Source organism: Scomber japonicus, chromosome 19, assembly GCF_027409825.1.
Source record: "Scomber japonicus isolate fScoJap1 chromosome 19, fScoJap1.pri, whole genome shotgun sequence".
Lineage (NCBI taxonomy): Eukaryota > Metazoa > Chordata > Actinopteri > Scombriformes > Scombridae > Scomber > Scomber japonicus.
The window spans coordinates 12,487,421-12,599,862 of record NC_070596.1 but is presented as its reverse complement, the minus strand read 5'-3'; the positions used below and the strand labels follow the sequence as shown (position 1 = coordinate 12,599,862).

At 38.1% G+C, this 112,442-nt stretch overlaps 1 protein-coding gene across 4 annotated transcripts; it reads left to right on the top strand.

Annotated features, from left to right (window-relative positions):
- Window positions 1-53,120: 53,120 nt before the first annotated feature.
- Window positions 53,121-108,939, top strand: sfswap (splicing factor SWAP). 4 transcript variants are annotated; one of them, XM_053339924.1, is made up of 20 exons: window positions 53,354-53,471; window positions 54,657-54,728; window positions 55,156-55,319; window positions 58,508-58,639; window positions 61,778-61,854; window positions 65,346-65,571; window positions 65,797-65,897; window positions 67,839-67,989; window positions 71,577-71,835; window positions 72,688-72,840; window positions 73,010-73,103; window positions 81,162-81,225; window positions 82,101-82,204; window positions 82,334-82,463; window positions 88,339-88,535; window positions 95,853-96,229; window positions 98,114-98,245; window positions 98,689-98,829; window positions 101,922-101,994; window positions 108,175-108,939. In XM_053339924.1, the coding sequence occupies exons 2-20, from the start codon at window positions 54,700-54,702 to the stop codon at window positions 108,238-108,240; spliced, it is 2,670 nt and encodes an 889-aa protein (XP_053195899.1). In that variant the 5' UTR covers window positions 53,354-53,471; window positions 54,657-54,699; the 3' UTR covers window positions 108,241-108,939. The 4 variants fall into 4 exon arrangements, with proteins under 4 accessions (XP_053195896.1, XP_053195897.1, XP_053195898.1 ...); XM_053339921.1 differs by lacking the exon at window positions 54,657-54,728 and having other exon boundaries at window positions 53,121-53,471; XM_053339923.1 differs by having other exon boundaries at window positions 53,334-54,728.
- Window positions 108,940-112,442: the final 3,503 nt, after the last annotated feature.

Below are 112,442 nucleotides of genomic sequence, written 5' to 3'. Positions count from 1 at the left end.
AGACTGTTGCCAATGTAATGAAGCAAGGGTATGTTTGTCTGACAGAAAAGATAAATGGTATCTTACAATCCACATCAGTGCACATTGTAATTAAATCAATGCAAATGTTTATCGCTTAATTAGCAAACTGTGATACTAAATGCCAATCCCCAAAAAAGAGCAATAAGAGATATCTCTAAATGTTACTACAATCTTAGCTTAGAGAGGCCTTAGAGAGGACAACTTCCACTCAGTTGTTTGCTTTAACACCAACAATATAAGATATAGGGCCCCAGCTGGTCGGTGCACAGCGGATGGCGGGCGCATGTGTCTTTTTTAGTGTCCCCCGGTGCAGTTGTCATTTTTTCACCCTGCGCCCACATTGTCTAAATAGGAAATGCACTTGCACCAGTGTGTGTGCCTATAGACGTGTTGGTCTCAAAATGAGGTGTGGTCAGGCGCATTGGTGGCACGTTGCTATTTTGAGGCAGAGGAAAGCGATTGCGCTACTGACCCAAAAAAACAAGTCACTGTTATTAAAGGGGCGCATCATCAAGAGTCCAATATGCTCCTAGATAGGCAGGTATATAGGCGCAGATACTGTGCCTGTTACGCACACACGGTCGTGCAGCAGCACACAAACATACAAAACATCACTAATAAAAGGATCACAATGTGAATTCATATTATGATGTACATCAACATAAAAAAGTCACAATGACGTGCCACTATGTATCAGAATCAGTCAATCACAGTAATGATCAATGAAACTGTCAATAACCAATCCTGGTAAATCCGCCATCAAACTAAGAATTTGCCAAGGTGACAGTGTGCCTGGATATTAAAGGGAATGGATGACACTCTGATTGGTTTACCGTGTGTTACGCCCAAAACACACCTATGATTAATGAGGAGACTTAAGTCCATCCCTTTTAGACAATGCGCCTGGTACAGTGACCATTTTTCCGCCGTTAAAATAGCAAAAGTGGATTTGGACACGCCCCAAAGGCACGTGCGCCACACACTTCACCCCAATGCGCTATAGATGGTTAAAATAGGGCCCACTGTGTCGCAAAGGGACAGGTGCAAAACATTTGACGTCATTTATCATTCATAATGGACTCCTTTCAGCTGTGTGTTGGATATAGTTGGCAGTCGTGACTAAATTCTTCACTTTTCTCTCTGTATATTCCTTTTTGCAACACCATTCATGTGTTGTCCTATTCCTTCTTTAGTCTTTCATCCACATGATATACATATATAACTTGCATTAAAAGTGTGTGACCCAAGCCCTATTTACACTCTTTACATGCTGGAAATGAAAGCAGATATGAAATCCATCTGTTTGGACCTCTATGTCAGTAAATGATCAGGTGTCTTTTAGCACAGCACAGGATTATAATACTACAGTGATATTTGAGGGTGACCACTGAAGAGCAGATAGAGAGAATAGTGCACTCTTCTATGAGCAACTATTTTTTTATTCCACGTGTTCCTGTCTAAAGGTTACATATACTGTATGTGCAGATCATTCTAAATATAACACATTTTATTTGTTCTTCTCACATCTAGAAAAGGTCATCCATGCTGTTAGTGCATCTGGTTAAACACATTCAACTGTCCATCTGCAGCTATAGAAACAGCAGCCATATAAAGAGACTGCATTTTTCTTATTTGGTGTCATCTCTTAATTTCTTCTCTATTACATACTAATCACATCACAGCTTTGCTATGTTGGGCCACTATGTCTGAAGGGCAAGAGTTGAATTCATAAGAAATACAATGCACCCTTGCTCATCTCAATACCCTCAAAGGTTTGGCTTATACAGCAATACTTGATCTGATATGTCCACTAGCTTATGGCAGCAAAGGTGTAAGGTGTAATCAAAGATAATGCTTGTATGTAAATTTGGATTAATACCAAAAGATGTTAGACATAATTCTTATAAATATAAATGTATGTAATATAAATATATATAAATGGTGGAACAAGAACTGGAGGCTTATAAAACACTACAAATCAGAATTACGTTGGGCCATATTGCATGAGTTTCTTTAAAATACTGGATGTCATGTATAAAATGGAGTAAATCCAGAAGAAAATACACAATATAAAATATAATTTCAGATTTTTGTTGTATAAATGTATGTCATCATCTCCATTATCATCATTATTATTATTATTTATTAATGGTAGTAGTAGTAGTAGTAGTGATGTTACTATTATTAAGTTTGATAGAATTTGTACATATTTGAAAAATGCTACAGAAAAGAGATGGCAGTATGATGCTTAGACTTGCTCCAGAAAACTCTTCTCTGGCTAAGCACCTCATGTGGAAAGAAAATGCATGGCTGTGACGTCTGACAATTCATTGGAAAGATTCACTCACACTAAAAATGAAATTCAAAGCCCCCAATACTTCTCCTCCTTCTCTGGTACTGTGCAACTCACTCAACATTCAACATACATTCTAGTCTTGTGAGCACCCACAGATACCTGAAGCCAGTATCAACAACCATATAATTTGAATCAACCTTTTTTTAGTATTGACATCATGAATAAGTATCTCAATCCATTATCTTTCCTAAGCATCTATAAACAGACATTTTCCTTCTTTCACTTCAGTTGAATTTGGATGAAACTATGATTTTTGGATGTGCTGAAAAGCTTTAGGGGGCTTCAATTGCTGACATTTTCTAAAAATATCATGGGGGCTGTCTTGCAGGTCTTTCAGTCTTATTGCATGTCTGAAAATACTGTACCGCAGTAGACCTTGTTCTGTGTACTTGCAAAATCGACACCTCCTTCTTACCTCCATGGCTGCTTCTTTCTCTTCCTTTTTCTTCTTTCATCTTCATCACATACTCCTCCCTCTTCCTCTGGAGGTGTCCTTAATGATTTCCAACCCCTCCTCTGGTGAGACTCCAGGAATCTTTGCCACTGTCTAACCAAGTAAATTATATAAAAAAAAAAAATAGGAGGCTGGTTAGCATGGGAGTCAGGATCAGAGTTTGCATGAAGATCCAGTGCGCATAATTCACATAATAAATAAATTCATATAATAAATCATCAAAATGAACAGCAGTTATAACTCTACAGTACCTTAAGGACTCCAAAATGGTTTGCTTTGTGTTGCTTTTTCCTACTGTCGCACAGATGATGTGATAAGAGGGACTTTGTTCAAGTTCTAAAGAAGTTTATAAGTTATAGTCTGGCTGTATGAGATTATGTTGGAAAATGTCAGATGAGCAACTGATGTGAGACAGCCTCATACATCAATGTTACAGTGTTTGCTCTGACTAAAACTTGAGGCTTCCTGTACTCTTTTACCTCAGATAAAAAAAACACTTAATATCAGTTTCTCCAAGATAGCTATGAAGACACAGCTTTGGTATAACTTACAATGAGTGCCTATGCTGAACTGATAAGGTTGCAGAAATATGGCATTGTTTCTTCTCTTTTAACATCTCATCATCATAACTCAATCTACTCTGTCAATCTCCCTCCTTTATCACACCATTAACATTTTATGAGACTTGCATCTGGACTTGTGCATCTATCATGCTGATGCAGTCTCTTCCCAGTCAATCACTGAACACATACATCCACCCCATGTAACACCACCTGAGAAACTGACACTTTTTTTTTCTTTTTTTGGGAGGGGGCTAATTAAAGCACGGCTGCTTAAATATTCATGTGTCAGCCAGCATCTCACTTTAACCATGCCAGGTAAAGACGTTATTCAAATTATATTTTCCATTACGTCGTATTTTTGCTTGATATTATCAGTCAAGGGTTTGGTGTAAGCTGAAAACACAATTTAAACCATGTCCCTGCAGGTTGTAGCTTTTAAAACCACAAATTGGTATTTTAAAGGAAAATGGAGGGCCTAAACTACATATCCCAAGCCCATCCTGAGGATCAGTAATGGGTCCGATCTTGGCATATTTTAATGGATTATATTAACCAAAATAAACTGCAAGTGGACTGAGTGACCGACCACTAAATGCACACTACAGCTATTAAATATGTTTACAACGGTGAAAATTTTGCCCTTCAGCAATCAGTATTTAGCACTTTGTCATCCCTGTCTCCTCGGCTTGAGCTGCTTGTGGATGAATGAATGATAACCCATGTGTGATGTGAAAATCTAACACAAAGAAAGTACTACCAACTGCTCAAATAAAACTGACATGAGATGAATAATGAAAATGGAAGTGTGCTTGTGACTCAATAATAAATCAGATGCTTTAGAGAATAGATGCGATATAAAATGCAAATATGCAGTGCTCTTTTGTTCTTCTGTTACCAGACTTTTGTTTCTCTGTTGAGTTCCATACATGCAATAAACTGAAGGGAACAGTGCATTGACGTCGTAGTGTTATCTGGACATACAGTTTGAGAATAAAATATTAACATAACCAAACTAACTTGTATTTTCTGCTCTCACTGCTCCTCACTTAACTTATGTGAGAAGGTGGCCTCAGTGTCTTGCCCTTCCTGTCTAATTTCACAGCTCTCTTATTCCACATGCAGTTAAGTTGCTCTAGCAAAGTGCTGCCATTATAAAAAACCTTTTATTATGTACCCCTTAATAGCAAATGTGGATCTGCAGTATAACATTTTCTGAAAGGTAAAAGGTACCATCTGCTTTCAGACACTATTTGATCTTTGTGAACCTTGTGAAATGTGAACCACCTTCATTCACATGGCAGTTTGCCACTTAGGGAGAAAGACTGTCTCCTCAGAATAAATATAAGTCAAATAATGGCTCAATCCAAGAGACAATGGGTATCAAGACTCAAAAGCACCCATTCATATTATGATATGGCAGCAATCAACTGTTAACGTGTTTGGGACGCCCTTAAAAAAAGACAAAGACTCAGGGCAGAAGTATTTTGCAATTTTGTCTCCATTTTGAAGTTGTGAGTGCCAAACATGCGATTTGTCCTATCTGGTATATCAGAAACCTCAACATTTTAAAACATACAAATGCAAATATCCAAAATAACCTCATAGCTCTTAAGGTGACCAGCTGTAAAATAAAGAAGTTAAGGGGAATATTGTTGGTTCAGCAGTAACAAAGTTAATGTTATCCAGGCTAAGAGGGACAAGGCTTTCTAAACAAAATCTATGAAGGTACACGCAGTAGTAGTAAGCCACTGAAAGACATTTACTGTGCTAAAAGAGTTACGATGTCACTTTTAAAAAAAACATATAATCAAAAACAGAGTCTTGATGCAGTCTTATTGGCCCAACAAGCTGCCATACTCTTTGTAAGTGATCAGAGGTTTATGAGGACTATCATTTTTATGTCCTTGTTAAAAGGTCCTGTCTGTAGAGAGGCTATATATTTAATAAATCTCTTTCCAACCAGTTCCCCACTTCTTCCACTCCCTGCCCTTATTTGACCATAGCTGAATGACTGTGACTGTAGACTGTGACGACACCATAATAGTGACACCAGTGGCCGTTAAGTGAACTGCAGTTAGCATCTAGTTGCTCGTGCTTGCACTCTATCAGCATGAGCGATGAGACTACTGCAGGTGATTTCTTTTTCCTCACTTACACCTCTCATAATTACATAAAAGATCTCTAATGTTGTGTTTTGCGAAATTCTTCAGTAAAGCATCTCTCACTCACAGTCAGTCAGCTCCCCTTCTATCCTCCAGCTGCACATGGGCACACTCTCACACACAAACGCACACAAAGAGCATATCACATCCTTTGGATCTTTGTAGACAAATAGGCCCGAGTCCTTCACTTAGGAATCAGTCCACAGGGACAGGTCTAGAAAGTCAGGAAAAGCCTCATTTATTTAAAGTTACGTTACAATCCGTTCACTTATGTGCAATAAAACATGATTAATACATGTACATTACTTTGTACTTCTTAAATATAGCCCCTTTAAATGATATTTTAGGAACACAAAATGCATTTCCCTAACTGATTTAAAGTCCCAGTGAAACAGAAGCTAGAGCATATTCTTCTTCTGTACTGTGGCAAGTTTCCCAGTGAAACAGGATATTTAAGTCTGTTATAAGAGTGATTTAAATTAAACAGAACTGCAGAGGACTATTGGCTCAACACACAACCCCCTCACCTGTTGTTAGATCAGGAGGAAGACGAGCGAGAGATGAATGAATTAGACCACTCTGTTTTGGAAATGAAAACAAAGCATAGACTGAGACAAAGTTTTTCCCCACACACACACACACATCTCTCCATATTGCTCTGTTAGCTACTATGATCTACAATTGGTGTGCGGTTTTATATGATCGGTGTGGATAGCTACTCGCCCAAAGTCACATTTGTAAACGTCCCTGCATGCAAGAAGAGTCATCAAACTATTTAAAGTGTTTTACAGGAAGAGAAAAGAAAGGGCTTTTGATGTAAAACTACTTTTTGACATATGTTTGGCATATAAAAAGAGATAAATGAACTATTAACACAGAGACAGAGGATTGAAACTAAGAATATGTATTTTTTTCACTTCAGTGGGTCTTTAAATTAATGCAAATTGCTTTTCAGTTTTTCTACCTGTAAGTTTTAAATGTTTGTGTTAAAGTATCTATCCTTATTCTGACCGCACTTGTTACAGGGTACCACATTCCTTATAAGCATTAAATTTGTATCTTTTTTGATGTGGAAAAAGGTAAATGGTTAGGAAAATAGTTTAAAGATCCCCCCAAGAAGAGATATATAAAAGAACACTCTGCTTGGAATATTAATATATGTCTAATATGGATTTTACTGAATCTATGGATATGCAGATGTCTCCTATACTCTTACACTACTGAAAAGTCAGTTCAAGTGCATGTGCCCTGGAGGTGTCAAGTTTCCACATTACTCTATGGACTAGATGTGAATTCACAAATCATGCTTGTAGGTACTTGCCTTACTCATATTTTTAAAGAGCAAAGGAAAACTTTCCCTCCTCATCTGGTAAATGTGGAAAATGGCTTTTTAGCTTTCTAATGTCCATTACACATTATTGACTTTAAAGACCAACTATAGGTTTCAATAGCCTGCAAACAAACAACAGATACTTTAATTTAGTAAAGACTTTAAGCTTGGCAGAGGCTCTCCATCCAGATGCTCCTGTGAATGCAACTCTCATGAAACAGTGCTAGACCCAAGAAGACAGCCTACCGCCACTGCTAGACTGCTGATCCCAACAAACATATCTCCTCAGACATAAAATCCTTCTCTTTTTTCTTTATTTTTTCCCACCCAAAAAACAGACTATAACATCAAGCAACCTGGCCCATCTAGAGGAATACAAAGGTGAGTGTTTCAACAGACTCTGCTGCACCATGAACAAAGACCAAACAGATGACAGAACAGTGGAAACCCAACTCCACTCCAAACCCCAAGAGATATAATCTGGTGAATTCACTCTCCAGCCAAGGTGCAACACCATCTCCAAAGCCACCATGCTGAAAATATGAATAAAGTATTCTGGACTTAGAAGCATGCAGCATGAGAGACAATTTAGTGTGAGCAGCCTTACTGAACAACCCACAGATAATCCTAAAAAAAACAGTCAAAGATTTTATGAGCAAGCAACTCAAACTACCCACAGAAACTGGTAATATTGCATTTCACTGCTTTCACCATACAGCTTCAAAGAACACCAAAAACTGACTAACCACTGTTACTGGTCTGTATTTATCACACAGACTTGATTATTGTTAATTGAGATGATAAGCATTGATTGTAAAGCACAACTTTGTAGTAACACGTTGAATGAATTGAACACATACATGCAGTGTCATTTTAATCAATGTAATTGTTTGCTTTGGTGTGTGACAATTTGTGCACTTTTCTATTACGAGTGCGCATTGATCATTGATCACATTGGTCATTGGAGCAGTAAGTATGGTGAAAGTACAAAGTAAGATTCAATTTAAGCAAACTGACATTTTGGTTAATTGGTTTTCTTCTTTGTGGTTTTTTGAGGTATAAAGTTTCCTCTTCCACTTTCCACTTTTCTTCCATTCCTCCCAGGGTGTTCGGACAAAAGAGTCCCCCGGAAGTGGGGACACCTTTTTATTAGTTCCGGTAATTTGGGAGGGAGGTACCAAGTGGGAAGTGGGTAGAGGGGAGTTTAGTTGCTTGTTTTAAATGTAAATATTTATGGAAATCATTTATTATTAGGTTGATTTTGGGTGTATATATTTATTGATAATTAATAAATTTAAAAAAACTGGATGGATGTCACCTCTGCCTCTTGTTCTCCTCATTTGGTTGCCTTGGCTACTAACGCTGACCCTGGCCAAAATTCAAGCACAACAAACAAAAATAACTTGTGCAACAACAGAGCAGGTAGCTGGAAGGAACAGACTATGGAATCAATGACCAGTATTCAAGAGAAATCCTACAGACGCAAACAACTACTCTGAACACAGAGGATACAAGAAGGAAAAAAAGCATTAATCTCAGAGGACAAATTATACATTGCTGGATAGTTGTAGCAAGATAAGGATATAACCTGCTGGCTCTTTTAGATGACGCACTCCACATTCTCTCTACATCCACATTCCCTGAACACGCACACACACACACACGCACACACCACCTCTACCAGTTCATTTTTCCATTTCAGTATACTGAAGACCAAACACTGCTGGCTCTTTTAGATGACGCACTCCACATTCTCTCTACATCCATATTCCCTGAACACACACACACACACACACACACACACACACACACACACACACCACCTCTACCAGTTAATTTTTCCATTTCAGTATACTGAAGACCAAACACAACACAATTCCTCACAACACCGATTTTCAACTGAAATTAGCCGTCCTCTTAAAGATAGAAAGACATACACACACAATCACTCTCACACACCTAATATCAGCATCAATGTCCAGTTCCTCATAATAATCACTTCAATGTGTCAAATGTGTAACCTGGAATGTCCGTGGAATTGGTTCTCAGACAAAATAAATAAATAAATAAATAAAAGTATTTAATTTCTTGGCCAAAATAGCACCTATTAGTATCAGGCCATAACAAATTAAAACCATCACAATTTGATAATTTATTTTCCATTCATTACAACACAAAACAAAGACATATGTATTTAATGAACAAAAAAGTCTAATTTATCCATAATATCACTATCACAAATACTGAAGGATATTTTATCATCATAAGCATGGCCCAAACACTGATTATCTATCCTTTTTTCTTTCTCCCCACCCCCCAGTCCATTTCAAACATTTCCAGTTGCCCAGTCATAAAAGGAGGCAACTGCAAAACAGTTATTGAGTCATCACTAGATGGCTCAATAACTGTGTTGAAGAACTAATATTTCAAGCAATAAACGTAACTGGCAATCCACAGAAACAATAAAACAGTTCATGAGTAATTTTGGTCTTGGCAATAGTAGGTGATTGCAATACCCAACTGCTAGAGAATACAGATTTTTCCCACTGGTTCACCACTCATATTCACATATTGACTTCTTTGTTACTAGCAATTCAATTTAATATTTCGGATTCAAAGATCCACCACATCATTATTAGCGTCCATGCCCTATCAACATTTACATGGAATAGAACCAATCTACATAAACCCATCATCAGGTAGTGTAGAGTCAAGGACCCTGAGTTTGATAGTTACTTTAAAAAAGAGTGGGCATCCTTCCTTGAAATAAATGATTCCCCAAAGTCATCACCAACTCCTCTATGGGAAAAACTAAACGTTAAAACAAATGAATTATCTGTTTGTAGTAAAGGGAATGAAAAGGAACAAGAAGCTAAACTGGAACAAAAAATAAATGAATAAATAAAATCAAACAATTCCAGAATATTAATGGAATAACCCAATGGATGAAATCCAGAGTGAATTAAGAACATTTAAATTCAAACCAGCTGTCAAGATCGTTTGTTCACGTTTTATGCTGCCCATGACATCATTATTCCTGCTGCCTGCATCAACACTAAATCCATGCTGAACTTTCCAATGTGATACTTTGGATCCAGATATGGATATTTATAGTATATAATGGGCTATACAACATGGGGAAAACAGTATATCATCAACCTACATACACTTCTAATCTATGGGAAATAACTGCTGAAAGTAACCGTTAAGTAGTCAAGACATACACAATGTATTTTAAATTATGTACTAGACCTGACGATCAGTAATCATAACTTTTTGTGAGTGATTTGGAAGTGCCATCAGGCTCCAGTTTTGTTGTTGGGTAGTTATTACATACATTTACATCACAGATTATGCCTTTAAAACACATAACATACAAGCATGACATCTGCCGACCAAAGATTTATTTCCTCTGCTGTCATCCTATTTGAAAGGTGAAGTAATGCCTCTAACACTCTAAATCTTCTCATCTCTCTGGTGCCATTTTGACCACCTCTGATTTCCTCCTGGTATCTTTACCTCTTTCTGCCAGTCAATCTCCCTCTCTCCCTCCCTCTATTTTGTATTCCCTCCAGAGGTGGCAAAGATCCCAGAAGCAGACTGCTGGAGATGAGTAATAGCCTATACAAGTCATTTCTCACACAGTGTCAAACTGTGAATGACACCACATAATCAACTGAAAATGGCCAATTCTACTGTGATACACAGAGACTTAGACAAGTACAACATATGTAAACACATACAGTCATACACAGAGCCATACAGTCATTAAGTTAGTCACATTTTTGAAAAGACCAAATTACCAAATATTAACATTAATGTTCAGTTAGTTATTTGGAATGTATTATTTCATGCTGGACGTCCGGGACTTTTGTCTCCCACTTCTGGCAAAGAGAGAAACTACAAAAACACTGTTGACACATGCTTATAGTCATAGGCTGCACCATAGCGTACTACTTCACTATTGTTGTGATGGTAAATGGTGGATAAATTGGTTGTAAATTGTAAATCAGAATTTGACCCATTCAGTCCAATACCATTTGGAAAGTCTAGAAATAACACCAACCCATTCAAATGAGCAGAGAGTTAACCAGCAGTTTGCCAGCTCAGCCTGTGCAAGTCTCCAGTGTGCATGTTCTGCCCATAGAGCATAAAGGTAAAAGCCTCTCAGTGCTGGTCTGGTATATCCAGAAGGCAGAAGAGGCTGTTATGCGGGTGATTGGGATCCTTAATCAAGGCTTACACAGATTTGTTTTATTTATTATTGGAACCCCATCTCGCCTCACTTTCCTCTTGACTCTATACTGCTCCGTCTCTCCGCCTTCTAACCCACTCTCCGTCATATTTATTCTCGTTTTTCGTTTTTCACTGTGGCTCCCCCACCACAGGCACCTCCTCCCTCTTCCCCTATGCACTTTAAATGTAATTGAACTCTCATCACCACTCACTTCAGTTTATTATCAATAAATAATTCATGTATTATAATGGGTGACATCTTCTGGTTTCAATTACATCTCCACTGGCTCTTTTCTTCAAGGATAAAAGGAAAACCAAATAAAGGCAACTATTTAAAATATTGTTTCAGTAAATCAAGCAGGACCTTTTATAAATATATTTAGCTGTGCCTTCAGGCCACGACAGTAACATACTTATACAGCTCTTTACTGATTTGCTGACGATAATTGCTGTCATTACCATGCAGATCAGGATCAAATAACAAATACTTCCAATGCTGACACAGAGTAGCATCTATAGCCCAAACCAAATCAGCATAATGGAAAATTTCATCACCCGTTTAAAATTAACATTGCAGAAAACACTATCACCTAGTCTAAATGAACACCAAAAACACATTATCAAAACGAATAAAAAAATCAGTCTTACAGAAGAAATTTTACTAAGCATAAGTCAATGCATATGGATTTAATTTCCTTCTCAGTCCTGTGTTCATCCCTATCCTTCCCATTTATTGTCATGATGTCTGTTATTAAATACACACCAGTGTGTCATTATGCAGTCATATCAGTGAAGGTACATTGCTAGGCTTTATTAAACTTATCTCCATACTCTCTGCTCAGGTACATTTTCTATAAAAATTGGAATCTGCAGTAGTGGTACACCAGTAAATTACGGTGAATAATTGCCTCCCACTCTTCAGCAGGAGAATGGCTTAGCTGAGTCTCCCAAGTCTAATAAAAGTAATCAACTTTTCAGTCTCCGGAGAGCAGTTTTTTTAAGACCACTGTGTCTCTGCGACGGGCCCCTGCACATGCAGGAATGCAAGCTTGTGCAATATAGTACAAGAGGTTTTGATGTGTAACCCAATGAGCTAACGAAGCTCTGTAGTCAAAACCATGTTCCTACATATGCACAGTGGCATCTCCCTTACAAGGAAGCACTCTCCGGAAATAGAAAATCTGATAGCTCTTATTATAATGTCTCTGCCTATGTTCCCCGGATCCTATGTTCCCGATCGCGGCTAACTCGGTTGCTAGCTCGGCGGCTAACTCGGCTGCTAATTCAGCTGCTAGCTCGGCTGCTAACTCGGCGGCTAACTCAGCTAACTGGCTAATCCCTATGTTCCCCAGTCACATACAAAGTGTAGGATATAGGGACATAGGACCCGGGGAACATAGGGATGATCCCCTAATTATGTAGCAATACAGTCATACTGCACATCAAATTAAATAGGAGAAACTCCGCTACAAGCACGTCATTTTACACACACCAAACACAACTCAAACACCAAGCATATTAATGATCAAATATCAAAATCTGAATAGCGTCAGAAAGTCAAGCCACTCTCCACATTTCCATTGCTACCGTTTTGATACTTCATGGTACTCAAACAAATAGCATCTCATATGAAAGCTAAGACCCTGGCGAGTTCAACAGTACCATTATTAAAAACTCAGTGAACCAGCAGCCAAAGAATACAAAGGTAAACAACCACTTACTTACAGCGACTAACAGATATTCTGTCTTACCTCGGAAGTTTTGTGATGAAAAGTTGTACTTGAGAGCAAAAAACGCTGGTTTTAGTAAGTCCAACACGGCTCTACTTGTTTACAACTCCATTTCACCCAGTGCCAGGCTACAGTAGCTGCACCGGAACAACAGACAACCCTGGCAACCCGCAATTCCGGCCGCTAAATGGCTGGTACAATGTACACAGAACGTGTCAGAACGTCATTGTCGAACCTGTCAAAAAAATGTAAAATGATTAATTCAGACTACATTTTTTTTAATGGAAAAGCAATACTTTCATTCTGTACCACTCAAAATGCCCCGTGGCTGTATTATTTAAAAAAATATATAGCTTTTAATAAATATTCTACATATTCAACCTTTAACTCTCTGTACAGAATAACCATTTAAATACAATTAAGACCTGAATGGCAAACCATTTTCTTCAGTTAAATGCAGATAAGGCTGAAACCTTGATTTTTTTAATAATCTCAGCTATCAGGCAGAACCTTCATGCCTTATCATCATCTTCTGTCTTTCTACGTAATGTTGGTTTGATTTTTGACCCATCCATGAGTTTTGATGCTCACATTAAGACTCTGAATGGATCGTGTTTCATTCATCTAAGAAACACATCCAAACTCAGGTAAATTGTGTCAAGAAATGAAATGCAGATGCTAATACACGCCTTTATCTCATCACAGTCCAACATTCAATCCAACAGATGGTCACATATTACAACAAATCTTCTCAATAATGCACAGTAGGCTATATTATGGACCGTTTGAAACCCCACACCACGAACCGAGCCCTTACTGTAGGTCCTCTACCCAGGGTTTTCTAAGTGTGCCTCTGATACATTTTAAGACTCTGGGAGATTGCATTTTTCAGTTGGCAGCCCCAAAGCTTTGGAATAGTCTGCCAATAAGCTTTACGTCTTTGGATATTGTGAACTTTAAAAAACAGCTAAAACCCCATCTGCTAGATAGTAAGTGGTATTTTAACTTTCAACTGAACACTCATGGTTGTTTCCCTTGTATATTTTATCTGGTGTCTGTTTTTTAATGTGAATGTATTTGAATGTAATCTTTTAGTGTATTTCTTTGTGATTTATTTACCTGCTTGACTAATCTGTGTAGCCACTTTTCTGTTGTGCAATTATAATCAACCATGACCAACGTGCAGAGAGGTCACATTGACAGACTGCAGCTCAGAAAGAAACAGTATAAATATATAAATAATGTCAATTGCATCTTTTTGTGGACAAGGGGAGAAGTGTAATGTTGTCACTCGGCTCTACAATATAATTGAAAAAACTTACAACGCGTGCTGAATGGAACACTCATTCAATGGCAGTATGTTAAAAGGATTTATGGAGTGATTAATGCACCATTTTAACAATCTGCAATGATAATTTGCTTTCATTTGGTGTGCACTAATGTTCTGTGGCTGTCATTTTTCTATTTTTTTAGGAATGGTGTGCAATTAATGCCATGTTTTCCAAGCCATTATAGGTCTCATATGTAAAATCCAATTCCTGTACCACTTCAACATAGAAATGTCATGTTAGGTATAATTGCCACAGGGGATGGAAATACAAATGCTGCCAACTTTAAATGTGGCTCTTTCATACTTTTGTGCTCTGCATATTCTGCTTCATAATTAATTTTGCCTGCTGAAGATTCTCTTTCAAAACAGTCCTTACAACACCTGCAATTATGCATAGCTGCAGATCTTCCCATGCATGTGGAAACTTGGATCAAATATTGGACACAGATTTATATTTAAATAAATTAATGGCACAAACTAGATTTCCATTTCAAAATATCTGAGCAGTTTCACAATACTTTTCACAACACTTTTCAAATTGCACACTGTTGCTGCAAAAACCTAGTTTCACCACTGTGGCATGTGTTAGTGAATTTTTCACAGATCCCATCCCATTGTTGTTCATAGCCGTACTGAAAAAGCCTGGGTTGACAGCAAAGTGATTACTACTTTCATGAGACGGGTTTACCATGACTGACACGGTTTGGTTTTGTGGAGCCACATATTGCAAAGATAAGTCAAGCCCCAGGTGTTGCATCTGAGCGACACAAACACAAACACAAACACAAACACAAAGAGAGGCAGCAACAAATACTTTCACCAACAATCTCTGTAATAATAGTTCTCGACTGAAACCCTTTAATCAATACATTGCACAAAAATCTCAATAATCCCAATACTTTCAGTCCCCTACATTTAAAAGAGCAGTCAGTTGTATGATGGGATGCAGGGGGGAGGGATGGGTGGACAAAATGAAAGAGATGACAAAGTGGGCACACATATTGTTCAATCCGTCTCTGTCATGCTCAGATACTAATGCTGTTTATCAAGAAAAATGCATTATTTATGCACTTTCAACAGTGGTGAAAAACTAAGTAATGTTTCTGCAACAATACAACTAAGATTGTGTCATCAAGGGAACTTCCACTTTTAGCACCAGTTTTAAAGACTGCAGTATGAAAGCCACGTCTGCCTCTGTGGCCATTTTCATACTTCCTGAAATCAGCGAAAATGGCACCTAAACTGCCAAATTTTTCTCATTCACACGTCTGTCTTTCTCCATCTCTCCTTTTCCCCTTTATCCCTCTGTCTATTCAGAGATCTCAGTTCCGCTGTGACTGAGTGCAACCTCTAATCTCTTCATCTCCTTTTCTTCACTGGTGGAACAATGTGTCCTGACAGTCAACAAGACTCTGTCCTCCCAGGGGCAAAAATAGCTGTGACTGGTAACCTGATTAAGAGGTCTAAGATAGCATCTCATGTACACACTCAGAGAGAGAGAGAGAGAGAGAGAGAGAGAGAGAGAGAGAGAGAGAGAGAGAGAGAGAGAGAGAGAGAGAGAGAGTGTGATAACAACCTGAATGATAAATGACCAACAGCAGGGGCCTTTGGTTCTTCAAAACAGCAAATCAACACTGTGAACACACACCGAAGTCAATGTAAATGTACATATGTTAAAGTTTTTAAGGTTCTTTTTGTTTGTGCCCTCTGCCTTGACTGATGCAATACTATGCTCAAAGTCATGCAGTGAGCTATAGGGGAAAAAAATCTTGTGCAATACTTTTTACAATATGAGTAAAGCAGCAGTGGCCTGAAATTGGTGTACAACAAAGTTTCAGAGGGAGGTAGTTATGCAACATATGTAGCATTATATACAGTATGACTGTTTATGTCAGTGTTTAAGCTTATGGTGTGTATGTGCAACTTTAAGGTCAAAACTCTGTTCTCCTGTTGTACCCCTTGTCTACTCTCTTCCTATTTTTGTCTTTCTTCCCATCATGACTCCCTTAGAGATTACGCACAATCCCTTCTCTCCCTGCTTTTCATCGTTTTGTTTGTTCCCGGCTTTATAGCATTTTCAAGTGCTTATTAGTAAAAAGCTTCAGAGGATAGAGACCTTGATAAAAGATGGAGGTGGTAGACCAGTCAGAATAAAATATAAAACCTCTTCATTTAAAGTTACGATGCCTACTTGGTGTGACTTGAATTCCTTAAAAGACAAATCAAAATGTTCTCAACTATACTCTACCTCTATAATCTGTAACTAGATTTCAATTGCCTGAAAAAAGACTTTGTTCTTTATTCCGTGTCCTCAGAAATTTGAGTTCAGCACCAGATGTAATACTGAGCAACACTTTTTATCAGGTCCATGTATCAACAGTAACTTCTAAACATGACAATCTTTATCAGCTCAGGGAGATTGGTGTTCAAGTTTTTTTTCTTCTACTCCATTAATTGGAGCTATTTATTTTTAATTGAGATAATGTTATGTTCAACACTAAATTGGACAATAGGCAAATGATTAAAGTCAAAGCCATCAGGTCAATGTTATAACTATATTTGAATTGATGCTTACTTGCTCTAACCCTTGCTTTAACTCAATAGACTTGGTTTCAAAGAAACACACTATTCCTGGCACCATATCCATGATAGAGCAAAACACAAGAAATATATTCTCCAAAGATACAAAAAATATAATATAATAATATGAGAATACTATCAATGGTTATAGAAAAAAGAGATTCTAGAGGAAGTTATTTGAAAGGAGTTCCCTAGGCTCACAGACTTCATGAAGAAAACATTACACAAAAAGTATAAGGCCACTTTCAAAGTTTTGATGTCTGAGCCTCAATATAGAGGTCCTTTATTTTTTTAGTTGCAGTGTTTGGCCTGATATTAACATGCCACTGATGTGAAAGGCTCATGTTGTCATAGAGTCCATTGATAAAACTATTACATGTGTAAGCACTGTAACTACACTAGGGCTTTGGTTGTAAAGACAATGGCCAACCACTTAATTTGCCCATTTGGCTATAACCAATTGGCTATAACACTACAGTACAGTACAGACTATAACACCCAGTAATCCATTCCAAGCCCAAAACAGTTCATATGAATTGACATTTCTAAATGATTGTACCCCCAGTTTCTTTATTCATGTAAATACTACATCTATTTTTATCATTTTGTAAAGATCATTTATTTTCAGTTTAAATGGAAGACTGTTTATACTCAGCATTTCTGAATGTATGTGGCAATCCCCTCATTATTCTATCTTTCTTTGTTCCTATTGGACTTGTAGTAAAAACTGATAACTTCTATAGTTATGCTGATGATGTCCAGCTCTACCTTTCAATCCAACCAATTCCAATATGCTGGATACACATAAAAATATCTGGCAGACATTAAGTACTGGATGTAACTAAACTTAAAGCAGCTTAATGATTTTAAAAATTAAGGTTTTCAGTCCTCATTTTTTGGCTTCAAAGCACAACAAAAATGTTCATGATTCACTGGGTGAACTTTCCAATAATGTAACTTTTTCAACTAAAACGATGTCAGCCAAGAGATATCCATCAGTCAGGAATGTAAGAAGGTTATTCATGCCTGCATCACCTCTGCACTGGACTATTTCAGATCTTTGTACTACTCTCTCAGCAACAAGGCCAGCAACTACCTTGAAATGCAGAAACCAAGCAACTGACTAAAAACAAGACAAGAAGAAGAGATCACATTGATCCTCCTTTCAATTATTTTTTTAATACTGCCATTTTCTAAGGGAGAATTAGAGGCAGAGTGTAGGCCCCAACCTGTTGACCTTTATTGAGATGCACTGTTAAAACCAAAACTTATGTTCAATGGCCTTCTGGAGTAGTCTTACCACATTGTCAGTGTTTTGGTATATTTTTGTTGTTTAGTTTCTTCATTATTTTCCCAGTTTTATTTTTATATTTTATTCCCCATGGTTCATATTTCAGTTCAGAGTTATTATAGCAATGTCTGCTGCAGAGCTAGGGCTAACATGTTTAGAGTTAACCCCTGTGTTAATGCTACCAAGTGGTATGGCTTGATTTTCATGTTAAAACATATCTTGGGAATTAACTGTTGCTTCATGTCCCTTTATTCAAAAAACAGCAAGCCAAGCTGTGCCAGACTTTTGCTGGCACACAATACTGCCAAGGTGATAAACGTTCCAAGATCGGTCCTCTGAAGTGATGAATGATAATTTTACACTTCAGTTGTGGAAGGGATTTGAATACTTTTACAGTTTGCTTGATGGTAGGCCCGATAGCTACATGCCAGCCAAAGCTAATTTATAAATTAGCACAAGTTAATTATTTCCTTGTGTTTGCAGGTGATCCCCCGGGCTGTTTTTGTCAAAACGATGTTTTTGGCTATTGTTTTGCTTCTCCTTTCTTTTGTGTTGTGACGGTTCAGCATTGCCATATCCAGGTCTTCTTGTGAGCCAAAGTGATCCTGTGATGGGCAGAATGAGGCCATGCTGGCTAAAATTTGAAAAAATCAAGCCTACAGTGAGTTTTCAGGGTGGAAAGGGTTCTGTTTCTCTAATCACTGCATGCCATCATGTTAGGTGCTCATTACCTGTTGTAACTCACAGTTGTAGTTTGGAGGGTTTGCCATATTTTTTACAGGAATCAGAAGGGAAGCAAGATCATGTTAGGCCCATGTGCAAACCATTCCACTGGGCCCTTTGTTAAAAACCAAGTAACTCTGTTTTCGTAGGGCGCTGGAATACCAATTATTAATATACAAACAATGTTTGCTGAGGAAAGTATAACCCTACTTGAATTAGTCGGAAAAGATACCCAAACTCAGACAAAAGTTACCAACAATACATTTTTGAAAAGTATCGGACACTGGTGGGTCCAACATACGTTAATAAATAACATAGCAGAATAGAGCATTGACAAGGCAGGAACTACTTACTGTAGATGTTGAAGCAGTATAAACACCACAACAGCTACAGCAAAGCATAGAGAGCCTGCGCTTTCTTTATTTTTCACACCAAACGTGAAAACGCACAACATTATGTTGCTATAAAATGCAGTGGTTTTTGACTTTGCAAGTCATTAGGCATTAGTTAGCCATCAGTGCTAGTCATACCAGTCACGACCTAATCACTATATCTGTGTTGTACTCACCAATTTCAGTGGCATTCTGTGAGCCTTGTTCCACCACCATCTCCTTGGTCCATCATTTTGCTTGTTCAATCTCGATGCATAATCTGACCCGTCCACTGAGCCTCTCTTCTCACACAGTACTAATTTTAAGATCCCACTACCCTTCACAAAAGCACTACTTGTGGCCAGCTATTTAGAGTTGTAAGTGGAGTGATAAGGACATGAACCCTCACCAGCTTCCCACCCTGACAATGCTGCCAATTGTGTTTGATGGAACTGCCACATGCCTTCACTTCATGTCCCATTTGCCAGCTTCTTCATAAGTAAAACTAACAATGTGAAGCATCACCTATCCACTGCAGATGGGGATACTCGCCAATGTCAACAATCAGAGGATAAACTTCACACTGTGGCTGACATTTTAAATCATCCAATTCCCCTTTCAGACATGCACCCCTTTACATTCATTTGATGGAAATTTAAAACCCCATGTCGCAAGTTTTAAATTCTCCTTTATTTCTGCATGTCTCACATTTGCACCCATGCTGTGGTGCCATGGTCCTGACGGAAATAGCACATCATACCTAGTGACATGGGCTACTAGGTATCTCAACAGCATAATACAAGTAGAAGAATTCACTTCTAACAACATAAAATAATGAAGTTGACAGCAGCGGTGGATACACTGTTCACTGTGAGAAGACGGGGTGAGCATCCCTCCTGTTCATGATAACCATTAATGAAGGCTTCAACAGCAAAATAAGTTTTAAAATACATCAGTGATGCAGCCTTTGAATGAACAAAGAAAAGTCTCCTTCCATAACATCTTCTTCAAGTCTTCAATGTTCCATTACAAAACAAAACAATGACTATGTTAAACATGCACAAAACATTGTTTTTTTTGCCGTTATTCCAAAAAGTACATATATTCCTGCTAAGCTGTTTACATAACTAATAAAAATATTCCACTAATATTTCTGTTAACATGCAGAGGCTTTCAGGGTTTCCCTCTGCACGGTAACATTAGTGAGCTGCTTCCAGATATTGACTGATTTTTATAAATTTATAGTTACAGGCACATCCAGTACCTAGGTTGGCCCATGATGCTTACTACACTGCTAAGTGTTTTTGGTGCGTCACACAGTGTCGTCACCGTCAGTCCAAGACTGTATGTCAGGATAATAACCAATCCATTCCTGTCATGGAGAAGGTGCAAAAAGTTTTTTCTAGCCTGCCATAAACAGCTCTCCACCGTGTTCTCATTCCTCTCCTCTGTCTGTCTTCCTGCTGAAACATATGTCATTTTGCCTGTGCAGGGGTGCATTACACATCCAGTTACTTCTCTATTCCAGCCTTTCAAACTGTTGGCTAGTTGGTTTGTTTACAACACACTGACTGTAAACAGACAAGAGACCATTTGTCACAAACTGTGATTAAAACTCCAGTTGAGACGCATATTCCAAATGTGCTGTATACATGACCAACGAATGCTCCAAAAAAACTAATAATATAGGGCTGGACGATTATGGGAAAAATCATAATCACGATTATTTTGATCGATATTGAAATTGCGATTATAAAACACGATTATTCATAGATTTGTAAACATAAGCATGTATTGAACCACCAGAACTCAACTTGAAATATATTTGAACAGCACAACCAGAAATAAATTAAAATCAAGAAGAAAAAAAATAAAATAAATGGAAATAATAATATGTAAAAACAATAAATAAAAATAGCCAGAACCTACCAAAAAAAAAATCACTGAAGATATCCCAGTCCTACATTTCTTCTTGTCAACCAAAGGCTGCCTTTCTGTCATTTTAAATCTCCCCAAATCTACCGAGAAACACACCGTTCCTCCAGCTGGTCTAACATAAAGGGCGGGACACAGAACTTGCTGGAAAAGATGGGGGCTTTGGATTTATGTCACAGGTGCGCCGTGCTGGGCGGAACAATAATCGTTTTAAGTCAATCATCACATTTTTATAATCGTGGGAGGCCAAAATCGATATTGCGATTAAAATTCAATTAATCGTCCACCCCTAAAATAATATTAGTATATCCCAATGCTACATTCGGACACCTAAAGGAGTATACTACATGGAAGGACCCTTTGTCAATAGATAGTACTTTTATGAAAATCTTGTTGTAAGTATTGTGTATTGCAGTTTGAATTCTGTTGTTGACAGTATTTACACGTTGAATGTTTTGAGAACCCTTTTTTAAAATCTATTTGAACTCTGGAATCAGTCTGCATGAAAACAGTTTGCCCCCAGCAGCAATTTCCATTTGAAATTAGAATCGGTAATACCTTCTTGTCTCAAACTCCCTTTTTGAAACATCTAATAAAAACAGAAAAACTGCAAAAGGCAACTTTTAAAAGAACAGGACAGGCCAAAAAATCTAAGCAGCTAAGAGGAACAAGAAAGGTATAACAAAGTAACAACTGTGCCAAACAGCTTTTGGAAGCAAACAAAGTGATACATAAAGCATCTAAAACATGAAACAGATGCATTTACCCGCTGCAATAGACTGAGCACCAACAGCAAACAGCAGCCACTAGTAAATTAGCTTTTCCACTTGGATCCACACTCAAAGCATAAATCATTTAAAAAGCAAGAAAGTGTGAGTAACAGTACACATGGCAACCGGACACATGCCTTATTTAATAAAAATCTGTCATTTTTCATTAAAAGGGATTTAATAATTTACCGTCTTAAATGTTAAACGTTAAATTATTGAAAGGTAGAAGCCACACAGCATAGACACTGCACAAATGGCTTCCCGTACAATGATATTCCAGACAATAAACTCCTTTGGGATATGGACAAACACACTCATTTTATACGTCCTTCTCATTCATCTTCTGTTCCAACTCATCAAATATCTGAAATAAAAAGTGTCTCATGTGCATTCTAAGTGCTTGCACCAAAACTATACACCACCAGCTTGCCCTCATGCCACAAACGACAAAACAGTACTAAAAAGCCTGTATGCATTCTAAATATGTTTGATTTATGAGTGTATTGTTGACATTTTTGACTCGTACTGCAATGCACAAAGGACATTGAAGTTGGAAAAGGGTAAACAGTAAGCAACCAAAGATTTCTTTACCTAGAATGAGTTTGTGGTCTGTATTTTTAATGAGGCACACGCTGTCTCGTTTTGAAAGCTAAAATTGAGTTATACGGCCCCCTTCTTGAACAAGTATTGAGTTTCATCGCTCAGATTTGCCATTGGGACCTTTTGAAAATCTTCCAGAAAGCAAGTAAATGATGTTTGAATGTTGATGCTGTTGCAGTTTTTTTAAACTAATACCCTTACATCCCCTGTGGGAGGTGGTAACATCAATAGTACTGCATCTAAACCACAACTGACTTCCAGCCCATTGACAGATAATGGCTCAAGTGTTCTTTCAGAGTCGAGACATTTCTAACTAGGCGTTCAGGATTCCAGTTGGAAAACGTGGAATAAGCAATCAAAGGAGTACTTTTATCTTGCATGTGTATCGTCCAAACTGACGCAGAAAAAGGGTGTGTGGTATTTGCATGACAACTCAACATATTAGTAAAAAGTAAAGATCAAACCATAATTGGACTGCTTTTGTTAACAGTATTTGACACAAACCCCTTTTTTCCTCAATAATTCTTTACAAATACACTCATGTCCTGGATTTTGAAAAGCACTTCATGCTCTAACTTGAAACCATTCTGTACCATATAAAACAGCTTATGACAACACAACAAAGATCTTGCGGTTCAAGCAATACTGAAAAGCATGTTCAGCTAAGGTGGCCGGACAGAGGGGCTCCAAGGATCCATTGCCCGCCCCTACTCTAACCTCTTCCCACATTCTTTTTATCAAGGCAAATCACTGCAAATGCCACTATATTACAACACTTACAGTAAAAAAAAAAGATGTTTCTATCATTCCCATCCACCCTAAGACATTAGATATTTTATCACATTATTTTTACACAATTTGGTACTTGTTCATGTGAAAACCCACATGAACTGGTTAATTCATGATGTTGCATTGAAACGACTAGTCCAAAGTGTTTCCTTTTTGAGCCAATCGAGGTCATCCCATAGTTTGCTTGGCTATGAATGACATTTTCACAACAGTGTGGCATTTGCAAAGGTGAATGAGTCAGAAAGTAATGGTTTTATCTGGTTTATCATTAAATATGGATTTGGGTCAGGCCACAACACAAAGTTAACATTCCTATAAGCTATAGTTACTCTACAAAAGTTTAGTGATATTATTCAGTCTCCAGTCTTCTTCAGTATAGCCAATGAATATACCCATTGGTGGTATGTATTGGAAGTCTTGAGAAACAGTACCTGCCTCACTTTGGGTTACATGTTAACTTTCAAATGGTCAAAAGATCCATAGATTTGTTTAGGAGACACTGTAGATGGCTATCTTTTAATTATTTAACCACATAAGAAATAGGCAACAGATGAACCTGCTAGTATCTTTGCTGTTGGTCACTTGGTCATGTAAATTAAAGACTTAACCATTTATAGCAAACTAATATACAATTAGATTTGATAGAAAAGGTTCTGCTCAATCTTAATCTCAGCATTCAATACAATCTAAAGCATTATTGGAAACATTGCTAAACATCATCATGACAATTACATTTATATGCTGATGACACACAATTGTTTATTGGTATCATCAAATGACTCCAAGAGAAAAACTGCAATCAATGCTTGGTGGCGTCAGCAAACAGACTAAAACACAAAGCTCTAACCCAAGGGTGATTTTAGACTCTGAAATATATTTTAATTTTACAATGTACAAAACATAAATCTCAGAAATTGTCAAGGTCAGATCTTTGTAATACAGATGCTGAAATAGTCATTGACGCTTTTATTAAAATCTAGCTAGTTTGCTAGCCAGAGATCTCACTAAGACAAAGAAGATGGATTGCGTCACCCTGTTGCTTAAGACACAGCAGTGGCTACCCATAACTTATAGAAATCATTTAAAACTCTTTTACTTGTTTATAAGGCTTTAAATGCCCTTGTCACTCCCTACATCAGAGATTTCTTGCATTTTATGTTCCAGCCAGACCACTAAGTTCCTCAACCACTTGTCTTTTAAAAGCTCCTTATGTATCCCTGACGAAGCTGCCTTCTGCTTTTATGCCTCTAAACTGTGAAAAACACACTATATATGGATATTAGAATGTCAAGCTCTTTCTGTATTTTAAAAAAGAAGGGAAAAATCTATATTTTAAATCTGGTTTTAATTTCAGTTTAGAGTAATGTCATATCTTTAGTTTTAGTTGTTATGCTTTATGCATTTTTTTATAATATTATCCTTGGTTTTATTTAGTTTACTTCTATTTTATTCTATTTTTGAATTTTATTTATTTTTTTATTGTTGTAATTTTAAGTTTTTTGTTTGTCTGTGTTGTTTTCATCCTGCAACGTCAATCAGCTTGGCCTGCATGTCTATATGGTGCTGTATAAATAAAGTTATGTTGAGTTAATACAAGTGTGACTTCAGTGCTCTTCACGTAATAATGCTGTGCTCCATTTGTTGTTTTTTATTTATACATGCTGTTATGTCAGATGGTTAGATTTTACAGTAACAACTAGATGATTCAAATCTTCACTTGCTCTTTAAAACTTGGGTCTATTGATTTGTTACAAAACCAAGAGACACCTTGTCTACACCACCTGCATATAACACATGCAAGCAGCGACAGGATCACTCCTCTTTTGGTCTCTACACTGGATGCATTACACCACAGTAGTGCTAGGCAGCATAATTGTTTTGGCAGGGCTCACAGTCCCATTCAAAATCAATATAGTTATGTATGTTAGTCTGAAGGAAATATAACTCCATGGTAAAAATATGCTTTGAGTCACAGCTATGTACATAAAGCTTTAGTGAAACATAGGCTGTTATGTGGCCTAGGCGACTGTAATGATAAAATGCAAATGGTAAAATGCAGCTGAGATGCCGCTGGAGTAGACAGCCTATAACCCTATGGAGTTACCCAATGTTTTCCTGGATTAATATTGATATGCTTCAATAGCAGTTGAAATTAACTCTTACCATGAGCCTTCACTATAGTGGAGTGATTTGAGCTTTGCACTTGTATGTTTAAGGCAGTGTGTAGATTTCTGACCAAAAAATAAAAAATCTGAATCTCTTTTTATATTCCATGGCCATCAGCAGTAGTTTGCCCAGTTCTCATGGAGATGGATGTATAGACTGCTTCAATAACCTGACATTTTGACAAAGGAGACTTCTTTGTGGCTTTTATATAAGACGGTGCAACTTTCTATCCAGTCATGTGTGAGTTTGTCATTACTAAACATGTGATCACAGTATTCCAGTACGCTCATTTAATTACAGAGCAACAGCGCTGCTTCCGAACATTAAATCCCAGTCAGACACTTACCACCTACAAGTCTTAGCTGTGTTTCTCATCCAAAAACAGACTGTAATTGCTGCTCTCTCGGGCAAACCTATGACTCTCTGAGCCATCTCACTTGGGGCTGCCACCAGCCCTCAGCATGGAGGGAGTTTTGCTTTAATACCATGTACTATTAAATGAAACATTTATTTTCTCGTCTGGCTTCATGGGGAGGTAAGCCCAGCAGGTGCTGCTCTCCAGCTGTGTCAGTCATGACTCTCCTTTGCCCTCCTTTCCCAAACATAGTGGTGGAATGGGGAGTGAGGAGGGGGTAGCTGTTTACATTTTACCATTAATTATAGATCGGCAGGAGTTAGGGGATTTAGAAGTTGTGCACTCGGGGTTAAGGGGTTTATAGGTAGCACAGGGGGTAGAGTTAGCAGTGTTGGTTTATAGGCTGCCAGCGACATGAATATTTAGAAATGTTTCTCAGAGCATCCAGTTGAAAAAGGCACGGGTGGGTGCAACTGTATCCTAATGAAGGGGGTTTTCTTGTGAAACAGAGCAAGGCAGTGGCTCTTGAGACATTCTATGGGGATCTAGGATCCCGCTCCTTGGATAAGCATCAAGTTCAGCTAGAATATGTAAAGTAGGTCATTTTTTTCAAAGGAATTTGTCAGCAAGATTGAAAGATGGATTATAAAATTATAAGATTACCATCTGTCTCCTTGGAACTAGTATTGTGTGGCTTTTATTTGAATGTCAAAGTGATACCTGGAGTCTTATGTTTTATGTTCACTGATCACACCATTTTGTGCTACATTTCTTTCATCTCTCTAAATGCAAAGAAATTGAGCATTAAATATAATTTCCTAATCTATCATAGTACTTTCTTTCAAAAAGAAGACACACCCAGTGGAAATGTTGAATAATCCATTCCCCCAGTGGAAAACTATAGTATTCAGAAATAATATTTTTACATTAACTGAAGAAATTACATTTATATAACATCACTTGCCTTCTCTCTTCAGTTCTGTAAAACAGAGATAAGCTAAGACTTTATTCACAGTTACCAGTTTATCTGTTACACCTACAATACATAACCCAATGAAATTTCCTGAAATAACCCACAATCAATCATATCTATGTGGAGTCTACAATGAGAGCAGCAGAAACACAAATGTTCTGCCTTTTTCTCCCTAGTATAGGACTATCTCAAAACATAGTGGATCCTCCACAAGATCCTCCCTTTCTGTTAAATGCCCCCATTTTTCAAACTCCACATCCAAAGTACATAACACAGGCTTCGTGACAGATGACATCATCAGGGTTCATTTCTTTAGAAGGCTTCTTTAGAGGCACAGAGGACCATATACAACTGCTTTCATTTCAGTGACATCTTGCCCAAAACTGATCTTACTGTAAAGAAATCTGTGGAATGCCTTCTTAATTTTGACTAGCAAAAGTAACCCTTATCAGCAGGACAATCACTGTTTCAAAAATACAACAATGATCTGACAGAGCTATATAGTTAAGTGTTGGTTAAGGGACAAAAACATATTGGTTAGAGAAACATCTTGGAATGGGATAAAAACACTTTGGTAAGTTTAAGTAAACCTCTGTCACTATGGTCACAATAATACAAATTGCAGTCATGGTTATAAGAAATGCTGACCTTTGATAGGAAACGGGACACAAACTGCAGTGTCTCATGTTAAAGCCCTCTGTCTGACCAATCCACCTGGACCTCCCCCCTCTATGGACTGTGTCGCTCTATAAAAACATCACTGTGTTTCTTTTCTTGCTCCCAGCAGACAAGAGTCATAATTCGTACAGCTGCTACAGGGCTCTGTAGCTTGAACATAAACTCATGTCGTTATTGGCCATTTCCTGAAAGAGCTGATGCTCTCATATTTCTTAGGATAGTCTTGAATCATGTGTAGGTGTCAGCTAGTGACAATGAACCAATGCAAGTGACAATATAGTTGTTGTTTTTTTCTTTTTCTGACCCAGTTTGTCAACTGTCTTAGGCACCCATTTGTAAATGTTTAATTATGTCATTGTTTAATTATGCAAACAAAACTGCATTTTTTTTGATATATGATATGCAAAGATGTGTTCTGGAAAAAATGAGCAATTCTAATCAAAAGGGATTTGCATGAAAGGCAGAACACCCGCAAACTATCCAACAACACATCACAGCTTAATACTTAACCTCCGTCTTTCTCTGCAAAACAGACAGCCCATGTTGCACACATTGCACACCCTGCCTCTATTTCCTTGTTTTTTTTCTTTTTTTAGCACAGATGGGTGCACACAATCAATAACTACTTTCAGCTGCAGTTCATTCTCAAGCTCGATTTTTGCACACTTGAGTGAAAAACAAAGTAATCTTTCCATTTTGTATTCATGAGACAGTGAGACAATTGCAAAAAACACCACACCACATATTTTGTTCTCACAATTAAGTTTTTACATTGACGCAAAGCTTTTAATGTATTAGTTTGAACAAACTCTGTCTTTTACAGAAGCTCATTAAGGAGATGCTCTGAAAGTTTGGAGCGAGCCATTTGACAAGCAGTTGTTTGTGAAGGTTTTGACAGGGCTGTTATTTCATGCCCTGTTGGTGCATCAGGGATGGCATGGCTCCCCTCTATCAGCAGGGTATTATGCCATATATGTGTGTGTGTGTGTGTGTGTGTATATGTGTGAGGAGACCGCATGGAGGTTCCCACCTCTTGTGTACCACAGTTCGATGTCAGACCTTTTCATCAGCTGACAACCATCATTTTTCTTGCACAGCCTTGAGCCTGCTTTCTGCTCATATGTAGGAACTGGGGAGTTACAGTATGCAGCCAAGCATTTAGACCTGACGATGATAACCCACGGCAACTGCCGTTGCCTATGGAGACTGCAACTACTGACAAAACTGATGTGTAGCTGCTGCATTTGATTGAGGCAAATACCCTTAACTCCATGGGCAGTGTACTGGCCGGTAAACACTACTCTCAATGTAGTGGGACACCTTTTTTTTAAATTATGGCTTGATCTGAGCTTAACAACATGTGAAAGCCAGGATTATCATTAAAAATACCAGTAGAGCAAGAAGCATAAATTGTAAGCATCACAAGTGTGCCAAAACATGACCCAAACATTTTCAGTTGTAATTAGTTGTACCCTATGAGAGTTATTGCTAAACATTCTCACCTGCCAAAGAAATACAACATATATATTTAAAAAATGCAAATTGGACATAATGGACAAATATATATATTTTAATTACATTGAAATGGAGCATGGAATAAAGTAACCTGCTGCATGAATAAAAGCATGTCTACACGAGTCAGGATTGAAACGTCAGTTCAATCCTTAAGTGAGGCTGTTTCCGTGGGAACAGAATAAACACACTGTATGCTGCTTATTAAGTGTCACACAAGCTCATGTGTTTATTTGCTTTATAGGTAAGTAACTCATGGGGTCTGGAGTGAGTCACATTGAGTGAAACAGTGATCTATTTCTGTCCATAGTGAATATTGCAAAGTTAAACAACCACAAGTTCAGTACTCCTTAATTCAACCCATGTTTAAAGAGTTGGGTTTATATGATCCTTCTCTTAATTCCCACTCACAAAACACAATCAGTTCTGTTCACCTGGTCAAGCTGACAACGGTATTGCTTTGAACTAAATCTATTAAATTAAAAATCACAAACATTTAACATTTTTGTGTATGCACAGGGTAAGATCAATTTTCTCTGGATTTCAAATGTATGACATTCATATTAAAATCAGCTGTATACATACAGAACTGTGGTCAGCTCCATTGTAGCTCCACAGCATAAAATGTGCAGCACCAAGGACAGTGACAGGACATATTTTACTGTCCAAATGTTCCTCTTTAGTAGAACACCTGGCTATACCTACAGTACAACCAGTTCCCTAAATACACACCCATAGGCTTTACAGTATGTACCTCTCTCTGTAGAAGACATATTCCTCTCCCCTTGTGAAAGTCCATATTGTGGACTCCAAACTGCCTGAAAGAGGAAACCAGAGCAGTAGGTGAGAGCATTTGGAGCAGCCAAATAAGAAAGGAGATGAGAGCTTTTTGTGAGGTCTGTAACCATTGCCTCACTTACTTCAGGTTTTAATTCCTGTAGGGTTAATGCTCTCCTCAACACACACAGTATACATACCACTTAAATTATTTAGAATTATGCCACAATGAGAATGAACATGATAAAAGAAGCTCTGAACTGAGCTCTTAGGGTTGGATGAATTTATGTTTTTCATACTGATATCCATGTGAAAGAAACACATAAAAGCACAGGTACAAATCATTACAAAGCATGTAAACCAGAGATGCAGTCGGTACTGATGTGCCAATATGGGTCTTGGTTGCTGTAACAATCCCTACTCTCCATTCTGTCCTTGAAGCTAACCTGCCAAACTTATACTATACTGTAAAAAATGGGGGAGAATATACACAGCCCTCCTTCTGGGTAAAAATGCATTCAAATATCAGGCTGAAGCTAATATGTGGTTCAGTAGAAAACAGGCTATATGAAAATGTCTGAAAAATACTGTTGTAATGGTGCATAAAATACAAAGAGAGAATTTCTGCTAAACAAATGGTAACTTTGGGAGATATCAACTTAATTTAGCTAACTCAGTCAGTATTAGGTTTTTTAAAATCCTTTAGAAATAACATATATCTTGCCTCACCTTTCTTTCACATTATTTTAAAATGCCCATTCCATCATTTCCTCAGTAAAGATATACGTATACAGCACAAACACACAGGTAGAAGTAGAAAGAGAGTTGGAAGAGATAGAAAGAAAGACAGAAAAGAAAAAAAAGAACCAGGAAGAAGTTGATTCTTCCTGGTTCTTTTTTTTCAGTGTCAGAGAGTGAATCATTCTTGCCTCGGTGACAGTTTGCCAAACACACAAGGTCATACTGTCAGTACATAAAGACACCTGCTCCTCTACTGTTGTGGGATTTAGTGCACCTGCTGTGGTTGAGGAAAGCTGAATCCACAGGTGCACACACACACACACACACACACACACAAAGATGCAGTGTGTAGAATTAATGACATCAAGCAAAACAAACTGGGCAGAAATGAAAGATCATTATCATACATGTTTTAATGAGTGTATATTCACATGAAAATAAGAACTGTATTACCTTAAAATGAGCCCTTCTGCTAATATTTTTCCAATTTTTTTTTTCAATGTTTGGAGTGGACATCATCTGTTTGTTTGTGTGGGCATATATACCGTATACTTTATGAATATGTCATGACTAACAAACAAGCTATTAGATATAAAATGAACATTACTGCTCTGATTTAGAAGTTAAACAATACTTCATTAAACCTTTGTATATTTTTTTTGTTTGGTCTCTAAACGAATAGCTGTATATTACACTTCCATATGCATAGAAAGATTGAGCTATTTATGAGACTTAATTACACCACCAAAACAAATTAAAATTCTGCTCTCCATCTCCAGTAATGAGAGGAATGCCTTCCAAGAATGCATTATTGACAACAGAAGGAAAGAAATTAACTCATAAATCAGTTTCTGTGGGGGGTAGCTGCCATGTTTAGCTGCAGGGCGGATTATAAAAAAAAAAAAAAAAAAAGAAAAGCCCACACACAGACAGACACACACACACACACACACACACACAAAAAAGAATAGGTGTTACAAACACATCACAAGGTGTATGTTTTCATATATCTTGTAATAGATGTCATCGTTAGAGAGTTCACAGTGATAGGCAAAAGGAGAAATGGGAAGAAAGTGAAGGAGGAATTGTAGCCTAAAGATACAATACATTCTTTACATGGTTGTCAGTCCAGTCTGGAACATGTGTCTCCCATTTGTACTGATTTTAACCTATTCTGATTTAAATCCACTCTGCTGTCTGATATCACCAAAATGGCCAGAGTAGAGAAGCAGGAAAACGTTATTAGCAGGCCTGAGCATGCATGACTGGAAACTTCTCTCCCTGCCCTCACTCTGAACCATCTATCAGATCTCAGACTTATTAGGTGCCAAATACAGTGTGCTTCATCATCACCACTACTGCTGCTTTTTTTTCTGTCATTTTGACAAATGAAAAATGGAAAATGCAGACCCTACTTTATTCTGTCTGATTAATTCCACTATTACTGGTTATGTTCAGAATTTGCTGACTGATTGACTCCTGTAGCCAGTAGTCATTACAGTATTTCCACTGTGTGCCCACTAATTATATGTGCAACACTTCACCTAAAATAAAAGGTATAAATTAATAGGACCTAGATGTGGATGCAGAGGAATTGTATATTTTTCTTGCTGGACTCTCCAAAATGTCAATTAAGTGCTAAATGATGAGGATTTCATTTGAGCATCAAATATGATGTGTATATCTCATAATCTCTACTGTAGAAAATTGATGCAAGATAATGCAAGTAAGCAAAGCTGCTCTGTCCATCTCCTCCAGCCCAGAACAGATGCTGCTTCTGTTGCCTGTGGGTCCAGACAGAGCCTTGGGACTTGAAAGTTGGATCCTCTCCTCCCCTCTCTTTCAACACTTGTCTTCCCCTATCCTCCCTCCCTCTCGCTCTCTCCAATCCAGGTGGACTGTGAAATCATGTCCTCATTACTGGTCTATATGACGTCTTTCAGCATCCTGCGCCAATCCACACAAGTGATCATTTCTCACAAACTTCTGGGAATAAATGAAATGGGAGAAGAAATGAGTGGAGCTGGATGTTTAATCCTTCTCACATAGGTAACATCTGTGCCTATCAGAGCTCCTAGAACAGAAGGGGGTGGGGCGGGAGGGGGTGTATTATGCATGCCACTTTCACAAAGCTGGGACACAAACAAACAAGCTACAGTCAAATTAAGTTTTAGCGCCTTTAATTAAAAAAGTTGAACTAAGTTCTGCAGAAGCTCAGTGGCAATTAACTGACATTTAAAATCAATTTTTAGCAGTCTGTTGCTTCTTCCCCTTTGAAACACATTTCATACGCCAAAACACAGTGTATGTATCCTAAAGGCTTAACAAACATGTTGAATGCATTATTTGCTCATAAACCATCTTGCAATGTCTTTTTTTTAACCTGCCTGATTTACATCAGCTTGCATTCATCTTATTTTATTGGCGAATTGAAACATTTTGAAATCATTATTGCCACCACCTGTCGATAGGCATCACATCCTCTGTACTAATAAGGCAGTGTTGCAAGTATAAACACAACTTAATATATCACACCATTGTTGTGCTTGTACTTGTGCAAGTGCAAAGACCCCCTCATTACTAAAACAACACCCCACCATTAATAGTCAAAAACTCCAATTTCAGTCATTTCCAACCTATTGTCCTGTTTCTTTCATAATTGTGGTAATTTATTCATGCTGATGTTACACTTACCATTGTAGAGCTTTGTGAAACATGACAAGACCAAACAATGTACAAAAGTTGTCCAAATAAACTTAAATTTTAAATTTATCATTACCCTTGTCTGTGAGTCCAAAAATAAAAATTGAAAGTCGCCCCCTGCATTAGACGACTGCATCACAAGCTACTGCACTTCCAGGGTAACTTCCAAGCTAACCAAACCAGCTACCTACTCATGGGTACTTGTCTGTTCACATGTGAGTATAGTATTTGCTGTTTCTCAAGAAAACTAAGTAGGCAACCTAGGTTGAAAAATGTCTGAATTATTTTATGATAACAGAATAAAAGAAGAACATGTTTCAATATTTATCTTTAATGCCATTCAGTCAAGTAAATCAGAATAATGTTGAAGGTGCCAGCCAAACCACCCAGATTAATCTAAATCCAATCAGTGGTATCTGTTTAATGCATGTGATGACAGCGCAGCCCATGGTCCCCTATCAAATCCATCTTGGGGAAACAACAAATTACAGCAATCAATTGAAGACATGATCATGTATAACAAAGTATGTTTGCTGACCAGGCTGGGTAACCCAAAATTAGATTTGGAAGCGAGAACACAATGTATAATAAATTATCCAGAGACATCGAGCTTGAATTCACTCTCTGGGATTAAAACACAAAGAAGATGACATGGATAATAATACACATTGTCTTCCAATTGATCAGCTCTGAACAGGGACCTCATTACATCTCATATTCTGTATGATCAACTTCCAAAAATACGTTTCAGCCATTCAATTGTTGCCTTTTAGAATCCTTTACACTCGGGTACAAAACAAGCTCTCAGGCCTGTCAGAGGGAGTTGAACCAAAGTGGTAAATTAATCGTTCAGCTAAATATTCCCTACAGCAGCAGCTGTGTAGACCCACCATATGTTGGCTCCTTTATACAAACAATGCAATAGAGTGTGGGTGCAAGACAATAAATCATTTTCTATGACACTTTCAACAGGTAGCTATCTAGAGCTGTTAGTGGAGGAGGCCATTTCTTCCAATTTCAGTGTGTCCTCAGAATAAGTCTAAGGCTCTTTCGAAGGCTACCTTCTGCGACTGCACAATACTTCAATTTTCAAAAGTGAGTGTATATTGTTGTAGTCTTTATCATCAATACTCCATTGACAGCCATAAAATTTAACAAGTCCCCCAAATTAAACAACCATAGAGGTTGTTTACGTGCACTCCAGAACGATGCATTGGAGCATAATATGCTGCTTTTCAAAACTGTTCCAAATAACTGTAAAATAATTATGTTTGATGATGCTGTGGTCTGGTTAGGTTTAAGCACACAAAACACTTGATAAGAGTGAAGGAACGATCATTGTTTGCTTTTATATGTTCAATTGAAACATTTTCTAAAAAGTTAGGCAACATTCTTCATTATGACAACAGTAAACATTGTGTTACAGTTTTTAAAAAAATCTCACAGTTGGAAATGGGTAGCTAACAGCGTCCTATACTTATGTCTACTTTTTGCCGCTTGTCATCTAACTATCTAGCCATGCACCAAACCTGTGTCCTCCTAAAAAGGAAGTCTGAATGTCATCTGAATGGCATCACTCCAGGTCATAATTACTATGGCCAGTAGATGGTGTCTGTCATACAAATGTAACTATAAGTTGTTTTTGGATGGAGAAGAAAGTGGAAATGGAAAGTTAAGGAAAAAAGAAAAAAAAGGGCAAAAATAAATAAATAAATGAAAGCCAAATCTCCACCATCTAAGTTGGGGAGTCTGGCGCTGAACCGATACCAGCTGATGGGTCTGCGTTGGTCCACTGCAATAACTCCACAAAAGCCCTCATCCCTATTCTATTTACTTATTATTTTATTTTATGTATTTACTTATTTCTTTTTTGAATCCATACTTCTGTGGTGGGTCCTGCTGTCCTGTTCTGTGTTCTGCCTAACCCAAACCATGGGTCTAAAACCTAACCAAGTGGTGTTTGTGCCTAAACCTGACCTGACCTAAAGCACAGTGCTGTGCATCATAAAACATCATTGTCTTTTAACAATGATTTGTAATAGTTTTAGAAATTGAGAGCAAAAAATAAATAAATAAAATACCCATGGTGCACTTAACTTAATTTAGTTGTGTTTACAGCAAAATAGTCAATTTTGGAAAGATATTCAAGTGTAGCTCTTCCACTCATGAAATCAGTGCTTGCCATTGGTGCATGAGCATACCTGACATCACCTTTTTCCAGCCAAGCCCTGCCCACTTCAAACTAGTGAGAGGCACGCAGAACACAAATACAGAAATCACTCTTGTAAAAAAAAAAAGAAATATTGTTTTTTTTTTACTTTATTTGATGATTGTGTGCCATGTAGGAGGCTTCACTTAACTGAAAGAACCTGAAAATAGGTTTTCAGTACTTTTAATGCATTGTGCTGTTTTGTGGAGCTGGCGAGGGTACAACAAATGTAGCAATTAATATGTCGAAATTAATAGAACATCTGCATTTAAGGGGCTTAGGGACACGCTTTCACACTAAGCAATAATCCCCTTTGCCACTTTGCAACCACCACAGAGAGGACCAGCCGAACAGGTCAACATGCTGTGATGTTTGTCACTACTTACATATGTTAATTAAGACGCAAACTGCATGATTTAATTATCCTCAGTGATGTGCAGTATTTGAAATATGCCACAGTTCTGCCCTCCAGTGCGCTCTCTGTCAGAGACTGTCAGGCTGCCATTCCATTACTGACTGCAGCCAGGCCAAAACGGAAAATGAGCCCTCTGCTGTGCACTGACCACAGCCCAGTCAGTGCCACTGAACTGTCCTATATATCATTAGGAAAGGTTTGCAATTTTCAAAGATTTTTCCTCCAAATACTCAGTCAAATTTGAAAAGAAGCCATTTTTCCTCAATATCCGTCTGATGGTTGTTTGTCTGCCTCTGCCCATTTATTGGTTTGTCTCAGTCTGGTGATCAGCCTTTTGACTTCTCTCTGCCTCTGTCCATCTATTCCTCTCTCTTTATGTCTCTGTCTAGGTCATTTTCTACATAGATGTAATCCTGTGTGGCAGCTGCAGCAGAGGTAGATAGCTTACCTTCTGTTTGTGCTCTCTTTCTACATTGTAAAATGTAGAAAAAAGTTTTTATTATTATTAAACTTTTAAAAAACCTTATTTGACCTGGTGAATTGAGATCGAGATTACAACATCTATTTTTTCAGGGAGCCCTGCCCAAGACAGCAACAATACAGTGTTTCAAACAACATAAAAACAATTAAAAACACTTAAAACAAAACATATAGTGACTCACAGAATCATATGCCTAAAAAGGAAGCAAGTACAAATTCCAATTGAATTTGCCTCTCAAGCCTTCACCACATTTTAAGATGTTGTAATCGGGATCCACCCATCTAGCTGCAGTTCTTTTTACAAGTGGTTGAAGGCTGCAGGGGTTGAGGACATAAAGCCAATCTTAGGGACAGACAGTGAGCAGGTGCCATTTAAGTGCAAACAACACAAATTACTGGAGGATTTAAACTAATTATCCCTCATAACAACTTTAATTATTCACATCAATTTATACATCTGAACGATAATTAATAGGCTGCATCTAAAACTCCACACTAACATGGCATTTAGTACAATAAAACAGTATGCCTGATGTTGTACTATGTCCAAAACCTGACTATGAAACCAGTGGTAAATGAAGTGTATACTATTTCTAGGGCACTGGACACTACACTGGCATCAATATCTCACAATACACAACAACAGACAATGGCGGACAACGACCAGGGCAGCTCTGGTGTAACATCAGTAACACTTCACTTCAAGTAAGCTTTCACTTTTGTAGGCATAATATATTTTTAAAATTAGTTCAGAATGTAAGGTTTGCATGAGTTACCATGGTTACACATCTCCAACTGGCACGGAGGCTATCAGGAATTGACATGATAATTACAGCTCAGTGTTTTCAAAAAGATACTACTGTTTCTTCACACAGAACAGAAGCATGTTAAACTGTAGTACAGATACTTAGTATGTAGTGCATACCATGTGATGTCAGATGCAGTGAAGAGATTGCATTCGAAAACATATACTAAAACTATTTAAAACATAAAAGGCTTAATAACTTTTTGTTGGTGCATTTTATTTCACAAATAAAATTAGCATATTAATGAAGTACTGCTTTTTGTGAATGCATGTACTGGTCTCACTTTAAAAAAAAACTATCACATGAGTATAGCTTTATTGCTATAAAATGAATAAAACAAATAAAAAATAAAAAAAACAAAAACGTCTTACCCATTGGACAGTCTGTAAACCAAATGTAAAGACCTCTCACTGCTCAAAAATGTATTGTTGTTCTTTCACTTTGAAAAGATTTGACTGTCACTGTGCAGAGTATCATTTTGTGACATCACAAATGGTAAGAATAGAAAACATCTTATGTCCAGCTGTTGGGCAAATTAGACATAAATTATTATTCTATTATTTTTTCTTCAATGTTGTCTTGCATGACTGGAGGAGTTCATTAAGTCAAATCTTCTTTCGACTTACCAGAAACATTTCTTCTTGTTATTAAATAACAAGAAGAAAATAACTTGCTTGCAGTTTAAATTCAACACAGAGAAAGGTTTTACTCTGATCTCTTCTGTGACGTCAGCTGAGGTTTTTCTCCTACGTGCACACAGATACTTTCTGTGATTAAATATCTAGAACTGGCAGCTCAGCCAGTAAAATGCCAAGTCTGGGGCACATGGAAGCATCTATATATTCTGAGGCAGTGGTCAGGATAAAATGGGCTTTACTCTGCACTAATTTAATCCTGCCAAGAGCTGCTGTCACACAGCATATCAATTATTCATAGGATAAGGTCATCAGAAAAGGTCAATTTACTGAAAGAAAGCTTCTTGTTGATCAAACAATACGTTTTGATACGTCCCAAAATCAAACTTTAGCATTCACGTTTACAATATATCTACAGTATCCATAGATTAATATTAAGATGTAAATTAAGCTGCTGTATTTGATTGACTGTGGGGATTGGATGAAGCTTGGTAATTCTGGGTTATAGCCAGGGACTCAAACACTAGAGTCCTGAAGGAAATAATAACTCTGAATTTTAAAATGCTATTTTACACTACTAAGCAAATATGACACAATGGTACAAAAATCATTAGCATTACTTACAAGAGTCCTTGCTCAAACTGATGGTTAATTGAAGTGTAAATATTGGTTGGTGAAATTAAAATAGCTGAATGACTGCTATTTTTTCAGATTCTGAGCCTGAGGACTCAACAATTACCTAATTCTTTACTGAAGGGGAACAGGTCTGAGAAACCAATTAGGGGAAAGAGGCTTATATGAAATTATCGACTTATTACAATTTACTGTGTTTTGAATTGTTATAATTGAGTTTAAAAGGGAGACAGTTGGGGAAAAGAGCAGTAAGATGCAGATACAGAAACACACAGAAACACATGATGGTGCTAGAGATGACCTGATTGATTAGGTTCAGGTTGGGAAATAAATAAACAAATCCATGGTATACATCATTCAGAAAGGGAAAGCTATTTCATCTATTACAGCTGCCTGATCTGCTCCACACAAGCATTTGAGGTATTAAATGACTGTCAAGTCTCACAATGAGAAACAAAAATAGTCTACAGCCATGCTCACAGCTCTGTAACACAGCAGTGCTTTGAGTTAAATGCTAATCTCAGCATACAGGCTAACTTGTTCACTATGACAATGCTAAAATACTAAACAGATATAATGTTTACCACATTCTGCAGCATGTTAGCATGGTGATATCTGCTAATTAAACAGCAATAAACAGAGAATACAGGTGAGGCTGATGGGAATACCATTAGTTTTGCAGGTATTTTGACATAAACCAAAGTATTAGACCAATTAAAATCCTGACCCAGTGAAATTACAGTCACTGAAGTGATTACAATTATTCCTGAGGGGAACATGAATGTCTGAACCAAATTTCTCTGCAATCCACCCAGTAGTTGTTGAGACATTTCATTAAAAACCACGGATGTCAACCTCATGGTGGCACTTGAGGAAAAGTTATGGGATCAGCCAAGTCACGAAGATGCATCATCTGGCATCATCTGGAACCATCTGGGCAATCAATCTTATGCAGTACCACTCAAAAGTTTGGACACACCTTCTTATTCTCTTGAATGAGATAGTGTGTGGAAGCTTTTGACTGGGACTGTGGATACTGAACAAGTGACAATTTTGACATGATAGTGCTGCTAGCGGAAAAATCAAAGGGTCACCAAACTCTCCAAGGTACATTAGTAATAACATGTACAACATTGGATGGCAATCTGTCCAACGGTTTCAAGACATTTCACTAAAAGCCAGCCTCATGTTGGAGTTAAAGGACAATATCAGTCAGATGTTTCCTCTGAACAACAGGATTTCATGGCTAAAAAACCAAGAAAAGAGAAGCAATCAATGTGTGTGTGGTTAACTAACAGACAGCCACTTCAATCACATAAACACACGCCCTCCGTGTAATGTGACAATTACTTTGCAACAGAAAGCAAGACTGTCATTCAAAATGTCACATTTTCCCTTCAAGCCACGTTAACCTAATCAAGACACAGATCACAATCGGAACATATTAAACCAGTTTTGCTTGGTGCTCTCTGCCTCAGACAATTTCATGGCTGCAGCACGACTGCAGGCCTCACTGTTTGCCCATTGGATGTGGATGTGCTGAATATTTATATACAGTGCACACCTTCCTATTCACTTGATTGAGAAAGTGTGTCCAAACTTTTGATTGGCACTGTATGGTGTATATGGAACTGTATAAACACACAGAGACAGTGTACCAGAGATGAGGTGCAAGATATATATTTTCTGTGTGTTTGTGTACATCCTGAATCATTTGGAGACAAATTATGAACACCTTGGTGGCTAATAAAAGCTAAAATATGTCTTAGGCAAGACTTAATCACTGCATTAATCACTCAAATGCTGTGAACAAAGCAGATAAACAGCCCTAGAGGTACAAAGCTCAAAATATCTCACCTACACGTACAACAAAAAACAACTGATGGATTTGCGGGGCCTCATTTGAGATTGCCATAAATATTCATAAATTCATTTCATACTTTGTTTAACCCCACCTGGATGGGTGAAATAATGATAAGAGCCAGGGGGGCCCATTAAGCCTCTGACTAATCCCAATAAATCCACATGCCTCCGCAGCACAATCCAACTTGACTCGTCTTGCTCCTAAATAATACTGACAGTTGCAGCACCAAGACATTTGTCTTTGTTGGCTCACGTCCTGTCCATCCTGTCACATTCAGAGGGGATCACCTGGATTGATTGCATGAACCTCGACATGAAGAGCAAGTGAGACACGTCTCCTCTCCTCTCTGTGTATGATACCGCATGAAAGAGGCAATAAGGAGAGTCAAGGGGTCATTTCTAACGGCATTCTCTGAAATGTGAAATATTAAATACGAACCTCATCAATAAAACAACCTCAGCATAGTCATAAGAATTTGTTCAGTAAACTACTGGATACATTTTGCTGCAACCATCAATTTTAGTTTTGTATTCAACCTTTTTTTGCAGGGCTGTAGATTTTTCTTTCTTGTCATAGTGAATTTTGACATATTGCACCAAGCGTATAAAAACATGTCTAAATGTAGATAGATATGCATTTTCCCAACGCTGCCATACACTTGCTTGATGCAAAAAGCTACGGAGGGGAAATTGTAAGATTTATATTACTCTCCACAGAGGCAAATCTATTTAATATGACAGTTTAATCCTCTCAGAGAACCATTCAGCAACATCAAAAGAATAGAATTAGAGCATTCAAAGTTTCCTGGTGTTGTTTCCACTCTCTAATGCCCAAATTCTTAGGGCTGATTATTGAGGTACCTTCCCTATTAGGTTATAACATGTTAATCAAGAAACATTAATGCCATTGTGATGTACTCCTCAAGAGTATTAAGAATGAAATGTTCTCTCTAAATCCACTACTCTGATCATGCAGAAACACCTATTTGAGATGAAAACATTCAATATATTAGGACAGCTGTTTCATAATATACATCCTGTGGGCAAATAATGGATCTGTGTTGCTTTTGAGTAAGTTTGTATGTAGAAGAATTTTTAAAAATATGACAATGCAGTGATCTTTTGACTGGATACTTTGAGAAAAATGAAGAATTTTTACTGACATTTTTTTACTCCTGGTTGTCAGCATGGACTCACAGCAAAGCCTTGTTATTGAGGCTTTGTAGACTGACTATAAAGACTTGGCACTTGTTTGAATCTTGAAATCTTGCCATAATAGCTCCTTTTGTCTGGTACTACGGGATTCAACAAGACAGAATGGACGGAATGACTCTCGCTGAGATTCTCCACAAATTTATTTAGTGTTATTTACCACCACTTAAGAGTTGGTATAGTGATTCTTTGTGCCTCAATACAGAAACCTATTTCAAATGTCAAATGAATGGTGCACTAAAGCACAAAAGGTATAGCTATAGAGTGGAGGATATCAATCTATGCTGTTAGTGATCGGGTATATGCCACTGCTCTCTTAGCCTTTTATCATCCTCCATGTGGCCCAACTTTCATGGACTACTAGTACTAATACAAGTTATATGGATAATGTTTCTTTATGGTCATTTTAAAACAGAGTGCCATGTCAAGAAAAAAAAAATCGTCCTACAATGCATAATGTGACAGAGTTTACAACTGAAACCTTAACAAATTAAAAAATACTACCTTCAAAATAGTATGGCAGGCCAGTAATGTCCTTGACGCCTGTATGTATGAATTCATTGCACAACATCCTCATGATTAAACTACCACACACGTCGACTGCAGGAATGTAATGGTGGAAACAGCCTGCTTGTTTTAATTTATGCTGGGTTAAAAGGTTAGAAAATTAGTAGATGGGAGTACACATGATGAGTGGATGTGCTAAGATGTACACCATTTGCAATAAAAAAGCAAATAAAAAAGTCCCCCCCCCCCTCCAACTACCTCTTAAATTCACAAATTAATAAACATTTTATTCAGGCACAGGCCAATTAGTTGTATACATCTGGCCTTCTACACAAATGCATACATTTAAAAAGCATAAAGAAAGGGGGAGTCAAAAGGGAGAAAGGCATGAATTATCCACATAAATGTCGTAAGTGTAGGGGGCTGCTAGGTGCTTTGTTTCCGAGCTTTACATCTGTCAAGCAGCTTCCAAATGGCCCCCTCTCTGTCTCGTGGTTGGCTCTTATGGTCCAGTGATTAAGAATGAGTGATGTATTACAGTGCCTGTGAGTGTATGTGCCACCCTGTGCGGGACAGACACACAGAAAATGAAATGACCAGTCATCACCAATAATGCTGTACTGTAATTAGGCCCCAAATGTTTTGTTCCATGATTCCAGACATATTAAATATATTATTATTATTATTTATTATAAAAGTACTCAGACTATTACATATAAATGACTGCCAAAATAAACCTTGAGTAGTGCATATAAGAAGAAGCAATTACCAAGAAGTAACATACATACATAGCAGGCACTGTGATAAGGTAACACATCATTAGTATTCTTCAATACATATGCCATATTCAATTACTGCTAAAGAATATATACTATATGGAATTGCAGCCATATATGTTTATACAGTATGTATTATGTCCTTGTTAGTTTATTAACAGACAGCATAAACACCTTCTGTCTTTCTCCCTCTCTGTCCAACTCCAGCATCATCCTCTGCTTTCATGAGTGTTAGTCTGAACTCATGGACAAATTTTAACAAAACACACCCGGAGGTTGTAAATAATAGAGGGGAGATAAAGGCTTTGTGGCGAGGGCTACAAAGCCGATCTGCTGTGTCTACTTTGTGTGACTGCGCTCAGCTCCATTACTTCGTCAGGCTTAATGAGCTCCTCAAATTTCCTGTGATAAATAATTTGACATAAACTGGAACTAGCATGCCTAAAAACCCCTAATTAGAATGTTTCATATAAACTCATCACAAACTGAACTATTATCTTATGTATTCATCATGTAAAATACATCTGATATGTGGCAAACAGTAGGTGGTTTTGCTAACTTGGCAAAACTAAAAGTAACACAAAAAAATGAATAATGGTAAATACAAATGATATAACGTTGGGAGGAATACACAAACCAAATCCCATTTGAAACCCTGATTTCATTACACTCTAAGAAACTTTGATGTTTATTGTTTTAGATCGGCTTTTGATGAGTGAAGTTTAAGCTCTAAGAAAACAGACCGGAATGGAGAGTGAGACAAATCAATAATCAATAAAAACATTGAATAAAGACAAGAGTAAATAAGAGACAGAGTGGCATATCAAAAATTTGAGCAGCGTTATGTCAAGGACTGTGTGTTTACCAGTGTGGCTTGTGTATGTGACTTAACTGATTCAATACTTCAATTTGGTTGTTGGGTGTCTGCACATCTCTCAGCTATCGACATGCCACTCCTCCTGGTCAAACTAAATACTTTGTGTGCTGGTAAAAAAAAAAAAAAACAGCATTTTCAATACACGTTTTAAAGATAATAATAATTCACCTCACTATCACTAATTAAATTCCCCTGTGATGTTAGTGAGAAAATGCTGAAGGACACAGGAAATGGTAGGTAAATGAGGTCAATGCCTTATGGTCCTGCATCTCAAATTCAAGAGATTTATCAAGTCACACTGCTTTATTAGTCAAGGACATGTAGCTTGTGTGTTTCTCGTCACTTCATTATTTTCTTCATTACTGCATATGTGGGTGTTTTTTGTTTCCTGCATGGGGATACAAGTCCTGGAACCGCATCCAAATAAGGAAACCCACCCACATTCCTTATAGGAAGGCTCCTTCATGAAGTGTGTAATCTCTCTACCTATAAAGGAGTAGTTTGAAGAGATCCAGTCAGACAACTCATGATTCTTGAAGCTGTACTGTTGAATGACTTGTCTCCTTGCCGCAAGATAGAAATAAAACTTTTGTATTATTGGTATTCCAGCAAATTTTCGTAACAGCCTCCAAATTGTATTCATAAATAGTTCCATGCAGTCAGAGCCCCTGAAATACAACCCCTGTCTGATGTGGAAGGTCATGTGACACCTTTAAACAGAAAGAATGTATTGTCATTCTGTATACACTATAATACTCAAAATGAATTTCCTTCAGTAGCATGTCCACAATAAAGAAATAAAAACTGATGGTAGCATTCAAGTTGTGGTCATCATTAAATATAACCTTTGGAGCGTTCATGGGAACTAATTTGTTTATATTCAGTGTTTCATGCCAATGGACCGTATGTGTGTGTTCAGTGTGTTTACTTCCACATAAAACATTTGCTTGGTCAATTTTTAAAGTATTTTAGTATCAACATGCAGAAATTTGAAACCTGCTAAATTAAGGTCAGCCATCAAAACAAACGTATTTCTTTTTAGTTATCAAAATGTTTTGTGAGACACAGAGAGGCGGTCTAATTTGTAATACAATGTCTGAATTAGCTACACAAAGGATTGCTGTAGCCAGTACAAAAACAGACAGATTGTGAGAAAGCTGACAATTCCCAATGATATTATGAATCTCTGTTTCAACATAGACAAAACATAGTTACAGACAGAAAACACAAAAAGGAGAAAAATAAAATAAAAACAAAATAAAAAAATAGCTTCCATCCCAGAGAATCAGCCTCTAATTCTTTCATTTGGAAGAGTGTTAAGCCATGAAAGTATCTGAAAACTGTCATTGTTTAACTTGACCATGACCATGTTTTATAAATCTTTCATTAGACAGTATTGTGTTTTTTATGACATGTTGGTTTGAAAGTCTGAAGTGTGAAAGGTTTTTTTTTCAAAATGCTTTCAGCTGGATAGTGAAGCACTGTAGCAAGGTTATAGGAGTCAGACAGTCTGGCCTGCCCGAATAATTCAAGAGACAAGTCCTGCAGAAAGACCTGGCATCCTTTTTGATGTTGACCAGCCACCACTCTCAGGGCTTCAGACTTTCCTCTCAAGTATCCATTTCAAGGTACCGAGAATTAAATAAACGGACACAAGTACTCATTTGTTCCAACATCTATCAGCTTGTTCAACAGATAGGCACTCACCATTGTGGTACTGTAGTAATGCTTTACTGTAATGCACTTTACCCACTGCAGTCTGTATTTGACTATGGCTTCTTTTTAACTTTTGTATTCTTCTGTATGCTGTCTGTTAAGTTGCTCTTGACCTGCGAAGCAATTTCTCTCTAAAGCTGAACTGAACTGACCTCAACTGAAAAAAAGCTGAAATTTGTAGCAGAGATTTATGCAGAGACGGTTTAGATCTAGATTGTGATTTAATTGCGTCTCAGAGTTGGAGTAAATTATTGAGTTTCATTATCATATTTTTAGACAGACAACTAAAGTAGTGGAAACCTTCCCAGCATGCCTCAGTACCCATAATCTCTTACACAGATCTGGCAGGACAGATGGTGGAATTCAAGCAGTCACTGCCCATTGTTTCCTCTGATGAATGCCATGTTGCCAAAAATATTTGGGAATGAACAGTCTACTGGAAAAAGGGTGTGCGCAGGGGTGTTTAAAAAATTGGTGGGGCACCAATTAGCCTACTTCAATAGATAGGCTACATACCAGGGAAACTACAGTACTGGCTCCTGCTGCTGATGTGTTTTTCATCATGAATCCATGCATGGCTCCACAAAACACTGTTTCTAGCAGGTCTTATATACAGAAGAAGAAGAGAGAGAGAGAGAGAGCGAGAGAGAGAGAGAGAGTGACTGAGAGACTGCAATTACAAAAATACCACTGTCACTAGCCTAAATTAAGAATGCAATATCCCGTCTTCATAAGCCGACACAACCAAGCTCAGAAGTAATTAGCCCACAGGGCCATAAGCCCACAACGATGAGCTCAACACCACAGAAGGCCACATGGAAGCGCACAGGGACACCAATCCAACCTGTGGCAACAATCTCATCACAACAACCTTAATCGATAAGCATGGATACACTGACACTCATTACTATCTAAGCTGATGGCTCACTTGGAATGTCAGCGGCGGTTCTTCCTCCGGGTAAACTTGGCTATGGCGTCATATAGCTGCTGGTGGAGTCGCAGCTGTCCCATGGTAAAGTGAAAGTTTAGTAGGTGGGAGAGTTCATGGCTGACTGAGATGTTTAAGAAGAGTGATGGTGTCAGCATTTGCCTCCTAGTTGTTCTTATGGATGGATGTTACCAGAGACAGGGCAGTCTTATCAGTGCGATGGTACAGAGAGGTCAGCTCACACTTGAACTTTTCATTGTAGCATACTGGCCATAGTTTCATAGCACTGTAAGCTCAAATGTAACGAGAGAAGTCAGGGTTCTTTTTGGTGGCCCCTAGCAAAATGAACTTGGAGACCCCCCCACCACCACCGCCCACCGACACCGACACCCCCTGGACCACAGCAAAAAAAACCTACGCCCCGCCCGCCCAAAGCCTACAGGAACCACAGCATAGACACACTGTTGAAGTTCAACCACACATTATATCAATACAATATTTCTTAACAGTGCAAATACTGCTTACAAATGTTGCATATAGGCTACTGCACACATAGTATGTTTACTTATTTTATTTGAACATTTGCAATCAACATATAAACAAACTGCAAATTCGGTATTAAATATAAAATCCAACATAGATAAAAGTACACACACACATATAAGATTAACCGTTAACTTAAAAAAATATGCAAAATATCTACATCTGCTGTTTGCGAGCCTTGGCTTCAGCAAAGGCAACCACAATGTCCTCCATGTCCAAAGACCTGCGAACATCACGCTCAATTGACATAACGGCCAGTCCTGTGAGCCTCTCTTGGCTCATGGTGGACCTCATATATGTCTTTATCAGCTTCAAAGTAGGGCTGGGGCGACGCGTCGACGTAATCGATTACGCTGACGCAAAAAATACGTCGACGCGTCGTTTGAAAACAAAAAACGAGTAGCGGTAGAGGCAACAGCAACGCAAGTGAGTCAGTTGACTCTGTGAAAATGTAAAAAACGAACTCGTAATTCTGTACCTGACTGCCACATCAATGCTAACATTCCTCCACTCCAATGCATGACTACATCATGTCTTGGATTAAACACACACACTACACACACATAGACACACATTACACACCGTATTCTGGAGTGAAAAGGCAGAGTGTATGTTCCTATGAATGAAGAGCAGTTTATCCTCTTAATGCACGCTGTTCCTCTTACGGGACGGGACGGATGTTAGTAGGTAGCGACACGTTCTTCTGAATGTTTTAAACAGCAACCCTTAAACATATATATTCATGCCGTGCATTGTTAGAAAGCTTAGATTGTCCTGATTCATTCAAGACCACTCACACATTGTATGGTTGCTCACAACCGTAATAGTATTAGCAATTAGCTCGGCTAGCCACTCAGCTAAAGTAAGAACAGCTATAATGCTACATACCTTCAAAGTCTTCCCTTTATCCACAACGATCATCTTATGACTCAGGACTTTCTGTACAGCTCGCCAAATATCCATTCTTGTGAAATATGAAATCCGTTTCCATAAAACTGGAATATTTTCCTCAATATGTCCATGTATTCAGTCCAACACGTAACGTAATAACACACATAACAAACCATACACGGTCCGTTTATGTCATTTCCTGACCTGCACGTCCATCTCAGAGTACACGTGACTAGATGTTTACAACCGTGAGCCTCTTCTGCTTCTGACGACACCACTCACAAGCCAATCAGTGCTCAGGCAGTACATGCCTCCAAAGCCAATGAGGACATGTGACCGACGACAACGACAACTAGGCTTTGATTGACAGCTGTTCCAGCCTATGGAAATATTCGGTGAAATGAAGTTGATAACCTTTTAGCCAATAGTCTGAGGTTTCCATCGGTGTATGACGTCGTTTAGGCTAAAAACATAAAAAATAGGGGCGTGTATTAAGAGGTTATATTTTGTTGGTTTAAAAAGAACACTGCTGCTGTTTATATTTCAACTACGAACTAGGAACACTAGGACATAGGTACGGTGTGGGGGGCCCCCTTGAGGAGGATTCCGATAACAGTGTCGCTGCACTTTCCTGCATTGACCATCACAGCATTAAAGGGACGCGCACACAGTTTGTCGTTGCATTCAATTCAAAACCAGTCGTTGTCTGGGGGCCCCCGGCCAGCTCGGGGCCCCAGGCAATTGCTTGGTTTGCCTGTCCTGTTGCGACCATAGACTGTAAAAAGAAAGAAATTAGTATTTTTTTAAACCATACACTACTACGTGTAGGCATACAACATAACTTCACTTTTACAATAATGAAACATAAGATTAGTAAAGAGTGTATTTTTGTTAATTTTTATTTAAAAATTGCCAAAATTATAAGAAATTAAAAAAAACTGGCCACACGATAGATGATTTTATTCATCTATCGTGTACAAGTGTCAACGGGTCCTGAAGACAACATCGCTGCTGTCTTTTTTGTGCTATCAACATGCCCTGTGAGGACTGTTTGCTGCTTTCACGCACCAACAGAGAGGTTATAACTTCAAGGAAGATATCCATGGGCTCTCTGCAGGGCTGTGGAGGAAGGATTTGTTGCTGTCCAGATATACAGTATTGACATGGAAGATGCCAGCTATCTGCCATATCAGCTGTGGGATCCAGTCCGCCCTCGGCCTGAATCAGGTGTGTGCAACTTAAAAGCATTAATGCTGCATTTTAGCATAGTTCCTGATGTTGGGCGAGATTGAGGCTATAAGGTAATGCAAAATTTGACAGCCAGTGAACCCAAACTTTATTAATCTTATTAATATTATGACTAACACTGGCATTTTACGGTTACACTCCAGAAACCGACTGATTATGATCTGCTGCAGGCTGAAATGTTGATACTATTCCATTTTAGGAGGCATTGTGCAAATAACTTTTACAAAGCCAGCATGTGTGACATAAGTGAAAACAAAGTTTTACCAAACTTACTAAATGTGTCAGTCTAACATTTTACATAAGTGAATAATGATAACGATAATGATAAAAAAAACTGTATTTGACTGCCACATGAAAAATATTCAGAAATAAATGTAGGAAATAGTCCCATAAGTACAAAAGAACAGACAATACTACAGACACAGTATGAGGACTGTGATGTCCATCACCCTTTTAAGCTCAAACTATGAATACATTGTTAGACATTTAAGTAATTTAAGAGGTATTTTTTGCATGTAGAGAATTCTGTGAAGGAGGTAACCTAACACTCATAATACTTTACATATCTATTTGTCTGTGTAAAGTCTTGATCTAGGTGATATAGACAGACTTGCCCAGTGGATGCCCAATAAGAGAGGACATGACTGCACTCCTAACAAGACTTCTTGTCTGTACAGTGAACATTGAGCGCTGAGCATTTCACAGACCTTTTTCATACGGTCCTTTACAAAGAGTCAAGTAACTTATTACGTTAAATGAGTGAAGTATTAAAGGTATAGTAAGCGATGTGGTGGAAAACAAGGAAAAAAGTTGTTGATATTTGAAACCAAACCCCCCCACCTCCGTGCTCCTTCTGGGGCTCCACCCCCTAAGTTCATGGACGCGCAATGGCATGGTAACGGACGTAACCACTGCGCAGGCTACAGTTTGATAGCAGCATTTATTGCTCTGATAGTACAGGTGGCTAGCCTGACTAACCTGTGATATGTCTTCATGACTGTAAACACTGAAAGCAGTGAACAAACACCAGATACACAGCAGCTACATTGTAGGTTACGCTAGCATGCTGTTAACGTTAGCTGCGAAGCTAACGTGCAGAGCGTCAAACAGCTGTAGTAACAACTCTGCTACTTCACAGCTAACATCACAACAACAACATATCCTGACTAATTTACAGCAGGTAACGTTACAGTTTATGTGAAGCAGAGCTGATGTTACTCACCTGTCCGCCAGATCAGCGTCCGCCTTCACTCTCCGCTTCTACGCCGGGTCTCCGTCTGTCCCTCTGCCTGGTCTCTGTCGGTCCCTCCGCCGTAATAAAACCACACTGATGTGTCCGCGGGTCCTTATCTGGTCAAAGTCCTTCTTTTATATGTTTTGTTCTTCTAACTTTCTCCTCTCTTGATGTTTGACCTCTCAGTACCAGACGTTTCTCACTCCGACTGCGTACACTACGTAACCCTTTTTTGCTGACTTCCACATTTCAATGCATTTAATGCAAATAACTGTTGTGATGAATTATTCCTCACATACAGTCTGTGAAAAACATTGGCAGTAAGGATTGAAAATCGTCAAATATAATTTTAATAGCAAAAGTAATTTTAATATGGATGCACACTGTAGATTCATACTAAAATTGTCTTGGTTTAAAGTTAAAACCTCATTAAAATACAACGTTGAATATCTACAGAACTTCCACACACAAACCTCTTTTATTAACAACAGCCACTAACTCTGCAATAAAGTAACATTTTTATGTCTCATCTTTTTACAAGGGAAAGACATGTGAAGGACATGGCTGTGCCTACCAGTTTCTCTTTATTCAAGAGCAAATAAAAGCAGTCAGAACAACAATCACATGTTAAGATTGTATTGTACATGTATTTCAAGTGTACTTAAGTCATACAAAATTGTTTATCATTTCTGTTATAAAATGGATCAGACTAAATTACTACTAAATTATACTTTAGAGTAAATGCACGTTCTTAGAAGCTATCAGTCATCAGTTAATTGGAAATATGGTGGTGATCTAAACAAAATATGATAATATTTATAAATGAAAATATGAAAATGTTATTTATATGTCAACATTTACCAAATGTTGCATACATCTTAACAGACGGTAAAAAATGAAAAGCTTATGTTAAGTGCTGGTTTTGTTTAAACATGTTTTAAGACCAATGCAGAACATTCACAGAGAAACTATATTTCTATTGTGCAAAACAAAGATTTACCTGTGCACTGAATAGTTTAAAGTCCCCAAGGAGATATATTTTATTTTCAATGCTGCATCTTCTGAGAAAGTCTCATGGGTATTGCACAGGTATGGTGAGGCTCATAGTGAAGCCCAAAAAACAAAAAACAAACTCAATCGGTTGATCAAATGCACCTATTTGCCATCAGGAAACGATTTCTTCCTGCGTCACTATACAAACCTCACAGTATTCCTGAGTATTTGCCTGAGGAACACCTTCTGACAGATCACAGCATCGCAAATAAATGATATCTTCTAGGGGGCTTCAGAACTATTCCGTGTGAAGGTAATTCTTTGTTTTTGCAGTTTGAGCCCTTTTATCCAGCAAGTGACCCATATGTTTGTTTTGGATGTGTCAGATTCTTTTGTGTTTAAACTGGACTTCTATCAGAGCAGCAAACAAAAGGCACTATCCAAACTCTTTCAGACTCTGGGTGCAAGGCTTTTTAGTTATTTTCAGATAGAAAGTGAATATACTCACGCTAACACAGAAATTGACTCTGCATTATTATTTGCCAATGTTTTGGACAAGGTCAGAAGTTATTTTCTATTTTAACTAGACTTCTATCACTAGTCAAAAGAGTTGTGTAATGCTTAATGTTTTATTTCTGTTGTGTGATTTGCTTGTCCTTGCAATTGACAGTCAGATTTGAATGTGAAATATAACATTTTCAGTCAGTATATTGAAGACAAAAGGAGTGCAAATAAGTAGAATTGATTGAAAGATGAACTAGAAGTTTTCTTAGAACTAGAAATTGTCTTTTGGCCAATATTTAAAACTTAAAAAACTCAACATCAGTGATTACAATCACAGCTATATTTAGGCCTACCAAAATGAATCCTAGGCCAAATCCAAGAGCAGGGAGGGACACTGAAAACTGTAAGCAGTTCATTGTGTTTGGGGGAGGTTTTTATGGCAATTAGTTAATGTACTTAAAACATAATTTCCCCTAGTGTGAAATGACCTCCATCTTTCAAAAATAGCCCAGGACGGTCATGTCAAGTGTGAGGGATGCTTCCCGTAGTCTCTGCATCTCTCTGGGCACCACGCCGGACATCGCTGTTACCATTGATCCAGACTGTGAATATGAGAGGAAAATAAATGAGTGTAATAAATACTTTGGTTAATGAAGAACATAAAGTTAACTATGCAGGGTGACTCAGTTTTTTATGTTGACAATATGATTATGTGTCACATCTGTAAGTCAAAGTAAGTATATTTGTACATCGCATTTTATCGTCAGCTGTCTAAAGCCAAGTGACCAAGACTGTGCAGACAGTTTGTGTCCTTGTATACAATCCAACTCCCCCTTGTGCCTGTGATATAAATTCATATATTATGTTGAAATGCAGACCTAAAATCCATGGATTAGTTGTAGTTCAGTTTCAGATCAGGTCTTTAAATAGACAAAAAGGCTGCTCTGGTTGATGTTTATCATTTTGCTGATTATCTATAGATTATTCTGTTAATATATTACCACCTTTATATTTGTCTTGTTTTTATTATTTTTTTTATTAATTAATGTTTTAACTTTTTGTTTCATTTCCCCTGTGTCCGTCTTAGATTTCCATGCTGTTGTAGTGTAATGTAATGTAATGTATGGTGTTCTCAGTTTACATATTCTTGGACCCTATCTATTTAATCAGTCACGTGTATACCACTTCTGTCCAGCCTCTGTCATCTACAGTCAATAAACTCGAAAGTTAATTAAAAAAAACATGAAAAAATACGATCGGGTCCATTTAAGACTAGCACATTCGGCTGAATGCGAAAACGACTTTTATGGAGAAAATACTACTAATAATAAATCGTTTGCAATTCATTCTACTTTATAATAAGTTCTTATTTCTGAAAATGTGACTAAAGAGTAGTAATTTTATATACTGCACATACTAATAATGTGGCGGTCTCCACAAATGTGTCGTAAGTGCGATCTCAACACACAGCTGAATTTACTTGCTTTCAAACATGGCTACCGACGGCACGTAGAATCTTGTTTTTGGGGTTAACATTGCGGATTATTGTAGCATTTGGACCACATGAAAGCAATTTGGCACATAGAAAACCACCAGTGTAGCGTTATTACTATCTTGTCGCGCAAATTAAGTTGTTTTTAACGAGGAACTGGGAGATGTTTCGTCGCGGAGCGGCAAAGAAAGACCACAACAACAAACCAGTGAAGAAGGATGTGAGTGACAGTGATAAATACGCCGACCTCTTGGTGTTCGGCTATGCCTGCAAACTGTTCCGAGACGACGAAAGGGCTGTTTACCACGAACATGGAAAGCATCTTATCCCATGGATGGGGGACAAGAACATCATGATTGATAGGTCGGTTGAACACTCAGACCGAAACCTTATGCTAACCATCTATCCTGTCCGTTAGCCTATGTCCAAAATTCAAGGGACCACTTTTGGAGTTTGTCTTGCAGAAGCTTGGGAATACCAGCAACTGACGACGAATGTCTTGTTTCTTGTCTGCTAACTTGTTTTTTGGACATTCAGCACTGCAGAAAAAAAGAGAGAAAATGAAAAAATAAAAATGGTATCTGAAGTTTCTCGAGTAACATGCTAAGATGCAAATATCCCAGCCAAGTAACAACAACTATGATTATCAACTATCAATTTGATTAGGTACACCTGCTAGGGCTAATGCAGTCTAATGCAACAACAATGATATAAATAGGTTGGGCAAAGCTGTAATAAAAACCCAATACAGCTCAACAGCACATACAACCTCCACAACGATCTAAAAGTTTAATTAACACCACTTTAAAACTGTTTACACCAAAACAGAACCCTATGACCTTGATGAAGGTGATAGTTATTGCAGTGTTGTTGTGTCAGGTTGCATTAGTTTAAGCTAAATGTGCCATATAGATTAGCATTATGTTAGAGACAAACAAAAGCATTAAAATGCATTAGCTTTGAGGTTGGTTTTGTATCTTGGCATGTTGGAAGAATTTCCTCTGGAAACTTTTACTCTGGGCATACTTTGTAGTTGAGTTATATGACAGTAAAAATGGGAGTGAGGCACACAGAGGATGTTTGATTCTGTTTGTCCTTTTCAAATGGAGTTTTTGCTGTAAAATACCTGTCTACACAAAGCAAATGTCCTGGGATTTTCTTATTTGCTGATATCCACAAGGCCAGAGCAAATTCTAACCAACACTAAAGTTACTGCAGCGAAGGTGATTCACAATGTCAATGTGAAGCTATTACTGTGGTCTTTTCAGCCTTTCTATAAAATGCTGAGCTGCAGACAGTGTGGTCATGCTTTGTCATGCCATCTACAGTACACAACACACAAAAACAATTTTAACCACAAAATAGTCAATGGATTTATTCTGTTGAATCACCTTGATCTGCAGTGGCCCAAGTTGTGTTTCATTTGTACAGCCTATGTATGTGTGTCTTTATCACATAACCCAGTTCTTTCCCCAGCAAGGTAGGCTAAGGGGTCCTGCCAAACCCCGAATGCCAACCACAGCACCCCATTTCTTTGTCTTCATGAAGAAACTTCAACTGAGAGGTGGCGTAGAGGGACGAACCCAGGAAAATGTCGTCCATTTGGGTTCTTACGGATAGGTATTTATGTGCTCGGGTTTGTGTGAATGTAACTTTCTTTGCAGATGTAGACGTAATGATGAGTGTTACAGGGGGGAATTGAACCCTGTAAGGTAAGAGGCGAGTTGCTTTAATTGTTTTTCTTTTGATGTAGGGTTGTTGGTTTGTAAGCCTTTTCTAGGAAGGAAATAACAGCAGAAAGCTTGCTAGGTATTTGATGAGCATTATGGACCATTAAGCCCAATGACTTAATTAGGACAGTAGTGTTCTTTGAGTATTTTGAGAACATTTCGCAACTTAGTATTTTACAAGTACACAGACCTTTAGAGCATTTTTTGATGTTGTAAATGTCGGGTTTTATCTGTCCCTCCCCCGGTAAGTAGGCCCATGTTGTGTATAAAAGTCTTTGTCGACTTCCTTCTCTCTAATTCTTTTCATCATCCAACAGATACGATGGGCGTGGTCACTTACATGACCTTTCAGAGTATGACAGCGGGTCATGGAACACATCATACCAGCTGTCAGAGGAAGAGGCCAGAATTGAGGCGCTGTGTGATGAGGAGAGATACCTGGCCCTGCACACTGACCTGCTGGAAGAAGAGGCTAGACAAGGTGGGCAGGGGGCACTCGGCAATTGCATTATTAAACATTTAAAAAGTTAAATAACATACACATGGCACACCTTAATGTGACTCTGCTGATAACTACATTATCCACATTTATGCTATGACGATATAACTTTTGCTACCAGAATTAGAGTAAATGGGAAAATGAGCGGAGCTAGAATGATGAATTGGCCAGACTGAGGGATCTGTATCAAGATGCATTGTTTATGTTGTGTGTTTATGTAAAAAATAGTTCAGGGTTAGTTTTTAAACTCATATATTGATATCCGTGTTGGCCTCACAAATCCAGTATTGATCTGGCTACATAAATCAGTAAATATGATAGAAATTAAGTTGAAATTATGGGCAATCACCGGTATTTATTGGGCAAAGCACATTATGTTATAACAATATTTATGAATATTATTTATTTTCCTTTCAAATAAACAGTAAAAAGGACTTCAAGTCTGTTATTGTCTTATATGACATTAAACATGGCCATTTGTAGCTGCTTTTTATACTTGTTATGACAGACTTACAAGTAGCTTAACACTGTTCCACTGACAAAACACATACACTGTTAACATGGCACGGCAGCTTGGCCACTGATTTTTTTTTTTTCTTCTGAGTTGAGGATTTTTAGTAAACTAATTACTTTTGTTTCAGACCTTGGCCCTGTTTCAGAAAGTGGGATTACTGAAATCTTTGAGTTTGTGAACCCTGAGATGAAGGAAACTCTCTGTTTCAGTTCCAGGAAAAGAGAGCTAACTTAAACTCTGTGAAGCTAACTTGCCCGCTGGCAGGTTTCCTTCAACAAACCCCAAGTCTCTCTATGTCTCCTCCCTCCTACAGAGCCAGACACACTGTGTCATTCATTCATTCAGTCGGTATCAAAGCGCGTATCGAAGCACATTCATTAGCGGAGTTTTACTGTCTGTCAGAATCTAAGTCCTGGTTGGATATTAGTTTGTAACTCAAGGACTTTCTGAAGTTACCACTTTTATCTACATCAGTCACTTCTTTGAACTGTAGTTCTTGCTCTCACATTCAAATGTTACACAACATGAATTCTCCCTCAGCTCAGTGTAAAACCTCTGCATGTCCCTCTGTTATAACACTGTGACTCTGTGCACACAAGACAGCTGTCAGTTTGTCAGAGCGGCTCCTGCACTGAAATCTTTATTGGATTTAATATGTGATTAAAATTTAAATAGTTGGTATGAAGCTGTAGACACATGGGGTCAACAAAAAGTTATCTCTATCACTTATGTGATTGCGCACACTGATGGAGCATCATTCCTATAATTTTGAAAATTATATGTTAATATTTATGAGTGAGCAGGATTGAGCAGCTGAATGCCGTTCAGCCAATATACAAACAGATGTTTAAAATTTTAAAATCTACTGCGTTTTAACATTGACGCCTTTTCAATTGCAAATCACCAAACAGCATTATTGGATCAGATTGTGAGCTTACAGTCATGCCTCTATGTCTTTGATCTGTATATTTTGTAAATCTTTAACTATATGTTTCATCTTCAGCTGCCTCCTGTGTTTTGTCCCCATCAGATTAAAGCTGAACAAATATGTTTAAATTGTAATGTAGGCTACAGCCTGATACATCACTTTATCATCATTAATAAAATGTAAGTCTGCTAAATGATTCATTAATGGACAACACTTAACATTAAAACTTTATTGTGTTAACTTATTGACACTTTTCCTGCTCTGACTCAGGCCTTTTTTTCTTTTTTTCCTTCTTTTTTTAAAGATAAATGCGTGACCACATACACATGTATTAATATCTCTATGTCTACTGATTAAAATGAAGGCTCTGCCTTCAACTTAACTGTTGCCATGGTGAATTGTAGTATCGGAGCTCAATTGATGATGGCTTTTTTACATCTAACACACACACACACACACACACACACACAGACTTAAATCAGAATGAACAACTCTCTGATCAGCTGTTCTGTGACATCTTGGGGTTAATCATCTCAGAGTTCAGGTTAGATCACGGTGTGTTAAGCCTGCTTTCTGAAACAGACATCTCATCAGTGTGTCTTACTCTTTTGTAGTTAAAATGTCTGCTGCCTCCTCAGGCAGTTACTGTATGGAGTTCTGTCTGTTTTATGATAATATTTAATCTCAGGCCTGTGTCCTCTTTTTACACTTCTCTGCTAATATGGCAGCCCTGTTTCTACAGAAACGTAGATCTTTACAATTGCTATATCGGGTAATCTTTTTTTTTTTCCTGGAAGAATGTTGAGCAGAGAGCCATCTCCTTCCAATGCATTTTCAGCTTTCCATCTATTAAAAAGGACTGACTTTGACTCTGCACTCAAGAGCTGCTATTTCTATGGAAATCACTTTCGACTTATCTAGGATACTTGCATCTCAGGCATTTTACATTATAATGAAACAGACTGTTTTGATGACAAAGCACCCAGCTGAAAGACAGACATAATGACTGTAATTGAATTAATAAGCCACAGTTTTAAGTGAAATATGGTGTCTTATGCCCAAACTGACAGGACAGAATGAGTTGGCTAATGATTTGTGTCACACGCACACACACACACACACAGAAGGTTCGTCCCTCAGGCTGGTTTGCCCTTGAATTTGGAGGCCTGACCCCATTCACTCAGGCTATTACCCATCTGTCCACTAAAGGGACAGCAGGAAAGCATTAGGAATATTGATAGTTTTAGTGGGAATTTTGCCCTTGCTTCTTTAATATAGATATAGTTCGCCTTGAATTTCAATAGAAAGGACATATTTGTCTGCCAACCAGTACGAGAGTCATGTTCATTGATCAGTGTGCTTGTACAGTCACAAACCATAATTTAGAAATGAGTCTCACTTGCACTTTGTACAATGCATGGCATCAATAAGGCTGTTATTATTACAAAAAAAACTATCATTATTTATTATTGGAGACTATCTTCTAATTTTTTTCACTACAGATGCCAATAAAATATCCGAGCGTCAGTCCTGATGCCAAATCCAAACTTATGTCAAAACCCATACTTGATTATTATAATTAATACATAATTATTATCAATTAGATGTTGTTAGTTACCCAGGGATTACGCCAAAATATTGAATCATACGGCGGTTGTGCAGTGATTAAAATGATCATTGATGTAGAAGTAAATCATTCTCTGTTTTGTGTTTTCTTGTCTGCTGCAGAGGAGGAGTACAAACGTCTGAGTGAGGCTCTGGCAGATGAAGGCACCTACAATGCAGTGGCCTTCAAATACAGCGCTGACTACTATGACCCCTCCCAACCCACAGAAGAGGAGGACGCTAACAGAGAAACTGGTGAGAACCCACGCACACTCACTTTACCTAAGGAGTCTCACAGTCAGTTTGTCACACTCATACTAAACAGATGGAGTTATGGGTTGCTCACACCTTTTGTAATAGTACAGTTAGTCATGCACTGGCTTTATTATGGCACTGATGTGTGTCCTGTAAGCGATCACACATCCATCTGGACTTGTGGTTATTCAAAGTAATCTCATTCATGGCAAACGAATCAAATTAGTTTTGCATGTTTGACACAGCCTTTGTAGCGTTGACAAGTTGCTTGCTGTGGCCCTTTCGCCACGTTTTGTTTTTCCACTATTTTACTATTCTTGAATATTTAATTGCTGCTGACTGCTGTGAAGAAACGAGCAGCTCTGTGTAATCCATTTCTTGTAATTCACACAACGGTCCGCATATATATACAACTTCCAGGGGGTTCCCGAAAGTTGAATATCTGCCTGCAGAGCACACAATGAGCTAGTCAAAGATATTTAAGATTATAAATTACATTTAGTATGATACAACCATATTAGCACAGTCAAGCTTTAGCATAACCGTATTTGTAACAGCCTCCTACAGCTGACGTTTAAAGATTTTTTTTTTTAAATTTTAATCATGAGTGGAATCAAGTTTGACATTTAAACCATTACTCACCAGCATCAGTTTTAGTTGTCATTCATCCATATCCAACTACACACACACACATTTACCTAAGCCACTTTTGGGATATTTACATAGACTTATATTGATTTCCTGGGGACTTACCATAACCACTTTTTTCCTAAACCCAATCCTAACCTAACCTTTACCATAACCTTAACCACTGACCCAAAACTTTTACCAGTTAGGGACATGGCTTTTATCCACAAGCTGTCCCTAATCAACTGGTCCTAAGTGTGGTTTTTGTCCCTGAAAGTGACTTAAATGATACACACACACACACACACACACACACACACACACAACAGCAGCTTTAAATATTTAATGTGGCGATTGCCTGAAGCACTTTGTCCCTGCCAGTGACTTAACAAGTGTGCAGACTAGATGCGTCTCTCTGGGGACATTGTAGAGCAGAGTCCAGGGTATGATTATCTGCCAACATTCCAGATGCCATTAGAATTCCTCTTTAGGGAATAAGTCAATAAAGGCTAAATGTCACACTGGCTATCACCATATTGAGCTGATTTCAGTTCAGTTATGTTGTTTTGTTGTCAATTTTATTTCCCTCCATCCCTTTTTTGAAGTCTTGGACATTATCACAAATACAAATTGATGAAAAAGTCGAGAACCCCCCCCCCCCCCCCCCCCCCCCGCCCCACCACAGTGAAAACAAATAGCCTCAAGGAGAATGTTTGGGGCCGACAGATCCGGACACACATAATCACAATATAAATCAATTAATTATCGTTATTATTTGCTCATGATTGAAAGCCAAATAAGCCAGAAGGTTAATAGCGGTGTGATTTATTATCTTTAATCTGTCAAAACACATCAAATCTATGTCTTATCATTAACCTTCCTTCAAAACCCCCACACTAATTGTAACGTACTCAGTTCGCAGTACACCCATTCATTTCATGTGCTGTCAGAATAAGGGACTTATTTAAATGTCCGCAGGGTTTATGTCAGAGAGCGCCAACACGACAACGTCCTCCTTTGAACATAAATGTCCTGTCACTACAATCTCCCAGTGTGCAGTTATCCCCCATAACATCAGCGGGGGAGGATCAAAGCTGTCCACAGGCTTCTCATTTTGACCAGCTCTTCCAACATTTATTTAATTCCAATACAAAATAGGATGATCAGCTTTGGAAGATATTTGATATCTCATTTTTATTTGTGAGATATGACTTGTGAGCAGTTTCTCATCATTGCCATTTGTATTGCATTCACCACTGCAGTAATGTAGCGATTATCACTAAATGTCAGCTACAGTAAATTTGGTCAGATTTAAATACAGGTGAGTTCTTTTTGAAGCTGACTTAAAGTGAAATACTGATGAAAATATGTATCAGTGGCTCAATGAAACCCTGTTAAAACAAAGAGGTGTACTTGATCACTTTTGATCCATATGGTTTTATAAATCCCCTGATTTTATTTTGTTCAGCGTTATTTAGCACAAATCAAAGTTACATGTTTAAACTGATATGGCTAATATCAGTTCTCATTTTAATATGACTTTGTAGTAATCAGAGGATTTACAGTTTTTTCCCCAGTGAATGGAGCAGTGACCCACTTGAAAAGTATTACTGTTCCAATATGAATTGTTCTCAGGCCATTCTGGCTCAAACACAACATGCAGTATATGTGTTGGCATCCTACTTTCACTAAAATATTTGAATTCTACGTCTGCCTATTTGGGACTACTGACTGTCTTATTCAGCTATGTAAGCAGACTACCTTCCTTTCTCCTCGTGTGGCACAACTGATTTAATGTCTGGCCATTCTGTAGCTTTGAATAGAGTAGAAATGACAATCACATAATTAATTTGGAAATTATGCTTTGACTTTTGCCTTTAAATAGCTGGGGAGTACCTCCATTTGATGGATTAGTGTGGAATAAGCATTGAGGTTTATGTAGTAAGCCATTTAAGAATGATCAGCATTATCCATACAGTCAATCATGCTAATAATCTTATTATAATAGCTGAAATGACAATTAAAAGCTTAAGAGTCTTGGGCATTCTTCCAAAGTTAGGGCGCTGTTTGGAAAGCCATGATATGATTACTTAATTGGAACTGAGATTTGACACACGATAGAGTGAACAGATGGACACTGTGTGACTTAAAGTCCTTGCTGATATCCGATTACAATACTGTACCTTTGGGATAGAAGAAGTGGCCACATGAAATCACTTAAAATGGTAAAAGGACTGGATAATTACTTCCTTTAATGTTGTGTCCAAAATATGAGATATGTCCCCTTTATAGCTGTGCAAACTCTGTGTTAAAAAAAGTTTCTCTTTAGTTTCCACTTGATAGATCTGTGTAGCGGGTAGAGTGATGGAGGGCTTGTGGTTCAAAACATTTTAGCAACTCTAAATTAGTTTTACTGCTCAACTGGGTATATATCCAACAGGACATATTTAGTTCTTTTGTTACAAATTACTAACAAGACTTAATCTTTTTGTCTGAACCTCTCATGCATAGAAGAAGCTGAGCCTGAGGAGAGTGAGGAGCCTTTTGTTGCTCCCCCAGGGCTGGGTATCCCATCTGATGTGGAACTGGTGAGTATTGTATATAAACAACATATACTTGCTGTAATCCAATATTAAAAAAAACTACCTTTTGTAAGTCTTTATGTGTTCAGATGTTATGTAATAGTCCACATGATGAGGAAATGGAGATAAGAAGATTCTGATGTCAGTGTCAACTATTATCTATTTAGCAACTAGAGACCCCCCAACTGAACTTTAGACTGGAAAATGTAGCTGCAACTTTCTCATGGCACAGCTAGCCTCACAAAAAACACTGGCTATTATAAAGAAATGGGCTGCAACTAATGTAAAAATATAATATTTTTCCTCAAACAAAGGACCTAAGTGATTAATCATTTATCAAACGATCAACTAATCATTTAAGCTTTTCTAGAAATACCTGAACTGTAGATGGATGTTTTCTGTCAGGAAATTGATTAGCAAAGGCGGTAAGCCACTCAGATCCTGACACATCTCTTGTTGTGATTAATTTAGTTTGTAGATGACAGCCTAATCAATAACTCTTCAAGGATTTGCTCAGTTAAATAACACCTCCTCCCATTTTCCCTTAAGGTTAAACATTTTAATATATAATGTGCATTTTGTGGAAGTGTATTAATTTTTAATTTGAATCCTCCTCTGCTTAAAAACAGAACATACTGCATGTGTTGTATTAGAAATTCTATACATCTACACATATATGTTATCTGCCACATTTACATGACATGCGGTGATGACAACAAGGTGGTAATAGGCTGAATAATTTAAAATGCATGGCTGGTGCTTTGTTCTATCTGATAGTGTTGTGTCAGATAATCATCCCTCAGGACCTGGCCAGTCCACAACCAGAATCATCAAAGACCTCTTTCAGCTGTCACGTTCTTATGCATGAAAAGAAAGATGCGCTTTAATGTTTTACATGGACACTGTATACATTCAGTATATATCATGCTGGGTATGAAGCAGTGTAAACACCCCTGTGTATACATATAGAGCAAAACACGGCTGCACTATATGTTGACCACAACCACGACCCTGAAGGCCCTCTTTCAGCTGTCACGTTCTTATACATTAGATGAAAGACAAGCTTTAATGTTGCCATGGACACTGTATATTCAGTATATACCATGCTAGGTATAAAGCAGCCAAAATACCCCTGTGTATAGAGAGCAAAACATAGCTGCTTTAGAGCAATATTCTTCTCTTTTAATACATTTCAGTGCAGTTTGTTCATTATAATTATTGTGTGCAATTATTCTCATATGATTTTTTTCTTTTAAATTGATAGTTAAAGTCAGGAAGCATAAGGAGAGAGCAGGGGGGATGACTTGCATTAAAGGTCCCTGGCCAGAATCTCTACTGGAGCTGCTAAGTTACCAGAGTACAAACATTTATAATTTGAATGCATTCTACTCGGCAGAAGCAGTATATTGTGGATATTGTTTTATTAAACTTTTATTTTTTTCAATATATTTAAATATTTTCAATAATGTTTTATTTCCTAAAGGAATTTGTCTTCATTAGATAGCTGATAGTGATCACAACATATAATACAATATGTTTAAACAAGCAGATAAAGTGCAACAAAGGTCCTCCAGCAGACCAGGTTGTCATAATTAGATGGCATGCACCTGAGCTGAGGAAACCACATGACTCCTTCTCTGCACTTACATGTGATAACATTTTACTTTTAATGTGCAGGAATGTTTTATCACTGTAACACGTTGGTTACATTTTCCTTTGTATCTTTGAGTTATATGTGCTGGGGAGGATGTTTTCACTGCTGTATATCACATCAATATAAAATAAGTATTACATAGCCCCTTCTTCCCTAATGGCAAAGTTCTTAAATCAGAGTGTGAAAGGTCCTTATATGTCACAATATCCTTTGCAGCAATAGTGGTCTGTTAGTGTTGGACAATGGCATCTTTTTGGCCAGTGTCTTGAAAGTTAGTATTTATTATGACTTTCACCTCAATGAGATATATGTGTGTTCGTTTGCAGAATGCTGCACTTCTCTGTACTCTCTGGGTAATGACAATGATTAATCATTGAAAGCACACAAGGGTAACAATAATGAATGAATAATGGACCATTTCTTGTTCCACTAATATCCACCCCATGTGTATTTTCCCAATTCATGTCATCACAATGAACATAAGACTGCTTGCCATGAAAGTGCTTTGGAAACAAAATGGCTTATGTCCTTGGCATGAAGATGTTATCCATAATCTGTGCATTGAATCTTAATATAGCAGTCTGGTTCATACACTCTTATCTACGGTGCTGGTGTTTATTTTGTACTGTTTTGGCTTAAGGTTCAAGAGTGTTTCTATAGGATATATTGCCTGCTTTGCAAACGAAAAATGGGGACGTATAGTATATTAATAGACAATAAATAAGAAAGTTAAATTAATGTTATTTATCCTATAATGGAATTTCAGCCAATAATTATATCCGATTATGTGGAGACTTGGCTGCACCACTCAAAACTTGATTTAGTGGGATTGTTTTAAGGCCAGATCGTCTGTCTGTGTCATTGCTTGTGTTTGCTTGGGGGCAAACTCATAAGTTTGTGGGGGCTGAGCTCCCCACACACTGCAGACAGCAGTGTAAACTCACAGCAGACTTTATTACACTTTACTCAAGTTGATGACAACAATTCCCATTATCCATAAGTGCAACAAAATCCACCAGTTAATGACAGAGTATGAGCAATTTATCAAAAAGTTCAAAGAGCAGATAGCATAAATTTGGAGAAAGGCAATGTCCTTGACCGCTATCCCTATCACTATTCATCCACAGCTGGTTTGTTTAACACAGCCGCACAAAGCTTGTAATGCCAATGGCACATTTTTTCTAAACAAATTAAAAAGCTAAACGTATAACAATGGGGAAACATTAGCCACACATCTTAAGATTAGTTGAATTATCAATGACTGAAATCAACCAGCTAATCCTCTCTACCAGCAGTGAGTGTCTTTCACATCAGCAGTAGGGAGGCTGAGTGATGCCACAGGGCTGTTTGCCATTTTATTTATTGTAAACGACCTGCACGCTGTCTAAACAGCGGGGTCTAAGGGCTTTACGTGGCCATTAATCAGTCCAGCAGTATGTAAAGTGATACTAATGGTTTTTGTAGCCTGTATATACATGCACATCAATAAGGAGATAAGGTATGGCATCATTAAGTTTACTTATTAAAATAATTATTACAACCAAGTATACCATAATTTCATTTTCTTCCTCATTCTAGGGATGGTGAATGTTCCAAATGTTGGCATTTTATTAGAAATGTAATCTTGTCAATCTGAAATTACATATTTATTCAGTTCTTACATTTTTGCTCTAGAAAGAATAATATTGGTTATCATATCTGGGTCAACCATAGCAAACAGCCTTACTGGTTATCATTATCAGCCCTGAAATCCAATATCTGTGCGTCTGTGGTTAAAAACTTCAGTTTGTAGTGAATTATATATGTTTAAAACACCTGTGTTGATTTTTGGTATTCTTTGCAGCCGGCAACCATCAAGACCCATAACATCATCGAGAGGACAGCCAACTTTGTATGTCAGCAGGGTGCTCAGTTTGAAATAGTGCTGAAAGCCAAGCAGGCCAACAACTCCCAGTTTGACTTTCTTCGGTTTGACCATTACCTGAACCCTTATTACAAACACATCCTGCGGGCCATGAAGGAAGGTCGATACAACCTTGTCTCCGCCAGCAAGCAAGAGCAGTCGCAGGGTGAGTTATAGAAAGCAACTCCTTGAATCTATAGATTGTGTTGTCATTATGTGCTCACACTGACATTTCATTTACTGAATTTAATGTAATAAATGCATTCATATGAGAGAAATCCAACTGAAGAATACAATAAGCGACATTAACATTTTGCATGAATTATAATGTTAAGCATTTGCTCATACATTTATTCAATGTTTTCTCTTTTTTGTTGCTGTTTTGCTGTAGAATCCAATTCTGATGATTCAGATGAGGATGGGGATGGCAGTTACCTCCATCCCAGTCTATTTGCCCCTAAAAGGAGCTCTCGCCTGGAGGAGCTGATGAAGGTAATGTAAATAAAATGTAGGCCACCCAGCTTCAAACTTTATCTGTTTGATGCAGTTGCTGCATTACATAGACAGTTCATCTAAGGCTGTCAAACTGAAAATGGCTTCCAACATCCCCTAGTATGTCAGACTTATTCATTCCTCCATCCTCATTTTTAAAAATTTGGTCAGGGGTTCAAACTGGTGACCTCATCACAGTGCTGTAATCCTAACTGGTAGGCCACCACTGCCTGTCATCAGAATGATATATACATGGTTAGTGCTGTCCATTTCTGTTAGACTCTGCTTAGTGTCTTGATCCTGTTACTGCATGCTGTGATAACTATATTGTGTTTGCCTCTCTCCTTGTTATTACAGCTTTCTGTAAAGGGTTTCATGTGTCTTGTCAGGACAGCCATTAGACTTTGACAGTGCAGCAAGAATAGGAGCCTGTTTTAGTAGCACGCTATCTAACACTTGCCTCCTATCAAGAGAGATTTCCTTTTCAGATCAGCTGCACAAATGTTCTTCTAAGGACTCGTATTTCATATTTTAGACTCAGTGGCAGACTCAGAGAACTTTATTGTCCATTAAATTAACATAAAATGGAAATTTGTGTTTACACTGGCATATAAGACAACACACATCATACACAACAATATACAATAATTACACATTAAAGGTGGGATGAAATCTTAAAGTGGCAATCAAAAAAAAAAAGCGATGAGTGGATTATTCTTCCACTAGCATGTAAGTCCTTCATACCCATCACACCATTGGTTACACAGCAGTGCTCAATGAATAGATTGTACATTAAAAGAAGTGATTGTGTTGGTTGCAGAATGTCCTAAAGAGCAGCCTATAAAAATAAAATATGGGAGTGTTTGGGTGGAAGCCAGGGGAGGAGGCGGCCAGGCGACTTCCAAGTGATCTTTTTAAACAAGCTCTTATTGAAGTTGGTCACAGCTAATGGAATAAAGGATTTCTTTTAATCATTCTTCCTGGTCATTGGAACTTAGTCTGTGGCCCTGATGGCAGCAACTGAAATGCTGAATGAAAAGAATGGGTGGGGTAATTTTAGATCTGTACTGCCTTTTTGGTTATGGATCAAGAAATAAAACCCTGGAATAAGAGTTGTTTGACTCTAATGGTCTTACTGGTCTGACTGATAACCTGTGCCAGTTAGCTCTTTTGTTTTACAAAGAGGTTTGAGGCACTGTCTTGTTTCTTGTAGATGTAGTCAGCATTGTCCTTGAAGGTGAGTCAATTGTGTAATACTGATCCTAGATAGTTAGTGGGACAGTGGGTGACCTGCTCTACTTTCTGGCCCCTCATACTGGTTGACTTGTTGGTAAGACCTGTGCTGCCTGTTCTCCTATTACCTCCTAGACATGGCTCCTTAGTGTCTGTGAAATCAAGTCTAAAATGCTGTTGTGTGTGCATATCCTGCTGGCAGGTGACTAGGGCTATGCCATCCGCATACTTAATAAGGGAGAGGGCGATACACTTTATATGTGCATATTGAGAACAGCAGGGGGGGAGTACACATCCTTGAGGAACACCTATATTCAGGGCAAGAAAAGGTGTTGTTGATACGTGCAACTAAACTGCAGACATTTTTACTACAGGGATGATGATTGAGGAATATTTGTAAAAGTTTTATAGGCTTAATTCTTGAATTCTGTTGACCTCCTATAACACTGAGGAAGATTACTGAATACGATTACTTGCAAGTATTAATGCTTAAATATTGCACTGCCTTCAAATATTTGCTAATGCTGGTTGCAAGGTTTCTGACTTTGGAGATCCTTGAATATTTGGCATATGAACTATATTATTACTGAAAATGATCCTTTCTCCTACTTAATGCATGTGGCAGGTCTAAATGGTAAAAGCATTCCTTTACTCAAAGAAAAGATGTGTGCATGTGTGATTCATCAAACTGGCCTTTCTCTTTTGTAGCCACTACAAGTAATGGACCCAGACCATCCTCTGGCAGCACTCGTTCGAAAAGCCAAACAGGAGAGAAATGGTACGGCAGCAGTGGCCACCAAACCAGAGGAAGTGGCAGACCCAGCTGCATCTGCCACACCAGCGCAGTACACTGCAGATCGTGAGTATATAATTTTTTTCCCCCTTTCTTTTTGAGAGCAAAAAAAACACATCTGAAAGGTATTTAGACTTTAATTTCCCTTTCCTTTAAATTTCCTTCTGTTGTTATCTCTGCCTATTGGGAGGGAGACTATTTTTGGTTTGTTGCTGAACATAGAAATTGTTTGATTTAAAAACGTATGAAGCCTCCAGGTATTAAAACTTCCTTATGATGTACTGTTGACCACAGGAAACTTGCCTTTGACTCAGTTTGGACCATTTGTCTGCATATGGTATTCCGCCAGTGATCGCTAGTCAATACAACTCCCCCCCCCTTCTTAATGCTGACCACAGTCTGAAATTGATGTGAAGGGATTTTCAATGCCGTTCACCAAACTGATATTGAGCTTAGATGCGGCCTCTTGAAAACCAGAGGACTTGACCTGACCCAGCTTGTATGCCCACACACTTGTAGTCCACCTGATTGTGGGTCAGGTCAGACTTCAACTGCTATGTCCTTGATGTCTGCAGAAATATTCAATAATACCTGACAGTACTTAAGAGGGTTTATAACATAAGCAGCACATACCACATCTCTAGTAAGAGGCTCAAAACATAACAGATTGACTTGAATGTAGCTATTTGTCAGAAATGGTACTGTAAGTTATACCTTGATTGGTATCGGGTACATTCCCCTATTGATATTAATTAAATAAAGTAAGACATTGGCAGTGAAATGTTTTTCCCACTGGGATAAATATACAGAAGAAAAACAGATGATCTCCTAATGTATAACATAGATTACTCTGAAAAGTAAAGAGTAACAACAATAACATTTTAAATACATTTACAGTTCATTTTGTACATTACATACATTGATATGGAAGGTGGAGCAGCATCTGAAGACAACGTATGTTTGTTTTGTCTCTCGGTTTCAGAAATGTTACAACTCTTGCCATTATCAACCTCATTATTAAGAGTTACTTTAGAAAATCACATGTACAGTATTGGGGCTATTGTTATGCCTCTATGCCAGTATAACATTTTAATAACACATGACATTTTTATAATGAATGAAACAAAAAGATAATACTTATGTTCAATTCAAAAGAATTCGGGGCCATACCCTATCTATTCACGATGAGTCAAATCCACCTCCACTACAAATTATGTAACACATTGCTGCTACAGTACATTTCCCATATATGTGTTTATTCTCCTCCAAAACAGTTGTGTAGATCAGACAAACAATCCACACACTGTACTAATAGCTCCCAGCAGTTTTAATTGAGCAACACTTCGATCTAACAGAGATCTTCGTCAGGCGTTGTCAAATCACCAAAGCAGAACAAGCAATATACAGACACAAACACATTCATCACTGAGGTGATCGTGATCGGCACGATTAAGGGTGCAGGCTAATTAGAGAAGAGCTGGACAACACTGTCCAATACTCCTACATGGGGGACAGAGCATGACTTTATGAAAAGGGCAAAATAAAAAAAAAACTAGAAACATCTAGATCAATATTGTACAGGCACATAATCAATGAAACACATCAGAAGTTGAGTCAAATATATATTATAAATGACAAATCATCCAGAATAAACAATTAACAGAAAAACTTCTATATATAACAACATGTAGAACAATAGAAATATAACAAAAAACATAAACTATTTCTCAGATTAATATATACATATAATATATGTTTGTGTCTTTATGTTGCCTGTTCGGCTTTGTGATGGTGATTTGACAAAGAGCTGTTACATCGAAACATTTCTAAATTTAAATTGCTGGGAGCTTCTAGCACAGTGTGTGGCTCTTTTCTCTGATTCTTGCCTTTGGTTTGGTTTTTGATCCAGCAGATGTAGAAGTTTTCAGGATGTGCGTTCCCTACACCCTATCGTAAATAAACCTATGACCAGTGCCCCTGCTGACCCATGAATGTTAACTTATCCATTACTGCAATTTATTCATCACTGAGACATGTGGAGGACAACCTCCTTTGACCTGATATTTGCTTTAGAAATAGGGCTGTTGATGTTAGTAAATTGGTTGTGGATGATTAGCTACTTAATTCTGTTGATATGCATTGTTGTTTAAAATGGGGGCTGTTAATTTGTCCATCCATGTAGCTATGCTTGGCTTGATCCCACGATAAAGTGCTCTCATGCTTTTTGAATACTTTTTGTTGATTTTGCCACTTATGTTAATTCAGGGCTTTGAAGATCTCTTTTGTTTTGTATATGTAATCACTATTCCTATCTCTGATTGTTGAAAATATGTTGAGGAGCTAACAATAAGAGTTGCTCCAAGAAAACACCAGCCACCCTCATCATAAAACTCAATCTGTCAGTGGATCGAGCGACCATCTACTGTATCTGACCATCCGCTGTCCAACCAACCATTCAGCTGAATTTCCTTTTTGGCCCTCTGCCTACACATCGTCTCAAGTCTTTATCTCAACTATAACACATGTCAAGTTTGTAGAAGGACAAGAAGAGCTCGTGCTTCGGTTTTCCATTTTCTTGACTTGAGAAAATTGGATGTGTCATTAAAGTCAACCAGCTCAGTGAGTAATGTGTTAATATCACATTGTCCCCACTTCGACACTGACCATTTATTTTGTCCCTATCTCTGTATTGCTCCCCTCCTCCTACCTTTCTCACGCCCCTCAATAAAGGATCTTTGTAACACAAACCCATTGATAAGGTAGATGGCCTTTTTTTGGACATAGGTCACATGATGATTTATAGTCTCTTCCTTCAGCTAAATTAAATAAATTACTGCGACTGACATATTAAACATAACATAACCTAACAGCATGAAAGAGACCAGGAGCAAAGTACATGAAACGACTGTGACACACAAATCAAGCTTCAGCAACAGAGGATAGATCACAGCTGTACAAAGTAAGGTTATATGGAAGCATATATCTTTGTCCAGCTTATTCATTTTTCCTGCCTTGAAAGAAAATGCAATATCAACACAGTAACTGAGAACAAATGTGGCATTTCACTTTATTTATAGACTCACCTAACAAGCCTGATTTGACAGTTTACATTTGCAGTGGCAGATGACTTTTTCCTGACCTGTTAATCCTCTTCACAAAAGTTGAAATAGAAACATTGTAATTGCAATGATTTCATAAAATGTTTTGCTATTCACCACAATTTAACATAATATCTAAACATTTGTTTCTGTATGCTTCTCACTTTTCAACTTAATGGTACAGAAAATGGGAAAAACAGCAATACTCCTTACCACAAGGCTGTTAAGGTCACTGTATGGTTGAATCAACAAAAAATGGAACAAAGAACTGACCATTATGATCCTATCTATGCTATTATTTGTTGCATGCCTGTTAAAATGGATTGCATTATAGTATTAAGTTTGTGTCCACAATTCATCCATGGTCAAAGAGGTGAATTTTCATCCCTACTTCTGTACATGTATACATGTGTACATCCACATGAGGCAAAGCTGTGTATTTATCTCTATACTGTATATATACACCACATGAAGTAATAGAAGTATTCATCAGGCATGATTGAAACTGTTATGGGAGATATTCTGTGTAATTATTTCCTTTTCATTTGTTTGCAGCAAATGCAGCAGCAATGTACTATGGGTACTACATGCTCCCCGATGGAACATTCTGCTTAGCCCCACCTCCACCAGGAATAGATGCCAGCTCCTACTACAATAATATACCCTCGGCTGTCATGGCTCCCCCTACTTCATCTGCTTTGCCTCATGTTGGCGCTACACCCACACCTCCTGAAACCATTGCCATGGCACCACCAGCTACAACCCCCTCTCAGGTTACCAGCTCTGCTGCTCCTGCCACCTTACCAGAAACCAGGTATGAAGTAGCATATCACTGTATCTTACCATTTCCTCCGTAATAGCCTCACTGAAATTTAAAAGTATCTTTGAATTTTTTGGTGCTTTGCTTCATCAGTAGTGTTGTACTGTGAATCTGTGATGAATAACATGTTGATAATTTTATTCACAAACCTTAATCAGGCACAAATGAAATGTAGTCCAAATTAGCTCAAGGCCAATTCATGTTTTGCCACGGACAGCTGTGGACTTGCATGAGGATGACGGACATGCATGTGGTTCCATTCACACTAGCATCAGGGTTCCACCAACATAGCCATGTTCCACATGTGAGCACTAGAAAACAGCATTGCAGTGTGTGAAATCAAGTGTGTGAGTATAAACCACTGTACAGTGTTTTTCTGATCAGCCTTTAAACGCAATACTCTGTTGCTCCATATGGACTTGCTGGATCGTATTCCATTGTCTTACCGGAACTTTAAACATCACGCCCACATCTACACTGCCCTTCTTATTGTTTTGTACAGGGCTGTTTTGAGTCTAAATGCAGCAGAGGAGTTCTTGTGTGTTGCTTAACAACAAGAAAAAGATGAACATGAAAAGTGACTGCTGAATGAGAACAGGAATACAATACATAAATTCAATAGATGAGACAAGCATTCCTTTTTGCTTTTCTAGTATTTGCAGGTGGTCACAAATAGTTAGGCTGCAGGCAGATGTCTGCAGATGGGTCAATGCAGACCCTTACTAACATGGGCACATGACAAAACACAACCCTAACGTTCACACAGACACAGAAAACATGAATTGGCCTTTAGTCAAAATATTAATGGAAAATACTAAATAAGTGGTGTCTATCTTTAATTCTCAGTCAGAAAGCTGAAGCTCAGGTTTCTACACCAGCAGTGGCAGCCATTATTCCTCCACCACCTGACATCCAGCCAGTCATAGACAAGCTGGCTGAGTATGTTGCTCGGAATGGTGTTAAGTTCGAGGCCAGTGTACGTGCCAAGAATGATCCAAGGTAAGTGCTCTTACTAGAAATAAATGTGTTGCTCAGGTCAGGTCTTGGTTTCAAGAACTCTCTATTAGTAACTTTACCTTCAGATATTATATAGAATCTCTTCATCATCCTTCATCTTTTATGAGTAGCCATATGTGTTCTTATGTCTTCTTCCCTCTGTCAACTATAGGTTTGACTTTCTGCAGTCTTGGAATCAGTACAACACCTATTACGAGTTTAAGAAGAATTACTTCATGCAGAAAGAAGGGAAAGGCTTGCCAGAGGTATTATGAGCTTTATATATTTATATATATATACATTTGTGAGTCTGTGTTACTGTCTGTATGGATTTGGTAGATAATCCCCCTCCAGCTTTCTTAATCACTTTAGATTCCCTACCATGACACTTTCAAACTACCACATTGCCATCTGATATCGGTACTCATGGTCCCCAGATAAACAGTTGTAATGATTTTGGTGACCGTGCAACCACATTTTTATCACAGCTGCTACATAATCATGAATTATAAAAACTCCCATTTAAAGCCCTAAATGGGTTAATAAACCTCTGCCATGTGGCTCACAACTAACAACATTGCTGTAATGGATACCGGTGAGGTTGACAAAGCTTGTTAAGTATATTTTCAAAACAGAAAGGTCAGTGTAATTAGACTTGTATCAGTCAAGCAAATCAAATTTCAGTTCTGCCACAGGACTAAGATATCATGCAGAGCTGATGAAATTAAATTATAGCAACTAGAGCTCTGTGTGTACAATGGGATGGCACAGTTGTTAGGGAACCAACAAGCATGTAGTAAATCAGCAGTAAACATTTCACATGTAGGATTAGATATAACCTATGTATGCAATATTAAAATTACATCTCCTGAGTCTCTCATGATATTACATTCAATCCATTATTTGTTGACAATCTTATCTTATATCAGGTGCTCAGTAGATGCTTGGTTTGAGCAGAGAAAAACTTAGGAAAAGCAAGGTTAGTATTTCACCCTCGCAGATGGACCTTCACACTGAGGTGAAACACTAACTTGTTTCCTGCCATCAACCTCACTGTTTTCCACACCTGCCTGTAATTCTGTTTAAAAAGCATTCGCAGCCGACGCTTCTAGGAAAAGGTTGTCTAAGCATTAACTGCACCCACAGTCAACCTTGAAATTAGCTGCTTTTATTTGCTGAATATGCTTGTACCTGCCATGCTAAAATTAAAGATCTACTGATCCAAAACACTGAAATTCTGGGATGAAAGTAAGAAGCAGAATAAGGAAGAGATTAAATGGCAGAGGATTGACATAGGGCTGATCTAGCCTTCTCACTGGTCAACAGAGCATCACTGTCAAACCCCTAGACTATCCTTCAACCTAATCAGAACATCACGTCTAACTGTGGTATATCAGGGTCTTAATGAGGCATCCTGGCCAATTAGCAGTAGTGCCAACAGACATATAGCACTTTGACTGGCTTGTCAGGCTGCCCTAGCTCCCCCGTGGCACTTGCTACATACTGTATACTGTATGGTGTGTTGGTTAACCAACAACTGATATCAATAAATTCCCTGTGGTAAGGCAAGTGATGATTGTTCCCATATTGCCTGTGGTCTTAAGGTTCCCCACAAACTCACAGGATGTTCTTTATCATTTTGTGGTGAGATCCTATTTCCTGATTTGCTGAGTAAAGTTCAATAACTGATTTTTGTTAAGTTATTTTAGTATATACCCTAGAGAAAAAAATACTTATTCATGTATATACTTATAATGTTTATAATAGGGACCCACACAGATTCAGCTTACAATGATAGAAGGATGGTGCATTGAAGCAAGAGAAGATTTGACTGCTGGTAGCAGCAGTGGAAGGCTTATTTATAGTGCCAGATAATATTTAATTAGTTAAGTTTAGCTGGCTTCAGAAGTGGGCATCAGAGTCACTGTTCTGAGTGAGATTCATTCTGTACCTTTTGAGACAATTCATGATACAAGATGATCACAACATACATAAAATCAAGAAAAGCAGCAAATCCTTACATTGAAGAAGCTTATTCATTTTCAGTCAAATGACAAACTGATTAATCAACTCATTGTTTCAACTCAGGTCTGATTATATTTCTCATTGTAGTATAATAATATTTCTCTAATTTGTTAGAAAACACAATTAAATGATGTGTATTTTTGAACTTTCATATTTTACTGATATTGCATTAGAATGACTGCAATATATTGTTGAATGTGTTAATATATTTAACAAACAAAAGCATTTAAATATAACCTTGCATAATTATATTAAAACATAAACTAAAAGGAGCTTTACGCAGGGGAACTCTAATTTATCCTATGAATGGACACAAGGACAAGTGATGCATCATATATTTTCTCTGGTCTGGTGATAAATCTTTCATATTGCTAAAATGAAAGCAATTATTAGCTCAGCTCCCTTGAAGCACCACCCATTTCCTTGCCAAGGTCCCTTTTTAGAATATGATCTCATTGACACCATATTAGGATATTCACCAAGTGCCTGGGTTGTTTCAAAGTGTTAGAAATGTGTTTAATTATGATCATTTTTAAATATGGAAACAGGTTTGCAGATGGGTATATTTGTTAATAATGCAGACAGTAATGGAAAACTATAGTGTGGTTTAATGAATAATTTACTCTCAGTTCAATTTCAGTCCATTCACTTAGTAGAACAGGTCCATCATGGGATATCATGCCTGTGTGTGGGCTGATTTAAGACAGGTTTATTCATGCCTTAAAGGCAGATGATCTGTGGTCCGTCAGTTATTTAACTCCTCACCTTTGCTAAGAATGCCTTACCCTGCAGACTTACCTAGCTACAGCTAGTTAGCTCTGTATTTCATTACCATTGAGTGGTGCTTGACCACCTTAAAGGAAAATTCCAGTTTATTTCAACATGACAGCTTTACCATAAATGTGTCCCTTATGACTCTGTGGGTCATGCTAACTTTGCACCCACCACCTCTATTATAGAGATTTAGGGAAATGAAGACTTGCGAAAACTGGTAAATTATAAATATACTGCATTTATATGACCACTTGAGAAAACATGTCAACATTCACCCTTTGACGCACACACACACACACACACACACACACACACACACACACACACACACACACACACACACACACACACACACACACACACACACACACACACACACATTCATATGCTGATGGCACAGGCTGCCCTGTGAGGTACTAACCTGCTTATCAGGATCTAATCTAATGCACACTCACACACAACTCAGGAGCAATTTGGGGTTCAGGATCTTGCCCAAGGACACTTCAATATGTGAATTAGAGTAGCAGGGGATCGAACCACCCATCCTCTGATTAGTGGACAACCTGCTTTACCTTCTGAGCCACAGCAACTCCACAATGAACTGTGCAAGCCTCCTATTTCTAAATAAACATGGTTTCTACATGAATCATTTTAAATTCTTGTCAGTGAGTCAGATTGAAAGTACACAGAAAGTGCAAGGACGTCATCTACCAGAGGTCTATACACCTATAATTGGTAGGTTTTCGAGCAGGGTTTCAGGAATATAACATGCTCCCATGTCAGTGCTCTATCCTGGATATTTTGTCATTCCTTCAGTAACCACTGGATAAAGGTGGAGGAAGGGGAATAAGATACAACAACATACTGCTCCGCTTTACAGCTGCTCTGTGGGGAGTAGTTATCGAACTGAGGGATGACACATATGTCACCACAATATCCCATATTATATTTGTTGCACCGTGTTCCTTCTGTCAGTGAACAGAAGTTATAGTCTTCAAGTTTAATTTTGCCCTAGGAGTATATACGTCATTGTTCATTTCCTAAAGGCTGTCCTATTGGAAATAGACATTACAACTGTCATTCCCAAAGACTGGGAAACAGCTAACATTAACCCGTGAGGGACCGTGAGGGACGCTAGAACCTGACTGGACTTATTCAGACACACCTAGTTGCATTCATTGAAAACTTTGATCACTATTTTTCAACTGAAAGATTTGAAGTTGGATTCAAAATCCCTTTGAATTTGAAAGCCCAGAGTCATTGCTGCAGCTTGGACTAACTCATGCTGAAGAAACAGAGCTGTTACAGCTGAGCAGCAATCCAAAGCTGAAAAGAAAACATGAATGCCTTGGCATTATCTTCATTCTGAATAAGCATATCCTAAGTAAGGCCAGCATTTTGCTACTCATCCCTTTCAACATCCAAGTGCAGAGTGGCATTTTTGGTTTTCACACAAATAAAGACAAAACATAAATAGACTGAACACGGCACTCAGTATGCACATTGCACTTTACTCTTGTACTCTGGACTGGAATGCAATACTAACAAGCAAGCAGTTAAATTAATATGCACACAGACTGGATATTTGGAGTAGGCCTAAAAAGATAATATTCAGGATAATTAAATAGATAACAATAGCTGCTCTTAAACACAAGTGTGCTTGTTCTGATAATAGGCATGAACATGTCAAAACACTTTCAACAAGAATGTTTTTGGTAGTAGTGAATATGAGTAGCAGTTGAACAGGTGTGCCTAATGAAGTGGCCAGAGAGTGTATATGGTCATGGTTTGTTGAGTTTGCTTTGTGTCGTTGAGGAAGGAGAAATCAAGAAGTGAGCAAGAAAGTTTTGTATGGAGCAGTTTGTCTTTGGCAAATTGAATTAATTAGCTTGTCAGAATGTAGACAAACGTTCCTTGTTTTTGATATATGCTGTGGGTAATGGGAAGCAAATGTTGCTGCTGTCAGTCAGTGATATTATTTATAGTCAGTGAAAAAAGTGAGAAAATGATCTAAAGTATGTCAAAGCAGACAGCAACAGGGCGTGGGGCTGGTGTTGCTTTATGTAAGTATCAATACAGTGTTTAAAATCTTGAAATGTTACACTTTTGGACTCTGGGAAGGGGAATTTTTAAAATAGCCCAAATCATCAAAAGATACTGTCCTGTTTCATCAGAGAACTCCATTTACCAGGTTTCTAGAAAGTCACAAATTCAAGTTTATAATTTGGGTGTAATGTGATACTCAACCCCAAAAATCAGTATCAAGCACGTACTTTTATAATTAGAACTCTGCTTTCATCTGATAGGAAACTGAGGTCCTGCTCTGCTTCTGACTAACATTTCATCATTTTTAAAAATCTATACATGAAACACACAGTACACAGCAACTCCTATGTGGTTTTGACAGCATGTCTGTGACAACGATGCAAGTGGAAGGCTAAGAATAAAATAAATAATAAATATAAATAATAAAATTGTTTTAAAAGAAAAAAGAAAACAGTATAACAGAGAGATGAATCAAAAGTAAAGGTGTGTTTCAAGTCTCATCTGGACTGTTTGATCAAGACAAACTGCAGTTTTCACCCCCTCTGCTGTCAGATTATTCCTGATTGAATTCATTTAACACTTTTAAACATTTAACTTCTATGAACAACAAAAAACAAAATGGTGGTTTCCATTTTCTGGAGGGTATGCTCCAAATATCGGGGGATCCAACTACTTAGCCTTCTGGGGGAAACTTTTGTGTGGTGGGAAAGGCTCTGTCTGATTGTTGAAGCTCAGATTCGGGAGGGTTAGGGTTAGGGTTAGGGAATGCAAATTCTATCCTGGCTGAAGAACAGTGGACCAGCTCTTCACCATTGCAGGGATACTTGAGGGGTCATGGGAGATCCCACATCCAGTTTACACAGGTAATGAAAAATGGGTCCCTCAGGACACTGTGTGGGGGGTGCTGCGGGAGTGTGGGGTAGCAGGGCCATTGCTTCAAGCTATTTGGTCCTTTTACAGCCACAGTAAGAGCTGTGTTGCATTCTTGGCAGGAAGTCAGACTCGTTCTCAATGGGTGTCGAGCTTTGCCAGGGTTGTCCCTTGTCTCCACCACCATGTCGTGCTGTGATCACAAGCTTTGGGTAGTGACTACAAGAATGAGATTGTGGATACAGGTGGCTGAAATGAGTTTCCTCTGGAGAGTCTGTGGAAGCTTGGAGGAGCCAGCTGAGATGGTTTGGGCACCTGGTTAGGATGTCTCCTGGACGCCTCCATGTGGAGGTGCCACTTGAGGGACTGCATATTTCTTCTGGCCTGGGAATGCCCTGGGATCCCCCAGGAGGAGCTAGTGAACAATGCTGGATCAGTCCTGGATAAGTGGTGGAAAATGGATGGAAATTGCTAACACATTGGATGCTGATGATGAAGTGCATTTATTGTTAAACTGGTATAACAGTTGATTGTGGGTTTGGCAAAAACTGAGTTTTAAACAAATCTGTGAATTGAAGAGAAGTAGAAATCCCATGCACAGCAGTGTAATTCAGTCAGGGACCAGTCAAATGCAGACTACGTGAAAGTATCTGAAAATTTAGAGTTGCACTAATCATCTGTCATGTACATTTTTCTTTATTTTTTCATTTTAAACCATCTGGAATCTGACTATGTAGCCAAGGTTGTAAAAGCAAAGCAGCCTTTTCAGCCCTGCTGTGAACTGCTGGTTCATGTTCCCATTCAGAATGAAGGATTTTCAACATTTGAACAATCTTGTTAGATCACCTCATGTGAATCAGTGTATGTAAAGATTATAAAGACTGGACTAAAGGTATGTGTGTGAGCAAAGTATTGCATATTCCAACTGAGGTCTCACAGAATGGTTTAGAGTGTGTTTCCCTCTGCTTCTTCTCCTGTGAGCTATGATGGTGATTAGTAGGAAGTTGTCTTTGAAACATTCTTCAAACATGGTAAAATGTACCTTTTGAGGTTAGTTTAGTTTTTTCCTTTTTATGCCACTTTTTCTTATTCTATCAGCAGTTTATATATGTGATGGGGGATTAGAGCATTTGGTGTACTACATAGGTTTTCTGGTTATCTAGCCTGTGCACATAAGCAAGCTGTGTGGGCTTTGTGGAGAGACTTTGTTGATGTGAAGGGTAACAGACCATACAGTGGAATATTAGAGAGCCAATTAACGTATTTAAAGCTATTTAAGCAACTAATTAAACTGACAGATAAGTAATTGCTAGAAAAAAAAGGATAGAGTAACAGTTAAAAGCAAACAAATAATACTGAAAATAATTGTTCCTGATCAGATATGTACAGGACCATTAAGTTAAATAATGAGATTATTTACATAATGGCCTGACTTGCTACCTCAGGAAATCCAAACAACTATTAAAATAAGGTGTTATAGAAATAAACACCTACAGCTCTTTATTTGAGTTTTTGCATATTTCCACGGAAAATATTCAGATATTTAAAACACGAGCAGACTGGTTTGTTGATGTTATGTCTAGTGCACTGAAAAGTTATGTTTCCTGCTGCAAATAGACAATTTTCAGTATAAGCTGCATTAAACCAGGTCTCAATGAGGACAGTTTGGATAATGAATAAGAAAAAGTACAAATAAACTACTGATTTTAGGCTAATATAGTTAAATAGTTAAAGTAAAAAAAAAAATTCATCCATGGCCCTACCAAGCCACAGTTATAGAGGAGTGGCTGATGTTGTGATACTACAGCTGTATACAAGACTTTTTATTTTTCTTATTTCCGCTGCTGTGCAGTGACGGTAGTTGAGCGTGAAGTCTCATTTTTCATATCATAAGACATCAGTCAGCTGTCAGGAATCTTCTGCTTATGTCGATGGACCTCTGACCTTTTTTTTCTGCTCAGCCCTCCACAAAGTATTCAAGAACATCTGCCATCATGTTCTGTTCTCCACAGTTACTAATTGGTTCCCAAACAGCAACATTTACTGTAAGCAGAGTAGGGATATGTTTTTAAAGCCTAACCTTTACCTGCCCATCAGTAATTTCACTAGTTAAATGCAGGAGTTTCATTGGAAATCAATGCCAGGGAGGGATTCTTGCTAATACTACAAATCCACCACCAGTGGTATTGTACACTATGCACAAAAACACAAAAAGGCATTGGGTCTTCTACCCAGTCAGTCAAATCTGCATGTGGGTTCCTTTTTTCCTTTTTAGGGGGGATACATTGACAGGCACACAGACAACTGGGAACTTTCCCAAGACTTTTGCATATATTACTCCTGTACTTCATCATGAAAGTACATAATGTAAAAAATCAGAGCAAGCAGCATTGCGTGGAATCTAATTTTCAACACCATCTGTTGCTTGTCAAAATCTTACCAGTTAATGCATAATATGAAAACACTGTAGAAAATACAATCAAGCTTAGATGGTGTGTAGTAACTGTGTGGTGTATTGGTTTAAAATGTGAATAGGACTTGGGGAACTCATTCAAATAAGTTGCTGATACCTTCTCTTTCTTTCTCTTTATTATTTTTCTGTTTTCCAGACTGAGACAGCAGATGATGAGCTTCAATCGGACAAGTTAGCCAAGGATTGTAAGCTGAATAAAGGTATGTTAACGAAACAAGCAAAAATACAATAAATACAGTGAACATAGTGCTACTTTCCCCTCCTCTTCTGTAATTCATTCGTTCAGTAAATGAGATGCAAAGTCTTTAGCTAAATATGTGTATGTGTGGGTACACGTGCCCATATTGACTATAGTGTGTACATCATTGTGTGTATTTGTCATATATTGGTGTTTATGCATGGGTGTCTGGGAGTCTATTTATGCTACCAATTTCATTTGGTGGTGTCAAGCTGGAAATGTGTATTTAGAGATGAAAGAGTCTGCTTACCACATCAATGGCAGGACCCATAAACATGCACATATATGCAAATGAAGGCATGCAGTCACACAGACTATTGAGAGGCGACAGGTCATGAAGCAGGACAGAGAAAAGTAATAACTAGTCGCAGTAATGCTCAAGGAAACTACTCAGCCTTCCTCAATAAAGATCAAGGTCCTATATTAAGGTTATTTCTTTAGGGAATGACACACACTCTCTACTCTTTCATCTCTACTGGAGCAGACACATTTGATTACAAAATAGAAATCGATGTGACGCACCAATGCTGTTTCATATCTAAACAGTTGCTTTGTGGCCAATTCTCTGTCTTTCTGTTTGACTCTCTCTCTGACTGTTTCTCTGCTCTGTCTGTTTGCCTGAATGTGTTTTTATGTCTGTTTCTTGTTTCCTTTAGTTCAGTTCCCTTTTTCTGCTTCTTTTTCTTCTCTCCATTTCTCTTTATTTTTCCCTGTAGGTGTGATTATCAAGAAGTCATATATCAAGATGTCATTGTTTACTTACGAACACACATTCTTCTGAATCTTTTTTGTCCTTTCTGAATCACCATTGCTCCTTTTCTCCTTGTGCCATCACAGCCTCTTTCGCCCCCATCTGTTTTGCCATCAAAGCAAAAGAAAATGACATGCTGCCTCTGGAGAAGAACAGAGTTCGGTTGGACGATGACTCTGACGAGGACAAGGTTCGGTTCAGCTTTGTCTATACAATACTCACAGATCAAGGGTTCATTTGGTGTGGACAAAAAAAGCACCTTAAAATAGTATGCATAAACAAATATTAACAATAAATTCTCCTACATGATTGCTTGAAGTTGCTGGAGGGTGAGGGTCTGGAAGCTGTGATTGGTGGAGCTGAAATGGTCGATAAGGAGCCTCCTCCAGTCAGTGCACCAGAAGAGAAGAGACCAACACTCAGTTTGGAGGAGCTGGAGGCAAAACAAGGTACGATTAAAAGCTTTGGTTGAAAGATAAGGAAAAAAAGTGATTTGTTTTTTTCATTCCAAGGGAAAAGCAAACAAAAATATCCACAAATATAAATAGATTCAGTTAGTTACACATTTAGATTAATGTGTGTAACATTTAATTACCTTTGTCATGAAAACATCAGATTTTAACTCGGTAAATAAACACTCTCAGTCTGACGACATCAACACTCTTATTTCCCTATTTCTGTCAGTTTCTGCACTCAGATAATCATCCCCTTCTTTCTCCAAAACATTATGCAATTGACAGAATGTTAATAAACTCCAGCGTCTGGTGATGTTTTTGACAGAGCCGGTTTCTCTCCTGTCCAATCTACCCCCTTTTTTTAACAGCTCCATGCCCACCTAATGTGGGAGTGTTAAAATTGAATTGTTTGTCTCAGCGTCAGCAAATAAGTACAGGTGCTTAAAGGCCATCTCTGTCACACCCATCGGCATGCTGTTACTGTCTGGGAGATTTGGAATCGCAGGAAAAGCGAGAGGGGAGGAGAGGAGATGAATAAACCCAGTGCGTCTGAATTATAAATTCTCTCAAGAGGATGTGCCCTCCAGTAAGAGACAAGCAGAGTGGTACAGTAAACGACAGTCATATATCTTTCCTGAAGGCCTAATGGAGATATATTCTCTCTATTTCTGTTTTTTTTTCAGTCGTGGTTATAGAATATTACACATTGGCTTTCCTCAATCTTGCCTAAAGTAAAGTAATGCATCAGAGACTTTGCTCTAAGTAAAAAAGGTACAGTTATACAGGCATATCCACAAATGTGCATTTTACCCATTTTAGTTTCAAGGTTAGAGTCACTTCCTTAAGATATTCATATATTCTCATGTATCACTAGCTTTTAATTTCAAAACTAATAGGCTTTTTACTGGAAGATGGAAGCGATTGTACTGCAGTTGAAGTTGATTCATTGCATCTTGTTCTACTTTTACACCCTCCGAAATCTGCAGTTGCACCCTCTCAGCCTCAAAACGTTGGGCAGCTTCACCCTCCTCTGCATGTCTCTCCGAATGATCACAAAGCATCTCAAATGTGAAATGACACTCCACACACTATTTCACATCTCTGTCACAGAAAAAAAACTACCAACCAGCATCCCAATTGCTATGTGATTTTCCATAAGCCATCTGACCTGACGTTAACCAGACACAAAAAAGCCCTCTATATCAAAAGTGCAAAAAAATAAGACTTGTTCAGGCATATACCAAAAAAACCATCATATGTCTGAGTGAATTTGAGAGGCTTTTTGAACACTGTTAATGACTCAATGACTTTAGCAGATGATGTGATGTCTGTCTCTCCATGCCTAGATGAAAACTAAAATACTTAATTCTCAAGCTAAAAAAAAGCAAATCAACAAAGGACAGTATCACTACATATTTCTTTGTAATTTTTTTTTTGTTGTACATTGTTGTTTGATCTATTATGAGTTGCCTGTATAATCACGTGGCTGTATAATCTAAAAATTCCTGCAGTCGGTGTTGAACAGTACATCACAAAGATCATCACTGTGCCAAAATCATCTTTGATCATTAATTTAGTAGATTGCTCTGTCAAGATAAAGCGTGCTAATGCTTATATCATGCAGTGTATTGTTAAGCAAATATACTGTACCAAACTAAGTTTATGACTTGTGATTAACCTTTCAAGCTTGTTGAGAGTATAGGGAACATTTACATAAAATAATAAGCTTTAGTGCCACAATATCACTTTCAAAACAAGAAATAAAAGTGAGTAATGCTGGCTGAAGTTCACTGTTATTCATAGGAGTTATTTTATTAGGCTGTGGATTTGAAAATGGATTCTCCAATGATGGTGATTGATATTTTGTGTCCAGGAGTTATATATTTACGAGCCATAGAGTAACCTTTTATAGCATGGGTTGCTAAATGTCTGCCAATGGTATTTACCATACTGTATTATGATTCAATTGCAAGAGGCTACCTGCCAGTGACAAAAATGAAGCCCCAATCCTCCTGTCAGCTGTTCAGCCAAATGCCCTGAAGACATTATATAGCTCTAAAGACGCTGATTTCAGCATGTTATGAGATATAGAATGCCCACAGCAAAAATATAGTTAAATCCTTTAGTCTAGAAAGACAGCTGCAAAATAGAGCTGGAAAGGACGGACGGACAGACCGTTAAGACAAACGTGGTACTTTTCAGCATCCAGGGGGCTGACAGGTCCCGTTTAGGTTCAGCGGAACAGCCTCAAAGTATAATGGTCTCTCTTTGAGCTGACAGACGGACAGGCAAAGAAGCTGGGAAAGAGCCTAATAAATAGCTGACTGAATTGGCTTTGCTGTGTGGCAAAGTGGCTGTCAGTCAGCTGGCCTAACTTGATCAGATAGCAGGAGAATCACTGGCAGACAGCAGAAAGCTAATCTGTATTGATGGGCTGAAAAACAGCCACACATACTAAATGTGGTTTCCAGTGATAGGTGTGTGAAGCGTTTAGCCTGCAAACGTTTCCCAGTGGATGTGCATGTTTCATGGTGATGGTAGAAGATTTAGTGAGAAATACGATTGTATATAGAGATGAATGTGCTGTAAATATAGGTATACCTTCCTCAAATGTCAAGTTTTTCTACGGTTTTATTTTCTAAACCAGAGCAAGGGAATGACATTTCACATATATAGCAGTTCCATAATCGGATTAGAAGTCAGGAACATTATAACAAAAACAGATCACATAAGTTGTAATGCTAATAAATACATAAAAATTGGACAAAACAAATCAAATGGTGATTTCTAGAAGAGTAGCAGTTTTTTGTGCTTTTGGAGATTTTTAAAGGATGCATAAAAGTTTTCTACATCAATGGAAAAAACAAGTCTAACATTGGGTACTTTGACAAAAATGTTTTTTTTTCACAATCATCAATCACACTGTTCTTAGTTTTGACATTCAAACACAAACCCACGTATTCTGACAAATGAATTAAATTGAGACTTTCAGAATTTGTTTTGCTTTCAATATGAATTTAGAATCAGCTTCATTGGCCAAGTTTTTGAAAACAAGTTTTTTCTGTCGGTTTTGGGAGAAGCTGAAATAGGTTATGTCTAGGGTTTGAGGACTGACTGTAGAGATGTGCAGGTCGGCACTGATAATCCTTTCTGCAGACATGAATGTGTGGTGGCCAATCCAAACCAGACAGTGACGGATGTGCAGAGAACAAACTCAATGACTGCAGTGTAAAACTGGTTTAGTAACTCCTGAGGCCGGTTGATACATCCTCTGCTGGGTCCTGTTGATGACTGTGTAGATGTTGGACTCACCTGAGGTACAGTCGTTAGTGTTGAGGGAGAAGAGCAGTTAGAATTGCTGGGGGTTTGGGTTAGTTGTATGATGTCTGAGTTGGAGGGAGTTGGAGGGAGTGGGGGGAGTGTGAATGTGGGCTGATCAAACCTACAGTGAGGCCATATTCAGACCAAATCAGACACAGCGTTTAGGCTGCGGGGGTTTTGGCCTGTGCAGCGACGCATCCACTTGCGGCGAGAAAGTAGATTCAACTTTTGGAGAAACAAGAAACCCGACGTCACACTGGGGAGGCCAATCACAGCCAACGAATCAGACTGATCAGAGCTGTAAAACCCTGCCATGAGGGAGTATGAAGATGTTACCAGGAAGAGGGGAGGACATTTCTCTTTTTTGATAACATTAAAAGTAAAGTTAGACTTTGCTGTCGGCTTCCTGACTCATTTTAAAAAAGATGAGAGAAAAAGAGAGAGAGCTGAGAGTGCCAGCAAGAAAGAAAGAAAGAGAGAGAGAGAGAGAGAGAGAGAGAGAGAGAGTGAGAGCAGCTGTGGTCACGCAAGCTAGACATTGAATGAAGAGAGGGAAAGTAGCGGTAGTGGTAGTGAGAAAGCCGGCGAATCAGAACAAGACGACATTATTTTCTGATTATTTCACAGCGGATATTTCTAGAGCACACACACATGCCCAAATCCTCACACACCTCCACTCAACCCCACAGCGCTTCGCCATTCAGGTCGTCGACCAGCTGATGGTTCTCCACAGTGACACAGGGTCATTAGTTGAAAACCTGTTTTTCAGGTTTTCAGTGTAGCTCCTCTTTGCTACTCTGTTCACATTTGTCAGTGTGTGTGTGTGTCTGGCCTGTACAAGATCCTGTCCCCACTTTTGTAAGCCTCCTCCTTGGTACACACAAACACACACACACACACACACACACACACGTCCTCACAAAAGCTCATGTCATAGTGTCAACGAGTTCATCCAGGTCTGTAGATGCAGCCTTAAAAACACTCAGATGAGTGTAGTCAAAGCAAACCTTGTAGCTTCAACTTTGACTCACTGGTCCATCTCCTCATAGTTTTTACCACAGGCTTTGCAGATTTGAATTTCTTCCAGTAATTTGGGAGAAGATGAATCAGACAATGATCAGAGAGTCTCAAAGCTGCACGGAGAACAGAGCAATATGTATCCTTTAATACAGTCTAGCATTGGTCTAGTCAATTTCTATCCCTGGTGCATCACTTAATATGCTTTCTGTATTATTTTTGTTATCAAACTAGTTCATACGGTTTAATAATTATTTGATTTTATTCATTGTACAGAAGACAATGTAAAAACCAGAAAAACCAAAGCATCACATCGGAGAAGCTGGAACCAGAGAGTGTTTGACATTTTGCTTCATAAAAGGCTTAAATGATTAATCAGTTCTCCAAATTGTTGTCAGCTAGTTTTTGTTAAATTGCTCATCATATAAACATCCTGCACCAAATTAGGAATGATAATTTGCATCAAATTAGTCTTTAAATAAGTTGACTCAGAGTCAGACTGGCTGGATGGTGGATTGCAACACTCCCTGGTGTACATATGGATTCTGCTCCACGTGGCTATTCTTCACACTGAACTCCAATACGATTTTCCTCGGGTAGCAAGCCTATTTTAAACCCCCGAAGAGACAACAGCAGCCCCGACGGTTGCATAACTTAAACAACTTGTTTTCCACATGCATTTTCTTTACACCTTACTGCCTCGTCTTGTTTTGTGTAGCTCACTCATCCTGTTGCTCTCTGTGCCCCATCTCATTCTCGAGCCCTCCTTATCCATCCACCCTCTACGCGTCTGTCACTTCATCTCCTTTCCTCATCTCTCAAAACCATGCATATTTTCCACCCCCATTGTCATTCAGATTTCTGTCTCCTCTTCTCCACCCACATGTTGCCTCCTACTTAGCGTTTCTTTGTTTTGTTTTTTTGGTTTTATCTGTATAAACCGTGAATTACATAAAATTATCTAGCAGAAACTTCGTCAGCCCTTATCGTTTAGAGCTGGAACTCTGTCTACCTGCAGCAGTGACAGCCAAAGAATGCCAGATGTCAGATATCGATGTGACAGTAAGAGTGGAAAATTACTCATATCATCATTTCCTCCTTGCCTGTCTTTCACTTTTCATCCTGTATGATTTTTTTTTTTTTTTGTCTCTCACCTTCACGTTTCTCTCTTTATCATCCCATCACTGTCTTTTCTCCCTCTCTCTGTAAACTCCCTATGTCGTGAGTTTTTGTGCCTCTTGTGAGACCCACCCCATCATCCTACCAATTTCTTTTATTCTTTGCTTTCCAAAGCCCATTTATTGTGGCCAGGCAGATTAGAAAGCAGAGCATAATCCCTCTTTTCCAGATTTTCTTTGTCTTTTCAACCATTTTCTCCTCGGACACCCCCATTAAGGAGAGTTGTGACTTTGCTGTGGTAAAAAAAAAAAAAAAAAAAGAAGAAAAACAGGAGAATGATTACAAGTTTTTTTCATTTTCATCTAACCATCTCTCTGCCTTCTTTCTTGCTCTGTCATCTCCTTGCCCTTAGCCAAGCAGAAACTGGAGGATCGCCTTGCAGCCGCGGCCAGGGAGAAGCTGGCCCAGGCATCTAAGGAGTCCAAGGAAAAACAGTTACAGGCAGAGAGGAAGAGGAAGGCAGCACTCTTCCTACAGACCCTCCGCGGCCCCTGCCCAGGGGAGCCTGAGGCTAAGAGAGCTGAACTAGATGCATCCGCACAGCTTGAGGTAGGAGTCAGTATTTGTCACTTTTAACCAGACGATTGACAAAGTTATCTCAAAGACAAAAAGATCCTTAATCAAGTCACACTTTGAAACAGGTAGAGTCAAAAGTTGCACATTGTATTATATCGCAATTTCTCAAGAACTATTTATTGTATGTGCACACTGTTTATGTGCCTCTTTCTTTGGATAAAATTTAGTGGCCCCTGATGCAATAAATTCACAGTTTCCACACATGTAATCACAGTTCCATATTTTAAACACAGGTTGTTTCACATCTGGCAGACATCAGGTTTTGTCAAGGGAAATTGCTTCAACATTATAACTATTTCCATTACTACCATTAAAGAGTTGTACTGTATGATGTTGAGATCATATCAAGGGTGCAATAATGTTGTTGGGCCTTCCCACACCACAGATGTCTAATAAAGGGAGACTCCTTCCTGCAAGGCGTAATACTTTGCCATTTGAAAGCAGGAGCCAAGAGGACCATGAGTCACCAGGTTAACTCCAATAAGTTGTTGGAAGAATGAAACTTGAGAGTAGCCAATAACATCAGAGGAAAGATACCGTGTGTACAAGAGTAAATAACTCGTTAAGCCAAGTTGGAAAGTTCAAGTGAAAATGTCATTGCATTATCAGGATTAGAAAATGCAGATTATGTATATTCTGTTGATAATATGGCTTTTAAAACAGAGATATGCTTGAAAAGAAGATGGAGATGCTGTCCGTCCAGACTCAAAGCTAGGGTTAAAAGCCAGGCATCATACAGAGAGGCAAGACACAATAATCATGTATATATCAATAATGGAACTCACTCTTCCAAGGCATGTCTAGTGTTTGCACTCACTTGTTCTTAGATTTAAAAAGTGATAGAAATAGTTGAGTAAGGAATGACAAATCTTGTGAAATCCCTTCAGCGGGTGTGTATGAAGGTCTTTCTGTTTCCAAAAGTTACAAACCCCTCCCAATTCTCGTATGGCAAAGCTGTGGAAGGACAAGCAGTTCAGTTGGAGTGGAAGCCCCACTGGGCTCCGAAATGTGCATTTAAACCTCCACAACTGCACATCTCAAACCTGTGTGTGTTTGCAACACAGTCTGCAGCTGACACACAGACAATCAGAACCAACATATTTATAAAGATGGAAATAAAACAAGGAAAGAAGTCGAGAACAAACATGTTTATTTGTTCATTAAACTTTCATTAAAATTTTTTGAACTGACATACATACAGACTTCAGTCTTGTTAGCCCACCTTGACATTTAATCCTGCACAATTTACACAACTTTTAAAACTACATGTCAACATAATTGCTATAAAATCATTGAATATAAAATGAAGCTTTTTTTATAACACCTAGATGAAACTGGTCTGAGTGAGAAAAAAAATTACATCCACTAATGAACCAGCAGCAGTGAATAAATATAAGCACCAATTTTGTCTTTTTAGCTCAAATATTGTTCAATTCGACACGCCTGGCAAGACCTTGGCACTCTGAGGACAGTGGTTAATTTTTATAAGGTTTTTCTTTTCTTTTTTATTCCCCACAAGTTCAACCATGGTCAGATGTTCAGTAAATGGCTACAGTTGGCTCAGTAACCTCACACTAGCCCCACAACAGCCTCAATCTTTATTTCTGTGTAGGATCTTTAACATGATTTTTAGCACGCACACTGTGTTTTCTTGTTTCTTTTTAATACTGTAATAAAGTTAAAGTTGCAGACAGCTGTAGTTTTATTAGTACCTGTCAGTTTGTGGGTGGGCGTGTGTGTGTGTGTTTGTGTGTGGCTGCATTGATAGCAGTTTTCACTTTATGTAACCATGCAATAATAGATTTAGAGATTAACGTGCGGTTGCTAAGGAAGCATTTTCACTTACATCACTCACATAGATGCAAATTTTGATGAACAGCATGTTTTTATTAGTACCTGTCAGTTTGTGGGTGTGTGTGTGTGTGTGGCTGTGTTGAGAGCAGTTTGCACTTTATGTAACCATGTAATAATAGATTAAGAGATTATTGTGTGGTTGCAAAGGGAATATTTGTATGTACATCAGTCACATAGAGGTGAATATTGATGAACAGCATACATTAAAGGGTTTTATATATAGAGCAGATAAAGCATATCACATATTGTTATTAAGTTGTTGAGTCTGTGTCTACTGCTCTTAGCCATGTCGTAGCCTTACTCCTGGGTGATGACAGCCACTCTAGTCAGTAATTGCTAGGAAAGGAGGTATGCTGTTGTATGCTGAACAAATTAATAACTATGTACAGTAACTGTTGCCAATGGTAATGGCACTTTGCAACTTTTCCTTGACGCATGATGAAAAGAACATTGAATCATTCCAAACTTTTAAAAAGCTTTATTTAGTCGTTGGTTGTGGTTTGTTTTTATGATTTCATCCCATCTATGTCACTGCTTTAATTTATATATCACGTTTTCTTAACACCTTAATGTTGTATGGTATGCAAAGTTAATATTTCCGACATCTTCAGGGCTGGGCTCTTTGGCAACCTCGCAAATAAAAAAAAGTCATTTAAGCAGAAGGTAGAGGAAAGAAAGGTTTTGTTTATTGATATTTTTTTATTTAGCTCAAGGAAACTTTTGAATATGTAATCGTACTATAATGTTATTGAGAGGACATCTGACAATACAGGGGAATGGCTGTTTAATCACTTACGAGAGAGGAGCATCACCACAGAAGAGCCACAAGTGGAAAATCAGTCAATACATCAACTAAGGTGGCTCCTAATAGATAAAGATAAAATAAAAGTTCTTTCCTGCCCTCTGTTTTGTTTTGATCCACCAGTGATAATGCTTTAAACTTCAACTTTGTAGCATTTCATGGGAGTGCTGCGATAATGCAAAATTTAAAAGCCTTTTGTCTGTTAAATTAAACATAGGCTAAAAGGCAGAAATACTTTATAGTGTAAATAGGATTGGGTTGCAGTCATTTGATGTGTAGATTCCCTATCCATTTGATAGATATTTCATGTCAGCTCCTCATGTGAGCCCAACTGATGCGTGGCGAACTGGACTATTGCCTGTTTGGCCAGGTGGCAGTGGGCAGGCTTCTGTCACTATCGCGCCAGCTTTGTCACTCTTCTCCAGATGTTCTGCGACTTGTGCTGTGGCCATCAGAGCGTACAGATCCTTAAGGAGCCTCCAGCATTCAGGTCACTGGCCTTCTGATGATGGTACGTGTGTTGTAGTTGAATATATTGCCAGTTAGAGATTGTGAACTTAGTGCTCGGTCTACAAAGCGCTGTATGTTTTAAAGGACTTAACACACAGAGGGTCAAGTCCATTTTTTTTATTTGTATAGTCTAGTACACAAATCACAAATTTGCCTCAGGAGGCTTTATAATCTGTATAGCTATCTTCTATCTTTAGACCCTCGTGCAGTTTGTGTTAGGCTGAAGCAGTAAAAAGGACAATAACTAGGGCCGCGGCTGTAAAAGATCTCAGCAATTACTTTGAGTACAATGACATCATAACTTTGCTGTCTGATCCAACGTAGAAGCCTCATGGGATTTTTGGTGTCACAATTTTCTACATAATTGTGTAGTTAAAGGTTTTTTGAGATTATATTTGACGGTTTTCAGAGAATTGTGTTCCCTAATTGCAAGAGAGAGTCAAGCTGAGATATAATAGCTGATGATATGTTTTTTTTTTTATATTCCTTGATTCTAGGCATAGTAAGATAATGAGCATTCTGCTATCAGAGGGCACAGAATCAATGTTAAAGTCAGATAAATAGGAAAGTGCAAGTCTGTGTAATGATTGGTTCATTAGAAGGAGCAATTTGAGGAACAAGTGTTTCCTGAGTTTGCAGCAAGTGAAAAGAGGTCAGAATGACTTTAGTGTAATTAAAATGTCTAGTTGGAATGAGTATTCTGATCGCAGCATCTTGTTGGAGTTGATGGGTTTCATGCTATATTTTGGATATTGTAATGTAGGTTATGCTCTATGTAGGTTAAAGTATGGATGTGAATGCTGATGCCATGTCTCTGTAGAATTGGCAAAATTAGCTCATTTGATCTGTTTATGTAAGCTCTCCTATGTTTTCCATAGTGCTTATGGTGTTGTATATGCACTGCACTGTAGTGTAAGCCGTTATGAGTCAACACAACCTGCTGAATCAGCTTTACAGACCAAAGGCTCCCGCTCTTCTGCCTGTGATTCTTTCACTTTGCAGTTTCTTTCTTTCAACCTTTTTAAGCACTTTTCAGATCTTACTTGCTTTATCTGTCTATTAAAACAAACACAGTTGTCTTGTATATAAATGTCTCTCAGGGGTTCATTCAGACATCACATTGTTTTATATTACAGGTTAGTTACAAAACAAAGCCACAGTGCTGACATGATATTTGGCACCGGGTGCAAGAGAAAGGAGCAGTCACATTAGCAGTCACTCTCAATTCACCGCTGCAAATTGAGAGTCTAATGACATGAAAGGAGAAAGAGTGATCTCAGTTCTCACACAGGCTTTCACTCAATGATGAATTTTCAAACTTATTTGGAGTTGAAGCCTTAATTTATGACCACTGTGACCACGAAGAACTCTCACCCACTTCTTACAGATAATCTCCTCCATAAATCTACTCATCAATTCCCTCATTCATTAAGATGGAGAATTCTGCTGCCTAGTTTATTATATAATCATCAACAATGCACAAGCATAGAATGTCAAGGACTCCTAACTTTACAAGGAAGTGAAGTTAGGAGTCAAGTTTATTGCTATTTGCTCTCATACTGTATGCAAATTGTGGATTGTGGATATTTTTCTCCATGCTGTTGGGATAAAATGCTGAATGAGGCGGTTTTTTTTTTTTTGTTAGACTAATTTGACATGAAAAGAATTTCTTCAATAATTCTCTGTGTGTGTTTTTCCATCTGCTGCTGCAGCCATTAGGTTATGATTATGGCATTCAGTTCAAACTTGTGCTGCGGTGTAATGGATCCAGAGATATTACAAGTCTGGTATTCAAGGTCTGAGCTGATATGATTGTTGCTACCGTTTATTCATCGCCATCACATTTATGTAACGAGGTGCATGCCTGAAAGGGGCTTTAGGTTAGTACCTCACAAAACAGAAACGTAAATTAGAAGTTTTTATTGGTGGCTATTTACCATTTTATGTTTTTTATGGTAAATATATCAAATAGGAAAAAATAATTATATTTTAGTTGTGAAGCTGATATTATACACCTTCAAGGATTGTTTCCCATTGCTGTCTTTTCAGTATAGAAACTGGTCAACTTGTCATGTTTAACTTTTGTATAGGTAACCTGTGGGTTGTCTATTTTTTCCACAAATTGGATTGTATATAAAGAAAGTCATTTAGACCCAATGAAGGCTTTTCACCAATCAATACACATCTGGTATATTAAGAGCATGTCGCGACTATTCCTTCCTGTTCTCCTCTCTTTCCCTCAATATTCCATCTTTTAATTAGTTTGAAAGTCTCCTCATTTCCTCCCCTCCCCTCACTTCCTCTCTCTCTCTTACCCCGGGACTATTAGCTACTTATTATTGTTACTCTTCTTATTGTCTGCACCTTGGTATCTTGCCAGAGCAGGTGTGAGAGGGCAGACACTTACGGAGCCCAGTGTTGGGATAAGCTTCCCATATGTCAGTCCTAATTTTAAACCAAACCTTGCTTTCCTATCATTTCATTATCTCTCAGCCCAGACTGCAGATAGCGTGCAAACAGAGAGGTGTAATAAATATTCATCCTCTCTCTACTTTCATGCCTGTTTTTAGATACTTATTGATTGTCTTCTGTCACGGGCATTTTTCTTCTTCTTTCTCTCTTTCCCGTACTTCTCTGCCTCATCAGCCTCCTTCTTTCATCCTCTTTCATCACTCCCTCTTTATTTCTATCTGTCCCTCCCATTCTCTCTTTTTACGCTCCACCCATTTCTTACAGATTTGAACAGATGGGTAAAGGGGGTGGGAGTTATTGAATTGGAGCGATTGAAGTTAGGAGTGAACAGATTTTCTTTTATGAAGTTGAACTAGGACAGTTAAATTTATTTGAGCTAGAATACGCCTTACTCACTACTTCCTCTTTGGCTTCTGTGTTTATTACTCATCACTCAGGCAGGCATATCGTTTATGTTAATGTCAGCAGATAAAGTATGCCATTTGATGTCTTTTTTTTTTCTTTTTTTTAATCCAAACACACGTATAGTACTGTGAGTGCATACATATACACATGGGATGGCCTCAGGAGCGATCGAAAATGTAACCAGAGAAGATAAAATCTGACCTTGGAAGATTTAGTGCCATGTTTAATCCACTGATGGACTGAAGCTGTCTTTTCAGTCTGAATCCAGCAGCAGGGCAATCTAATATGAGCAGACAGAGCCACATTGGGGTAATTAGAGGCACTTTGCAGCTGACAGTTACAACTCAGTGTGTAGCCAGCAGACTGCATTATTTTGTGTAGCCGTCTTTTAATCAGAAGAGTAAATTGCTTTTGTTGTTTTTTTAAGAGGGGAGAATGAGTACTAATTTCCACTTTACCTGAGCCAGACGATTATGATCCCATGCCCCTTTTAGTGTCGCTGTGATTTATTATAGTCTCTCTTTTTTCATATATATATATATATATATATATATATATATATATATATTTATATATCTCCTGGTGTACTTTTTGTTTCTCCACCATGTTCTGTTCCTGAAAGCAAATTGAGGCAGAAGATTGTATCTAAATAAAATATTTTACATTTTGCACATACAGAAATAGAAGTACAATGTTAATGTTGCCAGACAAGGGCAACAAAACCTATTATTAATTATTATTGTTGATCATTTTACCCATATCAATTAAACTCATTGTTTTTTTTATTCTTCCATTACCATCTCAGCACCCTCACTGTAGAAAAGTGAAATGACATGTCATTAATATTCTAATAGCTTGTGCAGTATTGTAAGTATTTTCATACTGTGGCATTGAGTCTTTTTTGAGCAGACATTGGTGGGCATTGAAGGATGGACACATGAAGTTTGCATAAATAAATCTCTAATCTCTCTATCCAGCCAACCGTGTACATCACCTGCATCTCTTTAAGTGGACTGGATCCCATATTGATTGCCCACAGATGTATGGAGATATCAGGCATTTGGGAATTCATTCAATACCCACAATGTCAAAGAGACAAAGAGTCTGTTTAACTTAGTCAATATGTTGTTTGTTTTCTTTTGTCTTTAAGCCAATTATTAACAGAAGTTTCAGCCTCGAACTGAAAGAAATAATGTCCTCACTGATATTTTTGCATTGTCCTCTTTTATCTGCCTTTCTGCCTCCAGATGCAAGAAGCCCTTTCTGTTCTGTCCGACCTTCCACCTCCTCAAATGTCTTCTGCACCACCTGCATATCCTCAGGACCACAGGCCCCCTGCAGAGAACCAAGGGGCCTTCCGCAGTAGGGAGGCCCCATCCTCATCCTCCTACACTTCTTCCAGAGGAGGAGACCGAGATAGAGATAGAGATAGAGAAAGAGATAGAGATCGTGACAGAGACCGAGACCGAGACCGAGACAGAGACAGAGACAGGGAGAAAGACAGAGACAGGAACAAAGGAAGGGACAAAGACAAAAAGAAGAAAAAACACAAGAGGAGATCCAGATCACGGTCGAAGAGCAGACACTCCCTTCCCAGTGCCTACAGGAGAGCCCGCAGGTCCCGGTAAGACACAATGGAGCCATGTACTCATTCAAAGATGGGTTGAATTGGATTCTGTTTCAGGGTGCTGTGATTTTTATTACTAAATGATTTTTTGATGCCTCTCAACTGTTGCCTTTCATGTTTTCTCTCACCATGTGAATGCATTTACACTAACATAATTATATCTGTAACAAAAAAAAAGCTATGTTTGATATTAATAATTGCCTGGTTGCAATTGAGTGAGATAAATTAGCCTTTTGTCCTGATGGTGTACAGTGTAGCTGTGCAGGGTTTTATTGGTCTCTTCTGCTGGTTGCTACAGGCACATCACCCTGGGAGGAGCAAATGTAATGTCTCTCTCTATTGTTTTATTGTGTTTTTTTTTTGTTTTCATGCTCTGTTATTGTGGACAGAATTTCCTTTTGTAAGATTGCTAAGATCTGAGTTGAGCTGTCATCTTTGAACAGAATCTGCTTATTTTTTTAAAGGGACAAAGTGCAACAAAGGCAGTCCACTTAATATTTTCCAGTGTTTTCCTGTTTATGTAATACATATGATGCTGTGTATGATGGAATTTCACAGGGATGAGTCAAAAATCTTCCCTGGATAGTCATTTCAAGTGCATTATTTATGGGAATATGTCAGCTTATGTAACCATTTTAAATGTCTATTAAAAAAAAGTTTGCGTTACTTTGACACTCACATTGTTGCATATAAACCTAACCAAATGTAGACTACCACTGACTCACTAACCTGGCATAACAATTAATGTGTAGTAGTCATTGTGATTCAAGATAAAATGACATCAATTCATATCATTGCAACAATTGACTTTCCTACTTGGATACGACGGTGTATGAATGGTACAGCTGCACTGAAAGGTATGAGACATGTAAAGTGACAGGCTGAGAACATAATGATTAATCACCATCTGATTTATATTCTAATTCAACTGAGTATCTAGTGCAAAGCTCACTGCACCTATAAGAAGAATGAAAATATGAATAGAAAAGTAATTTTGTTCTTCTGTCCCTCCACATCTCTCATTGCACTTTATCCTTTCTTTCTCTATTCATACTTCCCTTGAAAGCGGAAGAGGAAAAAAGCTTGAAAGTGAGATGAATGAATGAAGGAAACATTGGGGCTAAATAGGGGGAAACAAGGGAAATGGGCTGGAATAAAAAGGATGTAAGAGTATGTGAAATGAGAATTAAAACAAAGGAGAGGTAGCATAAGGGCTAAGAGAAGGTGATTAAAGGCAGGTTTGCTTGTGCCGTTTATCATTGACCAGTATTGACCAAGCAGCCTTGTTTTGCCATCTAGCACAAACTGACATTAATTGGCTTCTCCTTTCTGGCAAGTATAGTTTCCTTTTCTAACCCTGGCTATTTCATTTTTGTAAATAGCTTAAATGATATGCTCTGTATACCAGCCCATGGGAGAAAATGAATGTAGCTTTGCCCTTTTCTGGAAAGAAGTCTGACAAGTGAATTAATCTCTTATATTATCCATATTTAACACTTTTTCTTTTTCAGGGTTAGTGTAGAAAACAGTGTTGTGAGAGTGCATGTGATTATAATGTTTATTAAAGTAATTCACATAATGAGGATATGTGTTTTGTGTGTACTTCCTAACACCACATTCATGTCTTCAGATTTTCTGATAGAACTATTTACAAACCATCTCTTGCTACTTGTCATGTTGAAAAACCATCCTGATTATTTGAATCAGGATGGTTTCTTTGTTCCTTTTTTTCTTGCACTACCCCCCTCATTGTCAAATCATTCTCTTTTCACCCTCTACTGTTCTTCTTCATTTCAAATTCATCAGCTCCTCTTCCAACCTCTGCCTCATGTAATTTAATGGCCTCTTCCCATCTCACACTTTGTCCTCCTCCCTGACCAGATCCCGTTCACACTCCCCGGGGAGAAGGGACAGGAGGGGTCCCTCATCAGAAAGGAGACGTGATGAGAGAGAATGGGAGCGCTATCATCCCAGCAGCAGCTCCAGCCTGCCCAGGGGGCATTCAAGATCCAGGTAAACTTAACAGCAGGTGTATTCAGTTTGTAGTGAGCAGAGTCACAGGTCTTCACACACAGCTGTGTTTAATATACCGCTGCAAACAATGTTTGTTGAGTCACAGTGGGGTACTAACAGGTGGTTCAGGTGTTCAATCTTAAATGTTTGATATTTTTCATTAAGTTTTACTAAGACAATGGGGAATCTTAACATTTGGTAAACCAATAATACTGTGCATGTGTATCTAAAATACCAATTAGAAAGACACTTAGTCTTCACTGATGGAAACTGCAATTGACAGTTTGTACTTTCATGAATTTAAAGCAGGGCTCCGCTGAATACATAAGCTCCGCCTTCAGAAAATATCCCACACCATTGATATATTGGACACTTAGCAGTCTTGCTGTTTGAATCTGAAATATTTAAGCCCCTGCTTTGCTCTTCTAACCTTTGTCTCACAGGTCCCCCTCTGATAAAAGGAGAAGTTCCTTGGTGTCCTCAGGACAGATGCAAATTGCAGGTTCCTCTTTTTCCCCTTATTCCTCACCGGGCAGAGCTTTGTCCCCATCAGCTAGCCCTGCCTCCAGCCTGGCTCACTCCAGGTAATCCTTCACAAGCCTGTCAATCAACTAGCTAAGAATTTAAGTTGCTTTCCCAGGTGTAACTGAAAGACTCCACTAATGAAACAAAATGGCATTGAGAGGACTTGGGCTTAGAGCTGACAAATGAGAAGATTTATACAATTTACACACATTTTTTCTTTTAAAACTGTCATATTTAGACCAATAGATTGTTGGCTCTGGGCCTGTGAAGCTTCTGTTTCTCCTGAAACAAACAGCATTGCTAATAGACGGGCACATATAATAGTTCAACGCTTGAGTAATTGGCTATTATAGCAGCCTGTCAAAACTGTGCTGATGCATCTCGTCAAAGGCCAAACTGAAGATGATGTCCAATTAACTTCCTGTCTTTGAAGGCTCTTGACAAACACAAACTCTTGCTTTAAACATGTTTTTACTGTTTTTCTGCCGGCGAGTCTAAGTAATTGACCGCTATTGATCACTAAACTCCTTTCCTCAACAGCAATTATCATGTAATAGTTAAGCAACCATAAGTAGACATGGCCAGCAAATCAAGATTTGGTTTCCCCCACATGTTGAAGTGGTGTGCATGGATCCGTAATAAGAAAAATACTTACCATTTGAAGAGTTTGACAGTGCTGTATTTTTAATAAGTCTTTCCTAGACCAAAATGGAAAGACCAAATGTGTAAGGAATGGCTAAAACTGTGTTTATCTGCCAACATCCCAAACGTTAGCATACTGGCTAATTAACTTACTACCAATGATAGTAACCGACCTTTATTGGTTGTAGGGAGATTTACGTTTCAACAACCCTGGCATAACCTGTTACCCAAGGTAGTCTTACATTCACCAGACACCATTAGTCCTCATCTTTAAATCCTTAAAGTAAAACATAATGTTTTAAAATATGAACAGTTTCTTTGCTTGTTCAGGTATATAAGCTAATCAACAACCAAACAGTTATTTTAGAAGAAAATAACTTTTTTTTTCTTTCTTTCTTTCTTTTCATACTTGTAAACCCTACACTGCAATACAAGGACATGTATTTCTGTGCCTTCTACATGAATCATCAACGGCTGACATTTTGCCACAGACATGCAGCTTTAGCCTCAGTCTTTTATCACAATAGCAAGTGTGTATCAATCATGTGCGCAAGACCCTTTTTACAGGAGTCTTACTTTAAATTGAGTCAGCCAGAAATATGAAAAAGTCCACAAAAGAGCCACAGAAGGCATTTTCAACCAACTCATGTAGCTAACTTTAGTTTAATTAGATAGTGACAGCTAGCAACATGTAGTCTTTTCTGTTGCCTTAATATACAAGGTTCTTAAAGCACATGTAAACATTTGTCCACTATTGCGTGTGTGCAAACATGACATGAAGTACCTAGCTGATTGAAATACAAGTGTAAAATCACTTTCAGCTTGTACTCCATTTTTTGGAAGGAGCTTTGTTCAGATACTTTTTGTTGTGTGGGATGGTTGGCAAACAGAGCAGGAACATACTGTATGAATGCTGTTCTACACATTGCATGGGGTCATATAACTGCAAGCAAATGCAATTGATTTATGTAGCTCACAAATCTTTATACATACCAAACCAAAAAAACAACCCTACTCCATAGCAGCATTGTCATTTATTTGAAAAGTCTATCAGGGAAGTTCAAGTGACTACAAAAATGGAAATGGCTTTAGGCACGACGCATTGCAATACAGCAACCCTGTTATATCTCATTTAAGGAAATGTCTCTTCTTTTCCAACCTGAGACTTATTTTCATTGTTTTGAGTATCCTTCCCATCAGTTTTACCATCTCAGACACACAAGTTAATTGCAGAGGTCTTGTTAATGAGCCTTCACACTCGGTAAGGGGGAAGTAACTCTTTGGGTTGATAATGAATAAAAGCACAATAGAGTGAAAGAAGCAGCAATGGCAGTAATTAGATGTTTTTAAAAAAATGATCTCTACCTCTAATTGTCCATTTACTCCTAGTGTCTAAATAGAAGCAGTTAAGTTTGGATTAGCTGTTCCATCTAGTTGAACTAATACCAATTCATTTAAATAACTGTGATGTTTTCCTGAAATCATTGTTGAATGATGACACACCATTAGAATAGTTTTGCTTAAACAGGAGACAAACCTGAAGGCACAGCTCCTTTTTGTACAAGGACAGACTGTTTGTTTATAAGTGAAGTATAGCATACCCCATAATTTTATGCTTTTGAGGGAATTGCTTTTCTCTAACAACATCCAACCTCAGCAGTATATTGGCTAGGTGATGCCCTTTGTTACAGGTGAGAATGCTTTTATTTTTAACAAAGAAGGTTTTCTTTTGCTTTCTGTTGGTTGTATGTAGTAATTGGGCCTTATTTTCAGAGGAATGCAATTATTTTAGCGGCCACATAAGTCGAATCATTGCAGGGAGGAGACTGGCTTTTATCTTAAATTCTTTGGAATCCTTTAAAAGTTCTGCATAGCCTTTGTAGGCAGCTCACCAATCCATCCTCTGTGAATAGACGAGGCTGGTTTCTGTCACTTGGGCTTTTCTAGTTTACTTTCTACAAGGGATGGAACTAGAGCAAGATACAAAAATAAGCCCAAAGTGAGCATGTAAATGGGTATAATACCCACAGATTGAGTGACAGTTGTCTCACCTTACCCCAGCGGACTGAAGCCTGAAACATTCATAGCATCAGCAGCAGTGTGTTGTGCCATTTTTGTCACCTACTGTGATCAGTTTAGTTGATGCACATTACTTTCATGTTAAAAGCTTTCTTGATAAAGGTGATCTACTGGTCAAGAAACATGCCACATAACCACACCTTCAGTTTTGGCACTTTTACTGTCTGTCAGCATTATTAGATACTCAGCTGTGTTTGAAATAGTTGGCGTGGTTTTTGGTTTTAGTTTTTACAGGTCATATGCCATTCCTCTCTTACCTCTTTGTCTTTTCCCTCTCCTCTCCTCTCCTTTCTAATGCCTTTCTAACTTTGAACATTTCAGAAGATGTCATGAATATTGTATAGCCTTTCCTGTTAACATGATTGGTTTTTCTTTTCTCTCTCTTTTTGTGCCCCTCTCTCCTCTTGCTTCCCCTCTTTTCTCTCTACAGGGGTGGTTCTCAGGAGAAAGACAAGGCAGTGTCCTCATCCATAGTATCCTCTGTTCAGTCCAAAATAACTCAGGTATTGTTCTTTGCTTTTATCCCAAATCCATCCTCTGCTGAACTTTTCAGCCTTCCCAACACGAGGACTAAGTGTTGTTTTGTGTTTCCGCCATGCAAAGAGGGCCGCTCTTTTGAACTCACAACATATAAACTGGTTCTTGTGTATGACCTTTTTTGGGAGGCGTCACATGAATGAATTTTTTAATCTACTTAAATATTCTCATTCAACTGTTTTTGTACAACACATGCATTATGTTTTATTTAGCATACTTTATTTGAACCATGCAGAGCTATGTTATGATGTTCCCTGACCTCCGTAAGTCAGTCTAACTTTAATATTTATCATTTGCATCTTGTACTGTACATCTTGTAGATTAGATAATCTATGACCTGAAGTGATTGTACACACACAAGCAGTAATCACTGGAGGATGTGCATGTCAGGATCCATTTCCTTTGAATCCCTCTCACTGAGCTATGCACATATGCATCTTTGTCTTTAACATTGTGAGTTTGTGTCTTCTGGAGCAACTATTTATTTGCACTGCAACTAAGTAAAACAGCATTGACAAGTAAATTTTGACCTTGGAAACAGCAGTTAAAGGATAGCTTCACATTTTTTGAGGTCAGTTGCACATACAGTATATATACAATCAAAAATGTTTTGTTGCTCTAACCATTCCTCCTTTTCATACTTGTAAAGGGAAGTAAAGAGATCACTTCCTAATCTGCTTCTGATGCAAGTGGACACTATCCACAGAAAATGCATTGTTAGGTTCATTGAAGCAGTCTGACTTAGACAAATCAAGTGGATCTCTTCCAACGCTGTGATCTCTGTAGGACAAATTGTCCTTTTTTTGCATTACTATCTTCTCCACTGCAGCTTGAAAGCAGGAATGTTGCATTTAACAGACTGTAACCTTGGAAGATCCCCACTTGCTTTGATTAACTCAAGACTGCTGAAGCCTCATGTTAAATTCAGATAAACTTTGCAATTTATTTTTGCATAGTACAAGGACTTTGGATTTTGTCCCCCCATCACTTACATTGGAAACACATTAGGAATGGATTTATAAATGACCAGTATGAACAGGAGGAATGATTATAGCCAGCCAAATGCATTGATTGGCCCTCTCCAAACAAATGCCACAAAGTTGGAAGTACACCATTGTCTAAAAGGTGTTTGTTTGCTGTAGCATCAGGACTACCTTAATTGGAACTAAGAGATCCAACTGAAACCATTAGAAAAAGCCCCCAGACCAAAAGTACACAACGTTCTATAGAAGCATCCACTTACTTTTGGCCATATAGTGTTGCCAATATGCTCTAATGGAATGAGTGGTTTGTATGTGACAGATGAAATGTGGCTTAGTTGTGGGTTGTGTCTGTGTTTTGTTTAACTATGGTACATTGTGTCCCTCATTTGAGTGTAAGAGCTCACATAAAAGGCACGCTGCGTCTGAATAAGCGGTATAAACACATTACTCACAATGTAACCTCACATACACCTCGCCAATAAATTCTGACCCCGGTACACATTCTCCCTGCTCCACCCTGTTTAAAATTACTATGTCCAATTTATTTATGGCTGCCATCACACTGCTTTCAGAAATGCACCGTAATTAAATGCTTGCACACGTCCCTGTTGTGGAAGAAGAAGAATGTGTTGCGTGATTGGCAAAAAGCGTTAAAATAGATGGATGGATAAAAGATACTATTTTTTAGATTCTTTATTTTTTTTTTGTCTCACCTCATAGGACTTTTATGTCATTTCTTTCATGCCTGTTGTTAAATGAGCAAAAAAGCTCCCGAGGGTTATTAATACTTTAAGCCAGTGTTCAGGTCAATCAGTTACCATTAAGACAAAGGTTACACACTCTTTTCTTTTCAATTTATTACATGTCTTTTTTTGTTGTTGCCTCTCTCCTCCACCGCTTTAACACAATATTATTATATACTGTTCATTCACTTAATTTTGACTGCTGGTGAAACATGGAGAAACATTCCCTCAGACATATTTAAAAATCAATTACCTTAATTTGTCAAAAGGCTTAAATCAATTCTAAGATGAAAGATATTCCCAGAAGCGTCTCATGCCTCACATGATGTGTTTCTTTGCATTTTCTACCAAGATCAACACATCAACATCTTTGATTAATCATTTTAAGATGTCAGTTACGTCACTCATACTCACATTACATTACATTGCACGATGTGATGCAATATTGTGATGTATCAATTCTCATGCAACCAGTGTGCAAGTGAATGCATCGCACCAGAAAGTGTAGGGCATGGTTTGTTGGATTTTAAGTGTAAACATGTGATGTTGGAAAAGCTATACCTGGAATAAAACCAGTGTTGCATTCAATGTAGTGAGTCTGAACCCAAGAAGCATTCAGACTTGAGCTAATGGAGGTCAATACAGTGTGGATGGAGAGACAACGCTAGCTATTCTGTGAACAACTTACACTGTGATGTACTGAATTTGGAACCTATTCTCTCTTAAGGCCATGGGCTAATGTGTGTGTGTGTGTGTGTGCATGTGCCTGCGTGTGCATGAGTGAGCGATGGAGTGTCTCAGTTTCTAGTGTTTCCTGACCAGATGCAGCATAGATACAGAAGCTTTATATATTTTGATGCGCCTCTCTCATCAACAAAAAATCATCTCATTTCTTTTTCCTCTCGCTGTCCCAGTAAAAAACAAACACAATCTCTTCTTCTGCCTTTATCTCAACATACCAACATAAGCTAGCTCGTGAAAACTTGCTGTTTGCTGCTGCTGCACATGTACAGATTCGCAACCACTAACTACTTATACCCCATCTGTGATGTTTTACAAACACATCTTGAATAATTCAGCACACCCTCATCTGCCTAATGGTCTCTTCTTCCCTGAGGGTGCCTGGTTGCTATTCGCCTCATCCTGTCTTTCATTTTCGTCCTGTTTGTCTTTGTTCCTCTGTCTTCTGTTCCCTCTTCCTCTCTGCTGTACTTTTGTTGTTTTTTATTCTGTTTGATAGATACTTTGGGCAGTTTAAGAGAAGCTATTACACCTGCATTTTAAACATTAGAGTTTGTTTTGATGATTAACATGTTGGACATGTTTTCTGTTTTTGCTTTGAAAGCTGAGCCAGCGCAAAAGCTAGGTCCAATCTAACTTGTCCTCGGGACATGATAGACAAAGGGAGAGCTGGAGAGAAATTATCTTAGACAAGTGTTTAAATGTGTGTGAGACAGAGAAATCTCCATGTGTTGCATAGCTCCCCCAGGATATATCTAACAGTCTGTTCTAGTGGTATTAGTTAACCTTGCAGTGTGAGTATGTTTGCAATTAAAAGCAAATCTGTGAAACTTCCTTTTGTGTGTGATGCAACCTGATTTCAAACCTATTAGGATTTTAAAACTGTTGTAATTTGAGCCCGCAGTAAGAATACTTAAGTCTTCAATAAGAGAGAGATGTGGTGAAACAGTGATTGCACAAGTTACTCATGAGGTTAAACGTGTTTCATTTGCATGCCATCACTGCTCCTTTTTATAGAAATCAAGTTTTCCCACACCAAGTCAACTTCTTTTGTGGGGAGAAAGGCCTTTTCCACACACAGCTGTTATGTTGTAACTTATTGTTAGTTGCTTGTTGTATATACTGTAATGAAGTTTTTGCAATAATTGGTTGTTCTAACTTAGTAAGTAAGAATAGAATAGGGTTGGGTACCGAAGTCTGTACTTTAATGGTACCGACCAAACTACGTCGGTACTGCCGAGTGTTGATTCATGTCAAATCAAACAGTGCTAAATTTCATGACAATTTTAGAGTGATGTAGTGGAATGAAGTACCATTGAGTACCGGTACTGGTATCAGTACAAATGTGAAAGGTACCCAACCCTAGATTAAAAGTATAAATGCTTTTAGCAGCAACTTGACACAACTCTGATGTGGCTGTAGGACAGTGAACAGTTTAATGAGGCTAATACCGATGAGCTGAAATATAACATGTGGCAATGCTGGATTACCTGCACAGGAATGGCAGACTCAGCCACCAACAGTGAAGACGACCGTGTATAGAAGTAGTTACTGAATAACTATTACTGAAAAATGCTGACCATTTCATGAGAATCTGAAAGATAGAACCTTTTACAAATAGCATGCAATAGCTTCATCACTTTTTAAATTTCACGGTAAGGGTGTAATTATCTTTAAAAATACAATGGCTGCAAAAGACTAAATCTACAGAGAAGAATCATTTGTCACCTGTTATCACAAGCCTGTCTCACTACTCACTAATGTTTGTTCACTTACAAGATAGGGTCAATAATTTGAGCATCCACTTGAATTAATGACATAATAAGTAAACATTTCCAATCGCAGGACCTCCGCAGGTAAAATGTACCACATCAGATAAAAACAGCTGATTTAACTGTGTGTGATAACAGCCTGCAGTGGAGTGAGTCAGCAGTGGGTTTGGATTATTTCATTGTTCATTGTTTTCAGATCTGAATCTTATTTTCTTCTACTGTATAAACTGGAGGATGACGTAAGGAATATTTAGATTATATGATGTATTTATAATGAGCTTTGTCCTTTTACAGCATGTTTCCACAATGAGCTATCCTACGTGACAGCTGCAATATTACTGTACTTCAATGATCAATGATCAATGATCGGTAAAAATCCGTTTTTACTGTTTTCATTTGCCAAGTCACTTTCAGCTGACAAGAAGTCAGCCATAGTTGAGCTACTTTCCATACAGTCAGTAATAGTTTTAAGTATTGTCTGTCATATTTTGTGAACACTTCTTTGTGTGTGTGATAGCGTATATTCAGGTACACCAGGGTTTACATAGAAACAGCCCTTTGAGTGATTTGGTATGACAGCTCGTTCCCTCTGTGATTACAGCTGTTAATTTGTCTCATCTGTCAGGAGAGCTCAAGGGTGGATATTTGTCCATGCGTGTATGAATCACTCTCGGGATGCAAATCAACACTTCCTATTCAGCAATGCAAGTGAAATTGGTCAGCAATATTTACATTTGGACCTGAAGTAGGGAGAAATGTAAAGTGATAACAGCTAATTAAATGTTGGCAGCTCTCTACTCACTATAACTGACTTTATATTTCTCTGTGAAGTTCTACACTTTTTTTCTTTTCTTTTTTTTTGGTAAATGTAGCTTTTGTTTTAGTAATTCTATATTAATTCTCACTATAATAGACAATATCATATACTACATTTACTGAGGGCCACTGAACAGTTGGGGAGCAGGTGCATGTAGATACAAAGATTTGGAGAGGAGATAAAACACGTGATTCTCAGTGCTTTCAGGGTGTTACTTTGTGCTTAAAATAAGTTATGTGTTTAAAGATGCATTAAGGAATTCCTAACAACTAGAGGGCAGGAAGTACAAAACAAGCAAGCAAGTTCCCATAATATACAACCTTAAACATGAGGTGATGGTTGTGAATTCATGAGTAAAAAATCAGGGTCCTCCTGGCTAAATGTTTGACGCTCTTGTAGCTTCAGCTCTCTCTCTTGCTGCATCCGTCTGGATAGATAAAAAACAGTTAGCTTACAGAAAGCAGTGTGCTGAAAGTAGCTGCCCATCCTCTTTATATGGGGAGTTTGATGAGAGCCAGAGGGACACAGCAAGCACAACAGCAGAGCTTAAACAAACCAGTGAGCTTAAAGTGCCTGGAAGCTGCATAGAACTGAAGACTGGGGAGTTGTTCCCCAGTGGGAACAGCAGTACTAACAGCTCTTTTATACATTAAGGAGTTATATTAATTGTTGTCATTATTAATAATAATAATAATAACAGGAAGATTTGTAAATTGAGAAGCAGTAATATACAAGAAATAAAAAATAGCAATATGTTATCACAGTTACTTCTCACTACTTTTCCCTTAATATTTTTTAGTGTGTGTGCGTGTGTGCGTGTGCGTGTGCGTGTGCGTGTGCGTGTGTGTGTGTGTGTGTGGAAGTGATAGCTGCATGTAAGTCAAACCAAAACAGAAAGAATGAAGAAATGGATCTGCAATAACTGTACATTCCATTCAGTCCCTCATCATGTTGGTGGTTAACTCTTGACAGGGAGGGTATTCTGCTGTCACATCCCCATTTAGCCATGTATAGATAGAGACATGTGGAGCATTTAACTCATCACTTTCTCTCTGTGTGTGTCTCTCTCTTTTGATCGCTCCGTTTTCAGGATCTGATGGCCAAAGTGCGAGCCATGCTTGCCACCTCCAAGACCCTCCATCCACCCAATTCCTAAAGAAAGTGCGGCTCTTTACCATCCACGATAACCATGGGAGATCAGCAAGCTGCATTCTCCAATTTCCTGAACTTTTATATGGCATGGATCTGTTTTGTTTTTTTTTGACTCCCTGTGTTTATCCTTAGTTTATCATTTCATCTTGATTTGAGCATCAGCAGACTCAGTTTGGCTGCAGCAATGTGAGAGTGAGGTGAAGGCACTCACTTAAGTTGAAATATCCAGTTTCACACTTGACCTGAAAAAATCAGCTCATGAGCTGGGAGATCATGTCAGTAGTTGACATGTTTTGGTGCAGGGGATCTCAAATAGTGGAAATAATCCATATGTTATTTAACATCCTGTTTTGAAACACTTTTCTCCCATGTGAGGACAGTTATTCTCTGCAGCATTACCTAACACTGCTGGAGGTCTGTATTCTCTCCTTCTATGAAGGGTTGTGTTGTTTTGATCAGTTCATTTCTGTCCTCTCTCATGTACTATTCTTTGCTGTTGTTTGCCCTCTTTTTTTCCCCCTCCCCCAGCTGTCTTTTCTCTCCAGCATCTCACCCATCTACACGAGAAGCTGTTTTAATTTTTTACTCTCGTCCCTCAGCTCTAGTGCGTGGCCTTCTATTTCTGTTCCTCGTTTGTACTGAAATGGAATTTAATGCCGAACTTTCTAATCCAGTCTGTCAATAAAGTTTCAATTATGATTTACTTCTGGCCCTTACTCCTTTCCTTTTTGCCACAAAAACAACTTGTCATAGAGATTAATGCCACACAAGTTTTAAAATAGATCAAACTAATTAAACTTTTTTTGTTATTATTATCTTTTCCACCTTGATAAACTCTATTATGACAGAGTGGAGTGAACAATCTCAACAATCGACCAAGCCCAGGAAGAAATGGTGTTTACTGGCCCCAGAACTTCACTTCCTTTAGCTGTATCAAGTTTACTGTCACAGCAGCATTGCTAATAAACCCTGCAAATATAACAATTGATCTGCTGGTATCCTCAGGGTGTCTTCTAGTGCTGTTGCTGCTGAGATGGCACTTGTGACCGCAGTCAGTTAAAACCAAGGTACAGACATTTTTAGTAGGCTCTTGCCTGATGACCTGATGAATGCAAGCTAATGAGAGACAGCGATAAGCCTTTTTAGGCCATACAGTGCCTTGAAATAATCAATGAAATGTCAATAGTAGTTGTTTAACAAACCAGCAACCAATTAAGAGCCACTAAAACACTATCAGAGAAACTACATTAGGATCTGTGCCAACAAACTGAGGTAGAGCGTCTAACACCACACTATGGGAGTGATGAATATTCCTCACCTCCTGAAAAACAAAAACAGGTGACCCAAACAGTTTCTAATGTTTTTTATTTTTTTCTACACTAATATTTCTCCATACTATTGAATTTTTGTTGCTGAGTTAGAATTTCGCCGGTCAATATACACATGATTTCATACAGCAGTATACTAAATGTAACACCTGATCTCATTTCTGCTCATAAAAGCACCAAGTTTGCTCCCTTAGTGATTAGATTCCAATATTTGACAAGCCATCTCCAAATCTTACATTGAATACTCATTGTGACAAAATTTCAGTCTGTGTTCAATCTGATTTTAGTGCTGCACTGTGCATAAAGTGCTAGACAGAGTGGAAAATTGGGTTGGATTGGTTTCTCGTATATTGTGCTAAATTGGCTCAAGTCTTTTCTACAAATGTGCACTGACAACTACAGCGATCGGACACGACAACAAGAACACTAAAGAAATATAATGAGTTGAATTCTGGCTGAGAATATGTCAAAGCGGTTTGTCTAGTTGGTGAATAGTCACTATAGTATAACCCGCAAGTGTAGTGTTCTCCTGTAGTTGAGCATGAAAACTGTACAAACAAGAAACAGTGTGTGCTTGTTTGCTTGATAAACTACCACAATCCACACTGGCTTTACTATACTTATGTAGCATTGAAATCATTTGTATGCAGCATTTATTTATATTATAAAGGTAAAATTGTAAATGTGATTATCACTCCACCATCTCAATAGAAATTGTTTTAAATCACAGAATTGCCACTGAAATAGTTGTCTCCTGAATGCAACACCAAAACAGAAAAAAATGAGTGCAGGTCTATGGAAAGAAAATTTGGAGTGGAGATATTTAAGAAGGCGTCTTTTTCGGTGAATGGGATTTGAAAAAGCAAATAATCAGACTATATTCAGTAATTAATTGAAGTAATGTGAATTGGATACAAACACTTGAAATGACAGTCTTCATGAGGAGAAATCGATTGGAAGGAAATTGGTACCCTTCTAAGACCATTTATTCAATTATATAACAGATTTTTTAATAATCAAATCTACATGCTAAAATCTCAAATGCCACCATTTGCTGCTATAAGGAAAAAAACGGATTGCAAAGCATGTTAGCAATAAAAGAAACTCTAGAACAAAATTAATTAAATCCATTCTACTGATGAACACACTTTCTCACTTGTTCAGCGTAACACACACAGACCCTGCAGTCATGTTAGAAACACTGCAGGGTGGAAGGACAGATTAGTGCCTCCAACCAGGAAACATTGAGCTGCAGTGTTCGTATGCTGGGTGTCATGTACTGTAGTGCTGTGCCTGACTCACTGAGGCAGTGTTACTCTATCAGACAGACATAAATACAATAGTGACATTTTAAGTAAACTGCAATTTCAAACAATTTAAAACTACTAGTTCTGGTCATTTTAGAGCAATGCACTTTACTGCTCTTCCTGTATTTCTCTACATTGAAAGGGTAGAGCTGAACGTCTTATAGAAAAGTTCAAAATGAGGTAGAGCAATACTTTTAGAAGGCAACTACAGTCTTACATTTGGCAGCACTTTTTTATTTCTTTGAGGGCAAGCTGAAAGGTTCTCTATTGATTTCACACTGGGCTGTTGGGTAACCGCAGAGCTGTTTTCAGGGTTGGTCCAAGTGAAGTCTCAAGTCATTTGAAACAGGTCCAAGTCATTGACTGAAGTGTGTCAGTATGAATCTCAAGTGAAGTCCTCAAAGGCAAGTCAAAAGTCAAGTCTGAGGGTCCTTATGCAGAGAGCAAGGCATGTCCTAGAATAAAAAAAAGGAAAAATTCTCTCCTCTATTCCCTCCCTGTTCCTCTCTCTTAACCCAACCAGTCGAGACAGATGGCTGCCCACCTAGAGCCCAGTTCTGCTTAAGGTTTCTTCAAGTTAAATGGAAGTTTATTCTTGCAGCTGTGGCCAAGTGGTGCTCATGGGGGAACATTAGGTTTCTGTAAATTAAAGAGTATGGTCTAGACCTGCTCTGTGGTAAAAGTGCCCTGAGATAACATATGCTGTGATTTGGCATGATATGAATAAAACTGACTTAATGATATTAATTACTAAAAACTGTTATTTCATAATACTGCAACTGTGAAATAGAAAATAATTTAAGTGTATCCATAAAGCTGGCAATTTTCCATATTTTTCTTATTGTCAGTAACTCGTGTACAATGCCAAACCAACAATGAACTGATCCGACTTACAAATTGTGTGTGTATCCAAAGCCTGATATATTATATTTATATGTCTTGTATACCTCTGTTGTTTTCCAAAAACGATGAAAAACATGTTACTTAGTCACTGTGCTGCACTGGACACTGGGTTCCTTCCATCACCATGACGAGTTTGGGAATGTTTGCTTAGAAATAGCTCCAATAACTAATAATAGTGACCTCGTTTTCAGTCGCTGAAGAGTACTTGTGTAAGCTCCATTTACAAAGCTTCACTGGCTTGTTGTGCTAGTGCTACATAACCTCACAACCAACTTGACTTTGAACTGAAGTTCCTTGAGAAATGTATAATGTACAAAGCAGCATAGTCCCTGAAAACCTGTTGAATATTTAAAAAAGGAGGAAAACTAATAAGTTACTTCTTTTATTTAGTTCACTGATATCAGCTACAGTCTTAGATAAGAGGCATAATGAACACTCAAGGTTCAATCATGCACACGCTTAGAAATGAAGGCTCAAATAAGAACCTAACATGATCCCTCATAGCCACATTTAAGTACTAAAACAAACCTTTAGCCTATCTGTTGGTTTTTCAATGTATAATTTGAATAAGGTACTTTAAAGAAATCCCATAAAGAAAACACCTGCTTTAGCATCATGAGTGTTAAGTGGCTACATTTCCCATTTCCAACAACCTTGAAAGTTTAATC

Excerpts from the sequence above, each read along its gene's own strand:
- sfswap (XM_053339921.1), top strand. The coding sequence starts at position 53,272 with ATGTTTCGTCGCGGAGCGGCAAAGAAAGACCACAACAACAAACCAGTG. Across the intron at positions 67,990-71,576 it reads AGCGCAGTACACTGCAGATC|CAAATGCAGCAGCAATGTAC; the intron begins GTGAGTATATAA and ends ATTTGTTTGCAG. Across the intron at positions 82,464-88,338 it reads GGAGCTGGAGGCAAAACAAG|CCAAGCAGAAACTGGAGGAT; the intron begins GTACGATTAAAA and ends CCTTGCCCTTAG.